The following is a 144,179-nucleotide window of genomic DNA, read 5'->3' on the forward strand; positions in this document are numbered from 1 at the left end:
CAGATGGAAGATCTCTCTGTCTCTCCCTCTCTCTCTTTGTAAGGCTATCTTTCAAATAAAAAAATCAATATTTAGCAAAAATAAACAAGACTTAGAATGAGGCCAGACAATGCATTTTAAGACATGTTGAGTTCAGAAGCAATCCACACAGCAGACTCATAGGATGACAATCATTTTAAATAGCATATAGATGTAGCATTAGGTGTGAGAATATTAAGTATCATATCTAGTTCTTATCTCTTTTTCAAAATGGGAGGGCACTCTAGAGATTGTAGTTCTAGCAGAGTCTTTTTGTGCCAGTTACTATCCATCATTCATTAAAAATCTTTATAGCTTCTTTGCTTTATCTAATTTGCTTTAGAGTTCACACCAGTGACTCACTACATCTTGACTTTTGTTTCTTCCTTATGATCAAGATCTATTTCTGAAATCACAGCCGATCAATCATGTTCTATCTGTCTCTTGTTGCAAAGTTGTATTTGACCTGGTTTTTCATGCAGACCCATGTCAAGATAGAAACATTTGATGAGAAGATGTCAGTGTAAATATGTTTTTAGTCACATTTGATTAACACTGAAGATTTAGGAGTGGTCTTCAGGCTAACTTTATCTGTAGTCCATTGCTAAACTTAGATATATCTGTTCCGTATACAGAAGTCTTCGTTGCCCTGAAGTATCTAGCCAGGATTATTTTGCTGGGAATTGTACTTCTGTAGAAGTATGGCATTCAATAGGCCCAAAGTTCAAAATAAAAGTGTTTAACAAAACCAACAAGATGATAACAAATTGAGTTACATCTATGCATATAAGCTATGCAGAAGTTATATGTTAAAACAATGAACAAGGTTACAAGCAAATAGCAGAATACCATAATTAACATCATATAAGTACACAGGAAATGTTTATTAACCTCAGTGAAAGTTTTCAGGCCCATGAACATGGGCTGGTATTGTGGCCCAGTGGTTCAGCTTCCATCTTTGATGCCTACATCCCATGTGAGTGCCAATTTGAGTCACTTCTGATTTGACTCCATACTAATGGACCTGGGAAAGCAGTAGAAGATGATATAAGTGCTTGGACCCCATCACCCATGGGGAAGACTCAGATGAAGTTCCTAATTCCTGACTTCAGCCTTGCCCCATTCCATATATTGCAGCCATTTGTGGAGTATACCATGGATGGAAGACCTTTCTTTCTCTGTCTCTCCCTCTTTGTCTGTAATTCTGCCTTTCAAATAAATGAAAAACGAAATCTTTGAAATAAAACAAAAACAATGAACAGAGTTGTGATCTGAAAGAAGGAGTAATACAGTGTGCTAACTACTTACATGAAATATGTATAATGTCTGAACCAAAAATTCTGAAAGTTAAAAATTGAATCCAAGACAGGCTTATATTTTCTTTTTTAACTGCAATATCTGGTATTTTCAAGTTTTGGGGTTCACTAAGAAGGGACAACTCTATTCACTAATTGCAAGGCTAGGAGTTCATGATGCCAGATATCTGTGCATAATTTTTGTGTATGCTAATGTTTTCAAGGACATTGTGGTATGATGATAATAGATTCTTCTTTTTTAAAATTTATTCATTTTTACTTGAAAGCCAGAATTACAAAGAGGCAGAGGTAAGAGGGAGAGAAAGATGTCTTCCATCTGCTTGTTCACTCTTCGAAATGACCACAAAGGTCAGAGCTGGGCTGATCTGAAGCCAGGAGCTTCTTCTGGTTCTCCCACACTGGTGCAGGGGCCCAAGGGCTTTAGCCATCTTCCATTGCTTTCCCAGGCCATAGCAGATAGCCAGATCAGAAGTGGAGCAGTTGGGACCTGAATCATTGCCCATATGGGAGGCCAGCACTGCAGGTAGCGACTTTGCTTGCTATGCCACAGTGCTGGCCCTGATAATGGATTCTTACTGAGCTCATACAATAACATTGCCACAAGAAATCAAAAAAGTTTTGCATTTTAGAAGAATTAAGGAGGTGGAGAGGTAAAAATTTCCATCTATTTACAAAACTGTACTAAAGTATATTAACCAATAGAAATTGTAGAAATCTTCCTGAATCTAGATGAAACACTGAAATGCAGAACCAAAAAAAAATTAAATAAAAGCATAGAAATCCAAAAATATGATTAATTCATTCTCATGTAACTAATTCTATATATTTGAAAGACAGTTACAGAGAGAGACAGAGACAGAGAGAGAGAGAGAGAGCACTTCCATTTGCTGGTTCACTCCCTAAGTGGCTGAAACAGTTGGAGCTGAGCTGATCTGAAGCTAGGATCCAGGAGCTTCTTCTGGGTCTACCATGTAGATGTAGAGGCCCAAGGACCTGAGCCATCCTCTGTTGCTTTCTCAGGAACATTAATAGGAAGCTGGATCAACAGTGGAGCTCCCAGGACTCAAACTGGTACCCATATGGAATGCTGGAGCATCAAGCCAGGGCTTTAACCCACTGTGCCACAGCACTAGCCCCTCTACTAGCAGTTTAATGGGATTTTTAGTTTTTTTCTTTCCCTCAGCATTCTGGAAATTAGTGTCTAAAGTAGCCTAAGATCTGTATTTAAGAATATTTTCTGTTAAACTGATTTCAAGTGTTTTTAGAAAATACAAAATTATGGATGGCACAAATCTTTGAATATACATGGTTAAAATGAAATTGATTAATCGACATGAGCCATTTACATTCATTCCATACAGCAACTAAAGCAACTAAAGAGGGGGCATAGCATGTTAAGCTGCCACCTATGATGCCAGCATCCCATATGGGTTATACTTCAAGTCCTGGTTGCTCCACTCTGATCCAGCTCCCTGCTAATGCACCTGGGAAAGCAGCAGAGGATGGCCAAGTGTTTGGGCTCCTGCACCCTTTTGGGAGATATGGGTGATCCTCTCAGACTGCCTGCCTTGCCCATGCAGGAGGTTGAAAGGGCATGGTGCACCATGCCTCCCAGGAGGGACGCCGCGGCCTCCCTCCTGGCAGGCAATGGGATCCCTGAGGGCATTTCCCCTAACCACCACCAATCAGGTAAACTCCTGGGTGTGGCCCAGGCCCACGTGGAAATCTACTCTTCAAGCTGAATGGAGAAGCATAGCAGTGCCAATGTCAGCTTCATCCTGTAGAATTAGTATTGCCCTGAATTAGTTATTCTCCCACTGCCAGCCCTTTAAAAAGTATACATGGTTGTAAGCCGGTGCCATGGCTCACTAGGCTAATCCTCCGCCTTGCAGCGCCGGCACACCAGGTTCTAGTCCCAGTCAGGGCACCGATTCTGTCCTGGTTGCCCCTCTTCCAGGCCAGCTCTCTGCTGTGGCCAGGGAGTGCAGTGGAGGATGGCCCAAGTTCTTGGGCCCTGCACCCCATGGGAGACCAGAAGAAGCACCTGGCTCCTGCCATCAGATCAGCGTGGTGCGCCGGCCGCAGCGCACCAACCGCGGCGGCCATTGGAGGGTGAACCAACGGCAAAACGGAAGACCTTTCTCTCTGTCTCCCTCTACTGTCCACTCTGCCTGTCAAAAATAAAAAAGAAAAAATAAAAAATAAATGAAAAAAAGTATACATGGTTGTTAATAAAGCAGACATGATCACCAAAACCTGGCCCATCCTTGGCTATTGTGTCCCTTTGGGGTGTGAACCAACAGAAGATCTCTCTCCCTCTGTCTTTTCTTCTCTGGAATTCTGCCTATCAAATAAATAGATAAATATTTTTAAAAGGAAGGATAGAAACTGAATGATTTTACAAACCTATTGTCTTCCTTAGTCCTCTGGGTCTCCTTTTTATCAAGATAACCATCATGACTGATAACAATACAACAGAACTATCAGATTTTAAAACATATAACTTTTAGGAAATTTATATATCAATGGTATATCTATATTAATATAATTTAAAATTGAGCATAATTTCATGACAGTACTTCACATACAATCTAAATTGCATAATCAGGTATTACCTCTACAAGATAGGATATATCCTTTGAAATATCAAGGGTTCCTGTTGGAAATCTCAAAGTGAAAAAATTTAGAATCTTGATTCTGAGAAATCTGTTAAGGATACCAAAGGGGCTTAAAATATTTGGTCAAAATAAACTCCCTATTAATTTTGAAATAACATCCATCCACTTAGAGTGATCCAACCAGTTATAAACCAGATTTATTCTATCTGATGATTTTATAAATTTGTATAAATTATAAATCTGATGATTTTTATTTTATAAATTTGATAAATCTTCATTAGGTGATCAGTCAGATATTCTGAAATAAGTATACATACAACTCTTTTTTTTAAGATTTATTTATTTGAAAGAGTTACACAGAGAGAGAAGAAAAGGCAGAGAGAGAAGTCTTCCACCTGCTGGTTCACTCCCCAATTGGCCACAATGACCAGAGCTGTGCTGATCTGAATCCAGGAGCCAAAACTTCCTCCCACTTGGATGCAGAGGCCTAAAAACTTGGGCCATCTTCCATTGCTTTCCAAGGCCATTAGCAGGGAGCTGGATCAGAAGTGGAACAGTTGTGACTCAAATCAGCAGCATATGGGATGCTGAGTCACAGATGGCAGTTGTACCTCGTACACCACAACACCATCCCTGTAGGCATTTCTTTAAATAAAGTTCCTAGTCTTGGGTTTAGCTGTAGAGATCCTCTGCATTTTTTTTTCAGCTGGTACTAAACAATTCAGCTTTTATTAATTTATATCTTGCATCTTAAAAAGGAAACACACAAAAAAATAGATGAGTTAGCAGAGCCAGGAGAGCTCCCTGCACAAATGCAGACAGAGGCAGACAGGATTCAGGAAGCTGGATGAGCACAAGGAGGCAGCACCCTCCGGGAGTGGGCCTGGACCCAGGGGTGCCTCAAGATCTGGGCCAGGGGCAGCCACTCTGATGGCTGGTATCTCAGAAGCCTGGATATCAAGTCTAGGGCTCCCAAAGACATTGTTACAGGAAACTTCACATCCACCTTAAGGATGTGTCTTGTATGTCTCAGTGTGAGAGATGCTCTTGAAGGTGGATTTCCCACCAGCAGCTCATAGCAGAGCACCCCAAAGTGTTGCACTGCCAGTTTCTGCACAGATTTTTTTTAAAGATTTATTTATTTATGTGAAAGGCAGAGTTATAGAGAGGCAGAAGCAGCGAGAGGTCTTCCATCTGCTGGTTCATGCCCCAGATGTCTACAATGGCCAAAGCTGAGCTGATTCAAAGCCAAGAGCCTTGGAGCTTCTTCCAGGTCTCCCACACAGGTGCAGGCGCCCATGTACATGGGCCATCTTCCTCTGCTCTCCCAGGCCATAGCAGAAACCTGGATTGGAAGTGGAGCAGCTGAAACTCAAACCAGTGCCCATATGGGATGCTGACACTGCAGGTGGCAGCTTTACCCACTATGCCACAGTGCCAGCCCCTCTGCACAGCTTTATCCTGCAGTTGCATCACCATTCTATATCAACGAAACTAAGAACACACTACTATTTCTATACCTATAATGAAAGCCAGAGACATTAATAATCTTTCTGCCAGAAAACGTCCAGTCCAAACCAGCAGTAGAGTTATGAATTCAGGCTTAGTGTGGATGGGGCTGGCACTATCGTGTGGAGGGTAAAGCCACCACCTGCTTCACTAGCTTGTGTCCTAGATGGGCACAGGTTCAAGTTTCAGTTGCCCCACATCTGATCCATCTCCATGCTCAGATACCTGGGAAACAGCAGAGGTTGGCCTAAGTGCTTGGGCCCCTGCACCCACTTGGAAGACTTGGAAGAAACTCCAGGCTCCTGACTTCAGATCAGCCAAGCTCTGGCTGTTGCAGTCATTTGGGGAATAAACCAGCAGGTGGAAGATATTTCTGCCTCTCTCTCTCTCTCTCTCCCTCTGTAACTCTGTTTTGCATGTAAATGAATAAATCTTTATATAAAAAAAACCTTAGAATTGGTCTAGACATAGCATTTTAAGACATGTTGAAAACACTTTGCCAGTGTTTAATGTGCAAAATCACACTCTCCAGTCTTATATGTAGAACAAAGATGAATAGCTAGTTTTCATATGAATGGAACAGAGATATGGACTAGCTACAAAGAAAGTTTGGGTAACACAGATTTCTGTATACCTTTCCCATCTTTCTTGAACCCAGGGAAGGTGCAAAATATGTCTTTAATCAATATTCAGACCATCAACATCCCTCTTTCCTAACTCAAGTCAGTGAGAATTGTGACTCTTACTTTCTCCTAGACATAGGCATGGGTGAGGGCTTTGAGTTTAGCATTCTGTGCTAAGATACCTTGTAGCAATGCTACTCCTTCCAAAGTTTCCTGGGGAGTTACTGGTGCATAGTCAGCATGTGATTCTTGTCTGTGAAACTGTTTCCACCCATGATTGTTTCTGGTTTGTAGTTTCTAAAGCAAAGGACGTTTCTTCCAAGGGCCATCTGTATATCTATACCATTATTCACAGGCCATACCAAATTATCAATGTAAGATTTAGCCCAGGGGCCAGCACTGTGGTGTAGTGGGTAAAGCCACTGTCTGAAGTGCTAACATCCCATATGGTCACTGGTTCAAGTCTTGGCTGCTACACTTCTGACTCAGCTCTCTGCTATGACCTGGGAAAGCAGTAAAAGATGATCCAAATCCCTGGGCCCCTGCACCTGCTCAGGAGACCCAAAAGAAGCTCCTGGCTTCTGACATTGGATTGGCCCAGCTCCTACCATTGTGGCCATGTGGGGAGTAAAACAGTGGATGGAAGACTCTCTCTCTCTCTCTCTCTCTCTCTCTCTCTCTCTCTCTCTCTCCCTCTTTCTCTATCTCTCTCTCTCTCCCTCCTTCTGCCTTTCAAATAAATAAATCTTTAAAAAAAGATTTAGCCTACTATAGGTTTATTGAATTTCAAATCCCATTTGCAGTTGCCTTAGCACTGTCAGACCAAGTGATTTCATGGGCTTTTTATGGCCTACACTATGGATGTTCCCTACTCCTGCTAAAGGGACATTTGTTGGACCCAGCCTGCTAGTACACACTTGTTGAATGTCATGATTATTCACATATATGTGTCCCAGAGAGGTCTCATGGCAAGATGAGTGGATCATCTTCTACTGCTTTCCCAGGCAATAGCAGAGAGATGGATCAGAACTGGAGCAGCTGGGACTCAAACCTGTGCCCATATGGGATGCTGGCACTGCAGGCAGTGGCTTCACCTGCTATGCCACAGTGCCAGCCCACTTTTATATAATTTCTATGACATTTATATCAATAACATATCCATGTTAGTATAACAACATTTAGCATGATTTTGTACAACAGAACTTTATATAAAATCCAAAGAGACAAAGTAGCTATTACCTCTATAAGATGAGATGCATATCCTTTGACATATCCAAAGGTCCAGCTAGAAATATCAAGGTCAAAATGCTTAGAACCTTGATCCTGAGAAATCCTACCAAGAATGCAAAAAGGGCTTCACATGTTTGGTCAAAACTTCTCTTGTTGTGAGCTGTATGGAATCCTCTCTGGATTTGGGGGACCAAAAATTGGGAATTTCTTACACCCAGGGGGCTGAAGCTCATGGCTCTAAGGCAATCACCATGCTGAGAAATGACTATATTGACTCCTCAGGTACTAGTCTCTACTGTGGACAACATATTGATTGTCAGAGTGCTTTGCTTGCACACTAGAGTTTCTCACCTGATTTCACTCAGTTATAAAAGCTGTAGGAAATCATAGGAGTAGCCATTAGGAGCTTAGGTCTCCAGACATCACCAGTCGCTGGGTTCCACATTCCCCTTCCTTCCCACAACTAAGTTCAGCTAAGTCAAAGAAAAAGGGTAGCTCTTTGTATTTCCTTTCTGAAAACATCAATGCCAAATACATTTAAGTGAAGTCTTTAAAAATTTCAAGTTGGATGGGCCGGCGCCGTGGCTCACTTGATTAATCCACTGTCTGTGGTGGTGGCATCCCCTATGGGCACCAGGTTCTAGCCCCAGCTGCTCCCCTTTCAGTCCAGCTCTGCTGTGGCCCGGGAGGGCAGTAGAGGATGGCCCAAGTGCTTGGGCCCCTGAACCCGCATGGGAGACCAGGAAGAAGCACCTGGCTCCTGGCTTCAGAATGGTGCAGCTCCAGCCATTGTGGCCATTTGGGGAGTGAACCAACAGAAGGAAGACCTTTCTCTCTGTCTCTCTCACTGTCTATAACTCTACCTGTCAAATAAAAAAGAAAAGAAAAGAAATTTCAAGTTGGAGAGAACATTTAGCCAAGGTCTATGATCTAGATAGCTGATTATTTTTAGCATCTTTGAGTAAGAATTGTTAATGAGCTTTTAATCTTAGATCACCAAAGTGTTCCAAGTTTCAGTGAAGCACCACAGAATTCAAAGGAAATTTCATCAATCTCTTCCTAGCAGTTTATTTCCTGACAGCCACCTCCCAATAAAAGCAGCCAAAAGAACTTCTAAGATCACAGACACACATTAATGGAGCCACATTCTAAGTCCATATTTATAAATTAGCTTTTAAATGGTCGGGGATTGCGGTAGTAATCTTAAATCTCCATGCACGAGTCCATAAAACAAAACAAGACAAGCTCTGTGCCAAGAAAGAGGAGACAGAGCATGGAGCCACAGGCAGTCCATGTTTATTCAGAAGGTTGATTCACTCCAAGGTGAATGCATGGCAGAGAGTTCCCAGCAAACACAGCAAAGAGAGAACCCCCTGTCTTACAGGCTAGTGCTTTATATAGCACAAAGTGGTAAGAAGGAGCTTGGAGGTCAGAGCGAAAGCAGGGCTGCTGAGATAGAGCAGTGCTTGGGCTAGATTTAAAGGTCCTTTGAGGTCACAGTGTGAGCTGGGAAGGGTTTGGGCTGAGGCTGGACTCTGAGGCTGAGTGCTGAGATAGAGGGAGACAGCTTGGGAGGAGTGGGGGAGATCTCAGGCTGATAGCAGAGTTTTCACATAGTGTTGTGCCCAAAAGTTGAGGCAGGGCAAGGCTGGTCAATGCGGGTTGGTGGGGGGAGAGGCTGTATTAGCAAGTCAGAGAAACGGGGGAATGCTTGTTGTGTAGGTAGATCAACATGGACATAAGGGTTTTTGTCCTTTCTCCATCACTGTGTATGACAAAGTCAGAATAAAGCAGATTTTGGTGGGAAATTTCTGATATACATTCTATAATAAAAATTTAGCCAATCACAATCTTTTGCAGTTTGGATAGATTTCTGTGGGTGATCCCATGGGACTGCCTGCCCTGCCCATATGGGAGGTTGAGAGGGCATGGTGCGCTATCCCAGGAGGGACCCCACAGCCTGGCTGCTGGCAGGTTGCAGGAGCTCCAGACCCATTTCCTCCATCTCCTCTTCCTGTTGGAAGCCTTGTGGCTGTACTTTTGTGATTCATAAACAGAGAGCTGATAAGCAACTCCCAGATGTGGGCTGGTTGCACAAAGGAACCCAGGGGCCTATGTGTCCTACGTGACCTATAAGTCAATTAGTTAGAGGCCTTTTGGCATGTTGCCCCTTCTGCTCTATAGACTTGCTGTTGCCACCCAAGGTTTTTTCTACCCCTCTTACCCTATAAATTCTGAGCCTGATTGCTAATAAACAGACAGGCTCATCAGGCCTGTCTCCAGTGTTTCTTGTGGAGAGATGCTGTTGCTCTTCCATCCCGACAGCTGAGGGTCTCACACAAAGAGACCACAGATGTCAATCTTTCGATAATGGGATTCATGTTTTGCTGCCTTTCAGCTGGGACCTGAGGAAATATCTAGCAAGGGTAGATGCCATAGGAGTTGTCAGAGACCTAGTAGAGAAAATGATGTGCACCACCAAAGGCAAAATCCAGCTCTAATGACAGAACTCCAAATCCCCAATATGGAGCCACACATTTAGCATCTTTCAAGTCAGCAAGGAGTACTTACATTTTGCAAGAACTCTCAGTCAAGTCTCAAGCTATGTGCATGCCTATATTTGTTTTAAGCAAATATCATTTGTTGGGCCATTTGTAGGAAAGACAAGCAGAATATTAGCCACATTAGGCCCTTTATTCACAAGTTCCAACATCATTACTACCACCAATTCAGAATCAGGCATGTGAGTGAACACATGGGACAGTACCCAACATTGCACATTTGGTGGTCATTATGACCCACAACCTGCATACATTAACCAGAATCTCATCTGGTGGTCTCTCAGCATCACCCACCCAGGTTGTTGCATTCAATTCAGGCTCATCTAAGTTCAGAGGAGCATAAGGGGAAGGACATGTAGTCAGGAGGCCACGCTGCCTTGCAGGGCTACCCCTGCCACATCACCTTCTGAAAATATTGTTGCTTTGGCAACTTTCCAACCTTGAGGCCAGTGCTTCATACTTCCTCTGACTCTAGGTCTACACACATGCCTTGGCCTCATCAGGTACTCCAGGAGCAGACTCGCTCCATGCATACTGCAGCGCTGGCCAGGCAGAGGCAGGATTAGCTCAAACCACTGCCACCAGTCATCCCTGATGTGTCAACAACGGCAGCCAGTACCACGAGGTCACAGCTCACAGCACATCTGTGACCATCCTTCTCTGTGGGCAGATCTGTGATGTGGCAAGCCTCTGAGTCTTCTGCTGGTTCCTTTGACCAATGGGCTCTAGAGGGGCAGGGCTTTTCCTCCCCAAATGTTTTCTACACAGTCAAGACAGTGCCTGCCCAACTTTGGTCTTAGGGGATTTGTCATTGTTAGAGCCTGTACTCAGGAGGTGGGTGGCTGGGCACTTCTGAAGTGTGAACAGGATATTATTTTAATTTTTAAATTTTTTTTCTGCTTTGTAAGGAGGACTCTATGGTTGAGCATGATCAAAGTCCTCTGCCTCAGGTTTCTCCCCTTCATGTATACCCATAAGGTGAGAATAGATTCATGAGTCTTCCATTTACATGATACCTCAAGATTCTGTTCATTCAGCCATTCACATTCACATGTGCCCTGTGATGTGAGTCTATGGGAGGTCTGGTGGCTTGAGAGGTTTATGCTAAGAAGACAAGGCCAGAAAAGAGCCTTCCTATGAAAGAGGGAATCTCAGGGTTAAAAAGAAGATTCTGGCTTCAAATGTGGGTAGCTCCCACAGTCCCCTCAGCCAAAACCAGAGATGATTTTCTCTTTCTTGGTTATGCCTCTCTGCAGACATGGGCACTAGGATAGAAATTGGGAGATCCCAGCCTAGTCCAGGTTAATGATTGGTTTGACAGCCTGCCAGTCAAGATCCATGTGCTGATCCCAGCTTTAGTTACCAAGCTTCTACCTACCATCTGCCTATTTTCATTTCATACAATGTTGTCATTTCTGGGCTCTGCTACCTCTGAGATCTGACTCTTTTTTTTTAAAAAAAAGATTTATTTATTTATTTGAAAGTCAGTTACACAGAGATAGAAGGAGAGGCAGAGAGAGAAGAGGTCTTCCATACACTGGTTCACTTCACAGTTGGTGGCTGCAATAGCCAGAGCTGCACTGCTTAGAACCCAGGAGCCAGGAGATTCCTCCAGGTCTTCCCATGAGGGTGCAGGGGCCCAAGGGCTTGTGCCATCTGCTTTCCCAGTCCACAGCAGAGAGCTGGATCAGAAGTGGAGCAGCTGGGAATTGAACCAGTGCCCATATGGGATTCTGGCACTGTTGGGAGTGGCTTTGCCCTCTACACCACAATGCCAGCCCTGAGATCTGACCTTAACCTGGTGGTTCCTGCCTGATGGGCATGGCATCCACAAATGATGCAGGTGATTGTATTGTGCACCTACAACTTTTGTCACATTGTTTTTAATTATCTATGTCCTTGTCATCCATCCACCAGGACTGAAATTGCCTTTAGGGTAATCATGATATTTACATTATTTGTGTTGCACCAATTATACCCAGGAGAGTACCAGGCATAATACAGACAAGTCACCCCATCTCCATTCATCCTTGGCTCCTCATTCCCACAGTGCTAGGGACTCTTGCTCTTCTCCTCCTCCTCCACCCCTCCCTCTGCACAGCTACCACCACCATGAGACCCTCACACACCATGCTCCTATACTCCCTCTGACCCCATATGCTCTCCAGTTTCAGTGGATCCAAACAGGATGACATATAAAGTGTGGAGGTTTAGTTGTACTCATAAAGCAAAGCTACAGTGCTCCACTATCACTAAGTGAATTGTGGATGTTGGACTTGAAAGCTCTGATTGTTGTGCTCAGTTCTATGGTCCTAGAACAACTGAGAGCATGGCAGAAATTAAGGAGATGCCTGCCTGCATATCACATTCAGTTAGGAGCCACAGAGCTCTGCAGCATTGTTGTTGGAGCCCTTTCCATTTATTCACTGCTCAAACCTATTGCTTTCTTTTCTGCCTTGTGTCCATTCACTCATATCAGAGTAGCCAGGACAGAGTGAGTTTTTATGAGTCAGGATGGTGAGCCAGTGGCTAGACACCTTACTTGGACTTTATAATGTGCATTTTGGCTATTCCAGGAAATTGTTTTTTTAAAGATTTATTTATTGATTTGAAATAGTTACACAGAGAGAGAAGGAGAGGAAGAAAGAGAGGGAAAGGTCCTCCATCCATTGGTTCATTCCCAATTGGCTGCAATGGCCAGAGCTGTGTCAATCTGAAGCCAGGAGTCAGGAGCCTCTTGCAGGTCTCCCATATGGGTTCAGGGGCCCAAGGCCTTGGGCCATCTTCTACTGCTTTCCCAGGCCATAGTAGAGAGCTGGGTCAGAAGTGGAGCAGCCAGGACTTGAACTGATGCCCATATGGGATGCTGGCACTGCAGGTGGCAGCTTTACCCACCATGTCATAGTGCCAGCCCCTTTCTAGGGAATTTTTTTTTTACTTCTTTCCTGCTTAATTGTGCTTTAGTTACCTAAGGTTGGTTAATATATAAATGGTGAATTAGCAAGGTATTCCAAATTTAGCTTTGAATTATATGATTTTGTGGGTTTTTTAACTTAACTTTTTTTTATAAATATTGGCCATTACTACTCTTTTTTAAAAATATTCATTCATTCATTCATTTATTTATTTGAAAATCAGAGTTACACAGAGAGAGGGGAGGCAGAGAGAGAGAGAGAGAGCGCTCTTCTGTCTGATGGTTCACTCTCCAATTGGCCACAATGGCCAGAGGTGTGCTGATTCGAAGCCAGCAGCCAGGAGCTTCCTCCAGGTCTCCCATGTGGGTGCAGGGGACCAAGTATCCTCTACTGCTTTCCCAGGCCATAGCAGAGAGCTGGATTGAAAGTGGAGCAGCCAGATTTTGAACAGGAGCCCATATGGGATGCCGGCACTTCAGGCCTGGGTGTTAACTTGCTGTGCCACAGTGCCAGCCCCTGAATTTTACTTTTTTATTTAGACCTTTCTTATAGACATGGATTATGTCTTCTAGTTTCTAAGTAACTGCATCATAATGAGGACCATTGTAGATTGTAGCAGTCAAAAATATTTGGCTTGATGATCAACATAAGGCTTATAGATAGTAGCTACCCATGAGAAAGTTTATAAGTCAGTTGGAGGTTGCCTTTTATTACTGATGAACATGAATGTACTGAGAACTCCTTGTCCATTAGATAATAAAATCCAAATGAAGATTTACAAATGAGTTCCCTCCTGCCTTCTTCTATCATTGAAATTCTGTTGTTCCTGCCTTTTGGATCTCCCTGTATTCTGTTGCCTCTTCTTCATTCCTACTACCACCATACCTTGGTTCAGATCCTACTAAATTACCATTGATATACTTTTTAATTGAACTCTCTGCTTTTTGTTTTTCTTACCTTTGTGTCAAAAGCCTCTTAGTTCATCCCAACCTTTTCTGATTGCTCAGGTTCTCTTATTCCAATATCTAGGAAAATCATGTGGCTGGTAGTTCTTTCAACACACCACACAAAAGAATGCTCAGTAAATGCTTACTAAATAGTGAATGGAATGCCTTTGGGTGAACATTTAACCTGCTTGGCCCTGGATGGTTTCTGTTTATATATTTCAGCCCTGTGTCATCATAACATGTCTTTTTTATTATCAAAGTTGTCTCTGAGCAACAAATTATACATTCATCTAATTGTGTCTGTTATCAAATAGATATCTATTGCATTGTCTCTTCAACTAGGTAGTTATTGGGATCAGAAATTGTATTTGTTTAATTTTTATAGCCTGATTTATTCATTCAACTAAAAGAATGACTCTATCAACATGCTGAGTTTTAATGTCAAAGCAAACATGTTTCTTGCCCTCATGAACTTTCAATCTGGCAAGAAAAAGCAGTCTACACAAAGCATATTGCCTGACATAATAAACATTAGTGTGAAATGAATGGATATATTTAAGCATTCCTAATCCAGCAATTCTAATCCCATGAATTATAATCAACAGAAATAATCACAAACAGAACTCCATGTCATCCTGCTTCCATTTACATTTCTACTTAAAATCTTAAAAATCAAGCACCACACATATACCCAAGAATGCATAATGTTTATATGCTATCTTGATATTAAACATGAGAAAAATAACCATACAGCAATAGCAACTTTGAACCTTTCTTTTTTAGATAAGTTATAATCCTATGTGTTTCTCTACAGTGAAGATTAGGATTGTAGATACTCTTCCTCTCCCTCACTTTTTATTTTAGAGATGAGAAATCTGGGGTTTTAGAAACTGAGTCGCAAGATAAAAGAAATATTTCTTTTTTAGTAGAAGATTTTTTTTTTATTTGAAAGACAGAGTTACAGAGAGGCAGAGGCAGAGAGAGAAGTCTTCCATCCACTTGGAAATTCTGGGTCTCTGATGTGGATGCAGGGTCCCAGGCATTTGGGCCTTCTTCTACTGCTTTCCCAGGCTAGAGCAGAAAGCTGGATTGGATGTGGAGCAGCAGAGACTTGAACCAGCTCCCATATAGAATGTCGGTGCTGAAGGAGGCGGCTTAGCCCACTATGCCACTGTGGTGGTCCCAAAAGATTTCTTAAACCAATATTTCACTTTGGTTGGCCTTTAACCTAGATTTTTTTTTTTTTTTTACCATACTTCCATGGTCAAATTCAATTCTAATCTCTTTCCACCTCAGCTTTCTCTTTATAAATTGAGAATGCTGTCTCCAGAATTAAATGAGGTATAATTGATACAAAGTAAGGTGTTTACTGTTAATCTGGCCCCTAGAAGATACTTGGCAATGTTAGTCCTGTATCCAGTTTTCTCTCTCTCTCTCTCTTTTTTTTTTTTTTTTGTACTTGGTGAATTAGAGGGTGGTGTAAAATGCTTTGAAAAGAACCACAAATAAAAGACACAAATAAAAATTGTATTCTCAAATCTAGATGTTAAACTATGCTGTGTACACCTGTGCTAAGAGTTACATTGAAATCCTTGTCATTTATTACTTGAGAGAAGCTGTCCAGGAATAAAGCAGCCAGTAGGATTTTTCTGAGGGAAACAGCGTGTGTGAGGGAACCGGGGTTTGGGACTCAGCAGCAGTGGCTGTCACTTCTTAAGATTTTGTTCAAGAAAGGAAGAACAGCAGCTGACCCTTGAGGTCTGGGGTGGGAAGGAAGGGAAGGAGGGATGTAAACAAAAGCAAAGGCCCTCTGGTTCCCAGCCTGTCTCCGCCCACCCCACACTGAAGCCCTAGGGGAGGGCCAGTAAGTCTATCCAGGAATGCCCTGGCCTGGACTCCATTTCCCAGAGTCACCCGGTGCTCTACCGTTTTCCTCTCTGAACGCCTGTGCGTGTGCATGCGGAAGAACGTGCGCATGCGCGTGCCTTTCCATGTGGCTCGGCGTTGGGAACAGAAGTTCAAGAGGCCGCGCTGCTCCTTCTCCCGCATTCACTGGGGAGTCTTGCTCTGCAAGTGCAGTTGCAGGCGGTTCGGGAGCGCAGCCCCAGACCTGCCGCCCGCCGCTTCTGTGCCTCTGCATCTGCCACCGTGGGTCCCAAGTTCCAGTGACTTCTGTCCCACCCTCTCCGCTCTGCTCCCCGTGTGTCCTGAAGAAAGGGGACCTGCTCCCGAGATTTTCCACGGCAAGTATGGAGACCAGGAGGGGGCATCTATGCGTGTGTGGGAGAGCGGTGGGTGCGATGGCGGGTGGCGGCTCCCAGACCTCGATCACTTGCTTCTCAGTGATCCTGGGAGCTTCTCCGGCAGAGTCAAGGCTGGGGCCCAGGTGTTGTGTCTCCCACCGCTGCTTCCCAGTCTCCCAATTCTCGGCCGGTCCCACAGGCTGCCTCGCTCAAATTCTCCTTAAAGTACACTGGACGAGGTACGGCACAAGCAGGGCAGTTGAGAGCATGCAAAGGAAGGATTCCCATTTAAATAAGCCCAGTTCTCACTTTGGGTGGGTCAGAGAATGCCTTGTGGCTGGGCCTTAGGCTATATCCCCTGGTAGTTCCAGCTGGGTGGGGCTTGGTGGCCCTCAGCCGGAGCCCGAGGCTCCGGAGAGGTGGAGATGGAAGATCAGAGTAGGATCTGGCTCTCATGGACCCCATGCTGGATCCCGTGGACACACTTGACAGCTGGGGCTCTGTGTGTTTGGCTGACTTTCCCAGCAGCACGTGAAGCTTGTGCAGTAGCTTTGTGGATTGATCTCTCTTCCGTGTATAATTAACAGACTCTTTTTCAATCTGGAGCTTGAGGCTGATTTATTTTCCTGCTTTTCGATTTCTGTCTTCAACCATTCTTCTCATGTTATTAGGGATGTCAACTTTTATTACCTGCTGCCAATCCCTTTGCAAAGTGAGAAGTGAACTGAAATTAATGCAAGTCTACCGTGTGAGTTAATAATGAGCTACTTCAATCTGGATTTTCATAGTGGAGAGCTACAAAAACATAAATACAGAAAAGTATCAATTTTTCTTGTCTAGTTCTTTACAGTCACTCAATGCTCCACCAAGTTGATTATCTTACAGTCTATATGGTTTTAATTAAGAGGGCCAGTTGCTTTTTTTTTTTTTTTAATTTGACGGGCAGAATTAGACAGAAAGGAAGGTCTTCCTTCCATTGGTTAACCCCCCAAATGTCCACTATGGTTGGCACACTGTGCTGATCCGAAGCCAGGAGCCAGGTGCTTCCTCCTGGTCTCCCACGTGGGTGCAGGGGCCCAAGCACTTGGGCCACAGCAGAGAGCTGGACTGGAAGAGGAGCAACTGGGACAGAACCGGTGCACATATGGGATGCCAGCGCTGCAGGCAGAGGATTAACCAAGTGAGACACAGTGCCGGCCGGTTACTTTAAAAAAAAAAAAAAATATTTAAAAGGCAGAGTTACAGAGAGGCAAAGATAGAGAGAAAGAGAGAGATCTCCCATCTGCTGGTTCACTCCCCAGATGGTCACAATGGCCAGAACTACATGGATCAGAAGCCAGGACCTTCTTCCAGGTCTCCCACACAGGTACAGGGGACCAAGCATTTGGGCCATCTTCCACTGCTTTCCCAGGCCATAGCAGAGAGCTGGATCAAAAGTGGAGCAGCCAGGTCTTGAACCGGCACCCATATGGTTTTACCCGCTCAGCCACAACACCAGCTTCAAGTTACTTTTCTTATTCTGGGTTCTGTGTTTAACCCCATGGCATTTTCAACATGGGAGGATGTTAGTGATAGATTTTCAAAATGACTGGTCTGTGGAAGCCTTTGTACAAGGTGTTAATGTGAAGAGGGGTAAGGAAGAAAAGGGAAAATGTGCCCCTCTCCCCCCACAGAGATGCCCACACAGTACGGTAAAAGATGTGGCTTTGGGCTGGCACTGTGGCTCAGTATGTTAATCCTCTGCCTGTGGTGCCAGCATCCCATATGGGCACCTGTTTGAGTCCCAGCTGCTCCTCTGATACAGCTCTCTGCTATGGCCTGGGAACACAGTAGAAGATGGCCTAAGTGCCTGGGCCTCTGCACCCATGTTGGAGACCCAGAAGAAGCTCCTGGCTCCTGGCATTTGATCAGTGCAGTTCTTCTGGCCATTTTGGCCAACTAGGGAGTAAACCAGCAGAAGGAAGACCTTTCTCTTTGTCTATCCATCTCACTATCTGTAATTCTACCTCTCAAATAAATAAATAAAACATCTTTTAAAAAAAGAGCAATGTGGCCCTGAAAACTATTGCTATAGACTAACTTTCAGTATAATGACGTTTTCACTTGATTAACTGAGTGATTCATAGATTCTGTTAGAGTCCTGTTGTCACCAGATTACTAATCTGTGAAACTCATTTAGCATAGTAAGGTTACCTAGGAAGTAAAAATAGAAAGGGAATCCTGGATAGAGGTTGCTAGGGTAACAGCATTCTTCCTCTCAAACCCAGTGTGTTTTTGACCTTTTCTCCCATGTACTCCCTATCACAGTGCTTGTAAGTGGGCAAGCAGTTATATTTCTGCTGAAAACAGTTGCTTCACACCCAGGAAACAACTGTAAGACACTCTATCAGCAACTATGTTGTGTGTACATTAATATGAACTTGAAAACATCCAAGAACAGGATTCCTAAACTACTCAGGCTAACTCACTGTTCTTGGCACATCATTCCCTGCTCTGCTATAAGTTTCTGGCAAGTTCTTTAAAATTTTTAGGAGAGACATGTTTCATATGAGAGACATAATCTGATAATGTAGCAGTGATGTATTTAAGAAAAGGTGCCATGTGAGGAAGCAGTCTGATGTGTCCTTTCATCTTCCCATTAATAACTCATTGATGTCTAGCACAGGGTGGCAGAAAGCAATCCTCCTTCTGAATTGCATCAAGCCAGGAGGATTCATCTACAGTTCATCTGAGCTTTCTTTGTATGAGGGAATAACCAAAATACAACATTGTATAGGTTTTTTTTTTTTTTATTCATTTTATTTACTTGAACAGCAGATTTACAGAGAGATGGAGAGACAGAGAGAGGTCTTCCATCCGTTGGTTCACTCCTCAAATGGCCACAATGACTTGGGCTGGGCCAGGCTAAAATGAGAAGCTAGGAGCTTCTTCTGGTTCTCACACTTGATTTCAGGGGCCCAAACACTTGGACCATCATCCTTTGCTTTTCCAGGGGAATTAGGGAGCTATATTGGAAATGAAGTAGCCAGGTCTTGAACCAGTGCCCATGTGGGGTGCTGGCACTGCCAGGGTCTGCTTAACCTACTACACCAGTCCCATGTGCATTTTTCAAAGGGGGGGAGGGGTTAAATTTTGTCTAATATGACTCTCAAAGATTATAATTTCTGGGCCGGCACCATGGCTCAACAGGCTAATCCTCTGCCTTGCAGCACTAGCACACCGGGTTCTAGTCCTGGTCGGGGCACTGGATTCTGTCCTGGTTGCCCCTCTTCCAGGCCAGCTCTCTGCTGTGGCCAGGGAGTGCAGTGGAGGATGGCCCAAGTGCTTGGGCTCTGCACCGCATGGGAGACCAGGAGAAGCACCTGGCTCCTGCCTTTGTATCAGCGCAGTGCACCGGCCGCGGCGGCCATTGGAGGGTGAACCAATGGCAAAACGAAGACGGTTCTCTCTGTCTCTCTCTCCCACTGTCCACTCTGCCTGTCAAAAAAAAAATATATAATTTGTAGTAGATGATGATTTTGGTTATATTTTGAGTTTCATTACATTTCTATATTTTTTAAGTTAATGAGTACTAGTAGTTACCTTATTTTTTTAAAAGATTTATTTATTTTACTTGAAAGTCAGAGTTGAACACAGAGAGGAGGAGAGGCAGAGAGAGATAAGTCTTCATTTGCTGGTTCACTCCCCAGTTGGCTACAGTGGTCGGAGCTGTGCCGATCCAAAGCCAGGAGCCAGGAGCTTCTTCTGTGTAGTAGTTATGTTATGTTATGTTATCCTTGCTTTGGATAAACAAACTCTCTCCCATCCCTCATTTAAAATGCTTTTTAAAATAGGTTTATTTTGAGGGCTGGCACTGTGGCATGGCAGGTGAGGCTACCACCTGCAGTGCTGGCATCCCGTATGGGTGCTGGTTTGAGATCCAGCTTCCTGCTGTCTCCTGGGAAAGCAGTGGAAGATGGCCCAAGTTCTTGAGTTCTGCACTGCATGGGAGACCTAACAGAAGCTTCTGGCTCCTGGCTTCAGATAGATCCAGTTCTGGCCATTGCAGCCATTTTCAGAGTGAATCAGTGCATGGAAGACTTCTCTTTGTGCCCTGTCTCTCTGTAACTCTGCCTTTTAAATAAATAAATAAATTTTTACATGCTACACCATGGAGCTGGCCCCAAGACCTAACAGGTTTTCTGGGTGCTTATCCTGGGGTTCACTTTGAGCACTAAGCACAGTTATTCTGTGTGACTGAATATTTCATGTTTCTTATCGAAAAGTTTTTCTCATGTTCTGAGTGATTGGGCTACATCTGCCCATAGTGGAAACTAAAACTTAATTTGGCATTTGAACACCCAGAGTGCTGATTCCTGTAATCTTCTGAATTTAATCAGAAAATGTGTTTTGAAACATTTGGTTTATGGGTAGACAGGGCAGTTTTCCTGGATTCCTGTGAGAATTGATGAACTGATGGTGTGTTTCTACCCCACGTTATATTCTGAAATTTACTTCCTTTTATTTTCTTAAAATAACTATATTTGAAATTTGCTCCCCCCTTCTGAAATGTTTGTGCTTCTGTCCTCCTTATAACCATGGACATGAGTAGCCCTTTTCCTTCCCTTTATGATGCTATAAGAGCAATAGGACATTGTCTCCCCTGTCAGCACATCTTCCTCAGTATATCTCTTTGAATTAGACCCTGGGTTAACTTGGCTGCACAAAAGGCATATACCTAAACCCAGTGTACCTAATGGATGAAAGTCATCATAAAATCAATATGCCTTGTAAACCTCTCATCTCTTGTTTTGAAATGTGTTTTGAATGTGTCTTATGTCAGTGTCTGTAAGCCAGAGACTTCCCACTTAAGGCAGAAGGCTGCTGAGGGACAGCACAACTGTAGCTTTGCTCTGTTACTTTACTGTGGCTACTCTCTCACCCTTTCTCTTTATTTTATTAAGATTTAAAAATTTTTATTTTAAAGCAGAGTTACAGAGAAAGAGGCAGAGACAGTAGGATGAGGATCTTGCATCTGCTGGTTCACTCAAGAGCCTGCAATGAATAATCCTGGCCCAGCCTGGAAGTCCAACTCAGTGTCCCATGTTGGTGCAAGGACCCAAGTACTTGTGCCATCTGTTTCTGCTTCCCCAGTTGTGTTAGCAGGGAGCTGGATCAGAAGCGGAACAGCTGTGACTCAAACTGGCACTCATGGGGCTGGCATTGTGGCACAATGGGAAAAGCCACCATCTGCAATGCCAGCTTCCCAGATGAGCAGCAGTTCATGTCCCAGTTGCTCCACTTCTAAACTAGCTCCCTGCTGATGGCCTGAGAAAAGCAGCAGCGGATGACTCAACTGTTTGGGCCATTATAACCCATGTGTGAGACCCAGATGAAATGCCTGGCTCCTGGTTTCTGTGTGGTTCAGCCCTGGCCATTGCAGCCATCTCAGATGGAAGATCTCTCTCTTTTTTAGCATTTATTTATTTATTTTCAAGGCAGAGATAGAGAAAGGGAGAGAATGAGAAACAGATTTTCCATCTGCTGGTGTACTCCCTAGATGGCTGCAATGGCCAAGACTGGGCCAGGCCCAAGCCAGGCACCAAGAGCTTCATCCAGGTCTCCCACTTGGGTGTCAAGGACCCAGGTATTGGACCATCTTCTACTTTTCCAGGGCTACTAGCAGAGAACTGGATCAGAAGTGGAGCAGCCAGGACATGAACTTGTACTTATAGCAGATGCCAGCACTGCAGACAGCAGCTTTACCTGCTAGTCCACAATGCCATCCCATCTGACTCTCCTTCCTCTCCATAATTCTGACATTTTTAAAAGATTTATTTTATTTATTTGACAGAGTTATTGATAGAGATAGAGACAGATAGAGAGGTCTTAAGTCTGCTGGTTCACTCCCCAAATGGCCACAGTGGCCAGATCTGAGCTGATTTGAAGCCAGGAGCCAGTAGCTTCTTCTGGATCTCCCACATAGATATAGGGGACCAAGGACTTGGGCCATACTGTGCCACTTTCCCAAGCACATTAGCAGGCAGCTGGATTGGAAGTGGAACAGCCAAGATCCAAACCAGGGACCATATGGGATGCAGGCCAGTGTCTCAACCTGCTGTGCCACATCACCTGCCCCCAAAACTCTGACTTTCAAATAAATCTTTTTTAAAGGGTGGACACACATATTGGATCCCAGTATTTCATTTGGTGGTGGCTTAATCCACTGTGCCACAAAGCCAGCCCCACCCTTTATGCTGTGTGTCAGGATCTTGGTAATATCTGCTGAACAAATGTTGGTATTATGTTAGACTCCTGTTTTATTTTGGTTCTCATTTGTTGAGTTCATTTTGGCTGCCACTTTTGGGTAGCAAGCTGTGATGTCATCAGTGGCTAAAGCTGCCATGTGTTAGGCTGGCACAGATTCTACCTTTCCATTTCTTCAAATAGAAGTGGAAAATGAAATCCTCTCAAAACTAACATGCTACAAAGTAACTACTGGAAATCAAGCTTCCTTTCTTCTCACCTAACAGACCCAACTGGTCTCTGTGTTTCTCATTTTAGCCCAAACCTATATCAGATTCATAGAGCAGAAGGAAGCTTATTTTTCAAGGCAGAATTCATAGATGTGGTTGTCCATTCACCTCTGAGAATTAAAGCCATCACTCTGCTTTTTGACTGGTTTTCAGTCTGTGGTGGTACCATCCTTCACAGGAAGACAGATTCCTCACAGAAGAATACACCTAGGTGGAGAAAACTTTATGGAGTGGGCTTTCCAAAGTGAAATGGAATTCTGGCCTGGATATCCTTGAGATCATGATCAGCAGAGTGGGGAAATTCTTAGCTATGTCCATTCACATACTTTCCTTTTTGTTCAATGTATTCCTCTCTTACATAGTGCTCTGTGCTCTCCTTCTGTTGCACAACACAAGGAGTGTCTGTGATTGAGGCTGTTTGTGTACCACTGCAGTATCTGGAGTTGCCTTTGTCTCCATCTCTAACCAGAAACTCAGATGCAGAGTGAGGAGGAGACTGCCAGCCTGCCACACAGGGTTTGGGCCCCTTGCTCCTTTACTTTTCTTCAGTGCAGGAGCAGCCTTAAACAGAGCTGTACTGGGTAGTATTGTTTCTTTTAGATTCGAGTGCTCGGATAGCAAAAGAAATACATATTTTTTTCTTATAGAACAGATTGAGGAGGCACTACATAAAGTCAGCAGCAACATTCTTGGCTCTTGTTACATGTCAAGATGAGTCAGAATATATAGGGCCATTTGTTAAATTTTTTAAAAAATTAAAAATATTTATTTATTTGAAAGGCAGAGTTACAAAGAGAGAGAGAGACGTAAATCATTTATCCACTGGTTCACACCCCTATTGGCCACAACAGCTGCAGTTGGACTGGATTAAAGTCAGGAGCCAGTATCTTCCAAATTTCCCATGTGGGATTAGGAGCACAAGCACCATCTTTTGTAGCTTTCCTAGGCACATGAAGGAGCTGGATCAGTAGTAGACAGTTGGGACATAAATTCATGCACAATATGGAATACCAGCATCACAGGCAATGGCTTTCCCAGTATGCTCTACTCTCTGTTTTTATTATTATTATTTTTATTTGAAAGGCAGAGTTAGAGAAGCAGAGGCAGAGAGAGAGAGAGAGAGAGGGAGAAAGGCCTTCCATCTTCTGGTTTACTCCCAGATGGCTGCAATGGCTGGAACTACCCTGAATTGAAGCCAAGAGCTGAGAGCCTCTTGCAGTTATCCCACATGGGTGTAGGGGCCCAAGACTTGGGCCATCTTCTACTGCTTCCCCAGACCTTAGAAGAGAGCTGGATCAGAAATGGAGCAGCTGAGACTCAAAGCAGCGCCCACATAGGTTGGCGGCAGTGCAGGCAGCAGCTTCCCTGCTGGGACACAGTACCAGCCCCTCTATCATCTATTTTATGGAAATATATATTTAAGGGACATTAGAAGGCCATTCAGGCCCTTCCTACAAAACATTTTGAAATAATGATTGACAGTTTACTAGACTGCTTCCAAAGGGAGAGAGCTGCAGGAACAGAGAGGGCAGTGATATTGAAAGGGTATGAGGAACAAGGGAAGGTAAGAAGGCCAGAAGAAATCTTGAAAAGTATTCCAAAGGATAAAGTAATAGGGCACAGGTCATTTGTGAGGATTTCTATTATAGGGTTTTCCTTTTTTTTTTTTTTTTTTTTAAATTAAAGATAATTTCTAACATAATTTGTGATATACTTGACTCACTTTTCAGTTTTCTTCTTACAGATAAGATATGCTTATAAGATGTAGAGGGGCTGGTACTGTGGCTTTGTAGTTTATTCCTCTGCCTGTGGCACTGGCATCCTATATGGGCACCGGTTCTAGTCCCATCTGCTTCTCTTCTGATCCAGCTCTCAGCTATGACTATGACCTGGGAAAACAGTAGAAGATGGCTCAAGTGCTTAGGCCCCTGCACCCAAGGAGGGGACAGAGAAGAAACTCCTGGCTCCTGGCTTCAGATCAGTGCAGCTCCATCTGTTATAGCCATTTGGGGAGTGACCCAGCAGATGGTATAACTTTATCTCTGTCTCTTCCTCTCACTGTCTATAATTCATCCTCTCAAATAAATAAAATCTTAAAAAATAAGATGTAGAGAAGTACTGGAATTAAATGCAATAGTATATTCCTAAATATGCAGTTAGCATTAAATTTTTGTTGAGAAAGGGATGAGCTTGGCTTTGTGTGTCTTGCTTAGAGCAGAATTTTTATGACTGAATTTGAGATAATTAAAAATCAGTTTTATAATTGAAACATTGACCATTTTTACTGCTGCAGCCTCCCCCTCACTCTGTATCCCTATGCAGATAGTCCACATGAAGGTACAACAGAAAGAGAGGCCTGCATATCTGGAGTAATGCAAATATGCCCTTTGATTAAACCAGGGGATTGATTGACTGGAGTTCTTTGTGATTCAGTTTGTGTTTTTCTGTAGAGTGAAATATAGTGATTTGGGTAAAGTATCTTGTCTTCTAGTTGATGATTCCAATTGGCTTTCTTATCCATCTACCTGGTATCACAGGTGATTCCCAAGACAGGTGTTGGACTCTATGGAAAAAAAAAAAAAGTAGCCTCTTCAGAGTTGATGTATTTCTCCTGGAAAATTGGAGAAATATTTTGTAAGAAGCAGTTCATGGAGGATGTATACTTCCCTAGAAATGAAACTGAAGTGATTCCCTTTAATTGCCCCTCCCTGAGCTAGTTCCTGAGGCTTATTGATCAGGGTAAGAATGCTAATATTTATAGGCCAATTATGAATGATCCATGTTTGTCTTACACATGAGATGTCTACAGATCTGTTTCTCAAGGCCTTTAAGATAAAATAAGAAAACTTTGCAACAAAAGAGAAGGTTGGCATTGCCTGTTGCCTTGGTCTAGGATCTGTGCATTTATTACCCACTTAGTACTCTGACTCCTATTGTGCGCATCTCCTGATGGTTCTTTTTTGGCCATTCCTGTGTCCAGATTCCTTAATGGGTGACAATCTTTGTCCAGATTTTCAGTCTGATAACTCAGCCCAAATTGAGTTGGACTAGTTTGTGTACCCACTTCAGGATTAAGGTGGTCCAAAACTGCCAGTGCCCAATGACTTGGCTGCCTTTATGCTCTTATCAAGAGATAAGACTCTGGGCATGGGTTCCAAGTGGCTTTGCTTGGTCCTCTTCCCTTGATCTCCCTGGTGACAAGCTGATTCTCAGGTAGGCAGGGAACTTGTTGGCTCACAGAAGTCTCCAGATTTCTGCTTTGCACTCATCTGCAAAATATTTGAGTTTTCTCTTGGATCTCAAAAGTCCTGAGTAGGGAGTTTTATTTTGTATTGAGATGTGTCTTTATAAAGACAGGTGTCACTGAATACTGTGTGGCCTCATAATTAACTGAACTCACCCAGGCCTGCATGGAGTTCTGGGATCCTGGCTTCAGGCTGAACATTGCCTGCTGTTAAAAAGTGCAAGAATTAAAAATTGTTATTATTTTATGCTCTTATAAAGCTGCAAAAGCATTAACATTGTGCATTTCTGGGTGATTTGAAAATTCTAAATTTGGGCCTGCACCGTGGCTTAACAGGCTAATGCTCTGCCTTGCGGCGCCGGCACACCAGGTTCTAGTCCCGGTTGGGGCACCGGATTCTGTCCCAGTTGCCCCTCTTCCAGGCCAGCTCTCTGCTATGGCCCGGGAAGGCAGTGGAGGATGGCCCAAGTCCTTGGGCCTTGCACCCGCATGGGAGACCAGAAGTACCTGGCTCCTGGCTTCAGATCAGCAAGATGCACTTGCCGCAGCGGCCATTGGAGGGTGAACCAACGGCAAAAAAAAGGAAGACCTTTCTCTCTGTCTCTCTCTCTCACTATCCACTCTGCCTGTCAAAAAAAAAAAAAAAAAGAAGAAAATTCTAAATTTGAAATCAATTGTGTTGACTGGCTTTGCAGAGTAGGAAGAAAATAATTGGTTTATTAATTATTTATAAAGAGAGATTATGAAAGAAGCTATTCATTGGTACCAATTGTCTAAGCTTTAGTATTTATGAAACTATGATTTATTTATTTATTTGTTTGTTTATTTATGTTTGACAGGTAGAGTTATAGACAGTGAGAGAGACAGAGAGAAAGGTCTTCCTTCCATTGGTTCACTCCCCTAATGGCTGCTATGGCCAGTGCTCTGCTGATCTGAAGCCCGGAGCAGAGTACTTCCTCCAGGTATCCCATGCAGGTGCAGAGACCCAAGCACTTGGGCCATCCTCCACTGCCCTCCTGGGCCCAGCAGAGAGCTGGACTGGAAGAGGAACAAACAGGACTAGTACCCGGCACCCCAACTGGGACTAGAACCTGGGGTGCTGGTGCCACAGGCAGAGGATTAGCCAAGTGAGCCATGGCATCAACCTATGAATTATTTTATTTTATGAGCTATGTCCACTTGAAGTTGTGAAAGAAAACATACAATGATGGTTGTAATTCACTTTAACAGACTTTTTGAAAGATTTTATTTATTTCTTTGAGAGGCAGAGTTACAGACAGTGAGAGGTAGAGACAGAGAGAAAGGTCTTCTATCCATTGGTTCACTCCCCAAATGGCCACAACAGCTGGAGCTGCTTGATCCAAAGCCAGGAGCCAGGTGCCTCTTCCCAGTTGCCCATGGGTGCAGGGGCCCAAGCACTTGGGCCATATTTTACTTCTTTCCCAGGCCATAGCAGAGAGCTGTAGTGAAAGAGGAGTAGCTGGGACTAGAACCAGTGCCCATATGGGATGCCAGTGCCACAGGTGAAAGATTAACTTACTGCACCATGGTGCCAGCCCCACAATTCTCTTGAAAACAGAAACATTTATTCCTGAGTCTTTTGATGAGTTAGGCCAATGAAGTCCTGACAGGGCACATATGTCTCTAGAATTAGAGGAGTGCTCATCATTCTCATACTGTGTTCTGTTGCTGTTCAGCCTGTGACAGTGAGACATATAAATAAAAAAAGATATTCAGCATGTGGTTACCCCACAAGGAGGCTTATCTTGTCTGCATCTGAATAATTTTGATAGTGAGGTGTTTTTAAGTTGCTAAATATTCTCCTAATTTGTATTTATTTAAAGACTATTAACTTAGTACCATAATTTTTGTTATAATAATTTGATTGCTGATAAGGAATTTACAAAATCATACCTTGACTAGAAGTTTTACTTTGTAACAATCACAGACTAGTAGAAGTCATAAACCATTAACCCTCATTTTTCTAAAATAAGAGGTTGTAATTAATATGAATATATAAAGAATATATTTTTTAAGATTTTATTTATTTATTTGAGAGGTAGAATTACAGACAGAGAGAGGGAGAGACAGAGAGAAAGGTCTTCCTTCCATTGGTTCACTCCCCAGGTGGCTGCAATGGCCAGAGCTGCACAGATCTAAAGCCAGGAGCCAGCTGCTTCTTCCTGGTCTCCCATGTGGGTGCAGGGGCCCAAGCACTTGGGCCATCTTCCACTGCTTTTCCAGGCCATAGCAGAGAACTGGACTGGAAGAGGGGCAACTGGGACTAGAACTGGCACCCATAAAGGATGCCAGCACCACAGGCAGAGGATTAGCCTTTGCATCACATCACCAGCCCGAAGTACATGAAGAATTGAGAACAGAAAATCTACCAACCTCATGGAGTTTATCTCCCTTTCAAAACATTTAATAACCTTTGGGCTGGAGAATACTAATGTAAGGTACTGTAATTAAATTCACACAAAGAAAAGATGTTTTAGGATGTTTTACTTCATTATTTAAGTTAGATACTTTAGGAAATTCTAGATTATTTTGTGGATAAATTGTAATTTCTTTTTTCTTTTTCTTTTTTTTTTTTTTTGACAGGCAGAGTGGATAGTGAGAGAGAGAGACAGAGAGAAAGGTCTTCCTTTTTGCCGTTGGTTCACCCTCCAATGGCCGCTGCGGCCGGTGCATCATGGTGATCCAAAGCCAGGAGCCAGGTGCTTCTCCTGGTCTCCCATGCGGGTGCAAGGCCCAAGGACTTGGGCCATCCTCCACTGCCTTCCCGGGCCATAGCAGAGAGCTAGCCTGGAAGAGGGGCAACCGGGATAGAATCCGGCACCCCAACCGGGACTAGAACTTGGTGTGCCGGCGCCACAAGGCGGAGGATTAGCCTGTTAAGCCACGGCGCCAGCCAAATTGTAATTTCTTTTCACAAGTGTATTTGAGTAGAAACACAAGCTTTTATAATCAATTATTTATGTTTAAAACATATGCTTATGTATGTTTTGTATTAAAATGACAGCATTTTATGAAGTTTAGATACATCTTGTTCAATACAAGCCTATAGTTTTTTTTAAGTTTTATTTAAAAATAATCTTTGTATTTATTTTTTTAACACAGCAAATTTGAGTGACACAGTAAGTCCATAATTTACCACAAAATTCATAAACTTAACAACTGAGTATCTTAAGTCTTATAAATCTTCTGAATCATCCATAGTTATGCACTCAATGGAATGAACTCCTCAGCAGCTGAGAAGAATCTTAACTTAAAAGCACCAACTCTTCAGGCATCTCTACAGGCCTCTATTTTTCATTCTCTAAGACATGCAGTCAGACTGCTAGTGCAGCAAATACCAATTCACCTTAAGCTTAATGGATAAGAAAAAGCATTTGGGAAACCAACATTATTAATATTAAGTCTGAAAGCATTTCTACCTCTTTACTGAATGACTTTCCTTTCTGTCAATGTTAAACTCTAATGAATAAAAACTATGTTTTGAACATAATTTTTTTCAGGTTTATCTAGCACTTTAGGACATTTGTATTTGTTTTATAAGCCTTAAGGAAAACAAAAAGATAATCTCTAATCCAGACAATCCTGGAATCTTTCATTAGATTTAGAATTTTACAGCAAAATAATATGATCTGTTTGTCCAAATAGTATGCCTTTTAAAAAATTCTCTTCATGTATGTAAATTAATAAAGCTTATTTCCAGTATATATTTTCTGTGTTTTCATTTGCTGGAGCAGGGTTCAAAGGGTGTTTTTAGGATCTTGCCAACATCTGCCCTCTGTACCCATAAATTACCAAAGCCATTAAATGGACAATAAAAACTGGTTGAGGCTACTGATGAATGCTTCAAAAGGAATCTGATACACACAGATTTTATTGTCATATTCAACTCAACTGAAGTCTTTCTTGAAATTGTACTCTTGATAGGCTGAAGACAGTAATGGAGTTAATTCTTTATGCCAAAGAGACATGGATCTGTTGTACAAAGGCTTCATTGTCTGTCAGTCATCAGTAACTTGAGGTCTTTCTGTATATTCTGAATGGCAGTGTTTGCATCTTCATATTGTAAGGCACTGCTAGCATATTTGCAGTATTTCTGAGCTCTCACAAACTCCTCAGGTTTGAGGTGGATATAGCCTTGGGAAACCATACTGAAAAGTGCAGGATCAATGGCTGGAATAGTCTATAGAGTAGGTTGGATAGTATTCCTTGTTACACCCATACTATGAGGCACTTTTGCTGGTGTGTAGGCTAGGGCATGTGCACCCAGAGGACCCTGTATTCAACTATAGCTGTCTGATGGCATGCTGCCTGGGTCAAATGCTGAAGATGATGATGGCTGAGGTGTGTTGAATGGGCAGAGATGCTACTACAGCATCTTCATTTCCTTCACCATCAGTATCTTCCTCAATTGCAATAGGGCCTACTTGAGGAGTCTCCTCATTGTTTAAGCAATTATGGATATATGTTACCTTCCACCTTGCATACTTCATGTGTTTCACATTTTCATCAGTGTTATGTTAAGCACGGTTATGACATCTGTTAAAAGACTTGCAGTATAGAAGAACATGATCATGTTTTTTGTGAGATCACCCAGCACAATGTTCATTGTCTGCATATATAAACATTTTCCAAGAATAATTCCCCAAATGGGCAGAACCAACTAATCCTTGGGTAATAGCTTATTATCACCCCCACTGTTTCTTTTTGTTGTTTTTGTGAAGAATCTGAGCCTGGGTCAAGGCGTAGCTATTTTAGACTAGGCCTCCATCTTGTAACTCAGGCCTGACCAGACCCTGAACCCTTTGGCAAAATCTCCTGAAAGAAGAAAAATAAACTCCCCTTGTGATAAACTCCCCTAGCAACATCCAATCAGCAGATAGCAGGGAAATACCTGCTATCCAGCTGTCTTTTCCAGGTGTATTTTTAGGCCATTAAGGTGATTGATAACATCCCCAAACCCTGCAGTTTGGAACATACACCCTCATGGCTTGGACCCTACACTTTAGCCAATCATTTTAAAAAGCATCAACCCCAAAGCCATCTAACCACCTTTACTAGGTCTATTCCCACTACTGGATTTACTAATCAATTTTAAGAGATGTTCTTTAAATTCTCACAGCATGAGATAATTTGCTGATGGTGCTATAATGTATCGAATGTCTCTGAAAACCCTATATAAACCCCACAAAGGAAATGGGATGGGTCCTCATCAGATGACCATTGTGATGATTGGAGGAGTGGACCCTAGATTGAGCTAGAACAATAAACCTCTTTGCTTTTGCATCATTGAAGTCTCTCATTGGGATAATTGAGTCCTATCCAAGTCCGGTCTAATAGTTGTTGTTAAGATTTATTTATTTATTATAATGGCAGAATTACAGAAAGGTAGAGAGACAGAAAGAGAGTCAGCCTCTGCCATCCACTCCCCAAATGGCTGCAATGGCCAGAGCTGTGCTGATCTGAAGCCAGGAGCCAGGAAATTCTTCCAGGTCTCCCACATGTGTGCAGGGGCCCAAGGACTTGGGCCATCTTTCTACTTCTTTCCCAGGCCAGAGCAGAGAGCTGAGTCAGAAGTGGAGCAGCTGGGACTTGAACTGGAGCACATATGGGATGCCATCACTGTAGGCCAGGGTTTTAACCTGCTGTACCACAGTGTCAACCCCCCACCTATTTATTAAGAACTCCTAACTGACCTGTTAATTTTGATAAAAATTTATGACACCCAGGAGTTTTATTATCAATCTTCATTCTAATTTGCATGGCATATAAATGACCCCCTTGGTGAAATATGTAATGATCAAACAATGACTATCAACAAACACCCCTCAGATCATTTCTTGAGCAACTGTTCAGTAATAGGCCACCACAGGGTCCTACTTGTCATGCTCCTGAACCATCAAGTGATGCTGTATGTTCTTTTATTTTTTAAAATTTTTTTTATTTTGACAGGTAGAGTTATAGACAGTGAGAGACAGAGAGAAATGTCTTCTTTCCAAATGTTCTTGGTATTTTGATTGAGATCACATTGAATCTGTGAATTGCTTTTGAGGGGCTGGCACTGTGGAATAGTAGTTTGAACCTCTGTGGCATTGGCATCTCATGGATGCCAGTTTGGGTCCCAGCTGGTCCTCTGATCCAACTCTCTGCTTATGGCCTAGGAAGGCAGTGGAAGATGGCCCAAGTGCTTGGGCTCCTGTATCCACATAGGAGATGAGGAGGAAGCTCCTAGCTCATGGGTTCAGATCAGCCCAGCACCAGCCATTACAGCTATTTGGAGAATTAACCAACAGGTAGAAGGCATCATTTTTTGTCTCTCCATCTCTCTATAATTTCCTCTCAAATAAATAAATGATTGTAAAAGTAAAATTAAAAATAAATTCTATTGGTAGAATGGGAATTTTGATGATATTAGTTCTTCTAATTTATGAACATCAAAGATTTTTCCTTTTTTGTGTTTTATTTTTTTTCTTTAATGTTTTATAATTTTTCTTATAGAGATCTTTCACACCCTTGACTAAATTTATTCCAAGGTAATAAAAAATTTTATGGTTATTGAGAATGGCACTGATCTGATAAGTTATTTTTCAGCCATGGCATTTTTGTGTATATAATGGTTATTGATTTTTGTGTGTTGATTTCATATTTTACAACTTTACCAAACTTTCTTGTGAGTTTCAATAATCTCTTGGTGGAGTCTTTTGGTTTCCCGATATTTAGGATCATATCATCTGCAAACAGGTTATTAGGCTTTCTCCTTTCTAATTTGTTTTCCTTTGATTTCTTTTTCTTGCGTTATTGCCATGGCTAAAGCTGTCAGTAGTGTATTGAACAGCAGTAGTGATGGAGAGCAACTTTGGTTTCAGATCTTAGTGGAAATGCTTCCACGATTTCCCATTCAATATGATATTGGTTGAAGATTTGTCATATATTGCCTTGATTGTGATAAGGAATGTTCCTTCTATTCCCAACTTGCTTAAGGTTTTTATAATGAAAGGTTGCTTTTTTATCAAATACTTTCTCTTCATTTATTGATCATCATGTGGTTTTTATTCTTTAGTTTGCTAGTGTCACATATCACATTTATTGATTTGCATATATTGAACTATCCCTGCATACCCTAGGTACATTCCACTTGGTCCAGGTAAATTATCTTTATGATCTATTGTTGGATTTTATTAGCTAGTATTTTGTTGATAATTTTGGGATCTGTGGTTATCAGATTTAATGTTCTTTAATTCTCTTTCTCTATTGTATCATTTTCTGGTTTAGAAAATAAGGTGACGCTGGCCAAATAGAAGGAGTTTGGGAATACTCTTCTCTTTCAATTGCTTTGAATAGCTTAAGAAGAATTGGAATTAGTTCTATTTTTAAAAGTCTGGTAGACTTCAGCAGTGAAGCTTTCTGGTCTTGGGCTTTTCTTTGGAGGGTTTTTGTTACTGATTCAATATCTGTCTTGGTTTTTTGTTTGCTTAGGTTTTCTATATGTCTTCATGGCTCAATTTTTGTACCTAGCATGTGTCTTGATTTCTTCCAGGTTTTCGAATTTGTTTGTCATTGAATGTGATGCCCACATTCTATATTGCAGTGCTAATCTAAGTTTTCAGTGTTTCACTTCCAAACTAGTTTCCTGCTTAATATCTCTGGGAAGCATGGGGTAGTGGCTTAAATTCTTTAGTTCCTTTCACCTAAGTGCAAGATCTACTACTTATTAGGGGATGTGAGAGCCTGGTCCAGCCACAGCTGTTGCAGACATTTAGAGAGTGAACCAACATATGGAAGACCTCTCTTCCTCTCTCTCTTCACCCACTTTCTGTGTTTCTTTGCCCTTTCTAAAATCATTTTAAAAGTTATTTACTTCTTTATTTGAAAGTCACAGTTAGAGAGAGAGAGAGAGGGAGAGAAAGAGAAAGACATAGAGAAATCTTCCATCATCTGTTTCATGCCTCTGGTGTCTCCAATGGCCAGTGTAGGGCCAGGTTGAAACCAGGAGCTTCTTTTGAGTCACCCATGGGGGTGGCAGGAGCCCAAGTACTTGGGCCATCTTCCACTCTATCAGGCCATTAGCATGAAGCTAAATCAGAAGTGGAACAAGTGTGATTTGAACTGGTGCCTATATGGGATGCCAGTATAACAGATGGCAGCTTTGTATACTGCAGCACACCAGCCCCCTCTCTGCCTTTCAAATAAACAAATCTTTAAAAAAGAAATGAAAATGTCCTTAAGATAGTAAAGGTCATCATGATTGAGCACTGAAGAATCTATTGAAATGATTGCATTTAAAAGATTTATTTATATATTTGAAAGGCAGTGTTAGAGTGAGAAAGGGAGAGACTGATCTTCCTTCTGGTTTATTCTCCTCCAAAATGGCTGCAATGACTGGGGCTAGACCAGGCTGATCTCATGAGATAGAAGCTTCTTCCAGATATCACATGGGTTCAGGGGCCCAAGCATTTGGGCGATCCTTTGCTGCTTTCCCAGACACATAAGTAGGGAGCTGGATAAGTTTGGAGCATCAATATCTGTGACATCCTCCTTGCAGTACAAGGATATAGAGCCCATCTGGCACAATTAATGTCCTATTTATGGGTGGGCCAAGTATAACAGCTTTCAACTCTCAAGGTTTGGACTAGATGGGTTCTGAGGAATTGTGTTATAACAGGTATAAATCCATAACTCTTGGTTTAAGCTTTTGTTAGCAGATAATGGCTGTGACTACTTTGGGTCTCGGGATTGTCATCAATGAAGGCATCCAGATTAATAGTAATGAGATCAACAGTCAGCAGAATGGTGTCCAGCTGAACTTAAATGGTTTTTCTTTTTTATTGTTAGAATAGTGACCTCCTGCAGTACCCTGGCATCTGGACATAGACAGTAGACATTGGAAGCCATCCCCTCTGCCAAAAGGAGTATGCCAAGTTTTGGGTCCATCATTTATTAAGGAGGCCTTAGTAGCCATTCTCACATTTTACTATTATATATCCATGGCCAAAGTCCTACTAGACATCAAGGTTTGTAGAATCACAGGCTCAAGGTGTGTAGGTGACTGTTTTTCCAGTATAGCATAGTTAATAGCCATCTAATTTAATTTTACTGGCACATGGCAAGGTTCCAAGAGAGGTTATTTCTTGCATCACACCCTTGAGAAGTAATGGATATCATAGATGATGCAAAGAATTTAGAAGGCGTATGAGCTCCACAAGTGAAGAATTCACTGAGAGCACTAATGATAGTGCCTGCAGAATTTAATTTGACTGAATTTTAGCCCTTTTCATTGGAAGGGGGGCCAGTTAAGCTGGGCTGATTTGTAGCACCCATGACAATTAATTTTTTAAATGAGGCATGCATTGCACCAAAACCCAGGAAGGACTAAAAGGTATTAGTGTTGTATGTTCTTCACAAGTCTGTCAAATAGTCTCATTCAGGGAGGAAGTCATCAATGTGATGTGTTCTTGTGCTCCTGATAAAAGGTGAGTACAGTTAAATTCTTTGCAAAAATTGTGTTTGATGGCAAAGTCAGTGAGATGCTCATGTATAGCCTAGAAGTGTCTTTTCAAAGTGAAGGCAAACTAGACTAAGGAGCTGTTGGAAAAGCTTTGAGCAAAACACATTTGCCACTTTTGTGATAGTTAAGATGGGTAATTTATCTATTAAGAGGCATCAGATATATTAATATTAGATATAAAGTATGGTGGACATAATCGATGGCATATAGCATTAAGATTTTAGTAATCTACCATGAGATGCCATTTACTTTTTTCCAGATTCAACAGGTAAAATTGGGCTGCCAAGTGGTAAAGAGCTGGAATAATCACCTTTTTGTTAATTAAATCTAATGTAATAAATTTTAATGCATGAAGACATTGAGTTTTTTTTTTTTTATTATTATGTCATCTTAATTATTTTAGTTTGGGACCTGTGGAGTGTTATTTTCCCTAGTTAAGTTGTAGCTTAAAATTTTTATTTTAATAATTACTTGCTGTATTAGGCCATCTCTCCCACCTGTGGGATTTTTTGAGTACATCTGACTATTGGAAATTTAGGTAATACTATAATTAAAATGAGATGTACCAAATAAATTATTTTTTTCTTCTGATACATATTTTGGAACTTTTTTAAAATGATATTGAGTACCCTGTTTAAATTTGGGATCCCCTGGGTAAGACTTATTTGAGCCACATTACTGATTACATCTATGAAACTCTGAATAACTGCATCTAGAACCTGGAAAAGTTGATGTCTTATGCTGAAGAGACATAAGAATCAATGTTTCTTTATCTTTTAATTATATAATGTACAAATAAATTTTAGATCTCTAAAAGGATGAAATTATGTACTTTTCAGAAATTTATACCTATATATAACTGTAATTTATACATTTTACATTTTCCTCCTTTAGGTTTTTAATAAGATTTATTAGGGCTGGCACTGTGGTGTGGGTAGAGGCCCACACATTTGGGCCATCTTTTGCTGCTATTTTCCCAGGTTCAATAACAGGGGGCTGGATCAGGAGTGGAGAGATTGGGACACAAACTGGCACAAACATGGGATGCCATTCCCACCTAGTAAAACTTGGTCAGATAACACTGGTTGTTTCTATTAGTGACATTTCTATTAGTGATAAGTAGCTCAAGCTTGACCTCAAATTTAGTCCTTGTAGGATGCTGAATTAGTTTCACTCTGTGATCATCACTCTCTTTATATCTTAGGGACTATATTTTTCATTATTGATTCAGTAAAATCAAGTGTTAGAGCTCCTATTTCCAAGTGTTTGAAATTATAAATGCTGGTCATTACTCAGAAGGTTTAAGTAGGGGTTGGTGCCGTGGCTCACTTGGTTAATCCTCCACCTGTGGCACCGGCATCCCATATGGACACCAGGTTCTTGTCCAGGGAGGGCAGTGGAGGATGGCCCAAGTGCTTGGGCCCCTACACACACATGGGAGACCAGAAAGAAGCACCTGGCTCCTGGCTTCAGATTGGCACAGTGCCGTCCATAGTGACCATTTGGGAAGTGAACCAATAGAAGTAAGACCTTTCTCTCTGTCTCTCTCATTGTCTATTACTCTGCCTGTCAAATAATAATAATAATAAAAAAAGATGTCTTTAAAACCAGTGAGAGGAAATGAGTTGTAAAAGATCAATCAACAACAATTGAGTGTTGCCTGCTGCCTGCCCACTTTCTTCTCAGGAATCCCCACAGAATTTACAACCGTAATTCCAAAATCACCAACTCCTGCTGTCAGAAGTGTGTGGCTACCACTATAGGGAGCAATAATTTTCAGAAAGGACAAGAGAATCCACTATTTCATGATACTATTCTTGTTTGATGCCTAAAACTTCATTTTCTGTTTACATTGTATGATGCTGGGAACTAAGTAATAATTTTCTTCTGGGTCTGAGATGAAGTTATTTAAGATAGAAGTTCAAAACTGATGTCCCTCAATTTGAAGAATGAAGTCACTGAAAGGCAATTACCAGATCAGTGATGATATAGGCATTTGAATAGCACAATTCATATACTATCCATAAAAAAAAATTACTAATAGCTGTGGGCCAACAGTCAATGGCCCATGAGACCATCACTCAAATCCTCAAGAGTTTGACTATAATTTCATGCCAATTCTCATTTAGACAAGAGGAGTAAAAGCAGGAGCTTCATGATACCTTTATATTTGTCTCTTCCCTAATTTTTTGGCAGAAACCGCAACTTAAGTGCAGTTTTTTTTTTTTTTTGATATAGCTTTGTTAAAAATATACAGATAACTGGATTGATGGACAGATGAATTTCAGGAAGTTTTGGGTAAAGAATTACCAGATAGCACAGTTTTAAATATTCACAAAGATTTTACAAGGCATTCACCCTGTTTTCCAGCCATATTAATCCACCAAATTATTACTATTTTACTGTGAAATATGATCCACAAATTGTTTTAGTAGGTAAGATCAGGAATCATTTTAAAGGATTAAAAATGATTTATTCAGGGATATTATTTTCTTCTTTAAACACTAAAGTTAAAAAGAGTCCTTGGGTTTTTTTTTTTTTTTTTCCAGGTATCTGTAGAAGTATTTGAGGTTTTACAACACTCTGGCCTCAGAATCAGCCCTTAAGGCATTTGGATCTGGCTGAAGAGCCCATGAGAGTATTGTAGGCATGGAAAGCCAAGATACCATGGAGAAGAAAAAAAAAAAAAAGAAGAAGAAGAAGACCTAAATGAAAGATCTCTGTGAGTGAGATCCCAGTGGAAAGAACAGGGCCATCAAAGAAGGAGGTACCTTTCTCTGAAGGGAGGAGAGAACTTCCACTTTGACTATGACCCTATCAGAATAAGACCAAAGTCAGCGAACTCCAAAGGCTTCCATAGCCCTGGCAACTCATGACTAGAGCCTAGAGAGATTACTGATGCCATGAACAGGAGTGTCAAATTGTTAAGTCAGCAACAGGAGTCACTGTGGACTTACATCCCATGTGGGATCTGTCCTTAATGTGTTGTCTAATGTGCAGTGATGCTATAACTAGTACTGAAACAGTATTTTTACACTTTGTGTTTCTGCGTGGGTACAAACTGATGAGATCTTTACTAATTATATACTGAATCAATCTTCTGTATATAAAGATAATTGAAAATGAAAAAAAAAAACCTGGTGTTAAATTGGAAATGGCATAGAAAATTAATTTTTTTAAAAAAATATTATGTAGGATCTCTGTCTTTAATGTGCTGTACACTCTTATTTAATGCTATAACTAGTACTCCAACAGTATTTTTTTTTTCACTTTGTGTTGCTATATGGGGGCAAACTGTTGAAATTGTTACCTAATATATTTTAAACTGATCTTCTGTATATAAAGAGAATTGAAAATGAATCATGATGTGATTGGAAGGGGAGAGGGAGTGGGAAAGTGGAGGGTTGTGGGTGGGAGGGAAGTTTTGGGAGGGGGAAGCCATTGTAACCCATAAGCTGTACTTTGGAAATTTATATTCATTAAATAAAAGTTTAATAAAAAATCAAAAAAAGAAGTATTTGAGGTTTTAGAACCACAATTTAATTATGAGAATTGAAAAAATAATAAAATATTTAATGGCAATTTCCAAAAATTCTATCCACATTTTAATTTCTCCACTTATAGTGTGTTTCTTTTCTTCTTTTCTTTCTTTTTTTTGGACAGGCAGAGTTAGGCAGTGAGAGCGTGAGAGAGAGAGAGAGACAGAGACAGAGACAGAGAGAAAGGTCTTCCTTTTTCCATTGGTTCACACCCCAAGTGGCCGCCATGGCCAGTGCGCTGCGCTGATCCAAAGCCAGGAGCCAGGTGCTTCCTCCTGGTCTCTGATGCGGGTGCAGGGCCCAAGGACCTGGGCCATCCTCCACTGCACTCCCGGGCCACAGCAGAGAGCTGGACTGGAAGAGGAGCAACTGGGACAGAATCTAGCACCCCAACCAGGACTAGAACCTGGGGTGCCGGCGCCACAGGTGGAGGATTAACCAAGTGAACTGTGGTGCTGGCCAACTTATAGTATGTTTCTTTCAAATGTATTTGCCAAGCCAGGAATTAATGAGGAATTGGAATATTATGTGAGCACTTCATGTGGTTAGACAAGTTTTTATGTATCCCTGCTGTATCCTAAGAGGTTGATTTTCCAGCAAATTTCTTCCTAATGGAGGTGTGCACTGTTTTACAGGGAAAGTTGCTTCATTAGCCCATGATGTCAACAGGGAAAGATCATGAAAAGTCTCCTTTATTTTCCTTCTCAGCATATGCCATTGCAACCACTCCCACCATATTTAAAGAATTTCTGGTCCTGAAACTGTCCTCATATTGCTCAAGGACTGTGTGATTGGTTTCTATGTCTGTGAATGTTAGTGTGGGGGTAAAAGGAACTTTGGAGAGCAGGACAGGTTCCTGTCTCTTGTTGGCATAGGTGCAGATGTAGATTGGAGGCATTATAATCTCTCATTCAGGTACACCCTATAGACCTTGGCTGGTTCAGGAAGGGATACCAATGGTAGATCCTCAGTTCCAAAGACATAGAAGAAATGAATAATGTTGAATTTTCAAAGGATTTTTTTTTTTTTTTGTCAGAAGATGAGGGGCTGGCGCTGTGGCTCAGTGGGTTAACGCCCTGGGCTGAAGTGCCAGCATCCCATATGGGCGTCGGTTTTAATCCTGGCTGCTCCACTTCTGATCTAGCTCTCTGCTGTGGCCAGGGAAAGGAGTAAAAGATAGCCCAAGTCCTTCGGCCCCTACACCCATGTGGGAGACCCAGAAAAAGCTCCTGGCTCCTGGCTTCAGATCAGCACAGCTCCATTGTGGCCATCTGGGAAGTGAAACAGTGGATGGAGGACCTCTCTCTCTCTCTCTCTACCTCTCTCTGTAACTCTGCCTGTCAAATAAATAAAAATAAATCTTTAAAAAAAAAAAGTATATGAGGTGTCTGACAGAAGACCAATGGGTCTCCAGATATACAGAAAGGGGTTCTAAAATTTCTGTAGACAACTGGTCTCATACAAGATGGCCGTGGGATGTAGATGGATATTCAGACCATTTGAGCTGAATTGTATATGAGCTGAATGTAGGTTGCACCTCTGTCACTGTTTACTCATCTTTAAGATGAGTATAGCAATAATATTAGTGAAATGTCCTTATTGTGAGATGTGTGCCGGCTGACTTACACTGTATTGCAATTGCATTTATGGGGTTTCTGGTGTATCTCCTTTAAATGAAGTTTCTGGTTTCCTGCACTGTATAGCCTGCCAATAGCTACTCATTTGAGGTTACAGAACTTATACATTGCATAGTTTCTGGGAACATTGAAGTTTGGGTACTGGGGAACAGTCCCATTTCCTTTGGAAGTGAGAAGTTGTTATGGTATTTGAAGAAGAGAGCTCAATAAATAGGAATCTTTTCTAACAGAATACAACTTAATGCTCTCTGAGATAACACCTTAAGACTAAGAGCAGAGACAAGAGTCATTAAAAAGTAAAGATCCTAGTTGCATTGTCCAAGCAGTTATGGATCATACTGACCAGAGTGAACAAGATATACTTGATATTAACTTACCTCATCCATTAGTTTTCAAGGCTTGGTGGTAATAGAAGTTCTGGACCAGCATTCAGAAGAGAGTTGTGAATGGATTAGAAAGACAGTGGTCTTAATGGTGCAGCCTGGGGTGGAGGGATAACCTCTCCTATCTGAGAGTCACCATCTGCATTGCTTCCTACCACATGCCCATTAATTCATTCCACTATCATGATCTCTAGAAATGGAGGTCTGTGAAACCTACTCTGTCATATACTTGGTACCTGGGCTATGCTGCCCCCTGTATTCCTTTTCTCTTTATCTTTTATTTAATAAATATAAATTTTCAAAGTACAGCTTTTGTATTACAGTGGCTTCCCCCCCATAACTTCCCTCCCACCCACAACCCTCCCATCTCCCACTCCCTCTCCCATTCCATTCACATCAAGATTCATTTTCAATTCTCTTTATGCACAGAAGACCAATTTAGTATATATTAAGTAAAGATTTCAACAGTTTGCACCCACACAGAAACACAAAGTGTAAAGTACTGTTTGAGTACTAGTTATAGCATTAATTCACATTGAACAACACAATAAGGATAGAAATCCTACATGGGGAATAAGTGCACAGTGACTCCTGTTATTGATTTAACAATTGACACTCTTGTTTATGGCCTCAGTAATCACCCTAGGCTCTTGTCATGTGTTGCCAAGGCTATGGAAGCTTTTTGAGTTCACCAACTATAATCTTACTTAGACAAAGTCATAGTCCAAGTGGAAGTTCTCTCCTCCCTTCAGAGAAAGGAACCTCCTTCTTTGATGGCCCATTCTTTCCACTGAGATCTCACAGAGATTTTTCATTTAGGTTTTTTTTTTTTTTTTTTTTTTTTTTTTTTTTTTTTTTTTTGGCTGGATTGTCTTGGCTTTCCATCCCTAAAATACTCTTATGGGCTCTTCAGCCAGATCCGAATGCCTTATGGGCTGATTCTGAGGCCAGAGTGCTGTTTAGGACATCTGCCATTCTATGAGTCTGCTGTGTATCCTGCTTCCCATGTTGGATCATTCTCTCCTTTTTAATTCTCAGTTAGTATTAGCAGACACTAGTCTTGCTTATGTGATCCCTTTGACTCTTTATCCTATCATTATGATCAATTCTGAACTGAAACTGATCACTTGGACTAGTGAGATGGCATTGGTACATGCCACCTTGATGGGATTGAATTGGAATCCCCTGGCACGTTTCTAACTCTACCATTTGATGCAAGTCAGATTGAGCATGTCCCAAATTGTTGCTCTCCTCCCTCTCTTATTCCCCCTCTTATATTTAACAGAGGTCACTTTTCAGTTAAATTTAAACACCTAGGAATAATTATGTGTGAATTACAGAGGTCAACCAATAGTATTAAGTAAAACAAAGAACTACTAAAAGGGATAAAGTATTAAGTTGCTCATCAACATTCAGTACAAGGGGTGAGCAAGTCACTGTTTCTCATAGTGTCCATTTCACTTCAACAGGCTTCCTTTTAGGTGGTCAGTTAATTGCCACTGAGCAGGGAGAACATATGATATTTGTCTCTTTGGGACTGGCTTATTTCACTCTGCATGATGTTTTCCAGATTCCTCTATCTTGTTGCAAATGACTGGATTTCATTTTTTTTTTTTTTTACTGCTTTATAGTATTCTATAGAGTACATGTCCCATAATTTCTTTATCCAGTCTACTGTTGATGGCATTTAGGTTGATTCCATGTCATAGCTATTGAGAATTGAGCTGCAATAAACATTAAGGTTCAGACAGCTTTGTTATGTGCCAATTTAATTTCCTTTGGGTAAATTCCAAGGAGTGGGATGGCTGGGTTGTATGGTAGGGTTATATTCAGGTTTCTGAGGAGTCTCCAGACTGACTTCCATAGTGGTTTTACCAGTTTGCTTTCCCACCAACAGTGGGTTAGTGTCCTTTTGCCCCACATCCTCACCAGCTTCTGTTGTTGGTAGATTTCTGTATGTGAGCCAATCTGAGGTGAGGTGAAACCTCATTGTGGTTTTGATTTGCATTTCCCTGATTGCTAGTGATCCTGAACATTTTTTCATATGTCTGTTGGCCATTTGGATTTCCTCTTTCAAAAAATGTCTCTTGAGGTCCTTGGCCCATCTCTTAAGTGGGTTGTTTGTTTTGTTGTTGTGGATTTTCTTGATTTCTTTGTAGATTCTGGTTATCAACCCTTTATCTGTAGTAAAGTTTGCAAATATTTTTCCCATTCTGTTGGTTGCCTCTTCACTTTCCTGACTGTTTCTTTTGAAGTACAGAAACTTCTCAATTTGATGCAATCCCAAATGTTAATTTTGGCTTTGATTGCCTGTGCCTCTGGGGTCTTTTCTAAGAAGTCCTTGTCTATGCTTATATCTTGCATGGTTTCTCCAATGTTCTCTAATAATTTGATGGTGTCAGGTCATAGATTTAAGTCTTTAATCCATGTTGAGTGAATTTTTGTGTAAGGTGTAAAGTAGGGGCCTTGCTTCATGCTTCTGCATGTAGAAGTCCAGTTTTCCTAGCACCATTTATTGAATAGACTGTCCTTACTCCAGGTATTGGTTTTGGATCCTTGATCAAATAAAAGTTGGCTGTAGATGTTTGGATTGATTTCCAGCGTTTCTATTCTGTTCCATTGGTCTATCCATCTGTTTCTGTACCAGTACCATGCTGTTTTGATGACTATTGACCTGTAGTATGTCCTGATATCTGGTATTGTGATGCCTCTGGCTTTGTTTTTGTTGTACAAGATTGCTTTAGCTATTTGAGGTCTTCCATGTCTCCATATGAATTTCAGCATCATTTTTTGCAGATCTGAGAAGAATGTATTCAGTATTTTGATTGATATTGCAATGAATCTATAAATCACTTTTGGAAGAATGGACATTTTGATGATATTGATTCTTCCAATCCATGAGAATGGAAGATTTTTCCATTTTTTGGTATTCTCTTCTATTTCTTGCTTTAAGATTCTGTAATTTTCATCATAGAGATCTTTAACATCCTTGGTTAAGTTTATTCCAAGGTATTTGATTATTTTTGTAGCTATTGTGAAGGGGATTGATCTTAGTAGTTCTTTCTCAGCTGTGGAATTGCCTGTGTATACAAAGGCTGTTGATTTTTGTGCATTGATTTTATATCGTGCTACTTTGCCAAACTCCTTTATGCGTTCCAATAGTCTCTTAGTAGAGTCCTTTGGATCCCCTAAATAAAGAATCATATTGTCTGCAAAGATGGAAAGTTTGACTTCTTCCTTCCCAATTTGTGTCCCTTACTTTCTTTTTCTTGCCTAATGGCTCTGGCTAAAACTTCCAGAACTATATTGAATAGCAGTGGTGAGAGTGGGCATCCCTGTCTGGTACCTGATCTCAATGGAAATGCTTCCAACTTTTCCCCATTCAATAGGATGTTGGCCATGGGATTTTCATATATTGCTTTGATTGTATTGAGGAATGTTCCTTCCATACCCAGTTTGCTTAGAGTTTTCATCATGAAAGTGTGTTGTATTTTATCAAATGCTTTGTCTGCATCTATTGAGATAATCATGGTTTTTCCTCTGCAGTTTGTTAATGTGGTGTATCACATTGATTGATTTGCAAACATTGAACCATCCCTGCATACCAGGGATAAATCCCACTTAGTCTGGGTGGCTGATCTTTCTGATGTGTTATTGCATTCTACTAGCCAGGATTTTATTGAGGATTTTTGCGTCTGTGTTCATCAGGGATATTGGTCTGTAATTTTCTTTCAGTGATGCATGTTGTTCAATCTCCATGTGTTTGCATATGCTTTCAGGATTCCTGAGTTGCTAATTTCTCACTTCATTTCACTGTGGTCTGAGAAGCTGCATCCTATGCTTTTAATTCTTTTCAATTTGCTGAGACTTGCTTTATGGCCTAGCATGTGGTCAATCCTGGAGCAGGTTCCATGCACTGCTGAGCAGAATGTAAATTCTTTAAGTGTAGGATTGAAAGTTCTGTAGATATCTGTTAGATCCATTTGGGCTATAGTGTTGATTAAATCTGCTGTTTCCTTGTTGATCTGTCTGGTTGAACTTTCTATTTCTGAGAGTGGAGTATGAAGTCCCCCACTACTATTGTATTGGAGTCTATGTCTCCCTTTTGAGTCCCTTAACATATATTTTAAATAAACTAGTGCCCTGTAATTAGGTGCATATACATTTATAATAGTTACATCTTCCTGTTGAATTGATCCCTTAATCATTATATAGTGCCCCTCTTTGTCTCAATAGTTTTTGTGTTAAAGTTTATTTTGTCTGATATTAAGATGGCTACACCAGCTCTTTTTTCATTTCTGTTGGCATGGAATATCTTTTTCCAGCCTTTCACTTTCAGTGTGCATGCATCTTTGTTGGAAAGATGTGTTTCTTGTGAGCAGCAAATAGATGGGTTTTGTTCCTTAATGCATTCAGCCAGTCTGTGTCTTTTAACTGGAGAGGTATGGCCATTAACATTCAATGTGACTGTCGATAAGAAGCAACTTTATCCTGCCATTTTCCCAAAGGTATTTCTAATATATGTTTTGAACTTCATGTGATCTTTTACTGGGAGGTTTTCTTCCTTTACCTTCTTTCATATTGATGGCTGTGTTTCTATGTGTAACACATCTTTAAGCATCTTTTGCAGGGCTGGAGGAGTGGAAACAAATTCTTTCAATTTCTGTTTGCTATGAAAGGTCTCTATTTCACCTTCATTCACAAATGAGAACTTTGAGGGATATAATATTCTGGGCTGTCAGCTTTTTTCTCTTAGTACCTGGGCTATATCTTGCCATTCCTTCCTAGCCTGTAGGGTTTCTGATGAGAAGTCTGCTGTGAGTCTAATTGGAGATCCTCTAAGAGTATTCTGACATTTCTCCCTTGCACATTTTAGAATCTTTTCTTTGTGTTTCACTGTAGTGAGTTTGATTACAACGTGTCGTGGTGAGGATCTCTTTTGGTCATGTTTATTAGGGGCTCTATGTGCTTCCTGTACTTGGATGTCTCTGTCCTTCTCCAAACCTGGGAAGTTTTTTGCTAGTATCTCACTATAAAGGCCTTCTAATCCTTTCTCTCTCTCCATGCCTTCAGGAACTCCTAGAACCTGAATGTTGGGGTTTTTTTTAATAGTATCCTGTAGATTCCCAACAATATTTTTTGGATTTCTCATTTCTTCTTCATTTCTTTGGTTTGACTGTATACTTTCCTGTGCTCTGTCTTCTAAGTCCGATATTCTCTCTTCTGCTTCACTGATTCTTTTTTTAAGGCTCTCAAATGCATTTGTCATTTGATCTATTGAATTCTTCATTTCATTTTAATTTCTCTTCACTATCACAATTTGATGTTCTACTAATTGCTTCATTTCATTTTGATTTCTCCTCAAGATTTCATTTTCATGAGAGAGATTTTCTACCCTGCCCAGTAAGGATTTCTGTAGTTCAAGAATTTGTGAGAACTTCCAAGTGTTCTTATCATAAATTTTTTTAGATCTGCTTCTTGCATTTCTTCTATCTCACCACCTTTATAATCTTGAATTGGGGTGTCTTATTCATTTGGGGTATCATAATGTCTTTCTTGTTCTTCTTTCCTCAGTTTCTGCATTTGTTGCTTGGTAGTGTGGATATATTCTTTGGTTTCTTTTTTTTTTTTTTTTTTTGATGTGGTGATTTTTCTCGTGATACTATGACTTGATTAAGCGGACTGTCTGCTTTTGATGGATCCTTAGAGGCTTGTGATGGGTGTGGCCAGAGAGCTCTGTTTGGTTCTTCAGTGTTAAGGGTGACACACCCAGGTAAGGCATGGTAAATTTTTAATTTTCTCTCTTTCTCTCTCTCTCTCTCTCTCTCTCTCTTTTTTTTTTTTTTGATTCAGAAGGGATTAATTCTGCCCAGCTGAGCAGAATTGAAGGCAGTCAGTGTCTGAGCTCTGCCCCCTGTGGGTATTATATTAGTCTGCTCTACCCCAAGGACCACACAAAGGGTCTGTGCAGTCCTCAGTGTAAGCTCAGTTTCCCCTTCAATCTCCCACCAGCTTGCTAAGGTTACCAAGTTTGCGGCATTTCCTGAGAGTACTCACTCTCAGGTACTCCATGAATTCTCTCATACACCTTCAGGTTTTTTTTTTTTTTTTTTTCCAGTCACAGTTCATAAGCTCCACTTTTCACTAGGTCCTAACCTCCTGTTATTTCTCCCCACCAGAGTCAGGTTTTTCTGCTTATTTGAGGGTGGGTGCAGCCCTGAGGTGGTGCAGCTTTTATGTATGTCCAAAATGGTGCCTGCTCTTTGTCTTGCTTGCCTTTGTAAGGTGAGTGGAGAGAATCGTATCCATATGGGTCCCTTTTATTTTATTTTTTATATTATTTTATTTTTTTTTCTTCTCTCTTCTAGTTAGCCTGTTGGACTTTCCCCCACAGGGCTTCAAACCTTGTTCCCTCTAGGCTCTTACTGCCACTTCCCCACCTGTGTCTTGGGCTACTGAGGCTTTGCCTCACCTCCCTTTCCAGTGCTGCTGTGTGGACTCGGCAGCTGGGGTCCCAATCTGTGGGCACCCATGCCCTCCACATAGATCCACTATGTCCCACTAGTTCCAGAAGAGTTTCCTCTGCAGTTTTTTCCCTAACTCTTCCCTGAAACTACAGTATCTCCACTTTTATTAAACTATCTTTTCCCAGACTATTCCACCATCTTGGAGGACTCCTGCCCCCTGTATTCTAATAGTCCTTCCTGGTAGCTCAAGGAAGTTTTGCCAGTATTTCTGTAAAAAAGATGAAACAAATTGTTTTTCAGGAGAAAAGTGCTTTTTTTTAAAACTTTTATTTAATGAATATAAATTTCCAAATTACAGCTTATGGATTACAATGACTCCCCCCAATAACTTCCCTCCCACCCGCAACCCTCCCCTTTCCCAATCCCTCTCCCCTTCCAATCACATCATGATTCATTTTCAATTCTCTTTATGTACAGAAGATCAGTTTAGTATATATTTAGTAAAGATTTCAACAGTTTGCCCCCCCATAGCAACACAAAGTGAAAAAATACTGTTGGAGTACTAGTTATAGCATTAAATAAGAGTGTACAGCACATTAAAGACAGAGATCCTACATGATATTTTTTAAAAATTGATTACTTTTGTATGCAATTTCCAATTTAACACCAGGTTTTTTTTTTTTTTTCATTTTCAATTATCTTTATATACAGAAGATCGATTCAGTATATGCTAAGTAAAGATTTCATCAGTTTGCACCCACACAGAAACACAAAGTGTAAAAATACTGTTTTAGTACTAGTTACAGCATCACTTCACATTGGACAACACATTAAGGACAGATCCCACATGAGACATAAGTACACAGTGATTCCTGTTGTTGACTTAACAATTTGACACTCTTGTTTATGGCGTCAGTAATCTCCCTAGGCTCTAGTCATGAGTTGCCAAGGCTATGGAAGCCTTTAGGGTTCACCAACTTTGATCTTATTCCGAAAGGGTCATAGTCAAAGTGGAAGTTCTCTCCTCCCTTCAGAGAAAGGTACCTCCTTCTTTGATGGCCCCATTCTTTCCACTGGGATCTTACTCACAGAGATCTTTCATTTAGGTCTTCTTCTTCTTCTTTTTTTTTGCCAGTGTGTCTTGGCTTTCCATGCCTACAATAATCTCATGGGCTCTTCAGCCAGATCCGAATGTCTTAAGGGCTGATTCTGAGGCCAGAGTTCTGTTTTGGACATCTGCCATTCTATGAGTCTATTGTGTATCCCACTTCCCATGTTGGATTCTTTTTTCCCTTTATGATTCTATCAGTTAGTATTAGCAGACACTTGTTTGTGTGATCCCTTTGACTCTTCGACCTATCAGAGCCATCAATTGTGAACTGAAATTGATCACTTGGACTAGTGAGATGGCATTGGTACATGCCACCTTGATGGGATTGTATTGGAATCCCTTGGCACGTTTCTAACTCCACCATTTGGGGCAAGTCCGATTGAGCAAGTCCCCAATTGTACATCTCCTCCCTCTATTTTTCCCACTATTATATTTAACAGGGATCACGGAAAGTGCTTTGTGTAGTGTCACATGATTTGTAAATACCTGGCACTGTAACTTCTGTCTAATGTTCTCTATCTTGCCACACTTAATTAAAAAACATTTATTTTTCAGATCCATTTCAGAAATTGTCTCCAGTTCAAACTGTACTGCTTTAGAAAACTTTCATGAGCATGTCTTCCCTTTTGCTACTAATGCTATATTTGGAGTGTGTGACTTCAAAAAGCATATCATGAGGCTGGTGCTGTGGCACAGTAGGTTAATGCCCTGGCCTGAAGTGCCCACATCCCATATTGGCATGGGTTCAAGACTCAGCTGCTCCACTTTTGATCCAGCTCTCTGCTATGGCCTGGAAAAGCAGTAGAAGATGGTCCAAGTCCCTGGGTCCCTGCACCCATGTGGGAGACCTGCACGAAGCTCCTGGGTCCTGGCGTTAGTTGGTGCAGCTCTGGCCATTGCTGCCATTTGCAGAGTGAGCCATCAGATGGAAGACCTCTCTCTCTCTCTCTCTTTCTACCTCTACCTCTACCTCTACCTCTACCTCTACCTCTACCTCTACCTCTACCTCTACCTCTACCTCTACCTCTACCTCTCCTCTCTCTGTGTAACTTTGACTTTCAAATAAATAAATCTTTAAGAAAAACAAAAAGCATATCATAAAAATATTCCCCCTTTCAGTCATTCTTCTTGAACAATATGCAGTATACATGCAGCTGCAGAAAATTACTGTGAACCTTTATCTTGGTTTCTGAGATAGTAAAATTATATTAAATTAGATTTCATGTGATAATAAGCTTCTTAAAATATAAACTCAAAGTACACAATGACCATATATAAGCTGAAATGTGAAAACCAATCTTATGGTCTCCAGATAATTTATTTGTGTGAATCTCAGGACTTTTTTTTTTTTTTTTTTTAGTATTAACAGCTTTTCTAAGGTCTAATTGATAGGCAAAGATTGTGTTTATAGCAGATTTTTTCTAAGTTTTTAAAAAGTTTATTTGAAAATATTGTATATAGAGGAGAGAACCAGAGAGATCTTCCTTCTGCTTGTTCACATCACAGATGGCCGCATTGAGCAGGGCCGGGATAGAATGAGGCAAGGAACCAAGATCTTCATCTGGGTCTCTCACATTGGTAGCATTTGCCCAAGTATTTGGATCATCTTTCGTTGCTTTTCTCAGGCCATCAGCAGGAAGCTGGATCAAAAGCAGAACAGTCAGAACATGAACCAGTGCTCATATGGGGTGCTTGTATTGCAGATGGCAGATTTACTTGCTATGTGACAATGCTGGCCCTGTTTTATGGGAACTTCTAAATGAAATTTTGAAGTTGTATGCATTGTAGTTTGCATGTAATTCAACTTTCTGCCATACTTACTGATATATATCAGCATTTGATGTAGGACAAATCAGAAAACACAATGGCTTAACAAATAGCCATTTGATTTGGAGTTCTGACTCTGAGTTATGGGCTGCACTCAGCTGGGCAGTTCCTATGATCAGTCCAGGAGCAGAAATGAGAGTTTAGTCATTTGGGGAACTCATTGAGGCTTCACTTAAGTGTCTGGGGTTTGTGGTGAATCTTGGCTACATATTATCTTTTTTATTTATTTATTTATTTTTTTTTGGACAGGCAGAGTTAGTGAGAGAGAGAGGCAGAGAGAAATGTCTTCCTTCCAGTGGTTCACCCCCCAAGTGGCCACTATGGCCGGCATTCTGTGCTGATCCAAAGCTAGGAGCCAGGTGCTTCCTCCTGGTCTCCCATGTGGGTGCAGGGCCCAAGCACTTGGGCCATCCTCCATTGCCTTCCCAGGCCACAGCTGAGAGCTGGACTGGAAGGGGAGCAACTGGAACAGAACCAGTGCCCCAACCTGGACTAGAATGCAGAGTGCCAGTGTTGCAGGTGGAGGATTAGCCTAGTGAGCTGTGGCGCCAGCCTACATACTATCTCTTCAATAGGCAGGCCCCAGGGTTTTTCAGAAGATAACTGTCAGAAAAAGAAAATATGAGAAGGCAAATACTTTACAAATTATCTATTTCTGGGGCTGGTTCTGTGGCATAGCAGGTAAAGCCACCACCTACAGTGCCAGCATCTCATATGGGTGTCAGTTCGAGACTCGGCTGCTCCACTTCTGATCTAGCTCTTTGCTATGGCCTGGGAAAACAGTAGAAGATGGTCCAAGTCCTTTGGCCCCTGCTCCCTTGTGGGAGACCTGGAAGAAGCTCCTGGCTCATATCTTTGGATCTACACAGCTCCAGCCATTGCAGCCATGTGGAGAGTGAACCTGCAGTTCAAAGACCTCTCTTTCTCCTTTCCTCTCCCCCCCTCCTCTCTCCTCTCTCTCTCTCTCTCTCTCTCTCTCTCTCTCTCTCCCTCTCTCCCACTCCCCCTCTCTCCTCTCTCCTCTCTCTCTCTTTTTCTCTGCCTCTCCTTTTCTCTTTGTGTAACTCTTTCAAATAAATAAATCTTTTAACAAATTGTATAATTCTATCACATTTACTGGTATGTTATGGGGTAAGTCAAGTGAAATTCAGGGTCTTTTTTTTTTTACATTGTATATATTTATATATATGACTTTTTTTTTCATTTATTAAACTTTTATTTAATGAATATAAATTTCCAAAGTACAGCTCATGTGTTACAATGGCTTCCCCCTTCCCATAACTTCCCTCCCACCCGCAACCCTCCACTTTCCCGCTCCCTCTTCCCTTCCATTCACATCAAGGTTCATTTTCAATTCTCTTTATATACAGAAAATCAGTTTAGTATATATTAGGTAAAAACTTCAATAGTTTTCCCCCATATAGCAACACAAAGTGAGAAAAATAGTGTTGGAGTACTAGTTATAGCTTTAAATAACAGTGTACAGCACATTAAAGACAGAGATCCTACATAATATTTTTTTAAAAAAATTAATTTTCTATGCCTTTTCCAATTTAACACCAGGTTGTTTTTTTTCATTTCCAATTATCTTTATATAGAGAAGATTGATTTTGTATATAATTAGTAAAGATCTCATCAGTTTGTACCCACGCAGAAACACAAAGTGTAAAAATACTGTTTCAGTACTAGTTATAGCATCACTGCACATTGGACAACACATTAAGGACAGATCCCACATGGGATGTAAGTCCACAGTGACTCCTGTTGCTGATTTAACAATTTGACACTCCTGTTCATGGCGTCAGTAATCTCTCTAGGCTCTAGTCATGAGTTGCCAGGGCTATGGAAGCCTTTAGATTTCGCTGACTTTGATCTTGTTCCGATAGGGTCATAGTCAAAGTGGAAGTTCTCTCCTCCCTTCAGAGAAAGGTACCTCCTTTGATGGCCCCGTTCTTTCCACTGGGATCTCACTCGCAGAGATCTTTCATTTAGGTCTTCTTCTTTTTTTTTTTCTTTTCCATGGTATCTTGGCTTTCCATGCCTACAATACTCTCATGGGCTCTTCAGCCAGATCCAAATGCCTTAAGGGCTGATTCTGAGGCCAGAGTGTTGCTTAGGACATCTGCCATTCTATGAGTGTGCTGTGTATCCGCTTCCCATGTTGGATCGTTTTTTCCCTTTTTGATTCTATCAGTTAGTATTAGCAGACACTTGTCTTGTTTGTGTGATCCCTTTGACTCTTCGACCTATCAGAGCCATCAATTGTGAACTGAAATTGATCAGTTGGACTAGTGAGATGGCATTGGTACATGCCACCTTGGTGGGATTGTATTGGAATCCCCTGGCACATTTCTAACTCCGCCATTTGGAGCAAGTCCGATTGCGTATGTCCCCAATTGTACATCTCCTCCCTCTCTTTTTCCACTCTGAAATTTAACAGGGATCACTTTTCAGTTAAAATTTAAACACCTACGAATAATTGTGTGTTAATTACAGAGTTCAACCACTAGTACTAGAACAACAACAACAAGAACAACAAATACTAAAAAGTATTAAGTATTACATTGTACATCTAGAGTCAGGACAAGAGCTGATCAGGTCATTGTTTTTTATAGTGTCCATTTCACTTCAAGAGGTTTCCCCTTTGGTGCTCAGGGAAAACAAATGAAATTTGTCTCTTTGGGACTGGCTTAATTCACTCAGCATGATGTTTTCCAGATTCCTTAATCTTGTTGCAAATGACCAGGTTTCATTGTTTCTTACTGCTGTATAGTATTCTATGGCGTACATGTCCCATAATTTCTGTATCCAGCCAACTGTTGATGGGCATTTGGGTTGGTTCCAGGTCTTAGCTATTGCGAATTGAGCTGCAATTAACATTAATGTGCAGATGGCTTTTTTCATTAGCCAAATGAATTTCCTTTGGGTAAATTCCAAGGAGTGGGATGGCTGGGTTGTATGGTAGGGTTATGTTCAGGTTTCTGAGGAATCTCCAGACTGACTTCCATAGTGGCTTAACCAGTTTGCATTCCCATCACAGTGGGTTAGGGTCCCTTTTTCCCCACATCCTCTCCAGCATCTGTTGTTGGTAGATTTCTGAATGTGAGCCATTTTCACCTGGGTGAGGTGAAACCTCATTGTGGTTTTGATTTGCATTTCTCTGATTGCTAGTGATCTTGAACATTTTTTCATGTGTCTGTTGGCCATTTGGATTTCCTCTTTCAAAAAATGTCTCTTGAGGTCCTTGGCCCATCTCTTAAGTGGGTTGTTTGTTTTGTTGTTGTGGATTTTCTTGATTTCTTTGTAGATTCTGGTTATCAACCCTTTATCTGTAGTATAGTTTGCAAATATTTTTTCTCAGGGTCTTTTTTTAAAAGATTTATTTTTTTTTAAAGAGTTACACACAGAGATAGGGAGATGCAGAGAGAGAGAGAGAGAGATATCTTCCATCTAATGGTTCACTCCCCAGTTTGCTCCAATGGCAGAGTTGTGCCAATCCAAAGCCAGGATCTAGGAGCTCCCACATGGGTACAGTGGCCAAAGGACTTGGGCCATCTTCTACTGCTTTCCCAGGCCATAGCAGAAAGCTGGATCAGAAGTGGAGCAGCTGGCAATCAAACTAGTGCCTATATAGGATGCTGTTTGCAGGCAGCAGCTTAACCCACTAGGCCACATTGCCAGCCCCAATCCAGGGATTTGTGAAGGGAAAAGGTCTATTTAGAATCATTACTGGTAAAGTGCACTGCATTAAATATACATTATGTGTATTTGTTAACTTTATTTAGTGTAACCTTTAGTAACAACATAATGTTTATCTCTGATAATCATTTATTTGAACACTCTTAACATTTCTTTTTACTTTTACACTATTATTTTAAAAAATCTGTAGATAATGCTTTCGTTAAACCGATGATAACTTCTGTTTAATCTCTGCCACATAATATAGGTGGGTGCATTTTCCTATGTATTTCCATTTTTACAGGTTTATTCCTCCACAGTAAAGCTGGTGTTTTCTTGGTTAATGTATTTATTGTTATTTATGCATTCTATCATATTCTTTTTTTCCCACTGTTCAGTGCAGAAGGAAAGCACAGGTTTTTTTTTTTTTTTTTTTTTTTTTTTTTTTTTTTTTTTTTTTTTTAGATTTCATTTATTTATTGAAAGAGTTGCAGAGAGAGAGAGAGAGAGTCTTCTATCTGCTGGCTCACCCTCCAAATTACTGCAAAGGCTGGAGCTGAGCTGATCCAATGCCAAGACCCAAGGGCTTCTGGGTCTCCCATGAAGGTGTAGGGGCCCAAGGACTTGGACCATGTTCCACTGCTTTCTCAGGACATAGCAGATAGCTAGATTGTACGTTGAGCAGGCAGGACTCAAACCAGCACCCATATGGAATGCTGGCACTGCAGGCAGCAGCTTTACCCATTATGCCACAGCGTTGGCCTCCAGAGTTTTCTTTGAACTCTTGTCATTCACCTTCTCTCCCAGGTATGATTCTGGGTCCTCCACATGTTTCTAAGAGGAAAGAAAATGAATATATCACCTGTAAGTGTTTTTTTTTTTTTTAATTATCCCCCAGTTTGTCAGTACTTATTTTAGGTGTTTAATGCTAGTTTATTTATTTATTTTCTTTTTAGATTTTTTTTTAAATTTATTTGAAAGCCAGAGTTACAGAGAGGCAGAGGGAGAGAGAGAGAGAGTCTTTCATCTGCTGGTTCACTCCCCAATTTGCCACAATGGCCAGAGTTGCACTGATCCAGAGCTAGAAGTGAAGAGCTTCTTCTGGGCCTCCCATATGGGTTCAGGGGCCCAAGGACTTAGGCCATCTTCTACTGATTTCCCAGGCCATAGTAGAGAGCTGGATTGGAAGGAAAGCCACTGGGACTTGAACTGGCACCAATATGGGATGCCAGCACTGAAGGCAGTGGCTTTACCTGCTATGCCACAGTGCTGGTCCCAGTATACTAGTTAATTAAAATGGAAAATATGGGGCTGGCTCTGTGGCTCAGTGGGTTAATGCCCTGGTCTAAAGCATTGGCATCCTATATGGGCACCGGTTTGAGACCCTGCTGTTCCACTTCTGCTCCAGCTCTCTACTATGGCCTGGGAAAGCAGTGGAAGATGGCCCAGGTCCTTGGGCCCCTGAACCCATGTGGGAGGCCCAGAAGAAGCTCCTGGTTCCTGGCTTCAGATTGGTGCAGTTCCAGCCATTGCAGCCAATTGGGGACTCAACCAGCAGATGGAAGACCTCTCTCTCTCTGCCTCTCCTCTCTCTGTGTAACTCTGACTTTCAAATAAATAAATAAATCTTTAAAAATTTTAAAATAGAAAAATAAACATGAAATTTGTTCTCATGGTATATACAGAAATGAATAATGAATTTGGCACAATTATGAATCATTACTGTCATCTATCATAATGCAGTTTGGTCTCTTGTCTTTCTGTTGCTATAGCAAAATATATATTTGTTACATGAATTGAGTTGAAACTAAGCACAATATGCTACATTTTTGGGGTCATGTTGTCTGAAACAGTCTAAATGTAGATGATGTACTGAGCAGTGTTTTAGTGCTACCTATGAAGTAAACACTTAGCATTCCGCAAGTGGAAGAGTTACCTAGTGCTAAAACACAAATCAGTTAAGTTTGTTTTTGAATTGTTAGAGTAATGGAGTCCTTAATACCTTTGAGAAGCTGAATTGGATTCTGGAATAGAATAAGGAATGTGTGAAGAATCTACTGGAGGCTTATTTATTTATTTATTTATTTGGCAGGCAGAGTGGATAGTGAGAGAGAGAGAGACGGAGAGAAAGGTCTTCCTTTGCTGTTGGTTCACCCTTCAATGGCCGCCACGGCCAGCGCGCTGTGGCCGGTGCAACATGCTGATCCAAAGCCAGGAGCCAGATGCTTCTCCTGGTCTCCCTTGCGGGTGCAGGGCCCAAGGACTTGGGCCATCCTCCACTGCACTCCCTGGCCACAGCAGAGAGCTGGCCTGGAAGAGGGGCAACTGGGACAGAATCCAGTGCCCCGACCGAGACTATAACCCGGTGTGCTGGCACCGCTAGGTGGAGGATTAGCCTGTTTAGCCACAGTGCCAGTCTGCAATACTGACTCTTGAATGGGCAATGTTAAGGAGAAGTATGTAGAAGCATTGAGAATAAAAGGCAAGAAATCATCAGTGAAACTGCAATGGGAATGAACAGAAAATAATTTCCAGGAAAACACCATGCATATCATTTCCAATATGTCAGAGAAAAAAATATATTAAAAGACAGGGCAGACATTTAGCTTAGTGTTTATGATGCCACCTCAGAGTGTCTATGTTTGATTTCCAATGCCGGCTCTAGTTTTTAGCTCCCAGATAATGCAGACCTGGGGAAGCAATGGTGATGTCACTAATGAAGGAGGCCTAGATTCCATTCCTCAATCTTGGCTTCAGTCCTGCCCCACCTCTGTTTGGTGTGGTTATCTAGGAAGTGAATTAATGTGTCAAAGCTCTCGATCTCTCAGTACATCAACATTTTGCTCTATCAAGCTAATAAATATTTTTAAGTAAGAGAGAAAATACAGGTAAGACAAAGAATACAAATTAGCTTTTGCCCTTGTCTATGATTATTCTACTGATAAACAATTGAAATAACTGCCCAAAACATTGAAATGATAAACATTTGAAATAACATTATACATAATTAAAGTGAAAGCAATGGAATTATTTGCCCAAAAAGAGAACCTGGGAATGTCTGCAGTATAATCTGCATTTGTGACTCACTGAGAAAAATGCTTAGAGATTTGTTTAAGAACCTGCAATAGTCACCAGAATTGTAATCCAGCAGGCTAAGCCTCCACTATCAATGCTGACATCCCATGTAAACAAAGGATTTGAGTCCTTGCTGCTCCACTTCCAATCTAGTTCCCTGCTAATCTGATTGAAAGAGCAGTGAAAATGACTTGAGTATTTGGACCCTTCCATCAATATGGGAGACCCATGGAGTCCCAGGCTCCTGGCTTTGACCTGGCCCAGTCCCAGCCATTGTGGTCATTTGGGAAATGAACAGTAGATAGAAGATATATCCTTTTGTCTCCCTGTCTCTCCCAATCTCTGTAAGTCTGCCTTTCAAATAAATAATCTTAAAAAATAGGCCAGCGCCTCCACCTTGTGGTGTAGTCAGTATTGCCCCTCTTTTAGCCTGCTGTGCAATTCCCCTTGACAGATGTGGCCTTTGTGATTTGAACCTCCTGTTTCCCTCCAGCTTGGGCATTTCTCACAGCCAGTAGATAATGGGTTTGACTCTGTTGAATGCTCTGTGTGGCTTTCTAAACACTCAACAAGTCTAATGTAAAACCATATCCTTCCTTTTTCCTTCATATTCATACACAACTGTCAGTGTTTGTTTTGTGACAGAGTTAACATGTTGACTGGAAGTGTAATGTTACAGGTGATGATAGCATTTGAAGACCTGGCTGTGTACTTTACCTGGGAGGAATGGCAGAACATGAACAATGCTCAGAAAACCCTGTACAGAGATGTGATGCTGGAGACCTACAGCAGCCTCTTCTCCTTGGGTGAGTGACACCCATCACATTCCCAGTGATAACATTTTCTTGCTATTTGACAAGCAAGGGAACACTTTATAATGTTTAATATTGGACAGGATTAGAATTTGAGTCCATGAATAATCTGAATATCTACCATCTAACAAAAGATTCAAATTGGAACATTTGTTGCATAGCTCCTTAACCAAGCTGTAGTCCTTCAAATAACCCAGGATAGTGATTTTACAAAGTCTTACTTTGTTTCCATTAATAGGGCACTGCATTACCAAACCTGACTTAATCTTCAAGTTGGAGCAAGGAGAAGAGCCATGGATGGTGGACAAATGCTTGAATCAGAGCCTTTCAGGTCAGTCTGCACATAAGAGACAGGGAGGCCAAAGCAGAAAGTGTGCATATGTTGACTAGTAGTCTTTCCATGAAATTTTCTCAAGCCTTACTCCTGCTGACAGCTGGTTTTGTGGATCAGACACAGGCATTTAGAGATACCAGTATCTTTTCTAAATTTTATTCTTAGTGAAGATGTTCTTTGATTAAAAAAAAAAAAATCCAGTCATTTCCTGATGTTACTAAGGCTTTTATTTAGGTTTGATACATTCCCCAAATTCTAACTTGTCCTTATCTATACTTTTATACCTTTTCCTTCATGAACTTATTAGTTCCTTCAGTGCTTGTTAGTTAGGCAACATACAGAAACTTATTTTTTTAATCTTAATGTTTCTGGTCTTTTTTTCTTTTTTTGACAGGCAGAGTGGACAGTGAGAGAGAGAGACAGAGAGAAAGGTCTTCCTTTACCATTGGTTCACCTCCAATGGCCACAGCACACTGTGGCTGGCATACCATGCTGATCTGAAGCCAGGAGCCTTCTCCTGGTCTCCCATGCGGGTGTAGGGCCCAAGGACTTGGGCTATCCTCCACTGTACTCCCGGACCACAGCAGAGAGCTGGCCTGGAAGAGGGGCAACCGGGACAGAATCCGGTGCCCCAACTGGGACTAGAACCAGTTGTGCCAGTGTCACAGGCAGAGGGTTAGCCTATTGAGCCACGGTGCTGCCCTGTTTCTGTTCTTTTTTTTTTTTTTTTTAAGATTTATTTATTTATTTCAAAGTCAGAGAGAGAGAAGAAGGAGAGACAGAGAGAGAGAGGTCTTCCAGCCACTGGTTCACTTCCCAATTGGCTGTCATGGCTGGAGCTGTACTGATCTGAAGCCAGGAGCCAGGAGCTTCTTCCAGGTCTCCCACATGGGTACAGGGGTCCAAGGACTTGGGCCATCTTCTACTGCTTTCCCAGGCCATAGCAAGGTGCTGGATCAGAAGTGGAGCAGCTAGGACTAAACTGGTGCCCATAAGTGATGTTGACACTGCAGGTGGTGGCTTTACCTGCTTTACCACAACGCCAGCCCCCGGAAACTTATTTCTAACTCGTTGCTCAGATTGAGTTCCCTCTCATGATTTTGCCCAGGCATAGAACTTGCTCAGTACTGAATCAATAAGTGTGAACTCTCTTTTTTAGTTTCTTTTTTTTCCCTCTGTGCCTCTCAAATAAATAAGAAAATTATAGTCTGTTGGAAACATTTGAGGAGTGAGCCTATAGTTGGCAAACCTCTGTTTCAGTCTGTCTTTATCTTTCATTCTGTCTCTCTGACTCTCAAGTAAGCAAATAAGTAAATGCTAAAAGATGGTCATGTGGCCGGTGCTGTGGTGCAGTGAATTAAAACCCTAGGCTGAAGAACCAGCATCCCATATGGGCACCAGTTCGAGACACAGTTGCTCCACTTCCAAACCAGCTCTCGGCTATGGCCTGGGAAAGCAGTAGAAGATGGTCTAAGTCCTTGCACCCCTGCACCTGAGGGAGACCCAGAAGAAGTTCCTGGCTCCTGGCTTCAGATCAGCACAGTTCTGGCCTCTGTGGCCAATTGAGGAGTGAACCATTGGATGGAAGAGCTTACTCTCTCTTTGCCTCTCCTCTCTCTTGTAACTCTGACTTTCAATTAAATAAATAAATCTTTAAAAAAAAAAAAAAGATGGTCATGAGTAAGCCTCTGTGTTGTGACATCATAAATTATGAAGCTAGGAATGACACTGTGGTGCAGTGTGTTAAAGCTCCAGCCTGCAGCACTAGCATTGCATATGGGTGCCATTTCAAGTCCCAGCTGGTCCTCTTCTAATCCAGCTCTCTGCTAATGTACCCGAGAAAAGAGAAGAGGTTGGCCCAAGTCCTTGGCCCCCTGTACCCATGTGGGAGACAGGAAAGACACTCCTGGCTCCTAACTTCATCTTGGCCCAGCATTGGTTTGTTGTGCCCATATGGGGAGTGAACCAGCATATGGAAGGCTTCTCTCTGTCTATCTCTTTCTATAATTCTAGCTTTCAAGTAAATAAAGTAAATCTTTGAAAGAAAAGAAATCATAAACTAAGCATGAACTTATATAAAACATGAAAATAAGTGATCCTAGACTCACCAAGAAAGTAATGAGCTTTTGAGACCCAAGCTCAAGTAGCCTCCTGGGTTTATGTTGAGTGGCTTAGATTTTGTTAAGGGTGGAGTTTGAAGTATGATTTCTCTCTTATTTTTCAGTATCATTGAAAAATATGCAAATAAAAAGCATAGGAAATGAAGCTTTCAGTGAAAATAGGAGGCAACTGATTAAAAGCATCTAGAAATTCAAATTATCACACAGGAATGTTTACAGAAAGAATCGAGAGGAGGTAACCAGCACTGATGATTTCAGAATGAGCTAGAAAACACTTTTCAAAGAAGATGAGCACATCCCAGTTTGCAGAAACAAATTCTTCAAACTGATTGGGAGTGTTTAACTAAAGTGGTATATTGGGACTTTTCTCTACCTGTTGTATTTCTGAGAGGCTGAAGGTATTGGGTGTCCTTAGGAATTTGGGGAAGCTGGCATAGAGTAGAGACAAGGTAGTTTTTCATTTGAAAAATCCCACAAATGATGTTTACCTAGGAAGACTGAACATGAGACAATCTTAGATCCAAATCATACTCCTTAAATGTTGTCCTGCTTAAAGTACAGGCACATTTCACTCTTCTCCACCTGCAAGTAAATGATCAGTAAAACTTTTTCATGTTTATGGTTGAAATATCGGAGAATCAAAAAGCACACAATTTTTATAAAAATAAACTGGAGAAAAAGGACAGGGGAAAAATGGTTGCTAGGTAGTGGGTGAATATTTTTATTAAATATTTGTCCATTCTTTAAAATATTTTATAATTATTTCATCTTTGTGAAAGGCAGAGTGATAGTGAGAGAAGAAAGAGAGAGAAAGAGGCCCTCTATTAGCTCACTTCCCAGATGTCTGCAACACTTAAGTCTAACTAGTCTGAAACCAGAGCTCTAGAATTCCTCTAGTCTTCCCTGGTGTCTCACAGGTTCCCAGGCACATGAAACATTATCTGCTTCCTTCCAGTTTACATAGGCAGAGATCTGTACTGAAAGCAGAGTAGCCAGGGCAGGCATCCCACTCATCATAGCACAAATGTCATTCTACCATCCTTGACAAATTCCCATAGTAAAAAGGATCAGGTTTGAACATTGGGAAACCTCATGGTATATTAATGTATTAAGGAGAAAAACCATATAATGGTCACAAATAAGTACCTCATACTGATTCTGTGAAAATCTTATGCCACTTGGATAACAAGTAACTCCATTCTCTTTACATGAGTATGCCAGGAGAAACAGTAACATGTGATTCAGTGACATGATTGCTTTTTTCTCATTTCAGTGGTCATGAAAATGGATGACCTGATTAAGATCAACCTGGAAAGTCAGGACAAAAATCTGAATCAGGATTTTATGAAAAATAACAAGACATCAGCTCACAAGAGAGTTGAATTAAGAAAAACCCTTAGTTTAAATTCAAGCCATATTCCAACAATGATTATTAAAAAGGGAATCTATTCAGGATTGAAGCCTGAGGAATGCAATAAATGTCACACTGTGTATCCCCACAGTGGGCCTGATCAACTACAGGCTGGAGAGAAATTTGATAACACTAAGATACCTGGAAAATCTCTCCAGTTCTGTGAGCCTCTTAGTCAGTATGACAATATTCACATCATGAAGCAGCCATTTGGACCCACTGGACAAGCAAAAGTCTTCACAAGAAAGATGTTCTGTAAATCTGAGAGGGTTCATATGGCAGAAAACTGTAATAAATCAACTGTCACTTTTGGAAAAGCAACTCAAATAGAAAAAGCTATCCATGAAAATTCTAGCCTCAATATGCATCAACAAACTCACACAAGAAAGAAATTTTATAAGTATATTAAGTATGTTGAACCTGTCATTCACCAGTCACATCTTGCAATAAATCACAGACTAAATACAAGGGAAAAACTTTACACATGTAACCCTTGTGGAAAATCACTCAGTATTAATTCACCTTATGAATGTAATGACTGTGGAAAAGACTTTGGACAAAAATCAGTCCTCAGGAAATGTCAACAAATTCACACAGGAGAGAAATCACATGAATGTAGTGATTGTGGAAAAGCCTTTACACAAAAGTCATACCTCATAAACCATCAGCAAATTCACACAGGGGAGAAACTTTATAAATGCCTTCATTGTGGAAGAGGCTTTCTGTGGAAGTCAGCCCTCATCAGACACCAGCGAATTCACACAGGGGAGAAACCTCATGAATGTAATGACTGTGGAAAAGCCTTTGGACAAAAGTCAGGCCTCATCATACACCAGCGAATTCACACAGGGGAGAAACCTCATCAATGTAATGACTGTGGAAAAGCCTTTGGATGCAAGTCACACCTCATCATACACCAGCGAATTCACACAGGGGAGAAACCTCATGAATGTAATGACTGTGGAAAAGCCTTTGGACAAAAGTCAGACCTCATCATACACCAGCGAATTCACACAGGGGAGAAACCTCATGAATGTAATGACTGTGGAAAAGCCTTTGGATGCAAGTCAGACCTCATGAAACATCAGCGAATTCACACAGGGGAGAAACCTCATAAATGTAATGACTGTGGAAAAGCCTTTGGACGAAAGTCATGCCTCATATTACACCAGAGAATTCACACAGGGCAGAAACCTCATGAATGTAATGACTGTGGAAAAGCCTTTGGATGCAAGTCACAACTCATCATACACCAGCGAATTCACACAGGGGAGAAACCTCATGAATGTAATGACTGTGGAAAAGCCTTTGGATTCAAGTCACAACTCATCATACACCAGCGAATTCACACAGGGGAGAAACCTCATGAATGTAATGACTGTGGAAAAGCATTTGGACAGAAGTCACACCTCACCATACACCAGCGAATTCACACAGGGGAGAAACCTCATGAATGTAATGACTGTGGAAAAGCCTTTGGATGCAAGTCAGACCTCATGAAACATCAGCGAATTCACACAGGGGAGAAATCTCATAAATGTAATGACTGTGGAAAAGCATTTGGACAAAAGTCAGACCTCATCATACACCAGAGAATTCACACAGGGGAGAAACCTCATCAATGTAATGACTGTGGAAAAGCCTTTGGACACAAGTCATACTTCATGAAACATCAGCGAATTCACACAGGGGAGAAACCTCATGAATGTAATGACTGTGGAAAAGCCTTTGGATGCAAGTCACACCTCATCATACACCAGCGAATTCACACAGGACAGAAACCTCATAAATGTAATGACTGTGGAAAAGCCTTTGGACAAAAGTCAGGCCTCATCATACACCAGCGAATTCACACAGGGGAGAAACCTCATGAATGTAATGACTGTGGAAAAGCCTTTGGATGCAAGTCAGACCTCATGAAACATCAGCGAATTCACACAGGGGAGAAACCTCATAAATGTAATGACTGTGGAAAAGCCTTTGGACGAAAGTCACACCTCATAAACCATCAGCGAATTCACACAGGGGAGAAACCTCATAAATGTGATGACTGTGGAAAAGCCTTTGGACGCAAGTCACACCTCATGAAACATCAGCGAATTCACACAGGGGAGAAACCTCATGAATGTGATGACTGTGGAAAAGCCTTTGGATACAAGTCAGACCTCATGAAACATCAGCAAATTCACACAGGGGAGAAACCTCATAAATGTAATGACTGTGGAAAAGCCTTTGGACAAATGTCAGACCTCATCATACACCAGAGAATTCACACAGGGCAGAAACCTCATGAATGTAATGACTGTGGAAAAGCCTTTGGACAAAAGTCAGGCCTCATCATACACCAGCGAATTCACACAGGGGAGAAACCTCATGAATGTAATGACTGTGGAAAAGCCTTTGGACGCAAGTCAGACCTCACCATACACCAGAGAATTCACACAGGGCAGAAACCTCATCAATGTAATGACTGTGGAAAAGCCTTTGGCCACAAGTCAAACCTCATCAGACACCAGCAAATTCACACAGGACAGAAACCTCATAAATGTAATGACTGTGGAAAAGCATTTGGACAAAAGTCAGACCTCATCATACACCAGAGAATTCACACAGGGGAGAAACCTCATCAATGTAATGACTGTGGAAAAGCCTTTGGATGCAAGTCACACCTCATGAAACATCAGCGAATTCACACAGGGGAGAAACCTCATGAATGTAATGACTGTGGAAAAGCTTTTGGACGAAAGTCAGGCCTCATCGTACACCAGCAAATTCACAAAAGGGAGAAACCTCATGAATGTAATGGCGATGGAAAGGCCTTTGTATGAAAGTCACACCTCATATCACACTGGAGAATTCACACAGGGGAGAAAACCCATGAAAGTAATGACCAAGGGAAAGCCTCTGGATAAAAGTCAATCCTTTAGAAACATCAGAGAATTCACACAGGGAGGAAACCTCATGAATGTAATGACTTTGGAAAAGCCTTTTGACAAAAGACAAAACTCATATCACAGCAGAGAATTCACACAGGGTAGAAAACTCATGATTGTAATAACTGTGGAAAGCATTTAGCCATAAGTCAACCTTCATCATGCATCAGGGAATTCACACAGGGCAGAAACCTTATGAATATAATGACTGGAAAAGCCTTTGGACAAAAGTCAAACCTCATAATGCACCAGAGAATGCACACAGTGTTGAAACTTCATGAATGTAATGACTGGAAAAACTTGATTTTAACTTCCAACTCCAAATGCATCAGAGGATTCACACAGGGAAATAACCTTATAAATGTAATGACTGCATAAAAGCCTTTTTCTATAAGTTATATCAAAACAGAATTCACACAGGGGAGAAACCGTATCAATCTAATGAGTGTGGAAAAGCCTTTATAAATCATATGTTGTAAATCATAGCTCATATCACACCAGAGAATTCACATCGGAGAGAAACTTCATGAATGCAATGACTGTAGAAAAGCCCTTGGCAATAAGTCACATCTCAGAATGCATTAGAAAATTCACATGAAAAGAAACCTTTTGGACATAATGACTTGGAAAGCTTTTTCCCATAGTTCAGCCCTCATTGCACATCATCTAATTCATATGTGGGAAAACACTTTGTATATAATGCATATGGAAAAGCCTTTATCCATAAGTAACACCCCATAAAACATCAGAATTCACATGGGGGAGAAACCATATGAATGGAATGAGTGTTGGAAAACTATGCCAATATCACACAATATAACATCGAGAATTTATTACATGGTGGAAATCTTGTAATAAATGTGGGAAAGCCTTTTGTCAGAAGGAATACCTCATAACACATGTAGTTCAAACAAGGGATAGAACTTAAGAATATAATGTATGTGAAGGACTTTTTCCAAAATCAACATAACCATGTGACAGAGCCATTTGCTGGAAATTACATCCCATACAATAGGTACTCCCATAAGGAAGAAAGGTTGGGACCAGCGCTGTGGCACAGTAAGTTAAAGCCCTGGCCTGAAATGCTGGCATACCATGTGGGCACTGGTTCTAGTCCCGGTTGCTCCTCTTCTGATCCAGCTCTTTGCTATAGCCTGGGAAAGCAGTAGAAGATGGCCCTGCACCCATGTGGGAGATGCAGAAGAAGCTCCTGACTCCTGGCTTTGGATTGTGGCAGCTCCAGCCATTGCATCCATCCAGAGTTAGGAGTTAGGAGTCTCCACTTGGCTGCTTGCCTGATGCAGACACAAGCTGGCACAGATGTTATGTATGTCCAAAATGGCTCCTGCTCTATCAGCTTGCATGTCTTTGTGAGGTGATTGGAGAGAGAAAGAAACATGTCTGTACTGTCCCTTTTTTTTCTCTCTCCTCTAGTTTGGCTGGCACACTTTCCCTTGGATACTTAAGCCTCATTTCCTCTAGTTTCCTGCCACATTTTTGCCGGTGGCTCAGGCTACTGTGGTCTTGTCTCACCTCACTTTCCAGTTCTGGTGCATAGGCTCTCAGCTGTTGGAGTCGTGATCCATGGGCACCATGCCATCCATGTGGGTTCACTGCATCCCTCTAATATCAGTAGAATTCCCTCTGTCATTTTTTACCTAACTCTTCCCTGAGACTACTCTATTTCCACTTTTTAAAAACTATTTTCTCCTGGGCTAGAGCAGTAAGCTCCCTCCCTATTCCACCATCCAATTATTAGCTCATCTCTATATGATTATGACTCTGTTTCTGCCAAATTACTAATTTATATACCATATAATCAAAATTAAATGCCTTCCATGGAGTGCATATTTATTTTGTCATTTACTACTGTCACCTGCATGTGTAATGAGTAACCTGATTTGTAACATTCCTAACACAGGAAAATGATGGGCCATGGTTTGATTTATAATTGTGTGGTCATCTACTCACTCTAAATGCTGGAAGTTGTCCCAGCAACTGTCATGTGTATAGGATTTCAGTACATTGCAGTGTCAGCACCATCATGGTCATCAGCATAGGATACATTCTTAATGTTTCTAGATGCTTCTGGAACTTTAAATTATTTTCTGATTGTGGAAATTTTCCAAACTACAAGTCTATATCATACTGTAATTTTTCCAGTTTATTCCAGACTGTTTTTTCACCAAATATTCATCCACATATTTGTTTTTAATTATGGCTCACATTAAAATGACATTGTTACTAAGGGCAAGACAAAGTTTTAACTTCCATGTGCATCAATTTTCTATATTTTGTCTTTCATTTTATTAATTTCATCTGAGTATGTCAATATCCACATGGAAAGCAATCTTAGCACTGCCAATGTATGATGATTCTTTTGGGCACTTATATTTTCATGTCATGAATGCACTAAATAATGTTCAAGTTGTCTTAGCAATCTCCATCTTTATGGCCTATCAAATAATTTTAGAACATTACATTCTTTTACACTTTCAAGGACACTTTTTTATAGCTTCTTTATATTTCGAGAATCAAAATTGTCATTCTCTTTAAAATTTCCATTCATTAGATCAAGACAATTTTATCTTGGTTTTAAAATTACTGAATTTAATGGCATAAACTTTCTTTGATTTAAGAAAGCACAGATTTTCTGTATTTAAATGTGTATTGAGGGCTACTTTTATTAATATCTGTTACATCTCCTTGTAACCTTATTCCTGCTTCTACTAAATTTACCATTTGTACACACAACTATCAATATAAAACATATATTGAAATGAATACATTTCTCTATTTTTCATGTTGATTCAAATTTATTATTACCACCTCAATAAATAATAACCTAATTTGTGCCAATTCTAGTGCAGGGCACTTCAGGCTACCATGATTTACTTTATCATTGTAAGGCTATCAAATTCTGGCAGATGTCCAAATTTTATTTTCACAGTATATGAGAACAATTTAGGGCCAGTTCCATCACTCATTAGCAGGAGATTTCATTCTTAGCTTTATAGACATTCATGGAACTTGAAATTAACCTTTAATTATGAAAATTTGTTAATTTTTAAATTCACTGGAGTCACTCTTTTGCACAAATACTTTAGTCTAGACCAATCCTAACCCTGTGAATCTGTGGCCATGGTGATTTAATTTTTGTTGTAAGATCATCATCACCCCCAACATTCTGTAAGTTGCCTTCTGGAAACTGTCAGGTACACAGTGTCTCAGGGCCATTTTAGCCAAGGGTAATAATTCTTTCTCCTCAACGTAGTATATATATGAATATATGTAACATATAACATACATATATTTTATTCATAGATAAATTTGCCACTGTGTTTCTAGATACTAGTATATTTCCTGAAAATTATGTGGGAAAATAGTGGGATCTTAATGTTATTTTTATCCCAGAATTATGTATGTTTATTTAATTTTAGAGGCTGGTAGACTTGGAGAAACAGAGAAACAGACTTTATGAGCTACAACTTGATGGCTTACTCTTCATTCTTGTAATTTTCAGAAACTGGATCATTACAGAAATCTGAGTATTCTTTTCTGATGATAAATACATTATACAAATTTCAAAATGTTGCTCTGTGTACATTTATATTACAAATTATATATATGTGCATTTACATTGTAATGCCATAAACACACACACATATATATTATATATATAAACACCTTTAAAATTCTCCTTGTTATTGGTATAAATTTTTTGAATTTTAAATATTTACTTCCTTTTAAAATTTTAAGTAATATAAGTTTGATATATTTCACATATACAGACTAATGAATGTAAGTGACACTTCCCTCGATACCCTCCCTCCCACACACACTCCAACCCTTTCTCCTCTTCCCTCTCACATTCCCACTTAACTTTTACAAAATGATTGTATAGTTAACCCTACACTAAGTAAGAGTTCAACAATTCAGCAAATAGTATGAAGGAAAAAAATAAATTAAAAAGAATCACTGTTCCTCAATGGAAAAGACAAGTGCTCTAAACAATCATCAAATCTGAAAAAGTGTATCTAACTCCAATACATTACATTTTAGGTACTCTATTAGCTACCTCAGATCAGGGAAAACATATGATATCTGTCTTTTGGGGACTAGTTTATTTCACTAAGTATAATGATTTCCAGTTTCATCTATCTTGTTGCAAAAGACAGGGTTTCTTTTTCTTTTTTTTTTTTTATAACTGAGTAGTATGCCTTAGTGTGTATATACCATAATTTTCTTATCAAGTCAACAATTGATTGATATCTGGATTGTTCCCAGACCTCAGCTATTGTGAATTGTGCTGCAGTGAACATGGGGTTATAGATAACTCTTGCATATGCTAATTTCTTTTGGTTTGGGTAAATTCCAAAGAGTGGGATGGCTGGATCATATGGTAGGTCTGTAATCAGATTTGTAAGATATCTCCATACGGTCTTTCACAGTGGCTTGCACCAGTTTACATTCACACCAACAGTGGACCAGGGTAACTTTTTTCCACATCCTCATCAGTTTTGTCATTTGTTGATTTTTTTTTTTTTGACAGGCAGAGTTAGGCAGTGAGAGAGAGAGACAGAGAGAAAGGTCTTCCTTCCATTGGTTCATCTCCCAAATGGCCACTATGGCTGGTGGGCTGCAGCCAGCGCACTGCGATGATCCAAAGCCAGGAGCCAGGTGCTTCCTCCTGTTCTCCCTTGTGGGTACGTACTATCCTTTCTTCCCAGTTCTGACTCTTAAAAGTGTTCCAAATTATGGGATTTGATTCAATGCACCAGGTCTTTTTTTTTTTTTAATGTTTAAATAATATTTTTAACTTTGTAGAAATTTGCATTTTCTTTTTTTCACTTTTTTTATTAAACTTTTATTTAATGAATATAAATTTCCAAAGTACAGCTCATGGGTTACAATGGCTTCCCCCTCCCAAAACTTTCCTTCCACCCACAACCCTCCCCTTTCCCGCTCCCTCTCCCCTTCCAATCACGTCATGATTCATTTTCAATTCTCTTTATATACAGAAGATCAGTTTAAAATATATTAGGTAACAATTTCAACAGTTTGCCCCCATATAGCAACACAAAGTGGAAAAAAAAATACTGTTGGAGCACTAGTTATAGCATTAAATAAGAGTGTACAGCACATTAAAGACAGAGATCCTACATAATATTTTTTTAAAAAGTTAATTTTCTATGCCATTTCCAATTTAACACCAGGTTTTTTTTTTCATTTCCAATTATCTTTATATACAGAAGATTGATTCAGTATATAATTAGTAAATATCTCATCAGTTTGTACCCATGCAGAAACACAAAGTGTAAAAATACTGTTTCAGTACTAGTTATAGCATCACTTCACATTGGACAACACATTAAGGACAGATCCCACATGGAATGTAAATCCACAGTGACTCCTGTTGCTGATTTAACAATTTGACACTCCTGTTCATGGCGTCAGTAATCTCCTAGGCTCTAGTCATGAGTTGCCAGGGCTATGGAAGCCTTCAGAGTGGGCTGACTGACCTTATTCCGAAAGGGTCATAGTCAAAGTGGAAGTTCTCTCCTCCCTTCAGAGAAAGGTACCTCCTTCTTTGATGGCCCCGTTCTTTCCACTGGGATCTCACTCGTAGAGATCTTTCATTTAGGTCTTCTTCTTTTTTTTTTCTTTTCCATGGTATCTTGGCTTTCCATGCCTACAATACTCTCATGGGCTCTTCAGCCAGATCCAAATGCCTTAAGGGCTGATTCTGAGGCCAGAGTGTTGCTTAGGACATCTGCCATTCTGAGTGTGCTGTGTATTCCACTTCCCATGTTGGATCATTTTTTCCCTTTTTGATTCTATCATTTAGTATTAGCAGACACTTGTCTTGTTTGTGTGATCCCTTTGACTCTTCGACCTATCAGAGCCATCAATTGTGAACTGAAATTGATCACTTGGACAAGTGAGATGGCATTGGTACATGCCACCTTGATAGGATTGTATTGGAATCCCCTGGCACATTTCTAACTCCACCATTTGGGGCAAGTCCAATTGAGCATGTCCCAAATTGTACATCTCCTCCCTCTCTTTTTCCACTCTGAAATTTAAAATTAAAACACCTAAGAATAATTGTGTGTTAATTACAGAGTTCAAAGACTAGAACAACAACAACAAGAAAAACAAATACTAAAAAGCATTAAGTATTACATTGTACATCTAGAGTCAGGACAAGAGCTGATCAGGTCATTGATTCTTATAGTGTCCATTTCACTTCAACAGGTTTCCCCTTTGGTGCTCAGTTGCCGCTGATCAGGGAAAACAAATGATATTTGTCCCTTTGGGACTAGCTTAATTCACTCAGCATGATGTTTTCCAGATTCCTCCATCTTGTTGCAAATGACTGGGTTTCATTGTTTCTTACTGCTGTATAGTATTCTATGGAGTACATGTCCCATAATTTCTTTATCCAACCAACTGTTGATGGGCATTTGGGTTGATTCCAGGTCTTAGCTATTGCGAATTGAGCTGCAAGAAACATTAATGTGCAGATGGCTTTTTTATTAGCCAAATTAATTTCCTTTGGGTAAATTCCAAGGAGTGGGATGGCTGGGTTGTATGGTAGGGTTATGTTCAGGTTTCTGAGGAATCTCCAGACTGACTTCCATAGTAGCTTAACCAGTTTGCATTCCCATCACAGTGGGTTAGAGTCCCTTTTTCCCCACATCCTCTCCAGCATCTGTTGTTGGTAGATTTCTGAATGTGAGCCATTCTTACCAGGGTGAGGTGAAACCTCATTGTGGTTTTGATTTGCATTTCTCTGATGTTAATTTTTGCTTTGACTGCCTGTGCTCCTGGGGTCTTTTCCAAGAAGTCTTTGCCTGTACCTATATCTTGCAGGGTTTCTCCAATGCTCTCTAATAATTTGATGGTTTCAGGTCATAGATTTAAGTCTTTAATCCATGTTGAGTGAATTTTTGTGTAAGGTGAAAGGTATGGGTGTTGCTTCAAGCTTCTGCACGTGGAAATCCAATTTTCCCAGCACCATTTATTGAATAGGCTGTCCTTATTCCAGGGATTAGTTTTGGATCTTTGATCAAATATAAGTTGGCTGTTAGTGTTTGGATTGATTTCTGGTGTTTCTATTCTGTTCCATTGGTCTATCCATCTGTTTCTGTACCAGTACCATGCTGTTTTGATAATAACTGCCCTGTAGTATGTCCTGAAATTTGGTATTGTGTTGCCTCCGGCTTTGTTTTTGTTGTACAAGATTGCTTTGGCTATCCGAGGTCTTCTGTGTTTCCATATGAACTTCAGCATCATTTTTTCCAGATCTGAGAAGAATGCCTTTGGTATCTTGATTGGTATTGCATTGAATGTATAAATTGCTTTTGTGAGAATGGACATTTTGATGATATTGATTCTTCGAATCCATGAGCATGAAAGATTTCTCCATTTTTTGGTATCCTCTTCTACTTCTTTATCTAAGGTTTTGTAGTTTTCATCATAGAGATCTTTAACGTCCTTGGTTAAGTTTATTCCAAGGTGTTTGATTGTTTTTGTAGCTATTGTGAATGAGATTGATCTTAGAAGTTCTTCCTCAGCCGTGGCATTGCCAGTGTATACAAAGGCTGTTGATTTTTTTTCATTGATTTTATATCCTGCCACTTTGCCAAACTCTTCCATGAGTTCCAGTAGTCTCTTAGTAGAGTTCTTTGGGTCCCCTAAATAAAGAATCATATCATCTGCAAATTGGGATAGTTTGAGTTCCTCCTTCCCAATTTGTATCCCTTTAATTTCTTTTTCTTGCCTAATAGCTCTGGCTAAAACATCCAGAATTATATTGAATAGCAGTGGTGAGAGTGGGCATCCCTGTCTGGTACCAGATCTCAGCGGAAATGCTTCCAACTTTTCCCCATTCAATAGGATGTTGGCCATGGGTTTTTCATATATTGCTTGGATTGTATTGAGGAGTGTTCCTTCCATACCCAGTATACTTAGAGTTTTCATCACGATAGGGTGTTGTATTTTATCAAATGCTTTCTCTGCGTGTATTGAGAGAATCATATGGCTTTTCTTCTGCAGTCTGTTAATGTAGTGTATTACGTTGATTGTTTTGCAAACATTGAACCATTCCTGCATACCAGGGATAAATCCCACTTGGTCTGGGTGGATGATCTTTCTGATGTGTTGTTGCATTCTATTGGCCAGAATTTTATTGAGTATTTTTGCATCTATGTTCATCACGGATATTGGTCTGTAATTCTCTTTCAATGCTGCATCTTTTTCTGGCTTGGGAATTAAGGTGATGCTGGCTTCATAGAAAGAATTAGGGAGGATTCCCTCTTTTTCGATTGTTTTGAATAGTTTGAGAAGAATTGGAGTTAGTTCTTCTCTAAATGTCTGGTAGAAATCAGTAGTGAATCCATCTGGTCCTGGGCTTTTCTTTGTTGGGAGGGCCTTTATTACTGTTTCAATTTCTGTCTCAGTTATGGGTCTGTTTAGGTTTTCTATGTCTTCCTGAATCAATTTAGGTAGGTTGTATGTGTCCAAGAATCTGTCCATTTCTGATAGATTTCCCTGTTTGCTGGCATACATGTCCTTGTAGTAATTTCTGATGATTCTTTTGATTTCTGTGGTGTCTGTAGTTACGTTTCCATTTTCATCTCTGATTTTATTGATTTGGGTCTTTTCTCTTCTTTTTTAGTTAGTTGAGCCAATGGGGTGTCAATTTTGATTATTTTTTCAAAAGCCAGCTCCTTGTTTGGCTGATTGTTTGTAATGTTGTTTTGGATTCAATCCTCTTGATTTCTTCTTTGATTTTAATTATTTCTCTTCTCCTACTGGGTTTGGGTTTGGTTTGCTGCAGATTTTCTAGATCCTTGAGATGACTTGAAAGCTCATCTATTTGGTGCCTTTCCAATTTCTTGATGTAGTCACCTATTGATATAAACTTTCCTCTTAACACTGCTTTTGTTGTATCCCATAGGTTTTGGTATGTTGTGCTGTTATCCTCATTTACTTCCAGAAAATTTTTGATTTCTCTTTTAATTTCTTCTATGACCCAATGTTCATTCAGGAGCATGTTGTTCAATCTCCATGTGTTTGCACATGCTCTAGGGATTCCTGAGTTGCTAATTTCCAATTTCATTCCTTTGTGGTCTGAGAAGCTGCATGGTATGATTCTAATTCTTTTGAATTTGCTGAGACTTGCTTTATGGCCTAGTATGTGGTCAATCCTCGAGAAGGTTCCATGTACTGCTGAGAAGAATGTAAAGTCCTTAGATATAGGATGAAATGTTCTGTAGATATCTGTTAGATCCATTTGGGCTATAGTGTCATTTAAATCTACTGTCTCCTTGTTGATGTTCTGTCCTGTTGATCTGTCTATCTCTGAGAGTGGAGTATTGAAGTCCCCCAGTACTATTGTATTGGTGTCTAAATCTCCCTTTAAGTCCCTTCACAAGTCTTTTAAATAAGCTGGTGCCCTGTAATTAGGTGCATAAACATTGATAATCATTATATCTTCCTGTTGAATGGATCCCTTAATCATTAAATAGTGCCCCTCTTTGTCTCTCTTAACAGTTTTTGTGGTAAAGTTTATGTTGTCTGATATTAAGATGGCTATGGCCGCTCTTTTTTCATTTCTGTTGGCATGGTATATATTTTTTCCAGCCTTTCACTTTCAGTCTGTATGCATAATTGTTGGACAGATGAGTTTCTTGTAAGCAGCAGATATATGGGTTTTGTTCCTTAACCCAATCAGCCAATCATTGTCTTTTAACTGGACAGTTCAAGACATTAACATTCAATGTGACCATTGAGAAGGAGTAACTTTGCCCTGTCATTTGCCAGATTTTTTCTAATATATGGTTTGAGACTCCTGTGATCTTTTGCTGTGAGGTTTCCTTCCTTTATCTTCTTTCATATTGGTGACCGTGTTTCTGTGTGTAAAACATATTTAAGCATCTTTTGCAGGGCTGGATGAGTGGCGAGAAATTCTTTCAATTTCTGTTAGCTGTGAAAGGTCTTTATTTCACCCTCATTCACAAATGAGAGCTTTGCAGGATATAATATTCTGGGCTGGCAGTTTTTCTCTCTTAGTAGCTGGGCTATACCTCACCATTCTCTCCTAGCTTGTTGGGTTTCTGATGAGAAGTCAGCTGTGAGTCTAATTGGAGATCCTCTGAGAGTAATCTGGCATTTCTCTCTTGCACATTTTAGGATCTTTTCTTTGTGTTTCACTGTGGTGAGTTTGATTACGACGTGTCGTGGTGAGGATCTCTTTTGGTCATGTTTATTAGGGGTTCTATGAGCTTCCTGTACTTGGATGTCTCTGTCCTTCTCCAAACCTGGGAAATTTTCTGCTAGTATCTCACTAAAAAGGCCTTCTAATCCTTTCTCCCTCTCCATGCCTTCAGGAACTCCTAGAACCTGAAAGTTGGGTTTTTTAATAGTATCCTGTAGATTCCTGACAGTATTTTTTAGATTTCTGATTTCTTCTTCTTTTCTTTGATTTGACTGTTTCCTTTCCTGTTCTCTGTCTTCTAAGTCCAATATTCTCTCTTCTGCTTCACCCATTCTGTTTATAAGGCTCTCTAATGTGTTTGTCATTTGATCTATTGAGTTCTTCATCTCATTGTGGTTTTTTGTCACTATCACAGTTTATTGTTGTACTAGTTGTTTCATTTCACTTTGATTCCTCCTTAATATTTCATTTTCATGAGAGAGATTTTCTATCTTGCCCATAAAGGATTTCTGTAGTTCAAGAATTTGTTTTTGAGAACTTCTGAATGTTCTTATCAGTTTTTTGAGAACCGCTTGTTGCATTTGCTCTATGTCTTCATCTTCATAATCTTGGATTGGGGTGTCTTGTTCATTTGGGGGTGTCATAGTTTCTTCCTTGCTCTTTTTACCTCGGTTTCTATGTTTGTTGTTTGGTATGTTGGAGATAATTTATGGGTTTTTTTTTTGTTTTTTTTTGGTTTTTTTTTTTTTTTTTTTTTGGCTGTGGTGTTTTTTTCTCATTATAATATGCCTCTAAGTTGGCTGTCTGCTTTGATGGATCCTTAGAGGCTGTGATGGGTGTGGCCAGAGAGCTCCGCTTGATTCTTTAGGTTTAAGGCTGTGCAAAAAGCGCCTCACCCATATTGTTCTCTCCCTTGCTCCTTGCTGGATTGCTCTCTCTCTCTCTCTCTTTTTTTTTTACTCATTTGGGAAGTAATTTGTCACAGGTGAGTGGAATTGAGGGTAGTTGAAATCTGGCCTCTGTGAGTATTCGTTTGATCCACCCCTGGGACCACACAAAGAGTTTATGCAGCCCTCATTGTGTTCTCAAGTTTCACCAAAGTTTCAAAGTTAGTGAGTTTGTGTACTCGTTGGCGGCGCTTTACATATGTAAAATGGCACCTGCTCTTTGTTTTGCTTGGTGAGTGAAGAGAGAGGCCTCTGCTTTTCCCCCCGAATGTCTCGGGTTTCTGACGTCTTTGTCTTACTTTCCATTCGTTCCTGTGCTGGCGAGATTCTGTGGCTCGTCTCCCGCGGTTGGGTTTACACGCGGTGGGCTCCCAGTAGGTCCTCTGTGTAACATCCACTAGATCTGGAAGCGTTTCCTCTGTAGTTTTATTCTTGAGTCTTTTCCTGAGTCTACAGTAATTCCACTTTTATGAAACTTTATTTTCTCAAACTACGGCGCACATCCTCACTATCTGCCATCTTGGCTCCGCCCCCCCAGTTCTTAAATTTAAGGTTTTATTTTTGACTTTTGAACAACCAAAGAGACAAAGTTTGTGTTATTTTAAAGTAATCTATTATGTTCTATTAATGCCTCTTAAGTTCTAATTGTTTAAAACAACTGAGTTTTAAAGAAGTTATGATTTGATTAAACCAGGTCTATACTTTGTCATGATGTTAAGGGATCTTATTTCAACCAGGTATTTTGAGCCTTCTTGTCATCTTATTTTTTCAAACTTTTACTTAATGAATATAAATTTCCAGTGTACAGCTTATGTACTACAATGGCTTCCCCCTCCCATAACTTCCCTCCCACCTACAACCCTCCCCTCTCCCACTCCCTCTCCTCTTCCATTTGCATCAAGATTCATTTTCAATTCTCTTTATATACAGAAGATCAATTTAGTATAAAGATTTCAACAGTTTGCACCCACATAGAAACACAAAGTGAAACATACTGTTTGAGTACTAGTTATAGCATTAAATCACAATGTACAGCACATTAAGGACAGAGATTCCACATGAGGAGCAACTGCACAGTGGCTCCTGTTGTTGACCCAACAAATTGACACTCTAGTTTATGGCGCCAGTAACCATCCTAGGCTGTCGTCATGAGTTGCCAAGGCTATGGAAGCCTTCCAAGTTTGCCGACTCTGATCATATTTAGACAAGGTCATAAAAGACAGAGTGAGGATAGTAACCAATGATCCTAAGAGTGGCATATACCAGGTTTGAACAATTATACAGCATTAAGTGGGGAAGAGGACCATCAGTACACACAGGTTGGAAGTAGAGCCATTGGAGGTAGAGTAGAGGTTATGATTACAAAGGAATGAGGCCCAAGTGCACTAGACAGGGTCTAGAACAAAGGACAGAGTCATTATTAGAGGAGCTAAGAAAGGTGCTGTCTAAGCTACAATTAAGTTTTCTGATTGAGAGGCAAATAGAACCTGATAGAAGGGGCTTGATAATAATCTGTTGGGCTTTAGGCCTTGCAAGTTAAGAGGCCCAGACCTATCTATCTCTTCACATGGGGTATATCCTAAGGGAGGTGTGAACCTCCTAGGGGAAGGCACTCTGTTGACTTTCATTACTTGGCTGGCCTGGGAGGAGAGCTGGCCAGGTCAAGGCAGGGGGCATCTCTAACAAGAAATTTACAGTTCTTCCTGCAAAGTTGCTGACCCTACTTGACCATTCCCTCAGCTGCAGTGGTCACTTTGGAAGTTGGGCTGAGTGAAGGGCTTTTCAGCTTAGAGCCAATGAGATCTGTGGCTCTGACCTGGGCATCCTTCAACTCCAGGGCAGGTCCATTTCCAGTGATCCAACTCTTGGCAGAGCTGCCAGGGCTCTTCACAAGCTGACTTCTGCTGAAGCCCAGGCTTACCACATTGCAAGCCACTGCAGTGGACTGGCCTGTTGGGTCTCCTTGAGGGCAGATCACTGTACAGATCAGCCATTAATAGGCCTGCCACCCATTGCTTCTGATGCCGAGCTTTCTTTTCCTCCTGGTTTGTGTTAAAGCAGTCCAGAGGATGCAAGTCAAGGGAGTGCCCGTTTCCCATCTCTAATCTTCGGTGGCCTGAACTACAAGTCTATAGTCACAGGCATGTTCTGTAGTAGTTTTTCTAAGGTAGACAATGCCCATGAGGAAAATTATATTCTCACTTTAAAACTTTCTTTCCCTTTGGTCTGAAAGGGAGGTTTTTTCTACTTACTGTATACTTCGCTGATGGCTAAGTAAATCTAGCAATGAGATTATTATTTAAGTTCTTATTTTGGCTATGCTATTATAGAAAAATATTAGCCATCTCTTTGATAAGGTCTAAAGATTAAATTGTGCATCCTACAGATTCCTTCAGAATAGAATTAGTTTCCTACCTTGAGGAGAATAGAGAAATGAAAGAACAATTTGGGCTTAGAATAGAGAAATGAGGGAGTAAGTCCTAGATTGCTTGCTGACAATAGCAATATCATATGAATACTTAGCAAACAGTTTCAACCATTAGATAACAACTTAAGAAAACATTTACCAGAAGGTCCAATGCCTTCTTTAAATTTTAAGAGTCATGTATTTGGAAACACCTCTTAAATATCTAACATGGTGTAGTTTGTTTAGCCAGTAAACTTAAGCACAACCATATAAAATGTTTTTAGTTTCTTTCTACCAACAAGTTTAAAACATATGATACACAGATTCAGGTCACACAAATTAAAATGTATCTTTGATTGATTTTAGCAACTTAAATTTATTGACAATCTTATCTATAAGCCATTTAAAATAAAACTCTTAATAATAATATTTTTATAATAATTTTAATTATTTTATAATAATTTTAATAATAAAATTTCCCCATGTGGACATATACACATATAACATAGCATAGTAGACCAATATAGCAATTTTAATAATAGCTTTTAAAATCTTTAACTCTTTTTGTAGATTGCCAATTGATTTGAATTGCTTTTTGTTTTTAGTACCCTCAGTTAACCATACTTACTCTCAGTTGGTACTGTTCATACATTATTGGCTTCATCTGTTTACAGAGCCATCCCAAAGTACTGAATACAATAGAAGTGGCTGGAAAAAGTCCATAGGAACCTATAGGAGGACAGCTAAACACAGGACCAACAACGCTTTAGTTTTATGAGCAGCAAATCATATATAACTGTGGATGACAAAAGACTTTATGTCACCATGTTTAAAATTATAAACTCATCAACCAACAAGAGGCACTTGCTTACTTCACAGTATTTTTGAAAGCACCTGTAGGATTTCACAAGTATTTAACCCTTTAGGCCTCTGGGGCTTTCTCATTAAGATAACTATCATGTCTAGTAACACAAGATCATTAGACTTTTTAATTCTCAAACATTTGTATTAATAGCATTTTCCATTATAGAAACTTAAAGTCTGGTACCACATCACATCTTGACAGTACTTCTAATATAATCCAAATAGACTGATTAGTTGGGGTCTCTATAAGATGAGAGACATAGGTCCTTCAATTTTTTAAGTTGGGTCCAAACTGGAAAAACCAAAGTTCAGGATGTACTGGAAATTTTAGAGACCAGATTGTTTGAAACTTTGATTTTTTGAATGCCTGTCATGAATGCCAAGAAGGCTCAAAATCCAAAATATCTGGTTGAAATAAGATTCCTTAAAATGATGACATAACATAGACCAAATTTGATCATTGTTACAAGGTGATTATTCAAATCTTTGAAAATAAGCACATCTTTAAATAACCCATAGCTCTTAATAAAAATTCAGCTGTTTTTGAACACTTAGAATTTAACAGACATCAAGAGAACATAATAGATTACTTGAACACATTGCTGTAACAGAGAATCAGAGTTTAATTCTATGTCAAAGAGAAATTGAGCTTCCTATGATCTTTTGCTGTGAGGTTTCCTTCCTTTACCTTCTTTCATATTGGTGACCATGTTTCTGTGTTTCTGTGTGTAACCCATCTTTAAGCATCTTTTGCAGGGCAGGATGTGTGGCAACAAATTCTTTCAGTTTCTGTTTGCTATGAAAAGTCTTTATTTCACCTTCATTCACAAATGAGAGCTTTGCAGGATATAATATTCTGGGGTGGCAGTTTTTCTCTCTTAGTACCTGGGCTATGTCTCGCCATTCCCTTCTAGCTTGTAGGGTTTCTGATGAGAAGTCTGCTGTGAGTCTAATTGGAGATCCTCTAAGAGTAATCTGACGTTTCTCTCTTGCACCTTTTAGAATCTTTTCTTTATGTTTCACTGTGGTGAGTTTGATTACAACATGTCGTGGTGAGGATTTCTTTTGGTCATGTTTATTAGGGGTTCTATAAGCTTCCTGTATTAAGATGCCTCTGTCCTTCTCCAAACCTGGGAAATTTTCTGCTAGTATGTCACTGAAAATGCATTCTAATCCTTTCTCCCTCTCCATGCCTTCAGGAACTCCTAGAACCCGAATGTTGGGTTTTTTAATAGTATCTTGTAGATTCCCGACAATATTTTTTAGATTTCTAATTTCTTCTTCTTTTCTTTGGTTTGCCTCTTTCCTGTTCTGTCTTCTAAGTCTGATATTCTCTCTTCTGCTTCGCCCATTCTGTTTTTAAGGCTCTCTAATGTGTTTGTCATTTGATCTATTGAATTCTTCATTTCATTGTGGTTTTTTGTCACTATCACAGTTTCTTGTTCTACTAGTTGTTTCATTTCATTTTGATTCCTCCTTAATATTTCATTTTCACGAGAGAGATTTTCTATGTTGTCCATTAAGGATTTCTGCAGTTCAAGAATTTGTTTTGAGAACTTCTTAATGTTCTTATCAATTTTTTGAGATCCGCTTCTTGCATTTCTTCTATCTCATCATCTTCATTATCTTGAATTGGGGTGTCTTTTTCATTTGGGGATGTCATAGTGTCTTCCTTGTTCTTGTTACCTTGGATTTTGCATTTATTGTTTGGCATGTTGGAGATATTTGGTTTCTTCACTGTGGTGTTTTTTTTTTTTTTTTTTGTTACACTATGGCTCTATATTAAGTGGAGTGTCTGCTTTCAGTGGAGCCTTAGAGGCTTGAGATGAGTGTGGACTGAGAGCTGTGTTTGGTTCCTCCGGGTTGAGGGTGTGTCAAAGATGACACTCCCAGGTTAGGTGTGGTAAATCTCTCTTTCTTTCTTTTTTTGATTCAAAAGGGAAGTAATTCCGCACAGCTGAATGTAATTGGAGGTAGTTAGCAGGCAAATGATACACCCACAGGAGCCAGAGATTGGAAGCTCTTTCCCAAGGACCACACAGGGAATCTCTGCTGCCCTCAGTGTGGGCACCAATTCTCCTACAGTCTCCCACTGGGTTGCCACGTTATATCCTAATCTCCTGTTATTTCACCCCTCCCCCCAGAGTCAGGTTTTTCTGCTAGGCTCAGGGCCGGTGCAGACCTGAGGTCGCCCTGCTTATGACGTATGTCAAAATGGCGCCTGCTCTTTGTCTTGCTAGCCTTTGAGGGGTGAGCGGACAGAAAGAAACTCGTGTCCGTATTGGTCAGTTTTTTTTTCCTCTCTCTCTTCTAGTTAGCCTGGTGAACTTTTCCCCACAGAGTTCCAAGCCTCGTTCCCTCTAGTCTCCTCTTTCTGCTTTCCCGCTGGTGTCTCGAACTATTGAGGTTTGGCTCACCTCGCGTTCCAGCGCTGGTGTGTTGAGTCTGCCACTGGTGTCCTGAACTTGGGCTCCCACGCTCTCCACACAGGTCCACTGTGAATCACTAGTTCCAGAAGAGTTTCCTCTGCTGTTTCTTCCCCTACTCTTCCTTGACCCTGCAGTATCTCCACTTTTATTAACCTGTCTCTCCCCCAGACTAATAGTGTGCTCCCTTCCTATTCCACCATCTTGCCGCTCTCCTTTCTTGTCATCTTTTACAGGCATTCAAAAAAATCAAAGTTCCAAAGAATTTGAACTTTGATATTTCCAGTTGGTTTCCTGGAAATGTCAAAGGATATATGTCTCTCATCTTGGAGAGACACCAGCTAATTAATCAGGCTATTTGGGTTACATTACAGATACTGTTAAAATGTGAAGTCGTGCTCAATTTAAGTTTTGATAACATAAAATAAAATGCCACTGATACAAATGTCTGAAAGTTAAAAAGTCTAATGATCATGTGTTACTAGACAATCTTGTGTTACTCTTAATGAGAAAGGCCCAGAGGCCTAAAAGAATTAAATTTTTTGTAAAATCCTACAGGTGCTTTTGAAAATACTGTGTGAAGTATGCAAATGCCTCTTGTTGGTTAATGAGTTTATCATTTTAAACATAGCTATTTAAAGTCTTTACTCATCCACAGTTTTGTATATCAGATTTGCTGCTCTAAACTAAAATATTGTTGGTTCTGTGTTTAGCTGCCCTCCTATAGGTTCTGATGGACTTTTTCCAGCCACTTCTATTGAATTCAGTAGTTTTGAATTGTTCTGTAAACAGATGAATTCAATAATGCACTACAGGTTCCAACTGGAAGAAAGTATAGTTAATCAAGTTTTCAAGAACAGAAAGTAATTTTAATTGGTTGGTAATTAAAAAAAGCTAAAGATTTTAGGAAACTATTACTAAAACTGCTTTATTGTTCTATCTTGTATGTTGTGTTATGTGTGTATTCATATTGTATGTCTATATGGGAAAATTTACTTTGAGCTCTGTCTTAATTGGTTTATCAAGGAAGGATTGCTCATAAATTTAATAGCTAAAATTAATTGAAGATACATTTGATTCATCTGACCTGAATCTCTTTGTCAGATGCTTTAAATTTGTTGATAGAAAGGAACTAAAAAATGTTTTATGTTTCTGTTTGTTGTTTAAACAAGCCACATCATGTTAGATATTTAAGATATATTTAAATACATATATTCTTAAAATTTATAGAAGGCATTGGACCTACAGTAAATATTTTATAGGCTATTATTTAATGGTTAAAACCACTTGTTAATATTCCATTTGACATTGTCAGTGGGCATTCAGGCAAGCCTGACTTGCTCCCACATTTCTCTATTCTCTTTAAGATGGGACACTGACTCTGTCCTGAGGGATTCCTCAGGATGTAGTTTGATTTTTAGATCTTATGAAAGGAGTGACTAACATGTTCTGTGTAACAGCATAGCCAAAATGAGAGCTTAAATCATAATTTCATGGCTGGACTTACTTCACCATGGGATCCCAAATTCCCTTGGGCTAGATGGTGAAAGTGGCATCTTAAGTTTAAAAGTGACTGTATTTGATTGCATTAAGTTTTAAGTTGGTCATGTAGGAGGCACTAATTGTTAAAGTGATCATATCAATAGAATTAATATAATTAAAGAGGAGTAAATGCTTTAACATGGGAAGCAGTCCATACAGCAGACTCATAGAATGGCAATTGCTCTAAGTAACGCTCAGTGACCTCAGAGTCATCCCTAAAGGCATTCTGATCTGGCTAAAAAGCCCACAAGAGCATTTCAGGCATGGAAAGTCAGGACACTTGTGCGAAAAGGTGTACCTACAGGGAGAGTCTCCCTGGGTGAGACTCCTGTGGAAAGAAGTGGTCATCAAAGAAGGATGTACTCTCTTCAAAGGGAGAACTTTCACTTTGCTTACATCCTTCTCTAAATATTGACTGAGTTTGTGGATTCAGAAGGCTTCCATAGCCTAGACAGCTCATGTCAAGAGCCTTGGGTGATCACTGACATCACACAAAAGAGTGTGAATTGTTAAATTAACCATAGGAGTCACTGTGCACTAACTTCCCATGCAGGACCTCAAGACTATGCTTAAAAAAACAGAGGGGAGAGTATGATACCCCCACTATTAGTGTATTAACTTTGCTCCTTTCACCATAAAGTTCTTATAGGTCTCACCCCCTGGAGAGCCACCAGCAGTGAAACACTGGAGACCTCTCACAGGTGCAACCCAATTGCCTCTGGTTTGATGGAGGGACCCAACCACCCAACAATGGAAGGGGCCTGATCCCCTCATAATGATGGGCAAAGGTTTTGCTTGTGTTTTCCAGAGATCACTCTGCAGCCTGTGTGGATAGCAGCCTGAAATGCCAAACCCTGGACCCAGTCTCTGAAAGCTCACCCTCTGACAAGCCAACTTCAGCGCCTTTCCCTGAACAAGCCATTCACAGAAAGATCCTCTTCAGATCAGCTACAGCTTAAATGGAAGGGACCTTACCAGGTGCTACTGAACATGACTACCTCAGTAAAATTAGGATTAAATGTCTACCTCTCAAGTCCTAACAGGTGTACTCAAAAGACATGCCTGATTATTCCTGTAAGCCAGAGATCTTAAGCAAAAAGAAAAGTAAAGCCTTTGCTTTCCTCACATCAAGAGTGCTGCACCTGAAGGCAGGCATGGTGTACCTGCCTCTTTTGATTCTCTGTTATTAATAATAAAACTCCTAATGTGTTCTTCTATTATAATTCTCTATACTCAAGCTAAATGGGTTTATAATGTATCACCACCCACTATCTGGGAGTCTGTAGGATGTGGTCTTTTCATCTTAAAGGGGCACTCCACTTACAATTGGTCATGTTCCAGTTTTGCTCATACTAATTAACAAACTTACATGTTCCAGAACTCAACAACTTCTGGGAGTAACTGACCATGCAGGGGACACAGACATTGGTAGTGACCAAGATTGCTCCAGCTCACAAAGAGAATTTGTTAAATGAGATAGGCAGAGACTTGCAGACCCAGGACAGGCAGGGCCTGCACTACATCCCTCATAAACAGGAAGCAGCTATAGAAGATGTGATGATTCTACACCCTTCAACATCCCTAGGATTAAGGGAATGGAGTCTCTGAAGGGGGAATGATGCAGGCAGTCATACATCATTAGACTTGAGAGCTGAAAGGCTATGACTTCATCACACTTTCCCCATGCCCCCTGCGTGATCTCATGCCCCTGCTTTCCCATATCTGTGCACCCGCCTGCCAATTACAAAGGCCTGAAACATGGTGGGCCTGATCTTTTTCCCTTTGCCCTTCTTTTCCTCCCTGCCCTTAATTCCCATGGTAGGCATTCTTCAATTTAATTTAAAGCTTATTATGGGTTGCAGCTTGTTGCCATGCCACGCTAAGCAGAGTCACACTTGCCCTAAAACAAAGGGAGGAGATGTGGGTGATCCTGTGAGACTTTCTGCCTAGCCCATGTGGCTAGCCTGACTGATGGTGGGAGGTGGGAGCCTCAGGCACATTTCCTCCCACCCCCACCTTCTGCCAATTAGGTAAACTGTTGCTGGGAGTGGTCCAGGCCCACCTTGAAAGCTACCCTAACTATGAGACCTTTAAGGTAATTGGAGATGCATATTGGTGCCAGTTTTGGTTCTATCCTATAGAGTTAGGGTTGCCCTGAATTAGTTATGCCCCTTCTGCCTGCCCTTTGAAAGTGTACATGGTCATTAGTAAAGGTGGACATGTTCACTGAAGCCTGTCCCTGGTGCTTTCTGTGGAAGAACACCATTGCCTCACTCTCCCCAATGGTGGGGCCTCACAGGACAAGTCCACAGCTCTTGGCCTGCTCCCTGCTTGGTATGGACCCTACTGAATTTCCAGACTTTCCTTTCTCCTTTAGATAAAGCCCTCACTCTCCTATGTGTTTCTCTCACTGAATAAAAGCTTAAAAACTCAGCTTATCATCTGGTCTATTTGAGCCAGTATTCAGAATTTGTCTCTGAATTCATGGCAAGAACCCACACAGATTATTAATTTCAGAAATATTAATAAGTGCTGAAGTCTTAGGGCCAAATTATGGAGTCTTTTATTTCTAAAAGCCTATGGCTGCATAGGGGCCTGTGCTCTCCAAATCATACTGCCCTGATAGAGCTCAAGGGTAAGCTTCAAAAGGCCAAAACCATATCTTGTTGAAGTTAATTACAAAGCCAAGCGTTTGTTACAGGAGCTAGAGCAAGCAACATTATGCTTATTTCAGGGGCATTAACCAGTTTCCCAGTACTTAGTGTAAATAAACTTACAAAAAACCTTTCACAAGACTAGTTTTTGAGTAGCTAGCATTTGCGGGACTGGTTACAAAAAAATAGAGGACAATCAGGGACAAAATGGAGTGACTCTGGTCAGGCCATAGCTCATTTGCACTTGAAAATCAGTAAAATGTAGCCCAAGGTTCTGCAGCTCCTCCTGCATGGACCCAGAGGCCCCTCTGACTTTGACCACCTTGACCTCAGCATAACCCCAGCAGGGCTCCCCATTCTCTGTTACAGGAAACTGGGTTGCCAGCGTCACTGCAGAGAACAAGAACAGTCCCACAGTGACAGAGGTGGAGCCTGGAGCTGGAGTCTCTACAAGCGGCAAGGACCCATGGCAGTGTGGCCAGGAGTTCCCCAGGTCTCACAGAGGACAGTGAGTATGCCTCTGGTGGACTTCTTATTGCAGGCAGAGGATTGTTCACCTGCAATCCTCACTTCAGGACTGGTTACTATGTGAATCATGCTGGCTGTGAGGCCTTAGCCCCATGCAAAACTTGGCTCATCCCTTGGCTGCCTAGAATTAATCTCAGACATGGCCAAGCAGACCCCACAGCACTGCTCAGTGCATGGCATGGCCTCTGTCAGCGAGGATAGTGTCAACATAAAGAAGCCACACCACTGCCCCTGAACCAAGCACCCAAATCACTTGTCTGTCCCAATGTCTGAACACCAGCCTGTTTTCAAAATCAATTTCATTGTGACAGGATGAAGAAGTCAATAAAACTGGAGAAAAAGATTCTACACACTTTTCAAAAGATAAAGAGGAAGAATACATCTGGACTAATCCATAATGCAAACATTATACAACTGCAATGATTGAAGAAATCAAATTTCCACATGAGCAATAATATAAAAAATCAAACTAAATTTTGAAACAGGATATTCTTCAATAGGTGAATGTATGAGTAAACTGTGTTGTGTCTGAGAGACCTCAGCCTGGATGAAGGCGCAGCTATTTTAGAATAGGCCTCCATCTTGTAATTCAGGCCTGACCGAGCCCTGAACCCTGAAGCTCATGAAAGAAAAAATAAATAAATGAACTCCCCTTGCAATAAACCCCACCTAGCAACAGCCAATCAGCTGCTAGCAGGGAGATACCTAAAGTTTCAGGTGTCTTTTCAGGCACTTAAGGTAATTGATAATATTCTGAGACCCTGCAGTTTGGCAAGTACACCATAGTGGCTCTGACCCTATACTTTAGCCAATCATTTTTTTTTTTTTTTACTTTTTGACAGGCAGAGTGGACAGTGAGAGACAGAGAGAAAGGTCTTCCTTTGCTGTTGGTTCACCCTCCAATGGCCGCTGCGGCTGGCATGCTGCGGCCAGCGCACCATGCTGTTCCAATGGTGCCAGCCTGAGTAGTAGTTTTACCATTAATTCCCATAGTACAACACACTGAGGACAGAGATCCTACATGGGAAGCAGGTGTACAGTGATTCCCATTGTGGATTTAACAATTGACAGTCAGTAATCACCCAAGGCTCTTATCTTGAGTTGCCGAGGCTATGGAAGCCTCTTGAGTTCACAAATTCCAACCTTATTTAGATAAAGCCATAATCAAAGTGGAAGTTCTCTCCTCCCTTCAGAGAAAGATATCTCCTTTGATGGCCCGTTCTTTCTGCTGGGATCTCACTCACAGAGATCTTTCATTTAGCAACCTGGTTATTTTTAAAGTAACAAGCTGATATAAGTGCATATGAAAATGCAAAGAATCTAGGATAGCCAAAATAACTGAAAAAATAATAAAATCAAAGGGATGATGATTTTTAAGTGTTATAAATTTATACTAATCTAAAGTATGCTGTTGTCATACAGAAAGCCAGACAGATGAATGGAACACAAAAGAGGTTCCAGAGAAGATCCAAACACAGTGAACAGGTTTTCTACAGAGGCACTATCACAGTGCAGGGGAGAAAGTATAGCCTTTTCAACACATGGTGTTAGCACAATGAGATACTAATTTCCAATAAAATAGCTTCTATTTACAAAATTGAAAAGAAAATATGCCACAGATCTAACTGTAGTACTGAAAACTACAATACTTCCAGAAAAAAAAATCATAGAAGAAAATTTTTTTCACTTTAAGTTAGGCAAAGATTTCCTAGATACAAGAAAAAATTAAAATCTATAATTGAGTACAGGGATAATTAACACTTAATCAAAGCCTAAAACTTCTTTTCTTCAAGATTTATTTATTTATTTGAAAGGCAGAATTACAGAATGGCAGATGCAGAGAGAGAGAGAGAGAGAGAGAGAGAGAGATCGTCCATCTGCTGGTTCACTCCCCAGATGGCCACAATGACCAGAGCTGGGCTGATCTGAAGTCAGGAGGCAATAGATTCTTCTGAATTTCCCATGTGGGTGTAGGAACCCAAGCACTTGGGCCATCTTCTACTGCTTTCCCTGGCTATAACAGTGAGCTTGATCAAAAGTGGAGCAGCCAGGACTCAAAGTCATACCCATATGGAATGTTAGCACTGCAGGCAGCAGCTTTACCCACTATGCCATAGCATGGCCCCAAAAACTTCTTTTCAAAATACTGTCTAAAGAATGAAAGTCAGAGCAAAAAAAATCCTTTAAAAATATACTGAGACCAGCTTTGTGGCATAGTGGGTAAATCTTCTGCCTAGAGTACCGGCATCCCATATGTGCACCGGTTTGAGTACCAGTTACTCAACTTCTGATTCAGCTCTCTGCAATAGCCTGGGAAAACAGTAGTAGATGACCCAAATCCTTGGACCCCTGCACCCTCATAGGAGATCCAGAGGAAATGCTTGGCTCCTGGCTTTGGATAGGCACAGTTCTGGCCATTGCAGCCAACTGGGGAGTGAATTAGCAGTTGGAAGACCTCTCTCTCTCTGCCTCTCCTTCTCGCTCTGTGCAACTCTGGCTTTCAAGTAAATAAATAAATCTTTTTTTTAAAAAAAAGAAAAAGGAAAAATATACCTGATAAATTAAATTTTATAGTGTAATACATAAGATGCCAACAAAACAATGCTTAATTCTAAAATAGTAAGCATGTTAGAAATAGTTCACCACAGAAGACAGGAAAGGGAGCTGTTGTTTAATAATGGGTTGAGCCATCTCCTACAATACTGGGATTCTATATGAGTGCTGATTTGAATTCTGGCTGCTATACTTCCAAACCAGTTATATTAATGCTTCTGGGAAAGCAGCAGTGGATTCCACACATATTCTGACCCCCTGACACATATGTGGGAGACTGATATGCAGTGATCCTCACCAGGTAATCAGCAAGCCCTGAGTAGATGCAACTTCCCACAGTGACTGCCCAAAGCCCCAGCCACACCCTGAGCCCTCCCACACAGCATCAGTGTTCTCACAGTCCCAGCACACAAGCCTCCCACAGTCATGGGCACCCAGCCCTCCATCAGTTCCCCCCACCAAATTCAAGTTTCTCTGCTCTGCTGTTTGCTGGGTGTACAGACACTGGTGTATCTATTACATATGTCCAAAATGATGCCTGCTCTCTATCAGCTTATTACAGAATGCCAGTTTCAGGGTGATCAGGGAGACAGAAACATGACAGGTACACTGTCCTACCTAGGGCTCCTAGCTGGATTCCCACCAGGATCTTTCTGCAACTTTATCACCAGTGGCTTGGGATGCTCCAGTCTGGTCTCACTTCCTGAGCTGCTGCTGAGGTTCTTGGCTGCTGGGTTTCTGAGTTGTGCATGTCCACACCCTGCACATGGTCCACAGTGTCCCTCTAATTTGTGTGGAGTTTCCTCTGCCATTTTTTCCCTAACTCTTCCTTGAGACTGTACTCTCTCCAGTTTTTTTCATACTATCTTCTACAGCAGTAAGCTCCCTCTATTCCTCCATCTTAATCCAATCCTTGATTTATTTTTTCTCAAGAAATTCATTATCTGTTCAATTACTCATCTGTTCAATTGTTTATTATTGGGTTCAGCAAATACTTACTGAACAACCAATGCATGTCCTAATAGTCATGGTGGAAAGAGACATGGCTTTTAAATTTTAAAATTTTATATAAAAAATGATAATCTGTGATAGATTGCCAATATTTTATTTTCTAAAGTACATATACCAAGTCTTCTCATTTTCCCTAGAGTATAAACAACTATTATACAGTACCCTGAAAAATCATAGCTGTTTATGATAACAGGGTCAATGACACTGTCATATATATAATGCTAAGGAATGGCTAAATTTCATCTTTCAAATTGCTTTTATTGGATGCATGCTTGTGAGAACACTACTAGAAAGGCTTCACCCTAAACTCATTTTCCCAACCGCACCTCCCTCCCTACAAACTGCCCTCTCTAACTTGGATTCTGTATCATCTTCACTCTCTGAAAAAGAATGCACCTGCCAACTAATGTGAAGAGCAAATCACTTCATCTCCTGTTTAGATGCTGCTTTTTGGACACTTGTGTGCTTCTACCTCCAAAAACAGCCACTCTTTCATTCAACGGTCACTGTTATGTCCTTCAACAAATAGGCACTAAAAAAAGACAAGAACAATCCTACACTTCATGGGTTTTGTGTCTTCCCAGAGCATGTAGATTACAATTCTCATGGCTAAGGTCACCAAGGAGTTGGATCAAGACAGACAGCATAGAGTTCCCTATTAAAAAAAAAAAAGGTCAGGTCTTCCTCTAACACATTTGTGTTAGCCAATGAAAATTTGTTAGATTATTAGATCAGCTACTTACTACATTAGGACAAAGAGATAACATAGCATCATGGAACGAATAAGAAAATGAACCTAGGGTGCTGCTATTTTTTCCTTTTTTCGTGGAGGCAGCTGGCAGTTTGAGGAAGAGAAGAGTTTGGACAAGAGTGCAAGCTCTGAACCAGCAAAAGCCAACCCTAGCTGAAAGAGTGATGGTCCACACCAAAAGTTCTTGCTTTCCAAAATTCAGAAACAAGCTTCCCAGAAACTGAGATGCCCCAGGAAGAAAAGACAGCTAAAGAATCCAGTTAGGTTGACTCCAATGAGACAAGAAGAGAAACACATTTTTCAACATGATGCTTGAAGTATGCTCTCCATCTCATGAAGCATCTGTCCAGGGTCTGGTGCCCTTTTGGTAAACAGATGCCATACTTCCCCCCTAGCTGAACTGTAGCCATCATCATTCATCAGCTGGCCTCTACTCTGTTCAGCAGCACTGAAGCCTATACCCTATCCCCAAGCCCTACTTCAAAATCCTCAGCTTCTGTAGCTGGATGGACCAGAGAGACTGGTAAGCCAAACTCGAGTGAAGACAAGGCACAATAACAAGAAATATGGAGAAGTGTGTAATTCAGGTTTGAGTAGTAGAGACAACATGTACTTAACTAACCAGTCTTGGTTCCAATCCAGGTCCTGCAACATGTTAGTCTGTCACAAGACTTTGAGCCAATGATCTTGCTCCTCAGCATCTGTCTCCTCATCTGCAGAGATAAAACGCCGACTTTGCAGAGCTACTATGAAATTTAAATACATAAGAAGGGCCGGCGCCGCGGCTCATTAGGCTAATCCTCTGCCTTGCAGCGCCGGCACACCGGGTTCTAGTCCCCGTCGGGGCACCGATCCTGTCCCGGTTGCCCCTCTTCCAGGCCAGCTCTCTGCTGTGGCCAGGGAGTGCAGTGGAGGATGGCCCAAGTGCTTGGGCCCTGCACCCCATGGGAGACCAGGAGAAGCACCTGGCTCCTGCCATCAGATCAGCGCGGTGCGCCGGCCGCAGCATGCCTACCGTGGCGGCCATTGGAGGGTGAACCAACGGCAAAAGGAAGACCTTTCTCTCTGTCTCTCTCACTATCCACTCTGCCTGTCAAAAAAATAAATAAATAAATACATATGAAGTTAGCCTTCTTTATTAAAAGACAATCCCAAATGCACGTGAGGCAAGAATTTGATTTTACTAGACACAAATCCTACAGTATAACTCTGAGAATATAAAAAATCAAATCTGAATAACATATAGAAGCTACTTTGATGCAACAAAATATACATGCATGTGTAACAGTTGTACAAATTCCCAGCTTAGGAAATCAGAATTATCTAAACAAAACAGATGTTAATAACCAAAATGTATGATGAGTTCTGCTCATTTCTTCACCACAAATAAAGACCTTCCAGGATGAAATCAATGTCCTCATTTGCTTTCTCTAAGTTTGGGGGTGGTTAGGATCACTTCATTGGCCTCCTGGGGTTTCCAAGGCAACTGTTAGGGTAATTCTCAAAAGGAAAAGAACACCAATCTGTGGCAACTATTCTAGAGACATTCATATGGTAATAGGCATTATTACTAGAAATGCAGTGCTCTCAACAGCAGCTATCTCCTTTGGATAATTTACTACATACAAAACTCTAAGTAGGTAAACTTACACTTCTGCATAAAAAGTAATAATTATTACTACAAGAAACCATCAGAACTCTAAAATTAATTTCATGAAAGTGAATTACAAAACCTAAAGCCCAAATTTGCAGCATAACCCAGTATTGTCTTGCCAAAAAAAAAGTTAATTCTCAACTGTCTACACCTAAGAAATTCCCACAGCTGCCTCATGTCTCCTTTTCCAGGAGTCCTAGGGAGGAAAAGAAATAGGTAAATTATATTCAGAATGTCCTTATTGTTTCTGTTTACTACCACATAAATTTATGATAGGTCAACTTTCAGTTCAGCATTTCAGTGTTCAGTTGTTCTAGAATATTTCATTTGTGGAGCAGGTATGTAACCTAGAAGTTAAGATGCCTGCATCCCATGTTAGAGTACCTGGGTTTCATTTCTGGCTCTAGAACCTGACTCAAGCTTCCTGATAATCCAGATCCTGGGAGACAGATAACTGCTCTTGCTACCAACCTAGGAGGCCTTGATTGAGTGCTTTTCTGCTGACCTAACCCCAAGTGTTTAGGCACTCATGGAGTGGACATGAAGAGTTTAGCTCTTTCATTAAATTCCTATCTCTTTGTCTCTATGCCTTCCAAATTTAAAAAATGACAGTAATTCTATTTCTGAGTCATTTAATAAAGAATCACATCTAACCATGAACTATAAAGCAATTGAAGTTCTAAACAGAATTATTTTTAAATTTTTTATTTACATAAGCTGAACAAATTCCATGCATTTCATATGTACAGATTTAGGAGCATAGTAATACTTCCCACCAACTCTCTCGCCCTTGCTCCCATATTCCCTCTTCCTTCTTTTCTTAATTTTTCTTTTAATTTTTACAATGACATACTTTTAAAACTCCATGAAGTAAAGAATTCACTAGATATCAAGTAGGAAAACCACTGTTCTTCAAGAGTATAGACAAGCGCAGTAAACCATATTCACATTTTAAAGTCTCAATTTTGCTAACATATGTATATTTTGTCACAGTAAATTTATAAAATATGTTTCAAGATTTGTACTGCCTACACATGCAAACAAAAGTATATAGAATAAACACAGCCTTCTCTACCAGATCACTTAAAGCACTGTAAAAACATATTGTAATTGATTAATTTTTAAAAGAAAACTTCTTAGAATTCCACATTCCTCAATTATCACCAACTTTTCTATTGCCTTTCTTATTAAAAATGTTTTAAGTTCTCTGAATTTAACCATATCAGTCAAAATTCTATAGCAACCATCTATTGAAATGGTTCCTTAACAAATTCAATTATCAGCTACCTATAAAGCATTCAAGGTCATTGATATAGTAAAATGTTTTCTTGCTATGACCCAGGGAAGATACAATCCTGGTTTATTTCCAGAAAAGTTATCACTGCAAACATTTTTGCAAAAGAAAATGAAGGATTTAGTTTACCTTTTTTATCCTGATCACATGAACAGTTTTCATCATTCACTTGTAGCAGACTCCTGCATTAAAATCAATTAACTGAGTATTTCATTTAAAAAAAAAAATGAAGAAAAGCAATTAGCCTACTAATATAGACTGCATCTGTTGGTGAACTAAAGGTAGATATTTCTTGCCTCTGGAAACATTTTTGAGGTAAACTTGATAGGATTTGTATACAGACAAGAGAGGAGTTGTGAAAGAGAGATTAATCAAGAATTGCACTGTGGGCCAGTGCTGTGGTTCACAAGGCTAATCCTTCACCTGCAGTGCCAGCAGCCCAGGTTCTAGTCCCAGTTGGGGCGCCGGTTCTGTCCTGGTTGCTCCTCTTCCAGGCCAGCTCTCTGTTGTGGCCCGGGAGTGCAGTGGAGGATGGCCCAAGTGCTTGGGCCCTGCATCCGCATGGGAGACCAGGAGGAAGCACCTGGCTCCTGGCTTCAGATCAGTGCAGCACACCAGCCGTAGTGGCCATTTGGGGGGTGAACCAATGGAAGGAAGACCTTTATCTCTGTCTCTCTCTCTCACTGTCTATAACTCTCTCTCTCTCTGTCTCTCTCACTGTCTATAACTCTCTCTCTCTGTCTCTCTCTCTCACTGTCTACTCTGCCTGGCAAATAAATAAATAAATAAATAATTGCATTGTGGATCTCAGCACAGCAACTGCAGAAGTTGCCATTAACTCATGTAGGGAAGACTACCTAAGGGAAATGTATGAGAAAGAATAACATTAGTAATATATTGGACCTGTTGGGATTTAAATACACAATAGATAATCAAAGAGAGGTCTCAAGTAGGCAGTGTGATATACCGATCTGAAATTAAGGAGGGGTTCCTGTGCTGGAGATACAAATTTGGAAACCATTAGTGCAAACAAAGATGTAAAAGTAATTAGAAAGAATATCAAAGATTGAGCTTTACAGCACTTCTGTTTAAAAAGGGGGAGATGAGAAAAAATCAAAAGAAACAGGCTGTTATGGATACACTAGAAAAGCAATAGGAAAACTAGGTGAGTGATAGTTTTAATGCTTATTTCAGAATATTTTTGAGTGATAATGACCAGCATTTTCTATTTTTGATTTTTGAATGACAGCCATTCTAACTGGGGTGAGGTGACACCACACTGTAATTTGTATTTGCATTTCCCTGATGACAGTGATTCTGGAGTTTTTTCATCTGTCTGTTGGCCTTTCTTTTTTTAAAAAGATTTATTTATTTATTTCAAAGTCAGAGTTACACACAGAGAGAAGGGGGGGCTTCCACCCACTGATTCACTCCCCAAATGGCTGCAATGGCCAGAGCTGAGCCAGTCCAGAGCCAGGTGCCAGGAGCTTCTTCTGGGTCTCCCATGTGGGTGCAGGGGCCCAAGGACTTGGGTCATCTTCTACTGCTTTCCTGGGCCATAGCAGAGAGCCAGATCAGAAGTGGAGCAGCTGGGAGTTGAACCAGCACCCATATGGAATACAGGTATTGCAGGCGGTGGCTTTACCTGCTATGCCACAGTGCTGGCCCCATGTTGGCCCTTTTTATTTCATCCTTTGAAAATGCTTGTTCTTGCCCTTGGCACATTTTTAACTGGATTATTTTGTTGTTGTTGAGTTTCTGGAACTCCTTATATATTCTTGATATTAATCCTTTATTGGATGCATAGTTTTCAAATATTTTCTCTCATTGTTTTGATTACCTTTTCACTTTGTTAATTATTTTCTTTTTTGTGAAATAATTTCTTAGATTGATGTAATCACTTTAGTCTATTGGTGTTTGTTTTATTACTTGTGCTTCATTGCTTAGGCCAATAGCCTTTCCCCTATGTTGTTCATCAGTAATGTGATGGTTTCAGGTATTAGATTTAGATCCTTGATCCATTGTGAGTTGATTCTTGTATAGGGAGTAAGATATAGGTTTGATTTTGAACTACAACAGTGGAAATCCAACTTTCCAAACATCATTTATAGAAGAGACAGAATTCATTTCTAAAATATTTATTTATTTATTTAAAAGACAGAGATATGGTGGGGGAGGAAGAGAGACAAAGAAAGAGATTTTCAGTCTGCTGGTTCTCTCCCCAAATGTCAGGGCTGGGCCAGGTAAACTACAGAAGCACAGAGCTCCTTCTGAGTCTCTCACATGGGTGCAGGGACCCAAGGTGCATTAGAACAAACATGGATTGGAAGTGGAGCAGCTGAGGCTTGAACCAGCACCCATATGGGATGCAGAAAGTGCAGGTGGAAACTTGACATTCTATGCCCCAGAGCCAGCCCAGAAGCAGCTGAATTTTATCAAACTTTGAAGGAAGAACTGATCCCCATTCTTAAATTATTCAAAACAATTGAAAGGGATAAATCTATTCTTTGAGACAAGAATTAGCTCAATTACAAAAGCACAGAGATGCAATAAATAAGAACTATATACCAATATCCATAATGGACATAGATTCAAAATCCTCAACAAAATGGTATGAAATACATCAATAAAACCATCAATAATACATCAATGAGACCCCAAGTAGAATTTATTCAAGGGATTCAGGGGTAGTTCAACATATGCTAATAAATATGTTATTTAAAATCAATAAAATGAAAGATAAAGCCATTTGATTTTCTCTATAGAGGCAGAGAACCATTTGATAAAATGACATCCTTTCATGATAAAAACCCTTAAAATTCGGGATAGAAAAAGCATACATTGACACAATCAAAGCAATATATAACTAAACCACAGGCAGCATCATACTGAATGAGGAAAAGCTGTGAGAAATTTCACTAAGTCTGGAACCAAAGATGGCCATTTTCATTATTATTTTTCAGTAGATTTCTGAAAGTTTTAGTCAGGTATTAGGCAAAAAAAATCAAAGTGATACAAATTGGAAAGGAGGAATTCCAATTATCCCTGTTTGCAGATAATATAATCCTTTATATACAGGAACCAAAAGACTCCACTAAGAGACTATTAGAACTCATAATAGAATTAAGAAAATTTTCAGGATGTAAAATCAACACACAAAAAACCAGTGTCTTTCTTATACATGAACAATTCTCTGACTGAGAAAGAACTGTAAGATTAGGCCCATTCACAGTAGCAAAAAAAAAAAAATCCTTAGGTTAAATTTAATCAAGAATGTGAAAGATCTCTACAATGAAAATTACAAAACCTTAATTAAAGAAACAAAAGACATAAAAATGGGAAAAATCTCTCATGTTCATAGATTGGAAAAAGTAATATCATCAAAATGTCCATACTACCCCAAGTAATTGATAGAGTCAAAGCAATCAAATCAAAATATCAAGGACATTCTTCACAATTATAGAAAAAACTGATTTTAAAGTTCATATGGAAAAAAAGAAGACCCCAATTACTCAATTTTAAGCAGAAACGAAGCTGGAGGCATCAGAATACCAGATTCGAAGACATAATCGTGGTCTGCTGTAATCAAAACAGCCTAGTACTGGAACAAAAATAGACATGTAAACAAATGGGACAGAATAGAAACACCAGAAATGAACACACACATTGACAACCAACTAACATTTGACAAATGAGCTAAAATAACTCCCTAGATGCAAATATTTTGGAAGACAAATGAGGAAGCTATTTTGGAGAAGAGTTTTCTGTTGAGAACAATACTACTGGCAGGTTATATTAAATGACATTGAAGAAATGACCTCTAATTTTATAAAAGTAACTGTCAACCTTGAGAGAACAAATTGTGAATGGTCAGGGGAGTGGAAATTACTGGAATGAGTTAAGGAGTAAAGGAAAAGGATATTTGAGACAATGCGTAAAGAGTCCTTTCACAGTCATCATTGCTGAGTGACATAATCATACACAATCTAATTTTACTTTATCTGAGTTTTCTAATCCTTAAATAATGGTTAGAAATTATATTGGCAATACTTCAAAGCTTTTAAACTATGAAATGAATGTATAGCAGTAAAAGGCAGATCAAGGTACTAAATGATACACATCTAAAGCTAAAGAATAAAATGACTTCTTCAAAATTCCCAAATATGTATAATGTATACTATTTATCATCTTGCTTAGATTTATAGATACCATAAAATGTTTGAAAATCTTAAAGACTTGGTAATTCTACCCTAGTCAAATATAAAATTTCTTAATCATATTTAAATTTTGAATTACTTACAAAATAAAAGAAAAAAAGCAGAAAGAAACCTTATTTTGTAATTAAAGATTTGAAAGTTTTATTTGAAGTTCCACTGAAAAATGTGGGGTGGCACACATTGCTATCTGTAAAATGGGTAATAACATGCATGCAAGATATTCTGAAAAAAAAGATTCACCTCTTTTTGTAAATAAAGATTCATTGGAAATCAACCACATCTATTTACTTAAATCCCTTTAACTCAGGAACCTCATAGTACAAATGTTCTCAGATGTTGTCACAGGCTTGTTCTAGCTTTACTTGCAGCTTTGTATAGAGAATAAGAATTAATTTTTAAAAGATTTTATTTATTTGAGAGAGTTACAGACAGTGAGAAGGAGAAACAGAGAGATAGGTCTTCTGTCCACTGGTACACTCCCTAGATGGCCACTGCAGCTGGAGCTGTGCCGATCTGAAGCCAGGAGCCAGGAGCTTCCTCTGGTCTGCCAATGGGTACAGAGGCCCAAGGACTTGGGCCATCTTCTACTGCTTTCCCAGGCCACAGCAGAGAGCTGGATTGGAAGTGGAGCAGCCGAGACCTGAATCGGCACCCATATGGGATGCCAGTGCTTCAGGCCAGGGCATTAACCCACTGCGCCACAGTGCTGGCCCTGAGAATTATAATTCTTAAAAACATAGAGCTGCTGAAAACCCAATGAGAGCATTTCAGGCATGGAAAGCAAAGACACTGTGGCAAAAAAATGATCTACATGAAGAATCTCTGTGAGTGAGGGGCCATCAAAGAAGGATGTACTTTTCTCTTAAGGGAGGAGAGAACTTCCACTTTGCTTATGGCCTTGTCTCAATACTGACGGAGTTTGTGGACTCAAAATGCTTCCATAGCCTTGGCAGCTCCTAACAAGAGCCCCAGGTGATCACTGACATCATAAATAAGAGTGTCAATTGGGAGGCGGAGCCAAGATGGCGGAATAGTGAAGGCACTCACCAATAGTCCGGGAAAAGATAGTTTAATAAAAGTGGAGTTACTATAGCCTGAGGAAAAGGCTCAGGAAAAAAATTGCAGAGGAAACTCTTCCAGATCTAGTGGATGTGACACAGAGGACCTACAGGGAGAGCAAGGTCACCCACCGTGTGGAAGCCGAGCCGTGGGAGCCAAGCCACAGAGTCTGCATGCCAGCGCTGGAAGGGGAGGTGAGACAAAAAACTCGGTAAGCCGAGACATTGGTGGGGAAAGGCAAAAAGAGCCTACAGGGAATTAGGCCTGAAGCCACACTGGGGAAAGTTCAGCAGGCTGACTGGAGGAGAGAAAAAAATGAATAAATAAGGGGAACCGGCATGGACACTAGCCTCTCTCACCATTCACCTTACAAAGCCAAGAAAGACAAAGAGCAGGTGCCATTTTGCATATGTAAAGTGGCACCAGCCATTAGCCAAGCAGAAAAACCTGACTCTGGTGAGAAGAAATAACAGGAGGTTAAGGCCTAATGAAAGTGTGGAGCTAATAAACTGAGACTGTGAAAATCTGAGGGGGGGGGGTGAGAGAACTCAGCACGTACACAAACTTGGTAACCTGGGCAACCTGGTGAGAGAATGCCGAGAAATTTGAGACCACACTGAGGGCTGCATAAACACTTTGTGTGGTCCCAGGGGTAGAGCAGACAAATACCCATAGGGGTCAGATTTCATACATCAACTACCCTCAATTCCACTGAGCTGTGTGGAATTACTTCTCAACTGAGTCAAAAGAGAGAGAGAGAGAGAAGAGAGAGAGAGAGAGCCAGCGAGAGAACAATCTAGGTGAGTCACCTTTGGCACACCCTTAACCCTTAAGAACCAAACAGAGCTCTCTGGCCACTCCCATCACAGCCTCTAAGGATCTATCAAAAGCAGACAGTCCAATTAATCTAGAGTCATAGTATAATGAGAAAAAAACACCACAGCAAAGAAACCAAAGAATATCTCCAATATGATAAACAACAAATGCAGAAACTGAGGTAACAAGAACAAAGAAGACACTATGACGCCTCCAAATGAAAAAGACACCCCAATTCAAGATTTGAAGATGATGAGATAGCTGAAATGCAAGAAGCGGATCTCAAAAAATTGATAAGAACATGAAGAAGTTCTCAAAAACAAATTCTTGAACTACAGAAATCCTTAATGGACAAGATAGAAAATCTCTCGCAAGAAAATGAAATATTAAGGAGGAATCAAAATGAAATGAAACAACTAGTAGAACATGAAACTGTGAAAGTGACAAGAAATCATAATGAAATGAAGAATTCAATAGATCAAATGACAAACACATTAGAGAGCCTTAAAAACAGAATGGGCGAAGCAGAAGAGAGAATATCGGACTTAGAAGACAGAGAACAGGAAAGGAAAAAGTCAAATCAAAGAAAAGAAGAGGAAATCAGAAATCTAAAAAATACTGTCGGGAATCTAGAGGATACTATTAAAAAACCTAACATTCAGGTTCTGGGAGTTCCTGAAGGCATGGAGAGGGAGAAAGGAGTAGAAGGCCTTTTCAGTGAGATACTAGCAGAAAATTTTCCCAGGTTTGGAGAAGGACAGAGACATCTTAGTACAGGAAGCTTATAGAAGCCCTAATAAACATGACCAAAAGAGATCCTCACCAGGACACATTTTAATTAAACTCACTACAGTGAAACATAAAGAAAAGATTCTAAAATGTGCAAGAGAGAAATGTCAGATTACTCTCAGAGGATCTCCAATTAGACTCACAGCTGACTTCTCATCAGAAACCCAACAAGCTAGAAGGGAATGGCGAGATATAGCCCAGGTACTAAGAGAGAAAAACTGCCAGCCCAGAATATTATATCCTGCAAAGCTCTCATTTGTGAATGAAGGTGAAATAAAGACCTTTCACAGCAAACAGAAATTGAAAGAATTTGTCTCAACTCATCCAGTCCAGCAAAAGATGCTTAAAGATGTGTTACACACAGAAACACAGAAACACAGTCATCAATATGAAAGAAGGTAAAGGAAGGAAACCTCACAGCAAAAAATCACAGGAAACTCAAAGCATGTATTAGAAAATATCTTTGGCAAATGGCAGGGCAAAGTTACTCCTTATCAATAGTCACATTGAATGTTAATGGCTTGAACTGTCCACTTAAAAGACACCGATTGGCTGATTGGGTTAAGGAACAAAACCCATCTATTTGCTGTTTACAAGAAACACATCTTCCCAACAAAGATGCATACACACTGAAAGTGAAAGGCTGGAAAAAAATATACCATGCCAACAGAAATGAAAAAAGAGCGGGCATAGCCATCTTAATATCGGACAACATAAACTTTACCACAAAATCTGTTAGGAGAGACAAAGAGCGGCACTATTTAATGATTAACGGATCCATTCAACAGGAAGATATAACAATTATCAATGTATATGCACCTAATTACAGGGCACCAGTTTATTTAAACGATTTGTTAAGGGACCTAAAGGGAGACTTACACCCCAATACAATAGTACTTGGAGACTTCAATACTCCACTCTCAGAGATAGATCAACAGGGCAGAAGATCAACAAGGAGACAGTAAATTTAAATGACACTATAGAACAAATGGATCTAACAGATATCTACAGAACATTTCATCCTATATCTAAGGACTTTACATTCTTCTCAGCAGTACATGGAACCTTCGCTAGGATTGACCACACACTATGCCATAAAGCAAGTCTCAGCAAATTCAAAAGAATTAGAATCATACCATGCAGCTTCTCAGACAATAAAGGAATGAAGTTGGAAATTAGCAACTCGGGAATCCCTAGAGCACGTGCAAACACATGGAGATTGAACAACATGCTCCTGAATGAACTATGGGTCATAGAAGAAATTAAAAGAGAAATCAAAAATTTTCTGGAAGTAAATGAGGATAACAGCACAACATACCAAAACCTATGGGATACAGCAAAAGCAGTGTTAAGAGGAAAGTTTATATCAATAGGTGCCTACATTAAGAAATTGGAAAGGTACTAAATAGATGAGCTTTCAATTCATCTCAAGGATCTAGAAAATATGCAGCAAACCAGACCCAATTCTAGTAGGAGAAGAGAAATTATTAAAATCAGAGAAGAAGCGGGAAAGGGGAGAGTTGTGGGTGGGAGGGAAGTTATGGGAAGGGAGAAGCCATTGTAACACACAAGCTGTACATTGGAAATTTATATTCATTAAATAAAAGTTAAAAAATCAGAGAAGAAATCAACAGGATTGAATCCAAAAAAATAATACAAATAATCAGCCAAACGAGGAGCTGTTTTTTTTTTTTTGAAAAAATAAACAAAACTGACACCCCACTGGCCCAACTAACTAAAAAAAGAAGAGAAAAGACCCAAATCAATAAAATCAGAGATGAAAAAGAAATATAACAACAGACACCACAGAAATAAAAAGAATCATCAGAAATTGCTACAAGGACTTGTATGCCAGCAAACAGGGAAATCTATCAGAAATGGACAGATTCCTGGACACATACAATCTACCTAAAGTGAGCCAGGAAGACATAGAAAACCTAAACAGACCCATAACTGACACAGAAATTGAAACAGTAATAAAGGCCCTCCCGACAAAGAAAAGCCCAGGACCAGATGGATTCACTGCTGAGTTCTACCAGACATTTAGAGAAGAACTAACTCCAATTCTTCACAAACTATTCAGAACAATCGAAAAAGAGGGAATCCTCCCTAATTCTTTCTATGAAGCCAGCATCACCTTAATTCCTAAGCCAGAAAAAGATGCAGCATTGAAAGAGAATTACAGACCAATATCCCTGATGAACATAGATGCAAAAATACTCAATAAAATTCTGGCCAATAGAATGCAACAACACATCAGAAAGATCATCCACTGAGACCAAGTGGGATTTATCCCTGGTATGCAGGAATGGTTCAATGTTCGCAAAACAATCAACGTGATACACCACATTAAAAGACTGAAGAAGAAAAAAAACCATATGAAAAAGAAATTAAAGGGATACAAATTGGGAAGGAAGAACTCAAACTATCCCTCTTTGCAGATGATATGATTCTTTATTTATGGGACCCAAAGAACTCCGCTAAGAGACTATTGGAACTCATGGAAGAGTTTGGAAAAGTAGCAGGATATAAAATCAATGCAAAAAATCAATAGCCTTTCTATACACAGGCAATGACACGGCTGAGGAAGAACTTCTAAGATCAATCCCATTCACAATAGCTACAAAAACAATCAAATACCTTGGAATAAACTTAACCAAGGATGTTAAAGATCTCTATGATGAAAATTACAAAACCTTAATGAAAGAAATAGAAGAGGATACCAAAAAATGGAAAAAAAGTCCATGCTCATGGATTCGAAGAATCAATATCATCAAAATGTCCATTCTCACAAAAGCAATTTACAGATTCAATGCAATACCAATCCAGATACCAAAGACATTCTTCTCAGATCTGGAAAAAATAATGCTGAAATTCATATGGAGACCCAGAAGACCTCGGATAGCTAAAGCAATCTTGTACAACAAAATCAAAGCCGGAGGCATCACAATACCAGATTTGAAGACATACTACAGGGCAGTAGTTATCAAAACAGCATGGTACTGGTACAGAAATAGATGGATAGACCAATGGAACAGAATAGAAACACCAGAAATCAATCCAAACACCGACAGCCAACTTATATTTGACCAAAGATCCAAAAACAATACCTGGAGTAAGGACAGTCTATTCAATAAGTGGTGCTGGGAAAATTGGATTTCCATGTGCAGAATCATGAAGCAAGACCCCTACCTTTCACCTTACACAAAAATCCACTCAACATGCATTAAAGACTTAAATCTATGACCTGAAACCATCAAATTATTAGAGAGCATTGGAGAAACCCTGCAAGATATAGGTACAGGAAAAGACTTCTTGGAAAATACCCCAGAAGCTCAGGCAGTCAAAGCCAAAATTTACATTTGGGATTGCATCAAATTGAGAAGTTTCAGTACTTCAAAAGAAACAGTCAGGAAAGTGAAGAGGCAACTGACAGAATGGGAAAAAATATTTGCAAACTATGCTACAGATAAAGGGTTGATAACCAGAATCTATAAAGAAATCAAGAAACTCCACAACATAAAAACAAACAACCCACTTAAGAGATGGGCCAAGGACCTCAATAGACATTTTTCAAAAGAGGAAATCCAAATGGCCAACAGACACATGAAAAAATGTTCAAGATCACTAGCAATCAGGGAAATGCAAATCAAAACCACAATGAGGTTCCACCTCACCCCATTGAGAATGGCACACATTCAGAAATCTACCCACAACTGATGCTGGAGAGGATGTGGGGAAAAAGGGACACTAACCCACTGTTGGTGGGAATGCAAACTGGTTAAGCCACTATGGAAGTCAGTCTGGAGATTCCTCAGAAACCTGAACATAACCCTGCCATACAACCCAGCCATCCCACTCCTTGGAATTTACCCAAAGGAAATTAATTGGAAAACAAAAAAGGGGTCTGCACATTAATGTTTATTGCAGCTCAATTCACAATAGTTAAGACCTGGAGCCAACCCAAATGCCCATCAACAGTAGACTGGATAAAGAAATTATGGGACATGTACTCTATAGAATACTATACATCAGTCAAAAAGAATGAAACCCAGTCATTTGCAACATGATGGAGGAATCTGGAAAACATCATGCTGAGTGAATTAAGCCAGTCCCAAAGGGACAAATATCATAGGTTTTCCCTGATCGGTGACAACTGAGCGCCAAAGGGGAAACCTGTTGAAGTGAAATGGACACTATGAGAAACAGTGACTTGATCAGCTCTTGTCCTGACTGTTGATGTACAATGTAATACTTCATCCATTTTTATTTTTTTGTTCTAGTACTAGTGGTTGAACTTTGTAATAAACACACAATTATTCTTAGGTGTTTAAATTTTAACTGAAAAATGATCCCTGTTAGGAATTTGGAATGCATTATGCTGAGTGAAATAAGCCAGTCCCAAAGGGACAAATATCATTTGTTCTCCCTGATCAGTGACAACTAATCAAGCACCAAAAAGGAAACCTGTTAAAGTGAAATGAACACTTTGAGAAACAGTGACTTGATCAGCCCTTGTACTGACTGTTGAAGAACAATTTAATACGTTATCCCTCTTAGTATTTTTGTTTGTTCTACTTAGTACTTTTGGTTGAATACTGTAATCAATACACAGTTATTATTAAGTGTTGAAACTTAACTGAAAAGTGATCACTGTTAAATATAAGAGTGGGAATAAGAGAGGGAAGAGATGTGCAATTTGGGACATGCTCAAGCTGACTTGCCCCAAACCGTAGAGTTAGAAACATACCAGGGGATTCCAATTCAATCCCTTCAAGGTGGCATGTACCAATGCCATCTCACTAGTCCAAGTGATCAATTTCTGTTCACAATTGATCATAATGATAGGACTAAGAACCAAAGGGATCACATAAACAAGACTAGTGGCTGCAAATACTAATGGATAGAATAAAAAAGGGAGAGAACGATCCAACATGGGAAGCGAGATACACAGCAGACTCATAGAGTGGCAGATGTCCTAAACAGCACTCTGGCCTCAGAATCAGCCTTAAGGCATGCAGATCTGGCTGAAAAGCCCATGAGAGTATTTCAGGCACGGAAAGCCAAGACACTCTGGCAAAAAAAAAAATGACCTAAATGAAAAATCTCTGCGAGTGAGAGCATAGTGGAAAGAACAGGTCATTAAGGAAGGAGGTACCTTTCTGTGAAGGGAGGACAGAACTTTCACTTTGACTATGACCTTGTCTAAATATGATCAGAGTTGGTGAACTCAAAAGGCTTCCATAGCCTTGGCAACTCGTGATAAGAGCCTAGGGTGATTACTGATGCCATAAACAAAAGTGTCAATTTGTTAAGTCAACAACAGGAGTCACTGTGCACTTACTCCTCATGTAGGATCTCTTCCTAATGTGCTGTACATTGTGATTTAATGCTATAACTAGTACTCAAACAGTATTTTTCTCTCTGTGTTTCTATGTGATTGCAAACTGTTGAAATCTTTACTTAATATATGCTAAACTGATCTTCTGTATATAATGAGAATTGAAAATGAATCTTGATGTGAATGGAAGGGGAGAGGAAGCGGGAAAGGGGAGGGTTGTGGGTGGGGGGAAGTTATGGGGGGGGTGGAAGCCATTGTAGTCCATAAGCTGCACTTTGGAAATTTATATTCATTAAATAAAAGTTAAAAAAAAAGAGTTTCAATTGTTCAATCAACAACAGGAGTCACTGTGCACTTGCTCCACATGTAGAACCTCTGTTCTTAATGAATTGTACTATGAGAATTAATAGTAAAACTTGTCTTGAAACATTACTTTGTGCTTTTTGTGTCTGTGTGGGTGCAAACTGTTAAAATCTTTACTTAGTATAGAGTTGATCTTTTGTATATAAAGATAATTAAAAATTAATCTTAATGATGAATGGGATGGGAGAGGCAGTAGGAGGTAGGATGACCCGGGGTTGGGAGGGTGGGTATGGGAGGAAGAATTGCTATATTCCAAAAGTTGTACCTATGAAATTTATATTTATTAAATAAAAGATTTCTTAAAAAATAAAAATATAGTGTGTGTTCCCTAAGAAGCTAAAAGGGCCTGGTATCTTTCAGACTAACCTTAGCATTTGAAGCTCTGACTTTGAAATTGAATGATGACTATATGTGCTTGAAGATCCTCCTTCTTAGTTCCTTTTCAGTATGTGTGGCTCAGGTAATCCTTGAGTGGGAAAAGAGAATTCTAAATTCCAACTTTTGCAAGTTGGATTGTGGAATTGAGGGTTGCCACTGATCTGAAAATAACTGCAGTGCAGCTGTCATCCTACCACTGATTGTTCAGTATCATTCTAATCCTGCACTTGGAGACTACATGTATCCAACATTCTCCCTTTGTGTATCTATTCTTTTGGGTATGTGCAGCCACATCTGTCCATCTGTTTTTTTTAATTAAACTTTTATTTAATGAATATAAATTTTCAAAGTACAGCTTATGGGTTACAATGGCTTCCCCCTCCCAAAACTTCCCTCCCACCCACAACCCTCCCCTTTCCCGCTCCCTCTCCCCTTACAATCACATCATGATTCATTTTCAATTCTCTTTATATACAGAACATCAGTTTAGTATATATTAGGTAATGATTTCAACAGTTTGCCCCCATATAGCAACACAAAGCGAAAAAAAAATACTGTTGGAGTACTAGTTATAGCATTAAATAAGAGTGTACAGCACTGTTTTTAAAGATTGGTTTACTTAATTGAAAGGCAGAGTTACAAAGAGGGAGGGGGAAGAAAAAGAGACAGAGATCTTAAATTAAAAAATATACAGCCCCAAAGAAATAGATCCACTATGGCCTTTTTTATGAAATGCATTTCTCATTTTCATAAACTCCATATTCTTCAAGATTTTTACAACTGTTAGACTGTTTATATTTTCATAGAATGAAAATCATTGGTGTTCATTATTTTCTTTGAGTTCAGACCCAAACACTTGAAGAAAGAAAATATTATGGCAATTTAGGTACAGTTTTTATGCTTGAGAGATTTCAGTATGTTGTGTATACTCAAACTGCTACAGCTTCATGCCTCCTGCTTCTGAAGCAGTGTATGGTGAGCACTTGAGAGAGACTGGTATGTATTTGCATGTGTATTTTTAATATAAATATGTAACTTCCTTTACACTCTATGTTGATAAGTCATAATTCACATGTATTGTTATCTTATTAATAATGGGCCTTGTAATCAAAGAAGGAGGTACCTTTCTCTGAAGGGAGGAGAGAACTTCCACTTTGACTATGACCCTATCAGAATAAGATCAAAGTCAGCCCACTCTGAAGGCTTCCATAGCCCTGGCAACTCATGACTAGAGCCTAGGGAGATTACTGACACCATGAACAGGAGTGTCAAATTGTTAAGTCAGCAACAGAAGTCACTGTGTACTTACCTCCCATGTGGGATCTGTCCTTAATGTGTTGTCTAATGTGCAGTGATGCTATAACTAGTACTGAAACAGTATTTTTACACTTTGTGTTTCTGCGTGGGTACAAACTGATGAGATCTTTACTAATTATATACTGAAGTGATCTTCTGTATATAAAGATAATTGGAAATGAAAAAAACAACTGGTGTTAAATTGGAAATGGCATAGAAAATTAATTAATTTTTTAAAAAAATATCATGTAGGATCTCTGTCTTTAGTGTGCTGTACACTCTTATTTAATGCTATAACTAGTACTCCAACAGTATTTTTTTTCACTTTGTGTTGCTATATGGGGGCAAACTGTTGAAATCTTTACCTAATATATACTAAACTGATCTTCTGTTTATAAAGAGAATTGAAAATGAATCTTGATGTGATTGGAAGGGGAGAGGGAGCGGGAAAGGGGAGGGTTGTGGGTGGGAGGGAAGTTTTGGGAGGGGGGAAGCCATTATAAACCATAAGCTGTACTTTGGAATTTATATTCATTAAATAAAAGTTTAATCATAAAAAAATGGGCCTTGTAATCTTTGAACCATTTGCAAATAATAAATATGTACTGTTGCATATTAGTAATATTTACTTTTCTTATATTTACTTCTTTTTTGTAAAGACTATTTTACATTCTTATGTAATATTGATGCATACAAAAGAATATAATTGATATGCTGAGATATAAAACACAATAAACTAGCACTCCAAATCACTTAAGATTGGCACTGTATTTGTTTTTGGCAAGTGCTTGTTCTTTTATTATATATATGTATATATATAATAAAATAAATATATAATATATTAATAACAAATGAATATAATATAATATATAATTGTATAAATATAATAACATATATTATATATATAAAACCTTGTACATTTAGGAAAAAATCCCTTAAATGACATCTGATTTCCTGTTTATTCTACTTTACTGAGCTGGCCTTGAAAGGGATCTCAGCATTTATTCAATCCTCCCATTACTGGCACTTGTGAAGAGCATTATGGTTATAAAATGAAAGCAGCATTCCCACCTGAAAACATAAAACATAGCAAAAAAAGAATCTTTTACTTAATGGAAACAAGTCTGGGAGACATCTGCTGGGAAGGAATGAAAAGCACAAGTGAGCTCCACCTCTTACTGAATTGGGCAGGTTTTGCTAGTGAATTCCTCAGTTTTCATGAACTTACAGTGTCAGCAGCAAATGATAACATCAACACAACACACATTTTATATTATATGATGCTCGGCGCCGTCCTCGTCCAGCAAGAGACAGAGACCGAACACTTTGCACGGGGTTCCTTTATTGCTCGGCAAGCAGGAGATCCAGCTTCGATCTCTTCTGGGCAGGAACTTCCCTTACACCCGCGTAGCAAGGGTTTATATGCACAATACACGTCACAAATCAGGTGATAGGCTAGAAGCGCGGGGATAGGACAATCTCGTGGCAAGGCGGGAAGGAGCGAGCTAGAGCGGGAAATCTAAGGCGGGAAGGAGCGAGCAAGAGCGGGAACTCCCTGAGATGAGGAAGAACCCGGAAGCAGGGAGTCGGCGCCATCTTAGGGGCACGGTTCCTCCGGTCTGGTTCCCTACATCTCCCTCCTTTTGTTTTTGCACAAATCACATCCCCGACGGCCCTGGCTCATGAGGGCCGGGAGAATATTTACTAGGCAGAGAGTAGAGGTGCATACCCAGCGTGCTTGTGATCCGTTAGTTACGGAACTTCAAGGGCCTGGCCACAACCCCTGATGTCTCCGTTAGGGATCAGTTTTTATTCCCTTTTGCTGGGGCAGGCTGGGAATTGAACCTGCATGCATATGCATATGCTCTCCCAGGACCCCCGGAACCCCCGGGTGGACTCCTGCTGCAGTACCTTTGGTCTCGCATACCCAGTTTTCGCTCCCCGTCAGGGATGGGTGATACAGCCCAATGAATGAGAGGGGGAACAAGACAACTCGAGGAAGGTGTGTGCCTGATGGAGGCATTGTCCATATGTGAGGCGTGAGTAGGGATGGGGGGACGAGGGTTTTAATCGCTGGTATGGACCCGGTCATAAGTCATGCGAGCCAGCATGGCATATGCATCCGGATCACGGTGATGGAGAGCAGCATACGCTGCCGCGCGGAACTGATGTCTGACGCTCTCCAACTTGTTGTTGATGAAGGAGCTCACCCAGCGAAGTACACAGGGACGTCTCGTTGTTTTGTTGCAATTTGTCGTCCTGTGAGAGCGTGGTAATCTCGGTTATCTCGGGGGAGATGTCGTCCGTAGGTGATAGAGGTGTATCTTGTGGCGGCGGGGCTGTTTTTCTGACCAATCTTTCCGGTATCCAGAGAGGTTCTCTTCCAGATTCCTGTGGGAAGACACAGACCGCGCCTCGGTTCCAGCATAATACCGGATCCGGGCCGTACCACTTTCCCGTGAGGACATCTTTCCAACGGACATAGCCTCGTGAAGATGGCTCCTTTAACATGTGTCTCTCAGCGGGGGACATAGAATGATCTGTCAAATTCAAAAAGTTTATAGTAAACAGTGCAAGGGAGAGGCGCATTCGAGGGGTTTTGCCCGTGGCAATTCCCTCCTTTTGTTTTAAGAGAAAAGCCTTGAGGGTTCGATGAGCCCTTTCAATTATGGCCTGTCCCTGAGGGTTATAAGGGATTCCAGTTTTATGTTGTACCTGCATACGGGTGCAGAAATCTTGGAATGATTTACTTGTGTATGCAGGACCATTATCTGTTTTTAAAGTTTTTGGTTTGCCCCAGGCTGCCCATGCAGCAAGGCAGTGATTAATGACATGGGTGGTACGCTCACCCGTCTCCAGAGAAGCAAAAATTACTTGGGAACAGGTGTCAACTGACACATGAACATACTTTAAGGTCCCAAACTCGGATATGTGGGTGACATCCATCTGCCAGATATGTCCTGGTAGTAATCCTCGGGGATTAACCCCCACCGAAGGCACAGGGGTTAAAGTAGGGCATGCGGCACAATGGCGAACAATATCGCGAGCGGCAGCACGAGAAAGACCGAATTTGGCGGCAAGGGTTTTTGCGTTTACATGGAACTCTGAATGAAACTGGATAGCCTGCTCTTCTGGGGAAGAAAATTGGAGTATCCAAATGGGGCGTGTGGCTTGATCAGCTATAGCATTGCCTGTGGTCATGGGTCCAGGTAAGGAAGAATGAGCTCTAATATGAGTAATAAAGAAAGGAGCAGACCGATTCCAAATAGATTTTTGCAGGGTGAGGAAAACTGTCGCTACGGAGGATGAAGAATTGACTAGTCCTGCGGCCTCAAGGATAGACACAGAATTAACCACATAGCGTGAATCAGACACAATATTGACAGGTCCGGGGAAATCAGAGAAGACTTGGTTAACTATAAGAAGTTCAGTTACCTGGGGGGAGTTAGTAGCGAATTGGAATGTTTTTGGCACAGATCCTGAAACAACATATGCACCGACTCCTGTTTTAGAACCGTCGGTATACACTACTGGGGCTCCCTGTAAGGGCTTTTGGGATGTGGACTTTGGAAAAATAACTGGGTGAGACTGAACAAAGGTTAGCAAAGGATCAGAGGGTGTTCTGTTTGTAATAGTTGCGGAAGTGGAGCAGACTAAAACCGCCCAAGCATCAGTACAAGCGATTAGCACACGTACCTGTTCCATGGAATAGGGGACAACAATGGTGGATGGTTCGCGTCCAAAATGTTGGATAGCCCTCTGAATGGCTAGGAGAGTTATCTCCGCCACTGCCACGGGATAGTAACTAATAGATCTAGTAGATGACATTGAGGGATGGATCCAGAGGAGAGGCCCATCCTGCCATAGGACCGCGGTGGGCTGTTTAAGGGTGTCGAGGACCCAAAGAGTAAGGTCTCCCGCAGGGTCCCAACGTTTTAGGGCAGCTTTACTAAGGGCATCGTTGACAATTGACAGTGCTTGTTTGGCCTCAGAGGTGAAGGTTCGGGGGGAAGCAAGATCCGGGTCTCCTTTAAGTATATTAAAGAGGGGCTGCAATGCAGCATTAGGAATGTTAAGGTAGGGCCTAATCCAATTGATATCCCCTAAAAGTTTTTGTAAGTCATTTAGAGTGGAGATAGCATTGATTTTTATTTGAATTTTTTGAGGTCTAATTTGAGTAGGGGCGACTATAGCCCCAAGATAAGAAACTACAGACAACAATTGCACCTTATTAGGTGCAATATGCAGCCCTGCCCCTTCCAGCACTTGTTGGAGTGTACTGTATAAGGCCAGGAGCCTCTCTGCTGTGGGGGCTGCACACAGTAGGTCGTCCATATAATGTAGGCACCTGCAGTCGGAATATCGGTCTCTAAGAGGTTTTAGTACTTGGGCTACATAGACTTGACACATGGTGGGGCTATTAGTCATACCCTGAGGCAAGACTGTCCACTCCCAACGCTTGTCCGGTTGTTCCTGGTTCTGGGTGGGGACAGTAAAAGCAAAACGTGGGGTATCCTTTTTGTCCAATGGAATGGAAAAGAAACAATCCTTAAGATCTATTACAATAACAGGCCATTGGTTGGGAAGTGCCGAAAGCAGAGGAAGACCACGTTGCACAGGGCCCATAGGCTGCATCTGTGCGTTGACTGCCCTAAGATCATGTAAGAGTCTCCATTGACCTAATTTTTTGCGGATGGCAAAAATAGGCGTATTCCATGGAGAGGTGGATGGGATCAAATGACCAGCGTTGACCTGCTCCAAGACCAGAGTGTTGACTGCCTCCAGTTTCTCCTGAGATAGGGGCCACTGTGGAACCCAGACGGGTACGTCCGTTAGCCACGAGATGGGTAAAGGCTCCACTGGTTTAGGAGGCGAAACAGTGACCCCTAGGAAAAACCCAGGCCAACTTTACTTGGTCTTTGTTTTGGTTCAATGGGGGAAGGGTGGCCCTGGAGCTGGACACCGAGTCCCTTGCCTGGGACGTAACCCATATTTTGTAGCATAGATCGTACTGCAGGGGAAGTGGTGACCAAAGCAACATCCATTTCGGCCAGGACGTCTCTCCCCCAAAGGGAAATGGGTAGAGGTAAAATGAATGGAGAAAACTGTCCTCTATGACCCTCGCTATCCTGCCATGACAACAAGGCTGCACTGATTTTTGGGAAATGAGCAAAACCAAGTCCTTGCAAGGTTTGTTCCGCCACATTTGTAGGCCATGTACTAGGCCAGTCCTTTGTTGCTATAATGGATTTGTCGGCTCCTGTGTCTAAAAGTCCCTTAATGTCCTTGCCATTAATCTGCAACACTAAAGTGGGACGTTCATTTAAAAGCATATGTAAGCCGGTAAAATTAATGCCAGAGGACCCAAAGTTACCAGCGCCGCGAACGTGGTTTTTAGCTGGGATTAAAGAGTGAAGACTGGGCAGTAATAACATTTGTGCGATACGGTCTCCAGGATTGATTACTAAAGGTCCCTGAGGGGCCTGAACCATGATCTTTACTTTACCAGTGAAATCAGAGTCAACTACCCCGGGGATCACAGCTAGCCCTCGGAGGGCGGCGGAGGACCGACCCAACACTAATCCAACCGAATCCGGGGGCAGAGGACCGGAGCAGTCGCTCTCCACTAATTGTACCCCCATCTCCGGAGTTAAGAGGAGAGGGGAGGTGGCGCGGAGGTCCAGGCCTGCGGACCCGTGAGTGGCACGGGCTGAGGGTGCACTGGGTGTAGCGCAGACACGGGAGGTGGAACCTGAGAGTAGATTTGATTTTGGGGGCTCCTCGCTGGGTTGGGGAGCCCCCTCTGGCCGTTTTTTGGCCCCTGGGCGCTACCTGTAAGTGGGTTGCCATCGATATCGAAAGCAGAACGGCATACCTCTGCCCTATGAGGGCCCTTGCGGCAACGGCGACAAGGCTCTATGCCTGAAGGCTGTGCCGTGGAATACCCATGGCTGAGATTGGGGCAATCGCGTTTTCTGTGACCCGGTTGATGACATTGGAAGCAAAGTCCTGAAGATATGGGGGGTCGGGTCGATTTAGATTTTGGACTGTTTTCTTTGACTTTTGCCAGCATCGCAGCTAGGCCCGCATTAGTAAGTGGCCCACCGGTATCTCTGCAGTATTTTAACCAGGAGTCCAGAGATTTATGTCTATATTGTCGAAGAATGTTTTTGCACTCTTTATTAGCCTGCTCAAAAATAATTTGTTTGACCAGTGGCTGAACGTCAACCTCGGAAGGGAAAATACGCGACGCAGCCTCAAGTATGCGAGCGACAAAATCAGCGAAGGGTTCGGCCGTGCCCTGAACGATCTTGGTGAGGTGGCTAGCTGAGTCACTTGGATTGGACGCCTGCCTCCACGCACGTTGGGCACAGTTGGAAATTTGCCTGTATACTTGTCTAGGGAATTGGGTCTGGTCAGCCTGATAAGGTCCACGCCCTAAAAGCATATCAGCATTCCACGTAGGGTGGCCGTCCTCAGCATTTTCATCTGCCTGGTCATGACAGCACTCTGTATTCATAGATTGCCACAAAAGAAAGCCGCCTGGACTTAAACAGGCCCGAGCCAATTGGGTCCAGTCGCTAGGTGTTAAAATGGATTGGCCGACTGATTCAAGGAGTGACAATGTGAATGGGGCTGTGGGTCCATAGTCATGGACCGCAGCCTTAAGTTGTTTTAATACTGTCATGTCCAATGGTTCGTGCCGGGCCTCTCGCGTGCCCAAAGCCAAAACAGGGTAAGCCTGAGCGGGGGCAGCGGGAGCGCCAGTTCGCAACTGTTTCCAGGCTTGTTGATGAAACTGTCTGCCTGAAAAAGGTGGCACATTTGGGACGTTTAATGGCCATGGCGGCACGGGTGTTAGATGGGGCTGAGGCACGCCTACATGACCGCCAGTAGGAGGCGCTGCGTCTTTAATCTGATGGGCGGGCACGACATCGATAGGAGGAGCCGTAGGCACTAGAGGGCGTAAACAGGCATCTTTTAACTTTTGCCGCAGCTGCGCATACGTAGGAGGCGGGGATTTAGGATCGCCGTCCCCTTCCCCCTCAGACTCAGAGGAGGCGGAGCCACATTCGGAGCCTGAGGCCAGTGAGGAAGTCTGGCATCCCGTGTCCTTAAATTGTATGAGGTCCCGGGCGCCGTCCGAGCTCTGAGAACGAACTTCCTCGAGAGCCTCGCGAACCGCCGTAAGAGTCGGGCGGTCCGCTCCCACCGACCTCTCCTCTTGGAGGCACGCCCGCAGTAGTTCCCATAAGGGGAGAACAACGGGGTCGATATCGGGTTCCTGGGGATCGTTAACTGTGCGCCGGAGATCCTTTCCTAATTTCTCCCAAGACTTAAGAGTTATTTGGCCCTCGTGGGTGAGCCACGGCGCAAAGAAATCAACACTTCCAAGGAACCTGACAAGTGTGGTCTTAGAAACCTTAATCCCTTTGCTACGCAATAATGCTTTTAACGGATTAAGCAACATTGAATGGCTAGATGAATTTCCCATTTTCAGTTTAAAGCGGGAAGACACGTCCGCTATCTTATTTTCAGTTTAAAGCGGGGGAACAAGTCTGCTATTCTTTCAGTTTAAAGCGGGGAAACACGTCCGCTATCTTAGGGTGCGTCCACCCTCCAACCACGAGATATACCTCACTCGCGGGGCCCAGACGGTAAGACTGACCTCGCTTACCTTCTACTTACCGGGCAACGTAGAGGAAGCTCCCCGTACGGGCCACCAGCTGCTCGGCGCCGTCCTCGTCCAGCAAGAGACAGAGACCGAACACTTTGCACGGGGTTCCTTTATTGCTCGGCAAGCAGGAGATCCAGCTTCGATCTCTTCTGGGCAGGAACTTCCCTTACACCCGCGTAGCAAGGGTTTATATGCACAATACACGTCACAAATCAGGTGATAGGCTAGAAGCGCGGGGATAGGACAATCTCGTGGCAAGGCGGGAAGGAGCGAGCTAGAGCGGGAAATCTAAGGCGGGAAGGAGCGAGCAAGAGCGGGAACTCCCTGAGATGAGGAAGAACCCGGAAGCAGGGAGTCGGCGCCATCTTAGGGGCACGGTTCCTCCGGTCTGGTTCCCTACAATATGAATTCATGGTTGAAAGAAATTTCTACAAATAGTTTTGTCAAAATATTGTGGTTGCTACCAAAATTAAGCATCTAAAAATGTAACCATCTAAACCTTGAATTATGTATTTAAAATAAATACTCAGGTGAATTTTTACAAACAGCATTTCAGTTACTCTGGATAAATATAATAAGTCCATATAATTCCACAGCATCTGGTTTCAGAGTCAACACAAAGTCAGAAAATTAAACCGCCATGTACACAATAGTGAATTCACTAAAGAAACCAGCGCTGCTTGCTATGAGGCAAGTGGTAGGAGAAGGCCAGGAATGGGGGCAGGGAAGCATCAGCACCCTGTCCTACAGCACAGACTTTGGCACCTGGGGAAATCTAGCAGAGCCTGGCAAGATGAGGCACCCCCAGCCTCCAGGACCTGCTTGGAAGCTGAGATACCTCAGCCAGCCCCAGGGTTCTCGGGTCTAATCTCAGAGCTGGACCCCATTGCTGATCTTGATGCCTTCAGTTCTAGCATCTAAGGCAGCCCACAAGGTGACTGTGTCCCCATGCCAACCCACTTCCCAAAGCCAATGCACCACAAGAAGATAAAAAGATAAAGTTATTTTAAAATGGGCAGTTTTGAGAACAGGTGCAAAATCACAGCACCATTAAATCACAAACAGATTTAGGTTTGCTCACTGTTTCTCAGTCCTCCCTTTCCTCTCTGTTCCCATGACTGCATATTTTGCTGCTATTCTGATGGGGAAAAATGCAAAATGCCTGTTTTCTCTTTTGTGGTTTGAAGAGTTATTTAGAGCTGGACTTGGGATCAAATTCAAGGTTTTCTTTTTCTGTGGAGTGTTTTACCCATTACATCTAAATGCTTGACTGTGAGCATCACTTTTCCAGGCCTTCCTGAGAGGATGCAGTTTATTTCCACAAGTACTACTCAGATATTATCTTTCATCATAGAACACAGCCACTGTTGGCATTCAGCTCATTTTTTTATCTGTAGACAATAAAATTCATTTGATCTGCCTTCTATATTTATTTTTTCACTTAATATGTTTCAAATGATATATTTTCAGCATTTTGTTTGCTTTCCTCCTGTTACAAATTTTATACTAGGACTAGAGGGCCAATCCATTGCAGTTACTCATAAAGTCTCTATTAGTCTTTTTTTTTTGACAGGCAGAGTGGATAGTGAGACTGAGAGAGACAGAGAGAAAGGTCTTCCTTTGCCATTGGTTCACCCTCCAATGGCTGCTGTGGCCGGCGCACTGCGCTGATCCAAAGGCAGGAGCCAGATGCTTCTCCTTGTCTCCCATGCGGGTGCAGGGCCCAAGCACTTGGGCCATCCTCCACTGCCTTCCCGGGCCATAGCAGAGAGCTGGCCTGGAAGAGGGGCAACCAGGATAGAATCCGGTGCCCCGACCAGGACTAGAACCCGGTGTGCCGGCGCCACAAGGCGGAGGATTAGCCTATTAAGCCACGGCGCCGGCCATTCTATGTCTTCAATAACTGATGTTTTCTGAATTTTTTTTGCCAAGTTGCAGTTTTTCCTCATCCTAAACCACAAGCCTCCCCATATGTATCACCACAGTGACACCTAGAACTTTAACAACAATTTGCTTGAAAATGGGGTGTTTTCAGAATTGGTGACTAATGATGGCACCATTCAAACACAAAAGGGCTTGGGCTCTCTTTCTGTTTCTCTGACCATTTCAGTTACTCAAGTGTATATAAACCCTCACAGTTCATGTGAATGCAAATTCTGTCATTTAGGGTTAGAAGTAAGTGTAGGGCTAGATATAGGATAAGTATTAGTGTTATTATTAGGACTAGGATGAGAGTTAGGACTGGTGTTAAGGTTTAGATTGAACGTTATTATTAAGGCTATTGTTAGGGTTGGGGTTAGGGTAAGATTTAGAGCTAGGTTTATGTTTAGTGTCGGTGCTAGTATTAGGCTTATGGCAAGAGTCAGGGCTAGTTTTAGGATTAGGGTTCTGTTAAGTTTAGGCTTAGGTCTGGGTTAGATTAAAAGCCATTGTTAGGGTTATGGTTAGGGCTAGGCTTAGGGTTAGGGCTAGACATAGAGTTATGTTTAGCTTTAGGGTTAGAATAAGGATTAGGTCTAGGACTAGTGTTATATTTAGGATTAGATTTGTGATTACAGTTATAGATATGGTTAAGACTATTGTTAGGCCTAGGGATAGAGCTAGGATTAGGGATAAGTTTAGGTGTAGGGCTAGGGATAGAGTTAGAGCTGTGGTTTTATATACATTATATATATAATATATACAATATATATATATATGGTTATAAATGTATATGGTTATATATCTATATATAATATATAGAGAGAGCTCTGGTTATATATAATATAAAGTTGTAGATGAAGTTAGGGTCATCATCACTAGGATGAGGCTTAGTCTTTGGTTAGCATGATGGTTAGTTTAAGGCTAGTGTTAGATATAGCATTAAAGTTAGCTTCAGGACTATGTTTAAGTTCACACTGAATGCTAGTTTGTTTTATGGTTAGGCCAAAGCAGAAAGATAGGATTAGTGTTGGGGTGAGATTTAAAATTAGTTTAAGATTAGGGTTATATTTAGTTCTATGGTAAATTTTAGAGTTAGAGCCAGAGTTAGGACTATGGTTAGAGCTAGTGTGATAGTTAAAGTTAGGACTATGGATAGGTTTTAGGCCAGGGTTAGGGTTAGGGTTAAGGCAGGGTTAGGTTTAAGTTTTGGTATTAGTGTTACGGTTAGAGGTGGGGCAAATATTAGGATTAAGGTTAATGCTTGAGTTATTAAGGCTAACTTTAGGGATAGGATTAGAGTTTAGATTGGGTTAAAGCACCATGTTAGGATACAGTTAGGATTTTGGCTAAGTATAGAATTAAGGTAAGGTTATGGTTAAGATGAGGGCCAAGTGTAGGGTTAATGCTTTGTCTAGGGATAGACCTAGTATTAGGCTTCAGAATTGGTTTAGATCTAGGATTAGGTTTAGGGTTAGGGCTAGGACTAAGACTAAGGCTAGGGCTAGGGCCAAGGTAAGGATTAGGGCTTGGACTAATGTTATAATTTGGTTTATTTTTATAAAATGAAAAGCAATAAAGACATAGTAATATGAATACCAATCATATTTTAAAAAATTCCTCCTAATAAATCTCATGTTAATTCTAAAACTGAGGTGAAAGACTGGAATTTAGGTGGATCTACAGAACATGGACACAGAGACAGACCATATCATCCCAAACTGGCTACTGCCTAAAAATAGGTGTTCGATTCCAAGTTTTAAAGGACATTTTAAAACTAACCAATGGCAGAGACATCTACGTTAACATATCCCAACTATAATTAAACTAAGGAGAGAATTACTTGGTTACTTCCCAAGAATCTTTAGTCAACTGATTTTAGTTGATCTTTCTTAATATTTGTTTTTCATTATGGTAGTTCAGTTATTTCCTTATGAACTATAAAACATTTGTTGAACCAGATAAACTAGAAAAGATAATATAAGGGCAGTTCAAAAGGTTTGCAGAAAATGGAGTTAAAAGTTGTTTATTTTGTGAATTTTTTAATGTATGCAGTTTTCTCAAAATAAACATGTCCATGAACTTTTTGAAGCATCCTCATGCATCTTAAGATACTCTTCCAGAATGATATGTCGACTCCACTGACTTATGTTACACATCCACATGAGTGGAGATGCAATCTCTAGGTTGTATCATCTTGATGTTTCTGTATGCCTTATACCACACAAAGAAGATCCCTGTCCATCTCTGACAGGATAATATTGATCTTATTCTCCAAGTGGGCACCCAGAATATCACAAAGGTCAGTAGGAAAGCCTCATTCAGTATTACTGTGTTCACAGAGGATGGCATTTATTCCTTAGGAAGTAGCATCCAGACCATCATAATGGGACATTCCACCTGTTGAGGTACAGGTCTGCTTCCACACCCTGCTCTCAGAACCAGCACACAGGGCCAAAGCTTTGACTCATGATGCTAAGGTCCTTCCTACCCCAAGAGCTAAGTAAATATGAATTAGTTTGAGGTGTCTTTTGATTCACTCAATCATGGTTGCCAGGGCAACAGATTCATCCAGGGTGCATGATTGACCCATTCCAGTATGTAGAGCAAAGGCTTCTGCTGTGAAAGAATTTCAGTTCTCTGGTAAAGTTATCTGTTTTGAGAGAGCTGAGCCACCACCTGTATCAAAGTCTTCTCTGTACAATCCAGGCTGATCCTTATTTTTCTCTTCATCAATCCTAGCAGAAAAAGAAGTGACAGGAACACCTTCAACTTCTCTCACTGCAGACACAACTTTATCCATATCTTGGGTATGCTTAATGTTGAATTGTACTCAGTGGTACCCTCTATAGGATAGCCATGAGTTTTGGAAGGATATATATGCCTCGATGTGCAGGCTCTAAGCCCTTTGGAAAACCACTTTTTCAATCCCTGGGGTGCAGCATCATAGGCTGTGTGAAGAGAGTAGATGCCAACTCTGATCTCCAAAGCCCAGAACACCAGGTGCTCCTTTCAGGACATCCAGGTAATATGCTTTATGTGTAGGAAAATAGGTGGAAGGTAGGAAAAGATGAGACCTGCCTTCTTATGCAGAGCCTCCTCCATCACCTTCTCAGTCAAGTCATTGGTCAGGAAGAATGTATTTATAGTTTTTGGTGGGCTTGGTTCCACCAGCAATCCAATATTGTCCCAACTCTCAGCAGACGACAGGGATGCAAAGTCATTCAAGGAGGAAATGAGTCTTCAGACCCATGAAGGAACAGGAAGAATTGCAGTTCAGAGATTACATAAACCAGACTGTCATGGGGACCAGGAGTAAGCAAGATGAGAGAAACTCCTGTCCATATTGGTCACTTTTTTTTCCTCTCTCTCTCTCTTCTAGTTAGCCTGGTGAACTTTTCCCCACGGAGTTTCAAGCCTCGTTCCCTCTAGTCTCCTCTTTCTGCTTGCCCGCCAGTGTCTCAAGCTATTGAGGTTCGGCTCACCTCGTGTTCCAGCGCTGGTGCATTGATTCTGCCGCTGGTGTCCCGAACTTGGGCTCCCACGCTCTCCACACAGGTCCACTGTGAATCACTAGTTCTGGAAGAGTTTCCTCTGCTGTTTTTTCCCCTACACTTCCTTGAACCTGCAGTATCTCCACTTTTATTAAGCTGTCCTTTCCCGGACTATCAGTGTGCTCCCTTCCTATTCCGCCATCTTGCCGCTCTCCACCTCACAATGTTTTTGGAAAGACATTCTTGAAAGGGCACTCACAATTTATTAATTGGTAAAGATTAAACACAACTTGGTTTCATGAAGACATTCATTTGCTACTGATTTTGTAAAAAGAAATAAAGTTAGTAAAGATAACATAATTTTAAGAATTTTTATCCAAATAAATTACAGAATTCCAAAGAAAGATCATGTGTCACTAACAAATGAACAATTGAAAAATAATTCAATGATATTAACTATGTTCCTCTTAATACAGGGATACTCTTGGGATGCCATGTTACCATTTTTCAATAGAGTATCTCCAGATTTTATATACCTAAAATTCCATAAAAAGCATGCATGTTGGAAGATTCCAAGATGGTGGAATAGGGAAGCACATATACTAGTGGTAACTAGTTTCAAAAAATGTTGGAAGCACATTATTGAGGAAGAGTTAGAGAAAACTGTGGTGGAAATTCTACAGGAGAGAAATGCCATGGATCTGTGTGGAAGATGCAGACATGCAGCATGAACACAGACACAACAGGATGCCAGCAGCCAAGAGGAGGAGAAAGCACCGGCTTTGGAGAATAAGGTGAGATCAGACTGCAGCAACCCATACCAGTGGTGATATAGACATAGGGAGACTTTGACGTGAGTCTGGCCTGGAGCTCTGAGGGGGAAAGTGTACCCACTGACCCAGTAAAAAACAAGGGGGGCATGTTTCTCTTACTACATTCACTAAACAATGGTGCCCAATAATCAGTTGAGAGAAGGTGTGCACCATTTTGGACAGAAACAGAAGATGCAGAAGCTCTTGTGCACATGCTCAGCACCTGGCTGAGACAAGATGCCATCTTCTAACAGTACCAGTGGCAGCAGCTTGAATGCATGCAACTTGCAACTGATGGGGAGAATTGGAAGCATTTGGTTGGTGGCTATTGTGCATGTGTGTGATCCAGAGATTCTAACAGAAGGAAAACTCCATGTTTCCCATTGACTTTGAGTCTGGCTGGGCAAATTGACTAGAGTCTGTGCACCCACATATTACTGAGGTCCCCGCAATCTCTCAGTGCTCAAACTGTCGAGGCTCTGGGAATGTCTCTGCCTCTCTGTGAATGAGACAGTCTAGCAAGGTGGATCAAATCCTCTGCACCCATTGACAGTGGGAGCCCTGTGTGCTGAGACTGTGGAAACTCTGACTGCATAAGAAGGCACAGGATATAGCTGGTTCTCTGGACAACCAATGTGAGCTGCTCTACAGGCACTTATCAAAAGAGAAAATTTTAGAAACCACAGGCAAGTGAAAAATGCTCAATATCACTAGTCACCAGAGAAATACAAATCACAATCACAGTGAGGTTTGACCTCACCCCTGTCAGAGTGGCTCTCATACAGAAATCAACAATCAACAAATGCTGGCCAGAATGTGGGGAAAAGGCATCTTAATCTACTATTGGTGGGAAAATAAACTAGCACAGCTATTGTGGAAGACGTATGGAGACACCTCAGAAACTTGAACATAGATATACCATATGACTCTGCAATCTTAATCCTGGGAATTAATCTAAGTGAAATGAAATAGGCATATAAGGGGCCAGCGCTGTGGTGCAGTAGATTAATGCCCTGGCCTGAAGTGCTGGCATCCCATATGGGCACCAGTTCTAGTCTTGCCTGCTCCTCTTCTGATCCAGCTCTCTGCTATAGCCTGGGATAGCAGTGGAAGATGTCCCAAGTCCTTGAGCCCCTGCACCATATGGGAGACCTGGAGGAAGCTCCTGGCTTCTGGCTTCAGATCAGTGCAGCTCTGGCCATTGCAGTCATCTGGGGAGTGAACCAGCAGGTAGAAGACCTCTCTCTCTGCCTCTACCTCTCTCTGTAACTCTGTCTTTCAAATATTTAAATCTTAAAAAAAGAAATAGGCATATGAAGTAGCTTTCTGTATCCTCATGTTCATTGAGCTCAATTAACAATAGCTAAGATATGGATTCAACCTAGATGTCCATCAACTGATGACTGGATAAAAATAATGTGATATATATATATATATATATATATATATATATATATATACTTATATATGTATTTATAATAAACAACTACTCAGCTATAAAATATAATGAAATCCCTTGTTTTGCAACAAAATGAATACAATTGAAAACCATTAAATTTAGTGAAATAAGCCAATCCCAAAAAGACAAACACCTTATGTTCTCCTTGATCTGTGGTAACTAATAGAGCAGCAAAAAATGGAATGTATAAGAGTGAAATTGACATTTTGAGAGTTTATGATTTTTTACAGCCCTTGTCTCTACTGCTGAACAACAGTGCTGTACTCTTTACTAAGTATAGGGTGAATCTTAAGAGTAAAAAGTCCACTGAAAGTAGATCAGTGTAGGAAGTAGGGCTGACACTGTGGAGTAGTGGGGAGAACTGTGCCCAGTTTCAGTCCCAGAGGCTCCACTTCCAATACAGCTCCCTGCTATTGTGTCTGGAAAAGATCAGATCACTCAGGGGCTTGAGCCCCTGCAACCACATGGGAAACTTGGAAGAAGCTCCTGGCTCCTGGCTTTGGACCAGCCCATCTCCAGCCATCGCAGCCATGTGGGGACTAAACCAGTGGATGGAAAATCTTTCTCTGTCTCTTCCTTCCTTTGTCTTTGTAACTTTGCCTTTCAAATAAAAAAATGAATAGATATTTAAGGAAAAATAAGACAGGGAATTAGAGAGAAAGGATGAATGAGAATGTGTGGGTGGGAGAGAGGATAAGGTGGGAAGTATCACTATGTTCCTAAATCTGTATATATGAAATATGTGAAATCTGTTTACCTTAAATTAAAAAAAATTAAAAACTGACATTTAATTTCAATAGCTGTGAAATAGAATAACTACAATAAAAAATTCTACTTGTAGGCCAAATAAATTTGAATAGTAATAAAAATGCAATATAATTTTTAAAATGGTCTGACTTTAACATGTATCATCCCAGATGATGTATTGGAAACCTAATACCTGGGACTGGTGCTGTGGCACTGTGGGCTGAGCCTCTGCCTGTGGTGCTAGCATCCCATATGTTACCAGTTCATGTTCTGGCTGATCCTCTTCCAATCTAGCTCTCTGCCACCTGAGAAAGCAGTGGAGAATGACCCAAGTGCTTTGACCCCTACATTGATATAGGAGACCTGGAGGAAGCTCCTAGCTCCCAGGTTCAGACTGGCCAAGCTCCAGCCATTGTTGCCATTTGAGGAGTGAACCATCAAATGGAAGATCTTTCTCTCTGTCTCTCCCTCTCTCTGTCTGTAGCTCTACCTCTCAAATAAACAAAATCTTAAAAAAATCCCCAAGACAATAGTTTCAACCCTCAGGAATAGATTGACACCAATTTTAAAAGGACCTTGAGGTGATAAGTTTTATCTCTTACACTCTCTCACCATGTAATGACTTCTGCCAAGTTAAGTTACAGGAATATGGCCCTCTCCTGATGGGGCCTCTTGATCATTGACTTCTCATATGACTGCAAGATACACTTTTTCTTTATAAATTACACATTGTACACCGGTTTTGTAACAATACAAAATAGACTAAGACTGAAAATAGATCAATACATATTTTCTCATCTTCAGGAAAGAGAGAAGGAAAATGGAGAGGTAGCATGTGGCTTAGCAGGTTAAACTGCTGCCTGGAGTGCTGGCATCCTATTTGGGCACTGATTCTAGTCCTGGCTTGGTTTACTTCTGATCACTCCGTATTAATATACCTGGAAAAGCAACAAAAGATGCCCTAAGTACTTGAGAGCGTGCACTCATGTGGGAGAATTGCATGAAGATCCTGACTCCTGGCTTCAGCTTGACCCAGCCCTGGACATAGCAGCCATTGGTGAGTGAACCAATGGATGGAATATTCTCATTCTCTCTCTCTGTCTCTCTCTCTCTCTCCCACTTCCTCCCTCTCTCTCTCTCCTTGTCTCCTCCCCTCTCTCTGTAATACTGCCTATTAAATAAATAAACCTTTAAAACAAAACAGAATACTAGCTTCTGGAGGATATCGTGTTAATTTAAAAAAAGAGAAGGAAAAGCACAGAACTTTAGAAAACCATGAGACTATTAAGTTTTTTATTTTTAAAATTTTTTTTGACAGGCAGAGTGGAGAGTGAGAGAGAGAGACAGAGAGAAAGGTCTTCCTTTTTGCCGTTGGTTCACCCTCCAATGGCTGCCATGGCTGGCGCGCTGCAGCCGGCTCACTGTGCTGATCCAATGGCAGGAGCCAGGTGCTTCTCCTGGTCTCCCATGGGGTGCAGGGCCCAAGCACTTGGGCCATCCTCCACTGCACTCCCTGGCCACAGCAGAGAGCTGGCCTGGAAGAGGGGCAACCGGGACAGAATCTGGCACCCCGACTGGGACTAGAACCCAGTGTGCCGGCGCCACAAGGCGGAGGATTAGCCTAGTGAGCCGCGGTGCCGGCCTTATTTTTAAAATTTTTAAAGATTTATTTATTTATTTATTTGAAAGAGTTACACAGAGAAAGAAGGAGTGGCAGAGAGAGAGGGGGGTCTTCTATCCACTGGTTCACTCCCCATCTGGCTGCAACAGCTGGAGCTGCACTGATTTGAAGTCAAGAGCCAGGAACCTCTTCCAGGTTTCCCAAGCAGGTGCAGGAGCCCAAGGACTTGGGCCATCTTCTATTGCTTTCCTAGGTCATAGAGAGAGCTGAATTGGAGGTGGAGCAGCTGGGACTTGAACCAGTGTCCATATGGATGCCAGCACTGCCAGCAACAGGCTTACCAGTTATGCCACAGCACCGGCCCCATTTTTTTTTAAATTTAGTTCATGTCTATTTTCTAATGAGAATAGGGAAGGATTTTTTAAATATTTATTTATTTGAAAGGCAGATTTACAGAGAGGTGGAAGGAGAGAGAGAGAGAGAGAGAGAGAGAGAGAGAGAGAGAGAGAATGAGAGAGGTCTTCCATCCACTGGTTCACTCCCCAAATGGCTACAAACAGCCAGAGCTGAGATAATCTGAAGCCAGGATCCAGAGCTTCTCCTGGGCCTCTCATGTGATTGCAGCGTCTCAAGGACTAGGATCATCTTCCACTGCCATAGCAGAAAGCTGTATGGGAAGTGAAGCAGGCAGGACTTCAACCAGCATCTACATGGGATTCCAGCACTGCAGGCAGTGGCTTTATCCACTTTGCCACAGTGCCAGGCCCATGAGATTTAGCAACCAACATAAAAAGCATACTTCAAAGAGTTTGCAGAAAGTTGAATTAAAAATAAGAGAAGACTGAAAATAAGCTTAAGAATAATTAAGTAATCACCTTACTGGAGAAAAATTAATTTTCTTTGATCTTGGAAATATATAGATGTACTTATGATCATAACTGGAAGAGAAGATGAATGGAGAGAGTTGTGATTGGGTTCACCCTTCGATTCCAATGTGCAAAATAAAATTATTATTGAAATGAATTGGAAGTGGAGTAGCCAGGACTTGAACTGGTTCCCATATGGGATGCTGGCACTGCAGGCAGTGGCTTTACCCACTATGCCACAGTGCCAGCCCCTATGTATAAATCTTATGGCATCAGTGGAGACATTATGTCATATTATCTATTCCACATAAACAGGGAATGGTGATCTGAATATGTGAAAATACTCAACCCATTCATGATGATATAAAGTATTCATGGACAAAAATTGTGTAACTTTTAGATATAGAAAGATACACATATTAAGTGATTTTGTAAAGATGAGTTTAGTTATACCAGTATAAATACACTAGTCATATGCTCTGTCAGAAGCAGCCACAGGATCTGCAAATGTTTGGAGTTACCAAGCTCACATCCTTAACCAGAAGATGTGGTGAATGAGAATTTAGAGTCTTTTTTAATGTATGATTAAATGAATAACTACAGTGAACTGGAAAATATGAATAAGAGGTTGGTGTTATTGGAAGTGGGTCCAATAGAGGGGGAATCCCCTTGCAGTACTATAAATGAGTCATATAGAACAATAGTGTGAATAAGCTATAAGGTGATGATACTCCAGATAAAATTTGCATCTGATACGTACCACTAAAGATGTACATGTTTAGGATTCTGAGCTTTGAAAAGAAGTACATATGAATGCAAATTCTTGCCATGTTATATTTTGCAAGGCAATTTTGTTATATTACTAAAACTTTGACCTACATTTCTCCTCACACGGAATCAGGAATTCAATCCATAAGTAGAGGTGTACTTCAAAGATTAAATAAGAAAAAATATACAAAACCCCATGGATATGCTTTTAACTAAACAACATTTGAAAAACTTGTTCTCTTGCTATTTATCATGGGACTCCAAATCCCATTAAGTTGGCAGGTACCAATGCCATCTTACTAGTCAAAGTGATCAGTTTAAGTTCATAATTGATCATAAAGATAGGATTAAGTGTCAAAGAGATTACATAAATAATATCATTGCCTGATAATAATAATTGATAGAATTAAAAAGCAGAGAATGATCCAACATGGGAAGTAGGATACACAGCAGACTCATAGAATTACAAATGCCCTAAACAGCGCTCTGGCCTCAGAATCAGCCCTTAAGGCATTCAGATCTTGCTAAAAAGCTCATGAGAGTTTCTCAGGCATGGAAAGCCAAGACACTGGCAAAAAATGACCTAAATGAAAGATCTCTGTGAGTGAGATCCTGGTGGAAAGAAGGGGCCATCAAAGAAGGAGGTACCTTTCTCTGAAGGGAGGAGAGAACTTCCAGTTTGATTTTGGCCTTGTCTAAATAAGGTCAGAGTTTGTGAACTCAAGAGACTTCCATAGCTTTGGCAGCTCATGACAAGAGCCTCGGGTGATCACTGACATCATAAATGAGAGTGTCAATTGTTAAATCAACAACAGGAGTCACTGTGCACTTGCTCCCCATGTAGGACCTCTGTCATTAATGTGTTGTAATATGAGAATTAACTGTAAAAGTAATCTTCACACAGTGCTTTATACTCTCCCTGTCTCCCTCTCTCCCCTTCTCCCTCCCTCTCTTCTGGAAAGTCTGACTTTCAGATAAGTAAATCAATAATTTTTAAAAAAGAAACTAAGAAAGCAGAACAGATTCAAGAAAAAAACAAATAAATATTTTAATAAGGACTCCAGAACAGACTATAAATGTGCTACTACTGCACTTTTGTCATTATGATGTACTAAAAGAAAAATAATTAATGTATATATTTTTTGACAGGCAGAGTGGACAGTGGGAGAGAGAGACAGAGAGAAAGGTCTTCCTTCTCCATTGGTTCACCCTCCAATGGCTGCTGTGGCCGGTGCACTGTAGCCCGCACACCTCGCTGATCTGAAGCCAGGAGCAAGGTGCTTCTCCTGGTCTCCCATGTGGGTGCAGGGCCCCAGGAATTGGGCCATTCTCCACTGCACTCCCAGGCCACAGTAGAGAGCTGGACAGGAAGAGGAGTGACTGGGACAGAATCTGGTGCCCCATCTAGGACTAGAACCCAGTGTGCCAGCGCCGCAGGCGGAAGATTAGTCTATTGAGCTGTGGCGCCAACCAATGTATATTATCATGTACTAATTTGAATGATTAATTATTGGTAATTAGAATTTAGTTTTAAATAAAAATATTTCAAGTGACAATATTCATCAGCCTAGTAGAAAATGGTTGAAACAGGCTGGCACCACAGCTCACTAGGCTAATCCTCCACCTGCGGCCCTGGCACTCTGCATTCTAGTTCTGGTTGGGGTGCCGGTTCCATCCCGGTTGCTCCTCTTCCAGTCCAGCTCTCTGCTGTGGCCCAGGAAGGCAGTGGAGGATGGCCCAAGTCCTTGGGCCCTGCACCCGCATGGGAGACCAGGAGGAAGCAACTGGCTCCTGGCTTCAGATCGGTGCAACACTGGCCATAGTGGCCATTTAGAGGGTGAACCAATGGAAGGAAGACCTTTCTCTCTGTCTCTCTAACTAACTCTGCCTGTAAAAAAAAAGGTTGAAACAAAGCACTCTCTTAATCTCACAAAGTCATGTGAATAGAAGGCATATCTAATTTATTCTAATAGGTCTTCCTAAAATTCACAAATTTTTTTCTGACAACAGTGAATTTGGATCATCATAGAAAATTCTTTGAAGGCTCTTGTTAAATGTGTTCCTCTCTGAGAAAGTAAATTTTACTGGATGAATCTACAAGAGGTAAATTTTTGATTTATAGAACATTGGAAAACCAATATACTTAGTCTCCAATTTCTGATTTACTTTATAGAACAGAAATTACACATATAAATTTCACCTTATCTATTTTTTTAAATTTTTACTTACTTATTTGACAGTCAGGAGAGAGACAGAGAAGTCTTCCTGGTTCACTCCCAAATGGCCACAATGGTCAGAGCTGGGCCAATCCAAAGCCAGGAGCCAGAGATTTTTCTGGGTCTCTCACATAGGTGCAGGGGTCCAAGCACTTGGGCCACCATCCTCTGCTTCCCCAGGTCATTATCACAGAGCTGGATTGGAAATGGAGCAGCTGAGACATGAACTGGCACCTGTATGGGATACCAGTGCCACAGGCAGAGGCTTAATGACTATGGCACGCACCGCTTCCCACTTTATCTAAATTTACAGTAAACCCATGAGTTGTACCACAACACAATTTTCCTTCCTTCCTTCCCTCCTTCTCTCCTTCCCTTGTTCCTTCCTTCCTTTCTTCCTTCCTTCCTTCTTTTCTTTTTCTTTCTTCTCTCTTTTTCTTTCTTCCTATTTCTTTTTCTTTCTTTCTTTTTCTTTCTTCCTTTTTGTTAATTTTTCTGTGTCATGAAGCTTGCACATTGCATCTAGGGACATGGACCAGGGAGAGAGGCTTATGATTACTGTGTGCAAATACTCTCCTCTTGAGGGTCAAAGCATCTGACAAAGTAGCTCTCCTAGATTAAGTCCTCAAGTGCCTCTCTCAATAATAAGCGAGAGAAGGTGTGCTAACTGAAGAACATCTTTGGTTTAATTAACTCTAGGAGGTCTGAGTGTTGCTGGGGTCCTCATTGGGCTATAATAATGGGTCATGAATCATTTGAGTGTGACTGTTCACCACATGAATCACTGATGCTGAAAGTTTCCTCTTATCTCTTCCAGCAAGAATCCTTAATGGCCCACACTGCTGCTGGTGCTGTAGAAACTTACAGTGTTGAAGGTGCAGTCCAAAATGGAGGCTGTCATGATGAAATTCTCTGAGTGCACTATTTTAATATCAGGCAGTGGGTTAATGCCCTGGCCTGAAGTGCCAGCATCACTTATATGCGCCACTTCAAGACCAGGCTGCACCACTTTTGATTCAGCTCCTGGCTCTTGGCTTCCAATTGGCACAGCTCTGGCCATTATGGGCAATTAGGGAGTGAACCATTAGATGAAAGACCTCTCTCTGCCTCTCCTCTCTCTGTGTTACTCTGACTTTTGAATAAATATATCTTTTTTTTAAAAAAGTTATTTGGCATATCACCTTTACTATAAAAATCACATCTGAGCAAGGTTTCGGCTCTGGATGCAACAGACTGTCACTGGCTAAGTGATAATTACAGTGTACTGACCTCTTCCAGATGGCAGCAGAACCCACAAGCACAGCCCCTTCTCTGTGATGACACCACTCCACATGCCCACTGCTCTCCTGCATGCTGCTCTTGAGCTCTAGCCTTTTAGTTTGCAACCAACCAACCACAGTTGGCTCTAATCACACACATCATGCTGCAAATATCACATGTTTGAGAGAGGACTTACTGTCACAGACCCACTGCTGTTTGGGGACAGGGATGGCTGAGCACACCCTGGCATCTGCTACTAAGAAATGACACAAAGGGCCCCAGATCTCAGAACTTATTCTTTGAGTGTTTACAGCATCTCTTGGTTTGGTTTGAAGAGGTCAATTATTTCTGAGTTTTTGGTCCAGCAGTCTGACAGCTACCAAGAAATTAATTCTCCCATTCCTTAATCAGGCATTTGAAACTTATTAACAATATGTGTATTTCTTCATCTTTGAATAATGACTACTTCTCTGAAGAAAACAATGAGAGACACCAGGCAGGTTTTCTCTGGTAGGGTAAATCACACTTAGTAATATATGATTCAAATTAGTAGATCATTTTCCATTTTGACTTAAAGATCCTACCAGTTCCTGCTTACTACGTTGTCTTCAGAACTCTTTCACATTAAATATGACTAATATACATTTCCATATTCTGAAAGAGAGTATAAAAACATCTCACAGCTTTTAATAAAACTTTCCTTTTCCCTTTTGCAGCAAATAGGCAAAGCCAGTTCAACACACCAGTATGAGAGGGGGAAAAAAAAGCTCAACAAATTAAAATAACATTCAAACCACAGCATTAAGTATGTCTACATCCAGCTCAACATCAACATTTATAATATATCAATAATTTTATCAGATTTTCTCTGTAGGGAACCTTTTTTAAATATGTTCAGATTATTTACAACTGTACAAGCAAAGCACACTCCCAAAGTGCACATATCTAATACAGTACCAACTATTTGCATTTACAGGATTTTTCAACAATCAGAAAAAAGATCACCTGTTTAAGATCCTTAAGGTATATTACAAAAACTGCTGCTAGTTCTTGTACTATGGTATGCTTACTCAGTAAAACTAGTGACAAAATACACACACAGTAACTGAGTAATTATGATCCACTCATGTCAACCTGGGGTGTATCCATGAACTCTTAGCTGTCTTATACAAAAGTTAAAGCAAAGTCATTTTCAAGTTTAAATGCAATTCAAGCCTTTAAATATTGGATGAAAATATTTTTTTAAAAAAACTTCAGTCTTGTTAAATAACATTTTATGGAATAAACTGTATGGTTACATGTAGCAGGAAATATTTTAATGTCTGCTGCTTAGAATAATTAAAGAAAAATGTTGGGGGCCAGCACCGTGGCTCACTTGGTTAATCCTCCACCTGCAGTGCTGGCACCCCATATGGGTGCTGGGTTCTAGTCCCAGTTGCTCCTCTTCCAGTCCAGCTCTCTGCTGTGGCCCAGGAAGGCAGTGGAGGATGGCCCACGTACTTGGGCCCCTGCACCCACATTGGAGACCAGGAGGAGGCACCAGGCTCCTGGCTTCAGGTCGGCATAGCTCTGGTCATGGTGGCCATTTGGGGGATGAACCAATGGAAGGAAGACATTTCTCTCTGTCTCTCTCTTTCACTATATAACTCTATCTGTCAAATAAATAAAGAGAATAATTTTAGGCATTTTAAGACAAAATAATTTATATTTAAATTTATTATAAACTTGATAACTTTAGTGCTTCCTTGTTCAGAAGTACAACACTTCTAGAAGTGAATCAATGAGACCCTCATCTTGGAGGTAAAAAGAGCAACAATTTTTGTCCTCCACCAGCCAAAGAGGGGAATAAAACTACAAACACTACTCTCACACATAACTTTTAAATCCATGTGCTGATGCAGAGGTTCAGGAAGACATTGTCATGGAGTTAAGATGAGAACTCTTCTGAAAGAGTGCCTGGGGGTTGGGGAACATGGACAGAAATGTGCATGGAGCAGGTGCACTAGGCCAAGAGCCAGAGCAGCCAGCTCACAGGGATCCAAACCATTTCATGATACAACATACTGGCAGCATGTCAGTGGCCAAAAAAGTATATTTTCATTTAGGTTCTATTCACTTGTTTTGAATTGATTTTAGGTAATAGCCACTTGCAATTGAGGGGAGAAGCTGGCTACTTGCTGACAGGATGTCAAAACTCAAAGCTTTCAGGTTTCTCTAGGGTGTTCTCTGCAGATTATTTCTGCCCACTGTATCAAAAAAGGCCTATATGTACATTTATATGTATTTTTAAATGCTAGAATTATTTGTTAACAGTTTAGATGAAAGCACAGCTCCCATGCCAGTGTGTCAGTGACCTGACACTGCCAACCCCCTTCCACCTTGAGGCTAAGGCCACCCTTGACAGCCCTCATCCATCTGCTGGGGCATCTGAGATACGCACTTGTAGATCAATATAATTTAAAAAAAATAAAGTAGTATAGTTCCCTTAATTTAGAAAAATTCACTATATATAGCTTGCATTCAGAACCACACAGAGGCTTAACAGAAAACACCAATCTGTTGGGATAAATGCATTTTCTATCCTAAAAAATCAGACTTAAACATCACCTCTAGTTAAGCACCAATGAAAAATAAGGTTTCTATTAATTAAATCCTGAAAAATAGTTTTTTTAGAGGGGGAGAATCTGACTCACAGAAGAAAAAATAACTTGCAGGCATTCCATGGGGCTCACAGATACTGCAACTGCCCAACCAGCCACTCATCCTCATACTGAGTGGGAAAAGTGTTTCATTTGTGGCTAACGCAGCTCTTTGCAACCCCTCCCAGACATAGAATTTTTACTGATGAGACTTGGGGGTAGTGTTCTGTCCTCTGTGAAGACACTTTCCAACAGCTGGTGGTGAGGGCCAGTGCCCAGGCTGCTTCCCCTGGTCTTTGGGGACTCTGGGAATGGACTTGAGGACAGGGGGCTCCCTCTATTTCCACACAGGTGCAGAAAGCTTCTTCTCCTCCTTCCTACAACTGCCATCATTTGACTTTTGTTCTTTTGAGGGTTGCAGTGGAGAAGAAGGTGGCTCTCTACTCGTTCTCTGACAAATCTGGGCATTTGCAATTCTGTGGCAGCTCCATGCACCTGCTCTGATTTACACACAGTTGTAGTAAGGACAGAAGGGAGTCTGTCCACACTGAGGGTTTCCCTCTGCTTTTCTGCCACCTTGGGATCCTCAGGTAAATGAGCTAGGGATGGGGATCATTCATACATTGCTGATACAGCACAAGAAGCCAGCGGTGAGGGCTCTCTGGGGACCACTACAGGAATAGTGTTCCTACTTGCATCTGCATGGGGGCTCCTTTCCTTTGATAATCCTATTATCAAGCTAGATAGCCTGTTTTCAAACAAGTCCTCTGTCTTCAAATTGCCTCAGCTCCAGGTAATGGGGGGAAGTTGGACAGCCCCAGTTCAAAGTTTGTGATGGAGGCTTTGGTCGTGTTGGAGACTGAGTTTGGCTGCTTGTAAACTTTTCCTCCCTTTTCTTCTTATAGCCAAAGGAATTTTTCCTGCTTCTGGGAGGATACTGTATGAGTGAAGTCAGAGGAGAGGCTGCAGGCTTGAAGGTTGGAGATGTAAACCCATGTATAAATCCAGTATTTGGAAATAGTTACCAAGGGTGGATTGAAATAGCTATGCATTAATGACAATGTCTGGGAGCAGTCAGGCTGTACAGAGGAAACTCTTGTTGGGGACTGTATACTGGAGGTAAATAAATGATGTGTAACACTGCTATGTATAAAGGTTCATGTAGAGAGACCTAAATCCATTCTTTGGCAAAAATGGGATTATAGCTATTTCCTTTGCTTTTAGCTGCACTTTAATTGGTTTTCCTTGAAAAGTTTTGACTTTTCGCAGGTATTTGTAAGCCTGTTGTGCATCAACTTCTGCTTCAAATGTAATAAATCAATTATCATTATGGGCAAATTCACAGTTTATAAATTTCAGTAAGTTATTTCCTTTAAATAGTGCTTCTACTTCTTCCATAGGGGTAGATTCAGATATTTCTCGCAATATTACTATGCAATGATTTTGATTTGGCCTTACTTTTTCTGCCTTCTCATCCACCTTAGCACTTCAACAATCAAATCCACACTAGTACTGATTTTCTTGATATGGTCAAGGTTAGCTACCATTGTAATTTGAGCATACTGATCACTATCCATCTGTGATGTAAGATAGATGGCACTAGCAAGAGTCTCCCTAGATAAACAGAATTCCAATTTTTTTAAGTACTTCTTGAAAATCTTCCTGGCTTTCTGGTTGAGATGCATTTCCTCCTGTTTCACTGTTTTCAGGTAGAGATTTGTATTCTGCATGATCCAGAGCCAAAGCATTCATGTCTGTTTTGACTCAGGTAAATCTGGTAATGCTTCATTCTCATGACTTTGTCACCATCACCATTGACATCCAATCCCTGCAGGCTGCAGTCTGCACCATGCCCAGCTGTCTCCTCCCATGCAGCACTCAAACCGACAGCTACACTACTTGCTTCCAAATGTAACATAAGTCCCCCACACTTTCGCATTAGGGTTTAGCTCAGAAACCTTAGTTGTCGGTACCTGACTCAAAGCTGGGATTGAACTTGTTTGAGAAGTGGTTTGAGATATAGGACCATTCATCAGATGAGAGCTGCCCTTGCCCTCTTGACCTCACTGTGCCTGCAGTTCAGCCACAACTTTAGCGTCCTGACCAGAAGTCATGGGTTCCACTAGGAGAAGTTTAATGTAAACTTCAGGATGCTGCTAGCTTTGCCCGCCTTGCCCAACTGGCCTCTGGGGGACTCCTTGCTGCAGCCCCGGTGCCCGGCGACCACGCGACATGGAGGGAGAGCTGAGGAGGGAGACTAGGAAGAGGCGGCACTGCAGCACCAGGCTGGACGCAGGAAGCAAGGGCCGGCATGGGCCGGGTGCAGTGGCGGAAGCGGATTCTTCCCCTTTCGGGCCGAAAATGTCTCAACCTTGAGACTCTGGATCTCCAACACTCCTTCCCTTCGCATAAGAACACACTTAAAAAATCCTTAAAAGGTTGTGTGTGAATCAATCTGGCAGAAATTCACTAAATACCGTTGATAGCATCCATCATAGCATAGATGGGAGACTGAGCAGAGCCCAGCATCAAACCACCGTGCTTCTGATAATACAGGGCCCACATTTTCTCAGAAAGGAACACTGGAGGGACCCCCGTAAGGTGGGTCAGAGGCAAAAGTGCTAAAAGGATAATAACTGGGCATTCTCAATGAATAGGACTCACTCATGGTATTTCTGTAAGTTTGAAATAATTTCAAAATTAACTACTCTTAAAATGACCAATTTGTAAGATGACAATATCCATATCATGTTAGTAAAGCAGGGGCAGCAACAAATACTATGAAAGCTAAACCTTACCCAATTCTTATTAGGCCAAAGTTGTAAAATTTGTCCCCTTCTAAGCATCTACATGCTTGTGTGGAGACTGCACAAAAAATAGAATAACATTCACAATGCATTTCTTTTTTGGGAATATATTTGTGATAGTTTGGAAACAGCTTGATCTTTCTATTTTAAAGGTTTTGAAAACCCTGTTGCTCTTTAAAAATAATTATTTTATTTTTGTACTTGAAAAGTAGAAATGGGGTGTATCTCAAATCTGTTGGTTCACTCCCCAACTTTATGCCACAACTGGGGCAGGACCAAGTTGAAACCAGAAACCTGAAACACAATCTGGGTCTCTACAAGGGTGGCACAGACTCAATTCCTTTAACCCTCATCACTTTTTCTCAGAATGCACACCAACATGAAGCTGGAGTCAGAAGCAGAGCTGGGACTTTTCCCAGGCTCTCTGACATGGGATGCAGGCATCCCAAGCAGTGGTCACACCACTAGGTCAAATGGCCACTCCTTAATTTTTAATTTAGTTTTTATTTGGAAGTCAGAGAGACTGAGAAAGACAAGCAGCAGAAATCACTCATCTGTTGGCTTACTACACAATGCCCACCACAATCACGGCTGAATTTGATGAAAGACAAGAGTCAGGAGCTTCATCCAGGTCTTCCATATGGTTGACAGAAATGCTTGGGCCATTATCCACTGCTTTTTCAGACAAACTAGCAAGAATCTAGACTGTAAGAGGAGTTGCTAGGACTCAAACCTGCACTCCTCTATGGGATGCCAATGTCAGAAGAGCAGCTTAACCTATTGAATCACATGCTAGTTCCTACATCAATTCAAACCAGTTCACTCATTCTATCCTATATGTATTCAAAGAATGCAAAGCTGGGCATCCCCTCCCTTTCCTTATTTTAAAAGTCTCAGTCCTGCTCCACCTCAGAAGAATCATGGTTCACTTTAAACTGAATCTGTCTCCCAATTTGCAATCCTATTCTGCATCTGAAAAAATCTCTCTGATTTTATTTTAATCTCATTTATGACCATTTGCTTTATATAATCCAGGACTCTCTGGTCTTGTCTCCTTGCCTACTGGTATATTTGAGAAAATGTTTTTTAATATGTATTTTCACTTCCCTTGGGTGAATACCTGAGCGTTAAAATGTTAGGTAAGTGAATGCTACATTTTTTTCCCTAAAAACTCTTCATTGAATTAGAATCCATATGTCTTACTGCTTATAAAAGATGTTCTTCAGAATCACATCCTCTACAGCTTTCCCTCAGATGTCTCAAGCGGGGTCTGAGCTTCCTTGGTGACATCCATAATCATATCCCTGAATGTGACTAACTCCTACAATATGGACATCCTTGCTCAGCCAAGGCCATCAGGTCATAACTGTACCAAAGGGGTGGCTCTATGGATAGAAAATTTGATTTCTTCTGTGGTGAGGATTCCCTTCTCTCTTCTCTGGGGTTTCCAATCATCAGTTATCATTTTCCTTGTATCTGTTACTATTATTATTTACTTATTTGAGAGGCAGAGTTTTAGACAGAGAAGAGAGAGGGAGCTCCTCCATCATCTAGTCCATTTCCCAAATGGCCACAATGGCCAGAGCTGGGCCAATCCCAAGCCAGAAGCCAGGATCTCCTCTGGGTCTCCCATGTGAGTGCAGAGGCCCATGCATCTGAGCCATCTTCCACTGCTTTTACAGGCCATTATCAGGGAGCTGGATTAGAAGTAGAGCAACCAGGACACCAACCAGTGCCCATATGAGTACCACAGGAGGAGGATTAGCTTCCTATACCATAGTGCCAGTCCCATCTTGTCTCTTAATCCAGTCTATCTGCTAAATGGGAAACAGAATATTTCCAATTTAATGTCATCTCAACAGTCATTCAAAATATTGTCATGTAACATTATTTTTTTATTGTTACATGCCTTTTAAATCTATAGCCAGGGGGCTAGCATTGTGGCATAGTGGGTAAAGAAACTGCCTGTGACACCAGCATCTCTTATGGGTGCTGGTTCAAGACCTAGCTGCTCCAATTCCAATTCATCTCCCTGATAATATGCCTGGAAATACAGTGGAGGATGGCCCATGTGCTTGGGCCCCTGTACCCATGTGAGGGATCTGAAAGAAACTCCTGACTCCTGATTCCAGCCAGAGCATTGTGGCCATTTGAGGCATGAAACAGTGGAAAGAAGATCTCTTGCTCTCTTTCTCTCTCTCTCTCTCTCTCTCTCTCTTTTTTCTCTGTGTAACTCTGACTTTCAAATAAATAAATAATTCTTTTAAAAAATCTTAAATCCACAGATAAAAGTAAATAAAATTACTCTTCATATATTATATGTATTTTAAAAATATGGATAAGAGGAGCCAGCAGATCTAGTAGTTACATGCCTGAATCCTACATTACAGTGCATAAGTTTATATCTTCATCCAGAACCATACTCCAGTTTCCTGTTACTGCAGACCCTGGAAAGCAAGGGTGATGGTTCAACTAACTGGGTTCCTGTCACACATTTAGGAAACCTATATAGAGTTCTTGACCCCACCTTAAGTATTGACACAATCTTGACCATTGCAGATATTTGGGAGTGGACCAGTGACAGGGAGCTTTAAGCCTAATAGTTGATTTTATTCTGCAGCCAATCTTTTACAACTACCTTGATACACAGAAATCTTTTCAAAACCAGACCATTCTGAAATATTTAGTTTGCATGCTCACACACTGATGCTTAATGTGATGACCAAATATCTAATTTGGTCACAGTAGTCTGGATAACAAAGGTTACATGTTGGGGTATGCAAATGAAAGGAACAAAGGACATGGGGTCTCTTCCTCCACAAAGTGTGCACAGACTAACCAGGTGTGGTTTCTTTACTGATAAGGATTATAACAGCCTATTGTAGAGCACGTGCATGTGTTCATAGAACTAAGGTTTCTCTGAAACATATTTAGCAAGATACATTAGATAAACATTGTGAGAGTCCTGAATCCACACTGGTCTGAGGTGTCTCCCCCACTCTTTCTTGGCATCAGAAAGCAAAAACCCAGAGGTGCTGTGCTTATGGGGAGCCTCATCATTCCCACAAATCAGGCCTGAGAGACTTTCTGTGCCTCACTGTTCCCGCAACTGCCCCTAGTTATAAATCAGGCAGACATTCCGTGCCTCCTGGTATCAAGTATCTTCTCCAGCTGCTCCAGCCCACATCCCACATCCCTTTGTTTGGCTTCTCCAACTTATCTCCCACCTCCCTTTGTACAAGTTCCCTATAAAATCCCAGCCCTACACCTGAGCCCAGAGCACCTCTCCCTCTGAGGATACTCCTGGCAGTTCTTTGCCCTAAAACTTTTTCTTTGCTCAGCATGGTCTTGGTTGTAGTTCTCAGTCATGGTTACAAACCCTAACAAGCATGTCTGAGAAAGCAGCTGCGTGTTCTTGTGAAGCCTACATTCTCACAAGGGCTCAATGCTCTTCTTGTTAGTAGGTCATAAGCTATCCTTAATCATTATCTGAGGTCACATGCTGTGTACTAGGAAGAAAATGTCTTCACTAAGAGTGCTCTGGCAGAAATCTTATTCTCCACAGTCACACTTTATCATCTTTACAAACCTGCCTGGGAACAACCAGGTTGACCAGATCTGAGTCCACTGTGTGTGTGAATGAACGTGACTTTTTGCTTCATATCTAATGCTGTTCCTCTATTTTGGATTGCATATATGTTTGTGTGCTTATGCTTTGATTCATAGTAATTCCTCATGTTAAACTGTAAATAAAATAAATGAAATGTTGAAAGAGAAAAAAAGAATTTATCCAATTGTTCCTATACATCCAATAATTTTTTAAGTTTAAATTGGTGAACACAAATGAATAACTCCATCTTGCTCTTCTATCCAACACTCTCATTTCTCCCTCACTCAATGTTGCTCAACCTCCCCCAGTACCTTTAACACTGATTGAGCTCACTGCAGGAGTATCTGTCTCCCCACTGCATTGTGAACTTCTGCCTTCACTCAACTCTATCTTCTGTGTTCACCACTCACTTAAATTCACTTCGATCACTCCAATGGTTAATGAGGGAATTATTTCCTTAGCAATTTCATGACATAGAAGAGAAAAATCAGTCTTTCATGTTTTTTCACTGTAGGAAAATTCTTCATGGAGAAAGAAATGTTAATGTATATGTTGGAAAAATATTATTGATCATCCCCTAGCCTGATACACTTGGACAGAGGTCCTACAAAAATAAAACTAGAACTATATTTATTGGATGCATTTCAAAGTCTCAGGCTAAGATGAGAGGCTGCCCATTTTCTTACAAAGGAGGATCCATTCATAGGACTGAACTGCAGTTGCAACATCATAAACTCAGCAGAGACTGGTGTATCTTCCTGTATTCTCACCCAAAAAGAGTATGATAACTAAGAAGACCAAACTGGAGAGAAAGGAGACAAGATTGCAGTCTTCCCAACATTCCTAGATAACACCAGTCATGAATCTCCACTCTTGGGAATAGCCTGCCATCAGCCCTACTCACAAGCACCTGAAGAGTGACCAAAGACCAACAGAGGGAGCCCTTTTCTTATCCAGGGTCAGGTAGAAGAGGGCTTGAGTACTGTATCTCACAAGGGCAGGTGTCATTCTAAGGTAAGTGACATATACATGTGTCTACACACACACACCAGATCTCTAGGATTTTTTTTTATCTAAAAATTCCATTACTATTGAATAGCATATCCTTCTACCATCCATAACCACTCTTCTACTTTATGTTTCTAGTATTCTGGCTATTTTATTTATTTTAAAGATTTATTTTATTTATTTGAAACACAGAGTTACAGAGAGTGGTAGAGCCAGAGAGAGAGGTCTTTCATCTACTGGTTCACTCCCCAAAATGCCAAGATAACCAGAGCTGAGCCAATCTGAAGCCAGGAGCCAGGAGTTTCTTCCAGGCTTCCCACTCAGGTGCAGGGGCCCAAGGTCTTGGACCATCTTCTCCTGTTTTCCCAGGCCATAGCAGAGTTCTGGATCAGAAGTGGAGCAGCCAGTACTAGAACCAGCAACCATATGGGATGCTGGCACTGTAGGCAGTAGCTTAAACCCACTGCCCCACAGTACAGGTCCCTCTGACTACTTTATTTATTTCATATGATTAGAATCTTGCAGTATTTTTCCTTTGGGGATGATATTTGTGGGTAATTTCATTTAGTCAAATATTTTCAAGGTTCATCCATGTCATAGGATTTCCTTTTCTTCTGTGCCTGCATAACTTTTCACTGAGTACAGGCCACACTAGAAATCTTGGCTACAGTGAATTATGCTGTGGTGAATAATATGTATACTTTGCTTATACTGAACTTTCAATACTTTTAGATGTATACTCAGAAATGAGAGTATCAGATAACATAAAAATTCCATTTTTAATTTAATTAAGAGACACTGTTTTCTGTGCTGATTGTGCCATTTTACGTTACAACAAACAATGCACATGAGGCTGAAAATCTTTGTATCTTCACCAACACAATTGGGTGTTCCATTTTTTTAAAGAACAGGAGCAGGAGATCTTTTTTTTTTTTTATTAAACTTTTATTTAATGAATATTAATTTCCAAAGTACAGCTTATGGGTTACAATGGCTTCCCCCCTCCCATAACTTCCCTCCCACCCGCAACCCTCCCCTTTCCCGCTCCCTTTCCCCTTCCATTCATGTAAAGATTCATTTTCAATTCTCTTTGTATACAGAAGATCAGTTTAGTATATATTAGGTAACGATTTCAACATTTTGCCCATATAGCAACATAAAGTGAAAAAACTACCATTGGATTACTAATTATAGCATTAAATAGCAATGTACAGCACATTAACGACAGAGATCCTACATAATTTTTTTTTCAAATTAATTAATTTTCTATGCCATTTCCATTTTAACACCAGGTTTTTTTTTTCATTTCCAATTCTCTTTATGTACAGAAGATCACTTCAGTATATAATTAGTAAAGACCTCATCAGTTTGTGCCCACACAGAAACACAAAGTATAAAAATACTGTTTCAGTACTAGTTATAGCATCTCTTGGCTTTAGACGACACATTAGGGACAGATTCCACATGGGGTGTAAGTACACAGTGACTCCTGTTGCTGATTTAACAATTTGACACTCCTGTTCATGGCATCAGGAATCTCCCTAGGCTCTAGTCATGAGTTGCCAGGGCTATGGAAGCCTTTAGAGTTCGCTGACTTTGATCTTATTCCGATAGGTTCATAGTCAAAGTGGAAGTTCTCTCCTCCCTTCGGAGAAGAGTACCTCCTTCTTTGATGGCCCCGTTCTTTCCACTGGGATCTCACTCACAGAGATCATTCATTTAGGTCTCTTTTTTTCCATGATATCTTGGCTTTCCATGCCTGCTATACTCTCATGGGCTCTTCCGCCAGATCTGAATGCCTTGAGGGCTGATTCTGAGGCCAGAGTGTTGTTCAGGACATCTGCCATCCTATGAGTCTGCTGTGTATCCCACTTCCCATGTTGGATCTTTCTCTCCCTTTTTGATTCTATCAGTTAGTATAAGCAGATACTTGTCTTGTTTGTGTGATCTCTTTGACTCTTAGACCTATCAGAGCTATCAATTGTGGGCTGAAATTGATCACTTGGACTAGTGAGATGGCATTGGTACATGCCATCTTGATGGGATTGTTTTGGAATCCCCTGGCACATTTCTAACTCCACCATTTGCGGCCAGTCAGATTGAGCACGTTCCAAATTGTTCATCTCCTCCCTCTCTTTTTCCACTCTTAGATTTAACAGGGATCACTTTTCAGTTAAAATTTAAACACCTTAGAATAATTGTGTGTTAATTACTGAGTTCAACCAATAGTACTAGAACAACGACAACAACAACAAATACTAAAAAGGATAAAGTATTACATTGTACATCTAGAGTCAGGACAAGAGCTGTTCAGTTCATTGTTGCTTATAGTGTCCATTTCACTTAACAGGTTTCCCCTTTGGCGTTCAGTTGTCACCGATCAGGGAAAACAAATGATATTTGTCTCTTTGGGACTGGCTTAATTCACTCAGCATGATGTTTTCCAGATTGCTCCATCTTGTTGCAAATGACTGGGTTTCGTTGTTTCTTACTGCTGTATAGTATTCTATGGAGTACATGTCCCATAATTTCTTTATCCAGTCTACTGTTGATGGGCATTTGGGTTGGTTCCAGGTCTTAGCTATTGTGAATTGAGCTGCAAGAAACATTAATGTGAAGATGGCCTTTTTATTAGCCAAATTAATTTCCTTTGGGTAAATTCCAAGGAGTGGGATGGCTGGGTTGTATGGTAGGGTTATGTTCAGGTTTCTGAGGAATCTCCAGACAGACTTCCATAGTGGCTTAACCAGTTTGCATTCCCACCAACAGTGGGTTAGTGTCCCTTTTCCCCCACATCCTCTCCAGCATCTGTTGTTGGTAGATTTCTGAATGTGTGCCATTCTCACCGGGGTGAGATGGAACCTCATTGTGGTTTTGATTTGCATTTCTCTGATTGCTAGTGATCTTGAACATTTTTTCATGTGTCTATTGGCCATTTGGATTTCCTCTTTCGAAAAATGTCTATTGAGGTCCTTGGCCCATTTTTAAGTGGGTTGTTTGTTCTGTTGTTGTGGATTTTCTTGATTTCTTTGTAGATTCTGGTTATCAATCCTTTATCTGTAGTATAGTTTGCGAATATATTTTCCCATTCTGTTGGTTGCCTCTTCACTTTCCTGACTGTTTCTTTTGAAGTACAGAAACTTCTCAATTTGATGCAATCCCAAATGTTAATTTTGGCTTTGACTGCCTGTGCTCCTGGGGTCTTTTCCAGGAAGTCTTTGCCTGTGCCTATATCTTGCAGGGTTTCTCCAATGCTCTCTAATAATTTGATGGTTTCAGGTCGTAGATTTAAGTCTTTAATCCATGTTGAGTGAATTTTTGTGTAAGGTGATAGGTATGGGTCTTGCTTCAAGCTTCTGCACGTGGAAATCCAATTTTCCCAGCACCATTTATTGAATAGACTGTCCTTATTCCAGGGATTAGATTTGGATCTTTGGTCAAATATAAGTTGGCTGTCGGTGTTTGGATTGATTTCTGTTGTTTCTCTTCTGTTCCATTGGTCTATCCATCTGTTTCTGTACCAGTACCATGCTGTTTTGATAATAACTACCCTGTAGTATGTCCTAACAT

The 144,179-nt window shown here is 40.9% G+C and overlaps 1 protein-coding gene and 3 pseudogenes across 3 annotated transcripts; 1 reads left to right on the forward strand and 3 right to left on the reverse strand.

Moving 5' to 3' along the window:
• Window positions 1-15,735: 15,735 nt before the first annotated feature.
• LOC133755314 (zinc finger protein 585A-like) lies at window positions 15,736-84,217 on the forward strand. Of its 3 annotated transcripts, XM_062185464.1 has the most exons (6): window positions 15,736-15,984; window positions 57,625-57,785; window positions 58,030-58,122; window positions 61,519-65,648; window positions 69,142-69,295; window positions 83,809-84,217. In XM_062185464.1, the coding sequence occupies exons 2-4, from the start codon at window positions 57,632-57,634 to the stop codon at window positions 64,482-64,484; spliced, it is 3,213 nt and encodes a 1,070-aa protein (XP_062041448.1). In that variant the 5' UTR covers window positions 15,736-15,984; window positions 57,625-57,631; the 3' UTR covers window positions 64,485-65,648; window positions 69,142-69,295; window positions 83,809-84,217. The 3 variants fall into 3 exon arrangements, with proteins under 3 accessions (XP_062041448.1, XP_062041447.1, XP_062041449.1); XM_062185463.1 differs by lacking the exon at window positions 69,142-69,295; XM_062185465.1 differs by lacking the exon at window positions 69,142-69,295 and having other exon boundaries at window positions 15,736-15,980; window positions 57,659-57,785.
• Window positions 29,749-39,699, reverse strand: LOC133755172 (vacuolar protein sorting-associated protein VTA1 homolog; annotated as a pseudogene).
• A 35,300-nt stretch (window positions 84,218-119,517) lies between the features above and the next one.
• LOC133755173 (NIF3-like protein 1) lies at window positions 119,518-130,186 on the reverse strand (annotated as a pseudogene).
• Window positions 130,187-133,383: 3,197 nt separating this feature from the next.
• On the reverse strand, window positions 133,384-135,298 carry LOC133755317 (la-related protein 4B-like; annotated as a pseudogene).
• Window positions 135,299-144,179: the final 8,881 nt, after the last annotated feature.

This window comes from Lepus europaeus, unplaced genomic scaffold (assembly GCF_033115175.1).
Source record: "Lepus europaeus isolate LE1 unplaced genomic scaffold, mLepTim1.pri SCAFFOLD_3_1, whole genome shotgun sequence".
In the NCBI taxonomy this organism is placed as follows: Eukaryota; Metazoa; Chordata; class Mammalia; order Lagomorpha; family Leporidae; genus Lepus; species Lepus europaeus.

Excerpts from the sequence above, each read along its gene's own strand:
- LOC133755314 (XM_062185464.1), top strand. The coding sequence starts at position 57,632 with ATGTTGACTGGAAGTGTAATGTTACAGGTGATGATAGCATTTGAAGAC. Across the intron at positions 57,786-58,029 it reads CAGCAGCCTCTTCTCCTTGG|GGCACTGCATTACCAAACCT; the intron begins GTGAGTGACACC and ends TTCCATTAATAG. Across the intron at positions 58,123-61,518 it reads CTTGAATCAGAGCCTTTCAG|TGGTCATGAAAATGGATGAC; the intron begins GTCAGTCTGCAC and ends TTCTCATTTCAG.